At 40.9% G+C, this 135,384-nt stretch overlaps 2 protein-coding genes and 1 long non-coding RNA gene across 5 annotated transcripts; 1 reads left to right on the top strand and 2 right to left on the bottom strand.

Annotated features, from left to right (window-relative positions):
• Positions 1-24,000: 24,000 nt before the first annotated feature.
• si:dkey-34e4.1 (carboxyl-terminal PDZ ligand of neuronal nitric oxide synthase protein) lies at positions 24,001-81,247 on the bottom strand. 2 transcript variants are annotated; one of them, XM_035392190.1, is made up of 11 exons: positions 80,636-81,247; positions 78,293-78,364; positions 54,492-54,584; positions 54,284-54,342; positions 50,545-50,653; positions 50,301-50,430; positions 49,714-49,877; positions 44,053-44,214; positions 41,312-41,477; positions 39,053-39,383; positions 24,001-26,675 (listed from the first exon to the last, which is right to left on the bottom strand). In XM_035392190.1, the coding sequence occupies exons 1-11, from the start codon at positions 80,813-80,815 to the stop codon at positions 26,117-26,119; spliced, it is 2,025 nt and encodes a 674-aa protein (XP_035248081.1). In that variant the 5' UTR covers positions 80,816-81,247; the 3' UTR covers positions 24,001-26,116. The 2 variants fall into 2 exon arrangements, with proteins under 2 accessions (XP_035248081.1, XP_035248080.1); XM_035392189.1 differs by having other exon boundaries at positions 39,053-39,386; positions 80,636-81,246.
• Positions 81,248-83,442: 2,195 nt separating this feature from the next.
• Positions 83,443-123,714, top strand: ttll11 (tubulin tyrosine ligase-like family, member 11). The gene is made up of 9 exons (XM_035391564.1): positions 83,443-84,969; positions 89,774-89,873; positions 91,229-91,362; positions 96,030-96,605; positions 98,437-98,532; positions 98,685-98,803; positions 115,792-116,049; positions 116,346-116,452; positions 122,340-123,714. The coding sequence occupies exons 1-9, from the start codon at positions 84,433-84,435 to the stop codon at positions 122,636-122,638; spliced, it is 2,226 nt and encodes a 741-aa protein (XP_035247455.1). The 5' UTR covers positions 83,443-84,432; the 3' UTR covers positions 122,639-123,714.
• Positions 123,715-125,843: 2,129 nt separating this feature from the next.
• On the bottom strand, positions 125,844-134,575 carry LOC118212470. Of its 2 annotated transcripts, none has more exons than XR_004762237.1 (4): positions 134,430-134,575; positions 133,494-133,616; positions 132,843-132,957; positions 125,844-126,485 (listed from the first exon to the last, which is right to left on the bottom strand). It is a non-coding gene; the product is annotated as an uncharacterized LOC118212470 (long non-coding RNA). The 2 variants fall into 2 exon arrangements; XR_004762236.1 differs by lacking the exon at positions 125,844-126,485 and adding an exon at positions 127,710-128,130.
• Between the last annotated feature and the right edge of the window lie 809 nt (positions 134,576-135,384).

The raw sequence follows: 135,384 nt of genomic DNA, 5'->3' as shown, positions 1-135,384 counted from the left end.
AACCGTTTATGTCTCTCAGTTGAAATGTGGCCCCATATTATGTGATCACAATATGTAACTGTTTGCCCAAACCACTGCAGCCTTAAATAACATGTTTGCCATTATTTATGCTAGGGAATCTCCAGACATTACAAAATTAAATTTCAATGGGTTCATGTTTCACTGATTGCCTTTCCAGCCAATTTCAATGAAGGGGCAACAATCTGTATCGCCTGACCAGGTAACCTCTCAGTTGCAGAATTCACTGTGTGTTATTTGCACACTCATGCAGATGCAGAAAATGATGCTAATCTAAAAAAAAAAAAAAATTAGTGTGGTGATTCATTATTCTTTTAATGCAGTATGATGTTTGTCTTACAGGCAATGCAACAGCTTCAAGATATTCATTGTACTTCCCTTAGTGTGATGGGTGTTTGTGTAGGGATTGTCTAATGTGAGTCATGTCAGACAGAGTGCGCTTGGAAATCAGACTCATCGTCAGTTACTGCCCTGTTGAAAAGGTGGGTTCCTCCGCTATTGTCCAACGCTGTAGTTGACTCACTCTGTAACCATTACTGTGTTTATAGTATTATCCAGGCATAACTGTCACAGAGCATCATTTGAATTTGTGCAGGAGTACACTTAGTGAGCTGGTCTGTCTCTCAGGAACACAGGACTCAAAAACTTTCAAAGCTCTTGCCAAGGGAAATGCCCAAACTCCTGTACCGCACTGCTGCTACTTTTCTGGTGATATTCCCTTCTTTGTTGTGATGAAATGGGAATTAGATGTGCTGTTGGCAGATGGCTCCTGCTGGAGAGAAATGTCCCACCATGCTGGATTCCAGAGGACAGAGATGGAACAGCATGTCTGCACGAAGCAGAACAATGGACAGGGAATGACAGACTGTAGATAACTGTCCCGAGGCCATGCTCATTACAAGCATTTCTACAGGATCAATACACGCACCAGCACTGTTTTGGCATCTCTCTGCTGCCACTCTTAATATGAAAGAACCAAAGGCCCAAAGAAGTCCCTCTGCTAAGCGATGTACCCTAAGCTGTACACAATATTTCATCATTCTCTACTAGCAATCAGACTGTCCTTTTATCAAAACAGGCTTTACAGATAAACACATAGTCACAATTTGTGATAAAATTAAATTTCTTTTCCATCTCAGACTATTATTCAGTGTCCTCTCAAGGTATAGCACCACTACCTTTATTTTTTCAAATTAGACAGCCCTTTCTTAAATATTATAAAATCCTGTTAATCAATGGAAAATAACATCCACGCTAATTCTACCAACCAACATAGTACCTGGCTAAAATCACTTTAATGATTTTGTCTGGTGCATGGAAAAAGTAAAAGATGCCAGGTTTATTGTGTAATAGTCTCCAGTCTACTCAAAGCTGAAACAGTTGCTGTCGTCTATAGGCTGTTTGGTAGTTGTTCACATCATATATTACAGGTGATGATGTATCTGGAATATCTGCCCATTTAGCGGAGTCACTGTAGAAAGTCATTAACATCACAATCAATGAAAGTTATTGTAGTGCTTGTAATAAGTACTTTTTGTGATAGCAGTTGAGCTTGTGCTTTTAATCTAATCTACAAAGTATTTACTTAGTTTAAGGAAGTCAGTCAGAAATTCGGTTTCTGTTACAAATATACTATATTCAATGACTAAATGTAGTTTCTTTTCATTCTTTTTACTGAAATTATTTATTGGAGAAATTGAGTAAATACTGGTTATGATCTGCAACTATGCCAGTGTGGTTGTTTAGGTAATTAAGTTGATAATATCTTCCAGAGCTGAGTTACACAAAGCTCTGACATTGACTTAATTTCAACTGCAAATTATATTGGGCAGAAATTGATCCTCCCATACTCTATCTTGAATTCAGTTTGGTGTTGCACTGAAAATCTTAGTTTGTGGACAATTTTGAAACGGGGCAGATCTTAATTTGCAGCTTAATTTCCTGACTGTGCTACTGCATCAAAAGCACTGTGTGAATGATTCATATTCAAGTGGAGTCATGTTCCCTCTCAGGATGAAGAGCAGAGGTGCTTGATGCAGGCTGTGTGTCCACAAATAGTCACGTATCATAGAGTCAGGACCAGCTGGAGCAAAGAGAATCAAATCAAAACCCTGCACCATTGCTAATCACTAATTATAAGCCCATCATTGTTTGCAGAGTTCATTTTTTGGAGGCAGTGATGTCATTGCGAGTTATTCAGTGCCAGTTTGTGATATTTTATGCTTCGTGCATAGCAGCTTGGTCAGGTGTGTGCAGGGTGAGTGTTTAGTGGTTCTTTTAGGAGGTTCAATTACTCATGAGATAAAATCCAAATTGAGTGGGGCATGAGGACTGAGGGGCTGCTTGTGGAGGTGGCCACTGAACGTTCAGGAGACTTGGAAGGATTTTTCCTGTGTTTACAAGAAGCCCTTAGAAGTACAATGGCATGACCTGGACAGTAGCAAATATTTAAACTAGGCGTTTGCTTGAAAGATATGATTCCTTTTCCGTTTGTTCAGTAAATGGAAAGAATAATTATGTGCTGAAAGATAAATCATTCAAGCAATCTTTTGTAATATTGTGATTAGATTTGTATGTCACTCTCCATGCAACCGATTAATGCCATCATAACTCTGCGCTGGCAGTACTGTCACATTACTTTCAAAAACAAATAAGAACAGGCAGTGTAACAATCCGATCTAAGCAAAAACTCAGAATTGAACATTATGCCATTATGAATGTTGTGTGTCAGTTGTATTCCATGTACAGAAAACAACACTGATTTGGAGTTGACAGGGGGAATTCACAGGGAAGTAGCAAATAAGGAACTTGGTTGATTTGCAGCTTGCTACATTTGAGCTGTATGGCTGTTGGCTCATGTTAGAACTAGGGAGATACCTTTGGGTGTGGTGCTAGCTGCTGGACAAAAAAGACAAATATAAATGGAGTTCACAAAGTCAGCTTTAAAAAAGTTGCCCTTGACAAGAGTGTTTGCTAAAGTAAATGACCAATGAATACCAGGCACTATAGATTATGTAAGATACTGTATCTAAAATAGCTATTAGGAACATTTGGAAAGATTGACAGTGGTGACCTCCAGCATTACCATGTAAGGTCATCCAAGTCCCTTTAGGCCAGCTTGTAATTATGTGCACCGCAGCTGTGAGTCAGTGAAGAGAAAATTTGGCAACGTGTCAGGATGCAAGCGTTGGGCTGTTTTGTAATGGCAGTGGGAGCAGAAGAAAGGGAATTCTTATCTTTATGCAGACAAGTAATTCTCCTGGTAGGGATCTCGCTGGCATATCCTGAGAGAGGTACTCACTTCACCATAATACATTTTACTTTGTGGTAGGTACTGTATTCAGTGAGATGTACCTTCAGAAGGTTGACCGTTATGTGCAGAAAAAAGTACCCAATCCATCTTGGTTAGATGGTTAATGCACCCCATCTGAAGCTACTTTTTTCTGTTTTAGTTCCTCATAGATTGATTGAAGTCTTACAGAAATACAGTGTAGTCTGTTGGCTGCATTTTTTTTCATTTCAGATACTCTTCATTGCTGGCTTATCTAGACAGGCATTGATGCAGTAAATTCATTTCTCATGCTTGACAGCAGATCCCACACCATGCAGAGAAATAGCTGGGCAGTCTGTAGTTAACTGGACTCTTTTCACAAGTTGACTTCAAAAACATGATTCAAAAGGGACACTCATAAACACTCATTTGAACTGCCTTCAGTTTTCTTACAGTTTTTTCCCACAGGTTCGAAAGTTGAAGCCTACAATGTTCTTCACCAGCTCAGGGTAAAATGTTGTGCAAAACGTCTCCATACAGAAACATGGCCTCTCATGTGTTCCAGAATGTGCTTGTTATTAAAGTACACAGACCATAAAGTGATCAGGATACTGAAGTTGCGCCCATGCTTTACAGATGTGGGCATTCATTGTTCGTGGTGTCCTGTTTAATGGCTCTGTAGCATGTTGGTGGGGGGCCCTGGCCCTACCCTGGCACACTGGGCACACTGCACACTGGAGTCAGCATAAAACTCTGCCAAGTTCTGATATCGAATGCTGCCCAAGAATACAAATACAAATTGACCTGGAATGGCAATATAAGTAATTCAATATATTAAAATGGCTTGCAGAATAATTAATTGCCTTTGCTGCTTAATGTTTTATGATTTTTGGCAAAATCAAAAAACAGATTCCAGCACATCTGCAAAGCAGCAAAGCAACATCCATGAAAAATTGGCTTGTATAAAAATGTTCAACATCTGTCTGCCAGCTAAGTGTCTGTTGACTTTCAAACTTTAATCGTGTGTGTTACAGCTGCATAGTTTTTTTGTGCCTTTTTATGGCTTTTGTGCATGTGAACGTGAATTTAGAATCAAAGCAGCACTAAATCAACTGAGTAAAATAAATTGAAAACCAAGTGATAAATCCAACTACAATAAAAAATGATTCAATCCTGAATGTGAGCAGAGCACCTGGGATGTCACCAAGAAGTTTAGTTGTCATATTTAGAGCAGCTAATGTCAATAATATGCACAATGAATGTTATCTTGGTTGGGTAATTAAGTTGGCAAGCTGAGGAACCTACCTTTCTCTGGTTGTTCCTGGCTAGAGGCAGTGGAAAAGGAAGTAAAATCACCATGAAGGGTGTCTCCTCCAGCAGGTACTGTAATATGCAAAGTCACAGGTGCTGAACAAAGCCTGTTCTCAGTCCTTGTTTTCAGTGAGACATGTTAGTGTAAGCTGTGTAAGATGGCAGGAAAGGACAGCACAGACCAGGAATGTACAAGTCAAAGGAAACAGTTTCAGTGGGTTTTAAACAAATCAAAAGTAGAACAGCAAGGTCACATCTATGACTGCAATAACTTCGTTATTCTTGTCCAGCATTGGTCTGCAGTACACCTAGACTCAATTGCATGGATGATTACTTATTCTACTCAACACTTTATCTGATTTTCTCTGGTCTGGTTCTAAATAAACCTTAATAACTTCAAAAGGGACATGAATATATGGAGATAGGAGAGCTAAGTTTCTATTGTAGCTTCCTGGTTTGAGTTTTTCTGTGAGTACATCTATAACTGTATATGTAATATGAAAAGACATTACATCACATTTACATGGCATTTATCCAAAGCAACATACAACAAGTGCATAGCTAAGGAACAACAACTGCAAAACACAGGTCCAATAAGGTATAATATTCAATATGTAACAGTTATTCATCACCAAGAACATCAAGTCCAGGTAGCATAGGCTAGGACAGAAAGTTATGAAAAGGCAAACTAGAATGGGGCATGACAATGACAAATAACATCAAAATAGCAATACAAGTGCAATATAAGTGCTGGATGGAGATACATGGGTAACATGAAAGTGCTACAGGAACAGATATAAAGATGCATGTGATAAGAGCAATCCTAAATAGGGAGTGCCCTGCAGAGATCGGATAGATAGTCCAGGTAGAGTCTGAAGAGATGTGTCTCTGGTGGAAAATGGGCGGGGACTGGGTGGGGGTGATAGCAGACCAAGTGGGGTGAAGACCATAGCAGGGTGATATTTAAAAATGCATATTAATTTCAGATTTCTTTCTGTCATAATCACAATTTCTGTCACTTGTGTTGAAACCACTTCTGTGCCAATGAAGCCTATTGCATTTAACACTAATGTCTTTCTTAAGTGGGTGGATGTTAGCCTTTAAAGTTTTATGATATGTGATGATCCGTATTAATTGAGTTGAAGTCACAAAATTGTACATCTTGTTTTCAGTGTAATTTTGTGACTACACATATTACCAAACAATTAGCCTGTGGTTTAGTACCAGTTGGCTTTCTTCGGTTGTCAGGGTTCATTATCTGATTTAATGCAGAATATTTGATGCATAGCAGGTTGTCGCACTTGTGCTGTTTTAAAATAATAAACGAGCCGAAGATCTCAGGGAATTAATAAACTGTGTCTGTGTTAACGAGAGAATCCTTGCAAGCATTGTAATATTCAGTTATTCAGTAATTATCTCTTAGCTCCCATGAATCAGTTCTGTCTTTAAGCTTTATCTCTACATAGGAGCTGTGTTAACACTACCAATGTGGCCCTTCATTAAACCTCTTCGTGATCATGTCAAATTGCCCTTGCCACAGTAAAACTAATCAAATTCAGTCTGGTAAATCCAGCTAAAGTACTTTCTGTCCTTAGATCAGAACAACTCATTTACAAAAATATTTTTTGAAATTATTTTGAGCTGAAAAATAGATGGGAAGGAATGAAAAAAATGGCTAATTTAAATTAGTGTCCCAGATTTCCGAGAACTGAAAGCAGCAGTTTGAATAGAGGGAAAGGTTAACTTATTTACAAGGCAGCTTAATTTATCACTTGAAAGGAAGCGTTCTGGTTCTTGTGTGCTAAGCATACTTTAGCACACCGTGACACGGCTTCTCTTCAGTCTACACAAGCCCTTATCCAAACGCATCTGAAACACTTGCAGGTTTTCCATCTCTGCTGCAATGCAGTCAATTCATTTTAGCCTCCCTTAAGGCTGAAACAATTTATGCACTGGCCAGACGGTCCTAATTCCTGCTGCAGTTAGCGATTATTCAATGCAAAAAAGACATCATGGGAAGGTCCACGCACTAATCAGCTACGATCTCGTTCCAAAACCCAAACAAATGACTTGTTCCCTCTTGGCCTGTTTTGTAACGGCAGGTTCCAACTTACCGCAGTCCCTGGTGGGCTAGTGCATTCCTGCCCATGTCATTGTTGATACACTGACGCACCCCAAGGTCTGGAATGGAATCAATGACTGACTGTGGCAGTGCTGGCAGACACATGATTAAATCTACCTGACTCATAAGCCTGCCAGAAACGCAGTCATAACCAACAATCCTCTTCATCTACAGTGCAATCAGCTCAGAAAGGCCTTTCAATTTCCTATGCTATGCCTTATGACAGATGGTTTATTCAGACACTAAAACATACATCTCTGGCGGTCTGTTTTGCATGATATACGTGTACGTATTACAGACGACAGAGCATGCACAGCACACCTCTCAGGCATAGCTGACACCAGCAGACCCATGGCTTGCATGATGTTCATTTTATATTTCCTGAAACATGAAACGCTCCCATCTCATTTGCACTGTCTCAACGTCCCCTCACCCACGTCACAGACGCAGAATTTATTAAATAAATACCCCATCAGGGAGGTCAGCGGTGCTGTGCCAGGAAGTTCGGAGGCTAAAAGGAAGTCGGAGAAGGCTCATACATTTTATGAGCTCATCTACAGAAGTAAATAAAATGTTATCAATTTAAAAAACGAAAACAGGTCTTTTATACAAATCTTATTTAAATGTAATATGTACAATAAAAGTTAATTTCCCATTACTGAAAGAATGAAAATACAGTGCCTCTTGAACCAAACTTTGGCTGAAAGTACGAGCATAAATATTTCAGGTTATTAGCGTCATCAGTGGGCCTGGCCCTTAAACATCATTTAGCTTGCCACTGCCATCTGCTTTAAAGCTGATCTGAATATTCATTTGTCAAAAAAAGAAAAATGGCGAACAGAATACAATAATACAACAGTGCAACAAGAAGTTGTTAAGAAGCATACACAGTTTAGTGCCTGAACATTTTCATTTCAACTTTATGAAGAGTACAGCACATAAGGGCTGCTGTTAAATGTGGCGTTTTACTGGGTCAGGCTTAGCTGCAAAATAAGGACCTGCACAGAGGACCACTGGGAAGAAAAACGGCTTATTACAGACTCTGCTGTGCTTCTGCTCACCCCTACCCCCCCACCCCCCAACAACACACCCACCGGATCCTGCCTTCCACCCCCAACCCACCCCCGGATCCTGCCTCCCACCCCCAACCCAGCGCTGGCAGAGAGTAGCTATTACGAGTCTGATTGAGGTTATTTTTAAGTAATAATTAGAATTCACAGACCTTCCGCACAGACATCAACTTTAAATACATTATATTCCCCCGTTGCAGCATTATTCATTTGTGCATGCAATGTAACACACACCCTCTCTCTTTCTCTTGTTCACACACACCTACACACACACACACACACACACACACAAACACAGCTTTGTATTTGTCAACTAAAAATGAGAACCGGAGAAAGGGTGGGAAAATAAATTATTTTGTGCTGCTGTTACATTTTCCATATCAATGTGCTTACTGTTATTTAAAGTAAGATGATGATGCTCTTATTGTAAGGACAAGACGAACATGTTTTGACAATTCTAAAATGTGTGTACTGTACACTAAACACAGTTGACCAAAATACAGAATCATTCACACATACTCCTTTTACTATTGTTACATTAATATTGCTGAGGTACGGACCTACCCACTGGTTTTGTTTGAATAAAAACTGTCTCTGTAAAAGCATCACACTAACTGTTCTGAAACAAGTACTAAACACTCATGCATATAGCCTTGGAATACCATGTGCTGAACTGGATATAAATGGTTGTTCTTAAAATTGTTTCTCTATCCAACAAACTCTGGAAATAATTTCTAAGAAAATATGAATCTGATTATTACTTGAATTGTATTCATATGGATAAACCTAGAGTACATATTCACAATTTGATTACAGTGAAAAAAATAAAATAAAATAGGACAGGCATTTAGCTGGATATAGTACGTAAGTAATCCTGAGCCTTAAAACAAATACAGTAATTCAATGAGTGATTATTTAGGTAACAGTGAAAACAACATAAGCCCATTCCCAGTTACTCAGGGTAGAGGTAAAAACTCTTTTTACCCCAGACGTTTTTTGTTTTCTTTTGATGTTAATGCTAAATTTTCCCCATTAAATGAAGTTAGGGAATTGGGGTGTGCTATGCTGCTGACTGATTGCAAAATTGGCTTGAAGAAAACATGGCCTTTCTTAAGCCTGTAGGTTATTCCTTCCAGTTGGATGGATTTGAAGGCTTCAGTTGACATTAGACCACGAACACACGTTTACTGTACCAAATCTTTGTATCATGTTGTAGCAATGGAAGTGTCTCAGGAACACCATTTTTGTCTAGATGCTTGACTTTAGGGTAGGAACAGTGTCATTATTTTCTAACTCTGATGAGTCGTTTTCACCTTGTTCCTCTTTATACACAGTATGCTTTTTATGATGAATGGATGGACACACTGGGAAAAAAACACATAATTTGCACCAACAGGCAATTAGGTCTATAAGAAATGGTTCACAGCAGTAAGCAACTGTGTGGTGAATCTTAGTTCTGAATGTACAGTTCTCAGGAAGGCTTCTTAATGGATCAGAGGTTCTGAGATGGGATAAAACGTCTTAAATAGTGGATGGAGTAGGAGCTGATCACGGAATGGTCTGTTCAGATGAACGGGTGGCTATTGAGTGAAAGTTGTGCCGTTGAAGGATGGTCTTCCTAATTATCTGCTATGTGAGGAAGTGATGTATTGACTGCAACAAGGCAGTTTTCTGTGATGTCCGGCTGTTCTCTTCCTGTGCTACATTAAGAGTACAGGTTTAGGGAAGGCTTGTCAGCAGTCTGTAAAAATCAATTTGCATTAAGCACTTGAAGCTATGCTTTCATGCCCTTATCTTTGCTCAGAAATGATCACAGTAGATACATTACAGGCAATGCTTTTCCCCATGAGCTTAACAACATGTTTCTCTCACAGACTGGCTTCCAACATTACCATTTTTGTTGCTGATAAAAACAGAAAAGTGTGTGCATAGTGAGAGCGGTATTGATAGGCGGTCATATTTGACTGAAATTTAGTGTGGATGGTACATGAGAACAGGAGACCATCTGTGTTAAATATGGTCGTGGCATTTATTTGTATGGATCTGTCCATATGTGGGAGAGATTGTTGGGAGATGTTCAGAGTGTTTTCAGTTCAGAAATATTATGTATTGGGCAGTATAATTGTGTTGAGAATTTCTTGGACTTTTCAGTGGTTTTTTAGCTGTGGATGCTGACTACTTTGAGACAGCTGGGAAATCATGTGGTTGAAAACTGGCATGATTCATTTAGGACCATCCGCGCAGACTGCGGAATTACCTTCAGATGATTAGCAGATTGACATAATGCTGAAAGAATGCCACAATGATGAAACAATGCTGTTCAGAAAGGCTGTACTGTGCCCCAGAAAGGTAGCGCGCAGGGCTATGTACAAAGGTGGATAAAGGCTCCAAAGCAGTGTGTCTTCTTGATTTGCGTGCGAGTAATTCTTTTCTAACAGTGTCATATTTTCTGTAAGGCAGTCTTGTGGGGGCAGTCATTTGAATTAGTGCTCCATAATTATTTTAAGAAAGTTTCCACTATGTGCTGAAGCTGACTGAGTCACACATGGACTTCTATAAATTGGTTACACTGTGTTGGAAGCAGTATGTTCCTTTTTTGTATTCACACTCGGAACTACAGATGGTGGTCATTTTCAACAAAAGATTTTCTTCCCTGATAAATCCAACTTAGGTTATTGTTTTAGGATAGCTGCTTTAAGAAAAGTTGTGATGTCTTTGTGTCACTGATAGTTAATTGTACTAGTATTATCGATGCACCTCATCAAATACTGAAATCAAATGAGCATGGACTGAACAATAGCACTGTGGATGATCTAACTCCATTAACATTTCTCTCATTTCTTTTCATTAGAGAGCTTGGATCATAAGATTGTAGTATATTAATATGGATAGACAAAGTTTAAAATTAAGCAAATGATGAATTATGGACTTATTTGACTCACATTTTGGAATAGCATGGAGGAAAATCACAAGCAAAATTGAGTGTGTTGACAATTTCGAAATTTTTGAATATTTGGAAAATTGCTTGTGTAAATGCAAGCCAAATATCTATACTGTTTATCAAAGAAATAATAATTTTAAATGACAGTAGAGTAATGTGCATTTACATGTGATGCCGTTTGCTTGTTTTGTTGATCCAGAGGTTGAGCAACCTTGGTCCTGAGGAGCTTTAGATTGTATCATTGTTTACAGAAAATCAATGTCTTCTGCATTAGCAGAATTTCAGGCCATTATTTGATAAGGTATTACAGAATGATTCCCAGAACACAAAATAAAAATATGTTCAAGTGAAGTTAAGGAAATTCTTTTTAGATCAACATTCATAACTTTCTTTAATAATCACATATATTTCATATTCTTATATTTTTCATGACATTTCATATTTACATTATTAATAGTAATATTTATATGTGCATAGAGAAAGAAACAAACCAAGGCATTCAGTGGTTAGTTACAGAAGATTCAGTGGATGAATTTCAGAGCTCAGGATTAGGGGGACCCATGTATGGGGACCTCATGAAGAGATAAAGCTCCAAAAAGCAACAGAAGGTGGCAAATGACCTTCCTGTTGTGATGATGAGGTGTAGCAGAGTCCACCATTAATAGGCCAGAAAGGGAAGTGAGATGGCTGTGATTCAGAGGGGTGTAGAGGAGCACACCGAGGGCCAGTCACAGAGGAGTAGAGTGCATTCTGCAGATTAGGGTACTGTTACTGTAGAAATGGGTTATGTAGGACCTCTGTGATTGAGGGTGCAGTATGCCTGGTAACAAAAAACAGTTGCCAGTGCTGGAGAGAGGAGAGGGATGAGAATTGTTTTTTTTTTTGTCAAGAAAAACAATTAAGGACAAAGGAGAAATGTGTAGTCCGTGCAATGTGTCACATTGATTATACAGAAAATTTGAAATGACTAGAATTGATTTAAAAGAAAATGTTATGTCCATAAATATGGATTTTAAAGGTGGATTCTAAAATCAATTTCTTGTACTCATTAAGTCACAGTTGAAGGACTGATGCTTGTGATGCTGACTATCGTGTACAAACTGTATTGCTTGTCAAAGTAATCATGCTGCATTTATGGTTACCTTCAGAAAACTAGGTGTTCTAGTTACCTAATAGAACACCTAAAAGAAAATTCCAGGCTAGAACACTTACATGGTTATTAAATGTGTAGCAGGGATGAACAATTCATTCCAGGGTTTATTATCTGATATGTGTAATATATTTTACACAACTACTTTTCACTTGCTATCCTGTCAGGTTTCTTCTGGATCTGCTCCAGTGCATTACCCAGAACTACTTTGGCCCTCCTCTTAGTGAGAAGGGACATGGCGGAGACAGCCAGCTAGACTGACATTGACATTAGCTGGCCACCTCCCCTCACTTCTGTCTGTGACACCGAGTGACCCAAGAGAGAAACATATGTCTAACGTGAATGGGAGGACACCCCCAATCGCCCGCAAAGCCACCCTGTTGCATTCTGGACTATTGAGGCTACTAGCGCAGCAGAAATCGGTTTGTCCTCTTGATAAATAGATTTCTCTGAGTAGGAATATTGCAGAAAGTTGATTTGCAGGGATTCAAGGCAAAGCTCCTGACTTGTTCCTAAGGGGCTGAAATGAATAGTGCTACCTGTATAACAAGTTGAAGATACACTGTCATATTAAACTGCGCTGTACCTGCTGTGGCAGTATCACCGCATGACGTTGCGTTGTCTACAGAACTTGAGTTTACCCACGGAAAAGTGAAATACTACACAAAACAGGAAAATGGAACCTGGGATGTGTCTTTCACCAATATGCAAATTCCAAAAATGTCAAAGTGTTTTAGCCAAAGTGTAATTTTCCTTTAAAATGATAAAAGGACAAAAAGATCTTGGGTAAGGTCAGATGAAATATTAACCTTGTCTTAGTGCTGACCTATCACCTTAAGTGAGAGAACTGTGCATTTAGTTAAATTCTTGACTTGTCCAAAAGTATGTATGTCAGTGATGCAGTGCATTTTGTTCCCAATTTGGTATTCTGTTTACAATTGTGCATTTCAAAGCAGTTAACACAATATCATCCACAGAAATCTTTTTTGATTTTTTAAATATTTATATTAATTTTTAGATTACAAGAAATGGCAGAAGTGACACTTTCCACAATCAATTTGACACATAAGGTTATACCACTGACAACAATGACAGTCACTTATCTTCTTGATTTATGAATTCTGTTAAAATTCTAGTTCTTTATATGCTGTGCACTTCAGCCCCCAAACTGAGCAGTAATTCCCACTGTCTTTGCACATGAGGATTTCCCACTGCGATTTCTCCACAAGGTGCAAACACTGTTCTACATCTCATCTTGAGCCACACAGCTGGGACAAAGACGGCCATTAAATGTTGATGTACTAAATGACTATGTAGATCTTGTTATCTCATGCATCCATATCGCTGATCAAAGATTAGTCAGATCATTGAATAGCTTACATTACCATTAATTAGAATTCATGAGAATGCAAAGATATTCTGACTGAATTGTATGATAAATTAGGCTAAAATGGACTGCTAATATATTACATTCATTTAAAATAATAAAATAATCATTTATAATGTATATTTTTTCTATAATAGCCACAAGGGTTAGAAGATCGACTCTTTGTATCACGATTACATCGAACAAACCTTTCACTGTTATGGTCATAGGTATTCACAGTCTAATTTTCTCAAATCAGAACAGGATTTGTGCAGTTCCACATGTTTGCTACAGTTATAATTTCAGCAATGTACTAAAGCATTGTGTATGAAAGAACTTGGTTATTCCGGTGCACTTCATACCTTATGTATTACAGTATTGTTTGTGCCCAAGTACTTGTTAAATGTCTTGTATTCCAGTAGACTGATACTATTTTTAGTTAAATGGTATTGGCTGTGCAGTGATGCATTTTTTTTGTATCGTCAGCAGCATAACTTGCATTTGAATTCCTGGCATCTTGTAGTTCCATACATAAATAGAGAGCTTGTGTCATTCTTTGTGTACTGTCAGTGTTTAAACGCTCTGTGATAAGTTTATTCCAAAGTACTACAATGTATGATAATAACAAAATGTTTTTTATAATTTCTTGAAGTGCAGACTTTTTGCAGGCACAAGGCTTTCGTGTACTGCTGAAGTGTGGCGTACAATGTGTGCTGGGATCAAAGTGCCACTCATGCGCAGTCTGTCAAAGTATGGCTGCAGAGCAGGTCCCAGCCTATTGAGAGAGGTCACCCTCCAGAGGCTGCAACACTTAGCATTTTCACCACATTATTATCCTCTCAGCTGCAGTAAATTGGCGGGAAAACTGACGGGACTGACTCATTCTTACATAACCAGCTGGCTTTAGCCCTGCCTTGGGAGTTGATCATGGTAACACGATAGGGACTCATGAGACTTAATTAATTGTTTATTAAGAAGGAATGTATTTTCTGTCAGTAAAGATGGAAATAGTTTACATGTTGGTAATATTGAATTCCAAGAAGATATATTGGTTCTCTTTATTTTGTCGACGATTATGTGGAGCATTTTTAATGCATTAAGTTCATGAGAAGTTTATATATGGTAGATATGGTTGTATATGGTTGTACATTCAATGTGGGGTATATCGAATCAGCATTCATTCATTCAGTTTAACTTAACATAAGTGAGTCTTTTCAGTCTCACTTATAAATGTTGAATACATAGTTCTTTACCTAGATCACCTAGATAATATTTCCTTTCATTCTCTCAGAGATTCAGATTAACCATGGGATTCTTTTGATAAGATCTGGAACAAGCCTGCAATTAATCAATATTTGAGATATGCTGTTCTTGAATCAGTCGACATAAACAGCAGGACTGTACCACTGCTAACTTAAACCTCCAGACATTTTGTTTGTTTTGGTGCTGATCTGGGGTTACTGTTCAAGAGAAAGGAGGTGATGTGTTTGTGTGTGTGTGGAGGCAAGCGGACCGTTCCACACCCAGTCTGAGTATTCATTCTGTCACATGGTCACAGAACTTCAACAAGGGGTCAGTAAGACCTGCTTTTTGGCTTTTTTGCTCATGTGCACGCACACACGCACACATGCACACACATACATGAATACTTTAACAAGCACACTTGTATTTTTCTCTCTTGCTCTCGCCCACACAAGCACATGCATGCACAGACGGCAGGTTCGTGGGGGATTATATATTCATACAGCATACATTCACAGTTGCCTTCACAAACAAATTACTGTGGTTTCACAGCTGTAACATTTTTACTATTGCTCGGTTTGCAATATTAGCTGACGTTGGGTAGTGAAATTGTGCCTCAACGAGGAACCAAACGTGTCATTGAAACTAAGATGAACTAGAATGATTGCAAGATCACAGAATATCAATGAACAGCAATCGAAATTGAATTCTTAAGCACAAACTGCATTGAAAACGATCACACCTACATCACAGTTTGACTTTTTATACTATCCATTTTGTCTTTTACATATTACATATTTGCTCTTTGACTGAGAACACAGAACAAAGAACAGAAAGAAAAGTATATCATAATATTTGTGAAAGGTCAATATTTGTGTGTGGCAAAGCAGTGTCATTGAGCCCTGGTGAGGGAAGGTAAGCAGGCACATACGTGTCTTCAGCTCCCTTCATTCTGCTACCTTCCATGGAGCTACTGGGGGAGGTGAAAGCAGCTCCATAAAAATGATTGGTCCAATCAGGTGTGTAAGTGTCCATTCCTTCTGGCCTCTGAGACCATGGCTGAGTAAATGCAGCTCAGAGAGAGGTAAATCAAACTGCAAAGTGCTTACGCATTACACAGCAATATCAATGTTTTATAAGAACATTATGTAGCAGGTATGGCACCTCAAATCATACTCTCTCCAATGTGATTTGTTTTTTTATGAAATTGAAATCATGATGATGTGATTTAGGGGCTAGAAAAAGCCATTATTAATGACCCTATTAATGACAAAGTCACCGTTCTTGATATGCATCCCTTTTTTCAGGGAGGTTTTCATTATGCAGCACATTTTGCAATGGGTCCCTGAATGCAACTGTAAGGCAGACTGACATTGGCAAGAAATGCACAATGAATATTTGGGCACTGCACTATTAAAAGATTTATCCTATAGCTTTGTCACTGTTCTTTCAAAAAAAAAAAAAAAATTCACTTCCTCGTGAAGATTCCATTATTTTTCTGTCACAGTGTAAAGAAAAAACGAAGTATTCATCAACAAAAAGTGGATGACACAAACGTCCAATAAAAGATACTGTTTAGCTGGGATATTTTATAAGATTACATTTTTTTGTATTTACAATTGATATATGAATGCATGAGATATATTTTCATGCAATGTCAGTGCTGTTTATTTCCAGAACATTATTTAAATGACTTGCTTTTGGATTCCTCTTTCTTTACTTAATGTACCTTGAGCTGAAATATTGCTACCAAAAAAGCAAGTAATTGTCGTTGAGCTGCAAGTCCTCAATTTTGCCTCAATAAAACTGTTTAGCAACAGATAGCTGTGTTTTGTAGATTGACTTTCAAAATACAACATTCAGGGTTGATATGTTATGTTGTGATGGCTGGGTAAAATTAAAGTAAACAGATGATGTCTGGGTGTCGCACAATATAATTACATCTGTTCTTGATGACTATTTTGATTGAATGAAAGCAGGCATATACCAGAAACAGATGTCAAAATGTATTATCTGGTGTACATTGTTTCAAGGTCAAAGAGGGTTTGTATCCAAATTGTGTCACTCATTTAATAATTACTTAATCATTACTCTGTTTGTTCATTATACAAGTCTCTTATCAGAGAAATTTGAAGTGTGTTCAATGAGTCATAGAAGAGCATTAGCTTAACCTTGGAACCTCAGAGGGTTGGAGATGAATGAATTTTTTGTTATGTGAGTGCTTTGTATGTGCATATATAAAGTTTTACATAAAATATTTATATTTTCTCATATTTTATGTCTGTTGCAATGGTCTTTGAGACAATTTTACAGAATATTTTAACTCAAACCACAATCTAGCACTAACTACAGTTTAGTATATGCAGCTAATTTTAAATTCAATAAGCTGAAGAAACCCTTTGTTCAGGCTGGTCTTATATCCATAGTGTACCTTCAATTCAGTGATAATAACAAAGTCTGTTTTAGGGTTTCTATTAAGTATTTAACAGAAATTGTGTAAGATGAGCATGTGGAATTAATTATATTTATAACAATAAGGGATCTTTACAGAGATGCAAGGAAGACCTGGATAGTGTACAGAATTTCAATCATAGCCCTTGGGTGGGGAGTATGTATGTACATGTGCATGTGTGTGTGGACTCTCAATAGATGGACAGGGTTCCACATGGAGCTCAGTACTGACACAGTCCCTCTCCCTAAACCTGAAAACTTGCTACAGCCAAGGGAAGGAAATGCGTGGCTTTGTGTGATTTCAGAAATGCATGGCTTTGTGTGATTACACACCACAGCCAAGTATCAAGTACCAGTAGCTGACACCCCCCTCTTGAAGGAAACCCGTGCCACCAGTTGAGTCAGTGGTACTATGTAAGTTGCTTTTTCTAAATTTAGGAATGTTTGCTGTTCCCCACAATAAATGAATTCCGCATTGAGAATGTGGACTTTTGGGAAACTCCAGAGAACAGTCAGCACAGAAGTAAATATTTTACGACTATGGACATGGAAGTAGCCAAAGATGTTAAAGATTTTTGCCTCAGTCTCAAGCTGGCCTCTCTAGGATAACAGTAATTGACTTGAAGATTGATCACGGCCAGCAAGACTGTAAATCCTATTTAAAAAGTTTCATTCAAATTCCATGATTTGGATTGATTTGTGCACTGAGGCAGGAGGGAGTCGATCAGAAACCAACCCTCCCCCATCACAGGGAGCTATGGTTGTCAAAGGTGAGGGTAAATGAGTGGACTCCATGCAGACCAATAAGCCAAGAGCATAATGCTGTGAAAGAGAATAGCTTATGCTACCCAGGTGCTTATTTTTAAGCTAACCTGAATATGTGTGAATAAATTTGCATAGCTGTAGCGTGATTTATTAATGTACAATTCATGATAAATGATGGGGGAAAAAATCTATGAAGTAAGTTCTCGTATTCTTATCATGTAAGCCCTTTTAATGTCAGTGACTCCTGAATATATGTCAGAGAATCAGTGCTTCAATATCTTAATCAGTCTGGTGATTTTCCATCACAGTGTTGACGGCAAAATAGCTGAATCATTGGGGCTCTGTTTACAGGGTATTCTAACATCCTTTATGTGTTGCCCATCTTTGGCATTGGACCTGAAGCTCTTAAGGGAACATTTATTATTCAGAATTAAAAGTTTAAAAACAGGGCATACTTTACACTTATTTAGATAAAAATCATAGAGCTTTTCCAGACAATCTAATAATTTAATTTATGTTCTTTAATTACCACCATTTGGTGCTTTCCAAGATTTGGTGTTAACGTGAATCATGGTCTGTATACAGTGAGGTAACAGAAACAGCATGTTCATTACCCTTTGTGTGTGTGTGTGTGTGTGTGTGTGTGTGTGTTTGTTTGTTTGTAATATCAACTCTGTTGATGTCAGATGTGCATATTGCTGTAGATCTCTACCAAGAGGCCAATATTATGGTTTTGGTATGGTGTTTTTAAGTGGTCTGTCAGTAGGGCATAATAGGACATATCAGGCATTTGATGTGTATTATACAAAGACAATACTTTTTTGTAAAAAAAAAAAAAACACTGTCATATCTTCTTTTTAAAAATTCTATTATGTGAAGGTCATATGTCAGTCTGTGTTTAACCATCAGGGACATTTTTTAATAAAAAGTAAACATGGCTCAGTGCAAACACTGAAAGAGGAGCCAAATGCTGAGGTGAAACAGTACAGAAACAGACAGGTTGGCTGGCTTTTTGCTAGGGGACTGATATTTGTTTGATTTGATTAGGGAATCGATTGGATTAGATACCATCTGACAATAATGGTCATCTCTTAAGCGACAATAAAGAGAATCAGAACCCTGTCTTCTGTTAAAAACAAATGTCAGTGAATAATATATATGCATTTGTATAATTTCATTGGAAGCAATATTTGTGGGCTGTTCTCATTTTGTAGTTATCAGCCATAATTTAAATGAATGAACAATCATTCCAGCTGTAATCAAGATCTCAATTCAACATTATTTTCTTTTTTTACATAAGCATGTTGAACAAAACACTCCTTTATCTGACCTACTATCTTTGACTTTGCAAACAGTTTGTGTATTTGTGTATTTATTGTGTATTTAAAAAAAGAAGAACATGAGATTTACATAAATTTTAATTTAAAAAGTTTTGAAATTACTTTCAAATTTAAGGACAAAAATCAACATTTAATCCTATAATTTATTATTTATCCATTTATCAATTTTATTATAATGCTGGCGAAGGCCTTTCGAATGTAATCTGGCATGTGTTCTCAGTGAACATACTTTTGTTGTTTGTCTACATGGCTTTGAATTGAATGGAGGTTAGTTTCATTAAAAAATGTAATTGAGTTCTTTGACCAATCATGCAGACTAAGCTGCTCATTTAGTCTAGTGGAGGTAGGTGTATTACAGTAATGTGGCTTAAAATACACATACACAGCACAGTGAACAGGTCTGTTCAAGGCTGATAGTGTATGTCCATGTGGATTTATTCAAACAGGGCTTTCAGGTGTACAGCGCCTTGGGTTTTATTTAATTTGGAAAAACAAAATCACAATAAAATATCACATTTTATACCTGTGGGGATGCTTAAGAACAAGGCCTTTTGAATTCACCCATGAGCTAGCCCATTTCTTGCTTCAAGAGGAATTTCACATTGCTGTGTTGTTGATGGATGTATACATCACAGTAGACACTATATTTGCTGAAGTAAAATATTTCCCAGTCTCTGCTGCAGGAGAGAAGCATATATAAGATTCCCCACCATAGTGAGAAATTTTAATACTACACCACCTACGCTATGCTCCTGTAATGATATATGGAATTGAAAGGTAAATATAGGCTGTGAAATTGAGTTTTTTTTTTTTTTTGGGGGGGGGGGGGGGGGGGGGGAGCAGTGAGCTAGAGCCCAAAATGCCAGGATAACCTGGTATTTTCAGCTGCCGTAAAAACCTGTATCCTTTTCTTGCCAAAGTACTTAAATTAATTATAGATGGGAGACCTGGAAAAACCAAATTGCTACAGGAAAAGGTGTTGCTAGCCCTTCTCTGGGGAACAAATAGAAATCCAGTGACCCAGAACAGTGATGGGACACTGAACTGTAGAAGGTGCAGTCCATTGGATGAGTAGTTAAACTGGTGCCCTGACTTACTGTGTTCATTAAACATCCTATTGCATTGATAAAAATGGTAGGGTTATTAACCCCAGTGTCCCCGAAAAATAGTCACAAACCGGGTTCTCTACATCAGGCCACCATGTGTCCCCCTACATCTAATACTCCAAAACAATCCTTTACATTCCCTACCCACTTTGATCTCTCCAGGTATCACTGCAAATGAGAAAGAGTTTTACCAGGTTAAAATGGCGAAGGTCACATGAAATTATATACAACTTTTTGCAGTAAAAGAAGAAATTCAATTTTACTGTTGTGTTGCCTGGAATGATCTTCACTGTCACATAATTCATTATGGAGGAATATTTGGCTCCCAAGTGTGCTGTTAGAAAATCCCACACTCCCACAGTACTGCTAATGTTTAATTGAGGCTAATTAAACAAGTGTTACATGAAAGTGTCTTTTAACCACCAAAGTGCTGTGAGCTTCCTCTACTCTTGACATCTCTGTGAAAAATCAAAATAGTCACTCATATCTGATGATTCATTGCAAAAAGTAACCAGATTATTATTATTTTTTGATAGAGTTGTTCTGCTAGGTTAAATCACTATATTTCAGCTACTTCAGATTCCCATTGACCTTTCGGTTTAATTTCATACTACTGTGGTCTACCACCAGCCATCAAACTACATTCAGTGTCTAGTCTTCTGACCTTTAATGAAAGCATTTACTTACAGTGTACACTTACACATCTCCATTCTGCTGTCCTTTGTTATATATAATAGAAATACTGTATGAATTGGGGAAAGAAAAGCAAATTCTATTTTTTTCAAACTGTCTACACCTGTTCAGTCCATACAATTCAAAGAACAGGCTATGGGCAAATAGAAAAGGATTCATAGCCCAAGAAAAGCTAAGAAAAATATTCATAGCCTACCGCAACTAAGACATCGAATTGGACAACAATATGTGGTTCATACTTCACTATTGACTGCATTAAGCATCATTGAGCATAAAACCATGTTGACTTTCATACCTCCATCTCCTATATTAACATCTTTCTAATACTGTATTGCGAAAGGGTTGTATTGTCTGGCTTTAAAGCTTCTGCTTGGATCCTCTGCTGCTTTTCAGGGACTTGATCAAATCCTTTTTACATCCCTGCTGGAAATGGGCATCTTGGGTAGCACAAATGATGACTGCTTTTTATCAAGTGACTTCGCAGTCATGTCTCTCTTCCACTTTGGGCCTCCAGGGGTGGAATGAGGGCCCCCACAACAGTTGGGACAGGGGAGTTACTGTCTGTCTTGTGCTGCCGACTAAACACTTGCTCCACTGCACTCTTGAATTCATTTGCTGCTTACAGCACTATATCCTCAACCTCCCTCTTAAACCCGCCACAGCACTTAAGGTTATGTTGTAAGTTGATGTAATAGCCACTCCTATCTGTTGTGAATAGGAGTGGCTACATATGGATGACTTGGTATCGTCCGCTCTTTGCCTAGACATTTTGTGTGGATTTTGTAAATCACGCCAGAAGAGTATCTACTAAATGCTTAAATGTAAACATAGATGAAAACAAGGGAGAAGCTTGTGCAAGTCTGCATGTGAATGCTAACATCTTCAACTGAAACACGAACAGATGTTCCTCGTAAACAGCAGATGTGGTCATTTAGCAGCACTCTGATGCTTTGGGGAGGGGGGCACACGTTGTTGGAATTCTGCAGGATCCCATTGGACAGAACCTCTATGCTCCTGGGCTCCAAATGGGCAGGCCCTGTTGCTATGTCCACAGTGACAATGCAACTGTCGACCTCAATTCCCGCTTCCATCCATCTCCTCGACATACTACTCATAACAAGGGGTTCATGGTTTACGTCTCCGGGGCTGTCTGACTTCCTAATAAAGTCCTGGAACAGTGTGAAGATACGCTGCACTGACCACGGGACGCATTAAAGTGAAGCATCTGCAATGTAGCCACTCGTAATTCCACCAGGTTCTTGTGTGCAATAGGTTCAGCCACAGTACACAGCACGAGAAAGCCTGCAGCAGGTCCTGCATAATTAACTCTCATAAGTGTAGCAGAAAACTCAGTTAATAAAAACTGTGTATGCTTTCCCTACAAAAAGGTCAGCTAGCTGATGAAACCTTAAATTCCTCTTTACTATCTTGTTGACAGATTTACATCATTTCAGTTTGTCCCTTATCCAACTGCAATTTAGAAAACATTTTACAAGTCCAGTTACCAAATCCAGGTTTAAAAAAAAAAAAAAAAAAAAAAAAAACATTAAAAATGACTCAGGTCTGTCTGTAGAAGAAGGCGGACTAATGGTTGTGAAGTGCTCTGTTTCGGGACTGGGGGGTGCTTATGTGCACAGTCACACATCTCCTACATTATTGATGTTCTGGAGGGATATTTCTCTGCACCAAGCTGGGATCCTGGCGGTTTGTGTTTCTCAGAGCCCCGAAGTCCCAGGGACTTTATGTGAGAAGTGGGGTGCCCATCCTAATACCCAGTTCACAGCCTGTCCTAGTGGAGTATCCCCACCCCCTACTGAAGGGCTGAAGGGTTCCCCTTTCAGCAGAGAAATGGCATGCCAATCACATAGACCTCGCCACAGGCAGTCACTGTAACATGGCTATACGTAATTGGACATGCAACATATCTGAACGAATAGATATTAAATGTGTAAATATGTCTGGGCTGTTAGAGGTTAATGCACTCAGATGGACATACATGTCCTGTATGATGGACACATCTTTCAGTTAATGCAATGGCCAATGTGGTTACGTCTTTAGAAAGCACTAAACTTCCATTTTCGTACATCAGTATGACAAGAATTGTTACCGTCTCCATTAATGTTTTACCCCATCTCTGCCAGTAAGCTGTCATTTTGTCATTATTCTGCATTTGAAATGGTAAACGCCTTTGCGTTTGAGCAAGTAGGGAGAGGCCTATTAAGATTCTGTAGCATTACATTTCATTCTTTCTTACAGCACACACCTGGATTCAGGATTCCTACACGCAATTTGATCTTCATATTCTGGCTACAATTTAGTCATGCCAGAACATAACTCAATTCCCATAAAAGATGTAAGCAACGTTATAAAATTTAAAGCATGACAGGAATAATCTGTGATGCTTGTCTAGTGTTAAATCTGTACAGCTCCATATTGTTCGCTGTAACGGTACCACAGTGTTACCAGGGGACAGTGTTTGCAGTAAAAGTACTGAAGACTCAACCTTTCTGTTGGTTTGAATCCAGGTCTGGGCTACTGCTGTGGCACCATTAACAAAAAGAGCTGTTAAGACTTAACTCTGAATACGACAGAAAAGCCTGGTAGGATCAAATGTAAAGCGCTGCAAGTCACTCTGAATGCACACAATAAGAATATCATAACATTTTCTGTCACAACGTGTCTTTTCTGGGTTCATCCCTTCACAATAGACCCAACAGTTCTTCTTTTGCCCGTTGAATTATATTGTAACATGTCATGTTCCAATCACATGAGTTTATGGATAACCTTACAGACACTGGTCATCAAATCATATCTAAATAGGTTTGATAAAACAACAGCACCTCGTTAAACAGGTTGACTTTTCACTTTGGTACATCTCTTCATGAACAGTCTGTGTGTGGTTACAACAGCCATGTATTTTCTGTATGTGATCCAGTTATAACCGAACCCTGTGATCACTAAAATTAGACCAGACTAAGAACAAATGTAAACATAGCTTGCGCTCCTCAGTAGCTCCTCGTGACATGGGATTTCAGTCGCTTCCTGTGCCTTCTGAGTGAGGATATATTAGGCACAGTAATTAAAAAGTGAGTACATCTATTTGAGAACACTTGAATAATACCATGAAATGAAAAAAAAACTGTGAGAATTTTAATGGTCTTTTAACCAGCTGCTTTATTGTTTCTAGCTAATTGCTGTTGAATACGAGCCGACTTTTCCCCCATTGCTTGACACATTGGGCCCACTCCCAGTGTGTCTCTGTTCCATTATTCCTTCATCTCCAACCACGACAAATCTTCAACATGACAAAACCCTTCTCCGACAAATCAAAACCCATCCTGGCGTGCATCTTAAGTCAGCTCTCCCTTGTGACCTTTGTGTGGTCTTCATTGCTCTACTTCAGTCAAGACGGCAATTCAATCAATGGAGAACAGAGTAATGTATTTTTCTGTTGTTCAGAATACATTTTGAGAGGAATAAAACGGCAGGAGATGAGACCGCCGCAGTGATATTGACAGGATTTCAGCCTGCATTTCAGATTCATTACCAACACACCATTCAGCCCTTTCAAAAACCATTTCAATCCCGCCATAATGTACCCTGACAGGAAAAAATTGCTGCAGAATTAGGAGATTCTGCCTTTGAGAAGAAATAAAAACACCTGCGTTTCTTTTCCAGTGACTTCTCCTTTCTTCAATTATCGCTCGTTTCAGATGGTTTCCTTCTTTGAATTGCCAAACTGGAGAATAACTCAGTAAAGACCACACAAATAGCAAAATCCCTTGTGTTGCACTTGTTTTCATTACCTTGATTCTTCCCCTAGTTTCTAAAATGCAGCATTTAGTTTCACTATGCAGCTCAGGAGCTGGTGGCTCAGTAACAGGTCTGCAAGCAGTTCCACCCACTTGAGGTCTGACACCTTTTCATGCTCAATCTTTCACACATTACTAATTTACAGAGCACTGTAAAAGCTATCCTTGTCAGCAGTGGTCTACGGGAAAGATCTTAGAAACAATGACCAAGCTCATGCAAGAGTGTCAGGGGAAAAATTAGAGCCTTACTGTTGATCCATTAAATAACAAATGGTAGATTAAATAATATTTCCATATACTGTACCATCGAACTGAAATCCATGTTGTCCATAAATATAATTCAAGAATGTAAGGAAATATAATTTTTTTCAGTACTCCACAGTTTTCTGTCAAGGAAATGAATGAAATAATCTGCATAATGATTTGTTTCTCTAACAAATCTGGCAAATAGACCATCTTGATGATTACAGTACACAATGTCCGTTTTGTAGTAGAATTCTTGTAAAAAATAGAGTTTGACTGGATTTATTGTATATTAAAAGTATTGCTTGCATTCACAGCTAGGCGGTCATTAGATGTATGGTATGATGACCCCCTGAGTCAACTGGAACTGAAACTAGAATTAGCAAGTGCTCACCTGCCCCTCCTCCTGCACAATATATTAAATATCCATTGATATTTGACAAATTCTTGTAGCCCCCACAGTCCCACCATTACATGCCATTCTGGTTTCTCTTTCACTTATTTCTTTCATTTAACATACAGGACCTTTTCTCCATGCTCTTTCTAGCTTTCCTGGGCCTGTGAGATGCAGCTCTATCTCAACACTAACACATTTACAGGGGGCAAAATCATGAACCCACTCCCCTCTACCAAACCCTCCCACCAATAAAAAACTAATCAATTTAAAAAAAATAATAATGTCAAGGTCTCTGATTGTGTCTTCTAACCTATGCAGCAAATGCAGTCTGCCAGTAAGAGAAGCTGTCACTTTATTATCTACTTATTACTAGCCTGCTAATAAATTATTAATGTTATTTTCAATCTATAAAATGTATATGCCCTCACATATGACAGTCAACTGTCATTTGAAATATTAATGATCCCACAGAATGGATGGATAAAAATGGGTCTTGTGCAAGTAGGTGGTAGTCTGAACTGCCACCGAATATGTGTGACAGGCAAAGGGCAGACAGACCATAAGTCACAGTACAAACCCTAAGGCAAGAGTGTGTCACTGTTCTCTTGGAATGTTACTCTCTACTGTGTGTGAATGCTCACATGACAAAAGGATTCAACAGAAACACATCCACCTGAAATGGGTGCATTACAGATCTCAATGCAGAAGTGTATTATGAGAGAATGATCAGGTTTGGGATTCCCCTGCCATGCGGAGGCTTAAGGAGTCTAGGCAGGACTTGCGAGGAGCCCAGATAGGAGTGGCTCCTGCTGGAGCCCCTAGCCGCGCTGCGGAACCCCAAAGTCCTCCGCGCTGGTGTCCAGCAGCTCGTCCTCTGAGAAGCTGATGTGGAGACAGGTCTCGTTGACGGGGGAGGAGAAAGGGATGGTGTGGTCGTAGCCCTCAGAGTCCCTGACGGGGCTCGGGGGACCCGGGGGGGCGAGGATGCAGCCGAACCCGGACCCAGCCCTGTCCTCCAGGTGACTGCTGCAGCTGCTGGAGGTGGACAGGAAGGCGCCGGGCTCCTCGAACGGATCGTCCTGCTGGGGCGAGAGGAGGGACTTCTCCTCGGAGCGCACCCCAGAGTCCTCGCTGGCCGAGCAGGAGCCGCTCTCCCCGTTGCTGAGGGACTGGAAGTCGCAGGAGGAGAAGGAGCAGGGCGTGATGTCCGGGAAGGACCCGCTGTTGGCCAGGCTCGCCCGTCCGTTTGTCTCAGTGGGCGGGGTCAGGGGTGTTGGCTTGGGGTCGGACTCTTGTCCCGGGGAGCGCGTCCTGTTTGGACGTTTGCGGTTGATGGACGGGGGTGGAGGGTTCAGCTTGGGAATAATCTGCTGAAACCTGTAGGATCAACAAGTAAAAAATCAATGACTAAATTCAGTTTACTCTCTACTACTACCAAACCAAACAGACTGATTAAGAAAATAAAGTCATTGAGACTTTTCTCCCAACCATGTACACCTGTTGGGAATTAAATCAATCTCTGACCTGTCCACTGCTAAAAATTATAAACCCTGGACAAGTACCTTTTTTAACATTTCAGGATTTAAAATGTGCAGTGCACAACAACACTGGTTAAGATGGGTCAGTATTTTCTAGCTGACAGACAGGCCAAAGGTTTGATTTAATCAGACTGCCTAATGGCTATCCCATTAGTGGCTTCATTTTTAATTTCAGTGCATTTGGTGCTGTGCCCAAGCTGAGCATGGAAATGCAGGCCGGAAGTGCGCATGCTCTGGCTGTGGCTGGATGTGGGGAGGACTGTCTGGCTGCACTTATCTCAGCCCCACAGTCGCCCCACAGACAGGGAGCTGCAGGCTTTCCCCCGTTCATCAGCAACACCCAACACCGGCGCTAAAAATAGCTGCAATGCAGTCATCCAGCTCTCTGCATCGCTCACATTCGACAAAAAGAAGAGCATCGTTCCAAGCGCACGGTCTTTCCCCTTTCCATTCAGCCCTCCCCGTGGCCCGCGTCCAGGACCGGAATGTGGGGCTCCGTGTGACCGCACACAGCACATAAAGAAAGCACGTATTTCAGAGCTCAAAACACGCTCCTGGTCACCACAAGCTCCATTTGCCTCAAGAGCTCGGTGCGAAGTTTGCTTTGAAAAAATGAACTGCAGCACGGATATAGTTTCAGCGCGGGGGTGTGGCAGCCTCAGCAGAAACGGAGACGAGGAACACATTTTATAGACGGAAAATAAAGGAATCCTGTGGTGGTGTAAATCCTCCCTACAGGCAGGTGCGTTCCCTCACTGCCGCGGAACGTGGGCTGGGAGCACGAGCGCGAGGACGAGCACGAGCCCGGGCTCCGAGCGTCTGCTGAGGGAAGTGCTTTACGGCTCACGCTTGGGCGCAGTCGTACCTTTCAGACCGTCTTTTCTCTCCAATTTACATTTTGCCTTAGTCGGCACTTCTGCGTGTTTTAGGAGCCTACAAAGAGCTGAGCTTATTATTCCCTCCCCAGATGCTGCTTCCAGAGTAGGAAGTGATGGGATCAAATAGTAAAAAAGAAAAGGCACAGAAAGGCATTGTCCCTAAAACAGTACGGCATTGCCAAGGTACACCAAGGTTAAGGCCAAAAGGAAATCCCCCCCTCCCCCATCGCCCGTGTTTTACTATCGGCAGACGATAAGACAAACACCCAGTGCACTGCTTTATGAAACCGCGCCGCTAAAGGTCTGAGAAATTTGTGTTGATTTAAAAAATTATGAAAACAAATTAAGCTATATTCGGTATGCATTACCTGAAATAAACATTAACAACATATGGATTTAACAAAACGGGGCGAAGGTCTCGGAACGAAACACAGGGGAAAAGATCCTTTTCAGATAGCTGCTTGTGGATAATGCTCTCCACTGACTACATATCTAAGTAGAAAAGCAGGTCAGTGCTGCAAAATAACAGCCCCCTATTTGTGCTGCATATGACATATAGACAATTTCCACGATGCACCAGCAGACTATACTGAACTATGACCTCTGTGCTGAATAAATGTGTATTGTGTTGAAAAAGTACATTTCTTGTATTTGTGACTTGTATAGAGTGTATAGGTAGTAGCTTACATGGAGGAAACATTAGCTGATATTTGTCCTGCCATATAGATGCTGATGGCAATAAAGCGTGTTTTAAATTCTAACACAAATGCAAACTGCAACCAAGTTTCCACGTTCATGGAGGAAGTAGATGAACACAGTCACAGACATAAATTTATAAAAGAAAAGTGTAACATTTCACTAGTATAAATATTTAAACTTGCTTACTTTATCACTGAGCAGAAAGCATGGGTCTACAGAACCAATGAGTCTCTGTGTAGCTTTGCCGGTGTGTTTGGCTGGTAAAAATGAGACATTCAAAATGAAATATTTCTGAGTATGACATTTTTACTTAATTTCTTAATTTACAGCATCAGCAGTGCATTAAATGCCTTGCCTCTCAGGCGCATGTATGCTTTGTTATACCATTCCATCATATCAGGCATAATGGTAGTTTATTGACTGACAGTGATAAGTTAGATTTAAGCTATCACTGACTGATATGCCTCAGATATTATCTTATGTTCCTAACTGCAGTATTCTGAATGGCACAATAAAAAAATTGAAATCGTACAAGTGGTAGATACTTTTCAAGAGGTTTTAGACAAATCTACACCTTCATGCAATATTACCCAGTGGACCAGCCAAGAATAAGATGAGGAGAAAGCTTTATACAAATGTGTCTAGAACCAGGTATATGAGTATTAAGATGGGCTGCACCCTGTGCTCCCCTGAGGTAAGGAAGGTAATTTTCATAGTGATGAAAATGCTTCAAAAAACCCAGGAGACTGTTAGGAAGACAGAAAATAACAGAAATGCCTTTTGGTATATTGCTTTTAGTTTATAAAAATGACTTGCAGTCAAAACTATTATTGTTGTGGCTGTGACAATGAATGTTTTTGCGCATTTATGTTTGTGTGTGTGTGTGTGTGTGTGTGTGTGTGTGTGTGTGTGTGTCTGTGTGAGCTTGTGTACATGCGTGTGCGTGTGAGTGTGTCTGGCCATCTGTGTGCATGCGTGTCTATGTATCTGCTTTTCCCCGTGTTATCTACGGGGGGCTGGCAGGATTAGGAACACTAGCTGAAAGACTGCCCTGAACAGCCGGCCCCACTGACAGCTCCACTCCCTCACAGGGAACACTGTCCAAAACCTCATACCGCCTTTGAGGCCTCAGCTAGTCCTCTCTCAATCTTCACATTCCACCATAGCCTGGTACGACCTCCTCAAAGCTATAAACACAAATCCTAGCCAGTATGACACACCTAGGCAAAGCCAAGTACCGCTTGGAAATCTGAACAAGCTTCCTCCAAAAGTAATATAAGCAAGAACACGCAGCAATAGAACAATGAAATAGAAATATGAGGCCATTTCATATTTTTGTCATGAAAGGAAGACTGAAGAGCCCTTCTGTTATCTGACGCGTAGCCGAGGCGTTTGAAGGAACACTCATTCCTGGGTGGCTGAATGGAAAAAGGGACCCGGCGTGCATGCGTGACAGACAGGCCCCACACAGAGCACGCGCATGCTTCAGTATACTCACATCCCACCAGGACTCTGCAGTATGAGATGGAAAGACTACAGCAGGAGGAGGAGGAGGAGGAGGAGGACGAGAGGTGGGGCGGGGGAGGGGAAGGCAGGCGATCTGGTAAAGCTGTGTGTATTCAGCGAGAGTTGTATGCACGGCCAATCAGAGCAGGGTTTCCATCTGGTGCGGCCCATGGGCCAGCAGGGTGGGCCGGCTTCAGGGGAGGGGGGGTGGGGGGGGGGGTGTGGGGGTTGGGTGGGAGACGCTAGATTAGGTAGAGGATGAGCAGGAGGGGGGGGTCTTCGCACCTGCACCAGAAAGAAGGGAGGTTGAAACGGCCTGTTCTGCCACATATCAGCCCTACTGCGAGCAGCCTGGCCTCTCTGCACTGCAGCACGCAGTGAGCCACAGTGAGTGCAGCACTGTATGATATAAGACAGCACAAAGGCAGAGGGGTGGCCTTGACTACAGCAAGGAAAAGCAGGACCACGCCTGGGGTCAGTGAGCAATGAAGTAGAGCGGGAGGCGGAGGATGATGACTGATTAGAAACTGGAGTAGAACTGTATGGGTTGAGTTATGCGTTTAAATAAAGGGAATGGGGAGGAATAGAGGGGTTAGAGTAGCAGGGGAGGGGTTGCTGTGGGTTCCCCTAACCCTGAAGGCACTATCCCATATCTGGCGAACACCTACAACCTAAGGAGATGGTGACACACAGTATCACATTCCATACTCATACGGTTCTCAGCATAAAGGCCACAGGTGACATATGGAAGCAATTTCATGGGAACAGATGTAACATCCGTGTATCAGGTCTGAATTCACACCAGGTGTATTCTCACGAACGGGAGTGTATCTGGTAGACTTGAAAGAGTTCAATAAATCACAGCCCTATTACTCCGCGTGTTCCTCATGATAAAATAGGCTTTAACTTTTCCAGTCTCATAAAGCTGCTTTTCAACAGAAAGGCTTCTTCATGTAAATTCATTCAAAATGAAATTGTTTGGGGCTGCTGGGTCGCTTGCTTAAGGCACCATTCCAGTGTGCGGACAGGTCCCCTGCTCCGGGATCGAATCCTGACCGTGTCAGTGCCAGTGCCAGTTATGGCCGGTAGCCATTTAGGGCAATGCATAATCGGCAGCAGATTAATTTGTCCAAGAACTGGATCTCACTCCCACAGGTGAACTGGGCACCTGGAGGTCTGCCTGTTAAGCTGTACGTGAAGGTTCTTTCTGTGACTCATCTGTGTGCCAGCTGTGCTGTGATGAGAAGTGACACTTGGCATTGTTTGCTTTGGAGGAGAGCACAAGCTCACCCTCCCGAATCCATAGCGGAGGTTCCAGCAATGAGCAACCAAGCCTCCCAGACAGGGAAGAAAGCAGGGTGGGTGGATGTGGGCATTACTAAACATATTGGATTATTAAAATGCAATTGATAGTCATAGACTCTCTGAGATATTTTTTTGAAACAGACACGTTCACACTCCAGCATTGCTTTTGATTTTTTAATATAAAGTTTTTAAATAGCACTGCTATGAAAAAAAGGAAGCACTGGAACTGGGAGTACTCACAACACGTATCAAACAATGAAATGAATAAGACCATCACAGGGATAATTCACTACACTCCTTCATTTTGGCCTTACAGAAAATATTAACTGAAGCTCTGAGCACAGGTCTGAGGGACAGATGATAACAGCCATTTTGGGGCGATGACATCACAGCACGCAACTGGCTTACAGACTTACAGAGATTTGTGGCACTCAAAGCTCCAGATTGGCTATAAGTGGAATGCAATGTTGCTTCTCAAATCAAGTGGGCTCCGCATTGGAACCCTTAGCTTCCTCAGCCAAACGCATCAAAGGCTGTCCTTTTATAGGGCACAGTACTTACACTGGCAGAAATGAGAAATAATAGCCTCAACATATCAACAGATATTCTTTGAGGATCTGGCAACCTCTGTAAAAAAAATTTTTGTTTCTTATGCAGGTTGCCAGATCCTCAAAGAATATCTGTTGATATGTTGAGGCTATGATTTCCAATTTACGCCAGCCAACTGCCCTAGGTATGCAGTTGGTTACTTGCATAGAACTGTTACCCAGCACAGAAACACATACGCATACATTCAAACAACGACGTCACCCAATAACCAACCACGCCAAAACAATCATAAAGCATCGCAATGCAATCTCTCCAGTGGTGTTTATTCACTAGGAAGCTTACGTAGCACAGAAATGCACACACTGTTCAAGTGATCTATCACCAGTCTGTTTCCACACTGTTCAAACTGCTTGTGTACATGACTAGTACCTTGTATGCCCTCGGGGAAAAGTATGGAAACGAGAGGAAGAAAGAGTGTGTGTGTGTGCACACTTGCGCTTGTGTACATACATGAATGTGTGTGTACGCGTATTATTTTATATCTTTGTGTGTGTAAAATCACTTAGTAAGGGTGATCCTTTCACTAACCCTAGCTAGGCATAGTCGTCTGACCAAAACAAATCTGAGAAATAGCATGTTTAATGAGGCTGAATTTCACAGGAGTCTTACAGACTCACCTCAGCTGAGTGGTTGACTGAAAGACTACAGCACTGAACAATATAGTATATTTCATTCACACTACATTCAAACATTAATGAGACCCTCCTTTTGTTCCTACCTGTTATAATGTTTGGAAGATATAAACTAATTACCAAGAGGTACACCACATCAAACTGGATGTTGTGCAAAAGCCAACAAGATGTATACATTTAACACTGAACTTATAAATGTGAAACCAGACCATTTCCCCAGGTTACTGTGTGTGGAACTAAAACTTCTGTTCCGAGGGGAAACGACAGGAACAACGGCTCGAGAAAGACACTCAATACTGTAAATATTGATTTGCTTTGGAAATTTGGAGACCAACCACACCACCATATCACATGATAAAGCCAGTTACTGGTGTGAAGAGGGTTTTTCTCCCACAGTGGGCATTGACTGTCCCCTGGTTTTATGGCTTCACATTGTTATAATCAATTCTGTTGCGGTTCTAGTTCTCTGGGTCAGACGTGGAAAATCTGTCATAGCCCGTCTACTTCCTCATCTGAGTCTGCTTTCAGCTACTGCCCACATAATAGATCTGCTCAAAATGAGACCTTAGAAAATCTGTTTCTTCCTCCACATTGCTAATTATCAGCTCAGTTCCTTCTTTAAAAAGCCACTGTTCTTGTGTTGAAGCTTTCCTTCTGTTCTTGAGATGTCACCACTTTATTTCGTCTGAGGTTAGTTCTAATTGAAAAAAAGCTTTATGCTGAAATGTATAAAACAAAGGTTTGGCAGTTTGGCTCAGTGAAACTGTTTTTTAAAGACAGTACATTGGGGTATAGTATAAGGTGTTTCCACAGCCTAAAGCAGAACACGAGGGATGTAAATTCCAGTGTTTTTATTGGTCAAGAAGAGGGGGGGAGGGTGGTGGTGACAGTAACCATGGTGTCTGCAGTTACCTCTGTACCACTGTAATCCTGACCTTGCCATTTAGGACACGTCCCGGGTAAAATCAGAGGTTTCATTGGGCTTGAGACCTCTCTCTCCGACGTATGAGTAAATCAATGAATATCTAAGCAAACGAAAAGGTCAGGCTTTTCTATTAACTGCTCCCAAATGAACCTCACACTGTGGGCAGAGGGGAGGGGGGTAGTACACACAAGTAATTCCAGCCTGAGCCTTTTTACATGTTGATAGATTATACCAAACAAAGGGAGTGTGTCAAGAGCTCCCTGTCTACTGATTTCCCTAATTTCACATATTTGACTGCAGCTCCTTGATGGATTTGCTGTTCTCTCAAACACAGGCCCTGACATCAGTTCCAGTGAAAGGGATGAGGAGGATGTGGCAGTGCAGCAGGACCCTGGAGCCCACACATGTACATCACACAGGGAACCTGCCCTGAGAGAGGCCAGAGGTAATGAAAGCCCATTTAGAATGTGCTGACGCAGTGTATGCATGTGAAAGCAGGGGGTTCATTCTTTTACTGTCAATTAATGCAACCAAAAAATGATGAATTGCTATATAGGAGAATGATATTTATTAGAGCGTGTGAGCACTCACTGAGTATAGAAGTAAGTAAAACTACTCAAAAGAAATGTGACAGACCAGAATACAACTAGCTACAGTGCCATGAAAGTGTTTGCACCTTCCTGGTTCCCTCTATTATTGAATATTTGCCACAATTAATAGTTTCAGATCTTTAGACAAAATGTATTAGACAAATGGAACCTGAGTCAACACAAAACACATTTTTAAACACCCATATGCCCCCTCGCTCATATTGAACTTTACCATCTTAGTGAAGTAGTCACCACAAAGTTTCTACAAGCACACTATGTCACAATCAAAGGAAATTCCCAAAGAGATGAGAAAATAACTAGTTGAGATTTTGAGATAAAGCCTTGTATACCATTCACACCATTCAGAGTGGCAAATGTGCAATAATAAAGGAAATAGGCAAATACAGGCAAATACTTTTTCATAGCACTGCATATCTGCTCTGCACCTTCCTTTCCCTCCTTTCACCCCATGTTGTTTTTGAAAGATGAAAGGAGGATTGCTCAATCTAAATGCTGTTGCTGTTGTCAGACTATATATCGAGTTTACAAGAGATATTTACCACGAGATCATGAAAGTGTAGACATGCGCTCGTTCAAAATCACAATTATTCATTCACTCATCAAAGGTATTCAGAAACACATTCAGAATGAAATTACAACAGAGAATTACACTTACAAATGGATAAAAAACTAATTCAACATGTGTATGCCCATTACCTCACAGTTCTTGCTGCTGCAAAGTTGCAAGCAGTGTAGCTAAGGCTCATAAACTTCATAGGTACAGTGACTATTTTCAGAATTGCATCCCCTACAACCAAAGAGCAACCACCACTCAATGGAGAAGTCAATTTCTTCCTTATGGTAACATGTAGGCTAGCATGTAGATAGCAGGTATTTAGGCAACCTGAAAAACCCTCACTGGTTTAAATCCATCCAACCCTAGTGGGACAACACTGATTGCATCTCTAATAATAATAATAATAATAATAATGATAATTGTCATTATCATAATAATGCACTTTAAGTGCTTTTCTGATATAATGTCCAAATCATTTCCAAATAAAACAAAAATAACGACAATAACATCATAAAAAACAAACCATCATTAAAATGAGCTTTTGACATAATTCAGGTAATTCAAATCAGTATCAGTAATCAATATGACACAAACAGGACTAAAACCAATGATGACAAAAAAGATTATTTTCTACTTAGAAACCTGCAAGGAAGGCTAGGTCAAACTTGCAGAGAAAGCACAAATTTAAATGTACTTAGACTGTGCTATAAAAGTCATTTCTAAAATGGGAAAACTGTACTCTAATGGTAGTTGGAAACCTGAACAAGCAATATCTAGGGTACAGGGTGTCTTTACCAAATGAGCCATTTGGGGCTCTGCGATATTAGAAACTTAATCATGAAGCCAAACAGAGGTTGGCTAAAAAAAGTCCTCTATAATGTTATATATGGTAATACACAGCTCATCTGTGCTAGAGCAGGTCTTTGAGAAATACAGTGTCCTCACAAGCTATCCTGACTCTCTCTCCCAAAGCAGAAATAGGAAGGTATCTTTCTAAAACGCCTGCTTTGTATTTCTGTTATTGAAGTCATAAATCTTCCCTTTCTGGGTCAAGACATTGTAGCAGCGCCTTCTTCAAAACAATGTGCCATATTTGGAGTGTTGTGACGTCAGAAAAGGGGTAATCCCAGGCCTCCTGAAATATCAGTGTCTTAAACTTGAGCAGGGGTGTGGTGTGGCCTGTGGTGCTATTATATCCATGCCCTGAACTAGAGCAGGGGTGTGGTGCTTCCTGTGGTGCTACTATATGTGTGTCTTAAACTGGAACAGATATGTGGTCATGCCTGTGATGACAGCTTCCAGTCTGCCTCTCCAGCTTGACTGTGTGGTGCACCATCACGACTAACACAAACAGCACAAGCTGGCATGGTCAATGTATGTAGAGCAAATGCTGTAATGTACAGCAAATGCTATAAGGACAGACTACCCAGAAGGCCTTTGGGGATGGTTTCTACAAGAAAATAAAACCAAAGCAAAGTGACTGGTTTCATGAACCAAACACTTATAAATCAACCTTGTAAGAGCTGTTGATTTAAATATGCAGAAAATCAGCATAGTGCCAGTGTTAAATTTTCATCAGTTTATTTTTAAAACTCACAGGAGAGAAGGCTTTTTGGAAACTCTTTAGAAAATATACATAGCTGCATGTTTGGGTGAATCATAATTCTAGAAAGAACCTAAAAGATATCTATAGGACCTACGAAAGGCAGAACACAGTCCCCTTCCAACTCTAAAGAAGTTTAAACAAAAGTTAAGCAAAAAAAACCAAATATCAGTAAGAAACCGAGCTCAAACTCTTCAATGTGGATTTAGTTTAGATTTTAATGAAAATACCTTAGTTAAATATGAATTTCAGTCTGATTATATACTGCAAAACACAGCAAAAAAGCATACCACAGTACTGAGAGGGAAAAAGGATCATTTTAAGACAGAGATAACAACCATGGTAGTTAAGGGTGAAAAGCAGTTGTAGCTGTCACTTAGAATGTCCATGATAGAGGTCTTAAAAGCAGACAGGGAGATTAATTTGTCCAGTTTAAGGGTTTTTCACTGTTCATTCCTGTCATAGGGGCAGAAAACTGAAATGAGGAGTGACCAAGGGAGCCATTTGTTCAGGGGATGGTTAGGAGTACGTGTGTGGAGGTTTGGGCACTGTAGGTGGTGGAGGATGTATGTACTGTAAGAGCTGCTGCAAATAAGGAGGGGTCAAGCCAAGAAGGGTTTTCTAAATGACAGTGCACCAATGAAGTACACAATAATGAAGGCCAGTTTATAGAGGAGTACAGGGTGAAATGGTAGGTTTTATAAGGCACATCAGTGGCAAATTGGATGGCAGAGTGGGACATGGCATCAAGTTGCTTCACGGGACCTTTGCAAGCAGATCTATACACAACATCTCAATAGTCAAACGGGTGGGATGGCCATTTGTACCATGAGTTTGGCAGAGTAAGTGAAAGATGAACAGTTACGATAAAGAGAGCTGCTTAACTTTTGACTGTAATTTGGATAGGTCTGATGTGAATATTAAGTGATCATTCGTACATTATCTACATTCAGGAAGAATCCACAGTCAACATCTTCAGTTAAAATTGTTGGATGGTGATGGCAGTCTTACATACTGTACCTAACCTACAGGGTCATCACAGCTGTGTACTAGGTAATTAGAAGAACTACCAATCTATTTTAAACAGAATTCATTTATTTGTATAAATAAATTACAAAGAAAATAAATGTGTGTCAAGATTTACAATTTGGCACAATAAGCACAATGTCAATATGGGACTTTTATTCTCCAAGATATGCAAAGCAATTTCTAACATAATATGGCTTAAGAGGATAAATAATCCCTCAAAACAATAAATGTGTAATTTAAAAAAATGAACAGCTTGTTAAAATCCCGGGGTCACAATTGTGGTTGGAATAAAAACCAGCATACACAGGGGTCCCTGGGGCCGATTATGAGAACCACTGTTCCAGAGGGTACTCAAGAGGGTTTGTAAAAGAAAAAGGGCTTCTATGCTACATCTTCAGCTGCCTTGTGTAGCTCAGAACAACTGTGCACTGTTTGCATTCTGACCACACTTATGACCAAATGTGTTCTAATCAAGATTGTGCATAAAATGCTGTATGTGCAATGTTAAATTAATTTATTATATTTTGTATTATGACAGCATTAATATCCCTGAGTAAACCTCATATACTGGATATTGTATAATTAACTCAAAATACTCTTGACTTCCAACAAAAAACATGAGAAATGTAAACTCCTTCTGTACCCAATACAGTTTGATGTTTGTTTGATTGTTTCAGCTGAGTAAAAGCTGAATTTTGCTCATGTGCGAGGCGTATGATTTCAGGTTTGAGGGACAGGAAGTTGTATGTTTGTTCTGGAACACCTCCACAGGAAGGGGGTCACAGATGTGGGTAAAGTGGGCCCTGCGGTGCATTAATTGAAGTCTCTGAACTGTAACAGAAGGATTAATCCTTGGAAGGCAAAATAGGATGGAAAATAAAGTCTTTGCAGAAGACTTTCAAGAGCACCAAATACAATTATGAATTCTCCATAATGTACTGTGGCATATGGTGGGTTTGAAGTTACAGGGCCATTTGCATATAATTTGAGCTTTCACTCGTATGAAATTGAGAAAACAGGCCAACATACAGGCATGTTGGCATTTCAGGTACCCTGCTTAAAGAACCATTGTTGTATTTTCAATTAGTTCATTTGAAAAGGAGGTCAAATATCCCTAATATGAATGAATCTTCATTCTTCGAGCCAAGGACAGTTTGACAGTTCTCTTGGACAAAGATGAAAAGAAATTAGGGGAGATTTGTACGGCATGATTCTCATTTTTAGCTCTAATTGGAGAGAGAGAGAGATTAAAGGGAAAGGAGATAGAAGCAGGCAGTAAAGTGATGGAGGGCTACAGTTGCAGCTTATCTGAAAGCAGTTGTGCAGCTCTGTCAATCGTCTGGATCTGTTCCTGTCTAAACTACCCCCCGCCCCCCCATGCTTTAAATCCTCTGTCTGGACCCTGTTGTTCCTACAACAGTGATAAAATGTTGAAATTAGCATGTCCCGCTCATTCCAAATGAAGAGAGGCTGTCTGCAGCAGGCTAACCACATAACCCGCTTTGAGGGTGTGTTCAGCTGAAACAGCCCTTTCTTTTAGCCCCCCTGCTCCTCCCTGCTTACACTGGCCCTGTCCAGTCACCAACTTACCATCCTGAAATTCTACAGAAAATGTTCATGTTAAGCACAATAAAGCAGTAGTGTGATACAGCATGGGCAGCCATCTGTGCAAAGTCTGTGTAGTGGGCACGGACCAGACATCACGGATGTGATTTTATACCCCTGAGCAAATTCTTAACCTTGATTCTTTCAGCGCCTGTTCATAATTATAGATCAACAAGGTGTAAAACCACACTGTACTGTTGATGTAGTCCTTTATTAATTATTCAATGAATAAATGAAGCAAAGAAAATATGCCCTTACCTTTCATCTGCTGTGCGGAGAGTCTGGGTGTCAATTTCATTCGCTGCTACGATTGACCTTACTGTGTTCCGTCCATTCCCCGCCTTCCCATTGGCTGCACTGGTGAGGCTGCTCCCCTCCATTGTGCCATCTTGTCGTGACCCGTTCTCCAGGTTGAGGAGACTGAGGTAGGACTCGGCACAGTCCACTTGGGCGGCTGGCACGGGGGTGTCCTTGGGGACCCCCGCCGGAGTGGAAGTGGCTGGTGGGTCCTTCCCTTGACTGTAGTGATTTTTCAGGTTGAGGGAGAGGGACTGGGTCAATACTGAGCTCCATGTGGGATCCTGTCCATCTGCTGAGAGTGCATATATACAAACACACACACACACACACACACAGATGCACACAGACACACACACACACACACAAGCACACGGAAAAACACACACAACAAGGTTACATAAACAGGTTCACACAACAAAAGCATCACCTAATAAGGCACAGTAAAAGACCCTCTTCTATCTATTTGAAGATTCTCTTGGAACAGCACGCAACAGAACTGGCTCAGAGCCCATTACTACAATTGACTAGACTGCCTGATAGATTAGCATTTCATCATGATTAAAGTAAACCTGAAATATGATGTGTCACCATTTCTCAGATGGCAGTAGATGCTGAAAGTTGAATACGTGGACAAGTACATATTAGCCTTTCAGGAATATATGTATGGAGCAATCTAAAGTATAAAAAAGCGGAATTTCATTAAACGGGGGGCAAGACAGAAATGGCAGGGGCAGGAGTTGGTGCACAGAAAAGCGAATCACAGAGAATGTGTGTGTGTGTGACACACAGGAAGATTTACATATGAATGAAAGCTGCCCTTTCAATGAACAAAACAAACATTTAATGTGCTCCGTGAACTCAAATCTTCATTCCGCAGTATCTTTGCTTTGAATTTTCCTCTAATATTCAATAAGAGAGGGGGAGTGAGAGAGAGAGGTAGAGATGAACAGAGGTGCAGAAAGGAGAAAGAGGGAGGTTGAAAGGTGAAAGAAGCAGGGAAGGACAGGAGAGGGGGTGGACAGCAATGGAGATAACATAAAGGGAAAGAGAAAGACAGATAAGGAGAGGGGGTTTCTTACCCAGTAGCATCCTTACCCCCCCCCCCCCCAGAACTATGAAGGACCATATACCATAATGTTGTGTGTTAGCTTGACCACCCCATCTTAGTCAACAAGGTCTTTTAACAGTGAAATCTTAGGCCTCTTTGATTTCAAAGGAAATTTGGATTCTTTGTATACCACTGACGAGCATTTATGCAATGCTGTGTCTCTGCAGGTTAACGCATATGTTCCAGATATGTAGCCTGCTCTGCACACAAAATAAAACCAAGTAAATTAGAAACACATTCTGCATATTTTCAAGAGGGCTGGATTTTTTTTAGAATCCAAACATTCTGACAAATGAAAGAGGCGGGACCCCAGAGCCATTTGGTCGGGATCTGGACATTTGTAAGTTTGGTAGGAAACAGGCTGGCCTCTGAAAGTTGCGAAAGCTTGCGAAAGCTTGAGAACTGAAACTAAAAAGTTCCCACTAATCTCTTTGGAGGATGACTTGCTAAAAAAGCAAGCCAGGCAATACAAGCCTGGCTTAATAACAAATGCATGTATTTGAAAATGCTTTTCAAAGATGATGACCATGAAAACAGTCAATTTGTCACCGTGCATGAAAGCCACATTGAAAAATGCACAAAAGCTTCAGACAGTAGGTTTAGATGTTCGTCAGTGATCATTGTGTTATCTGCAAAAAATACAATTTTCCAACAAAGAATAATCCATTTCAGTCAAAGGCTCTGGCTGGCAGTAAGGCCAGCTCGCAGTATTGACTGCAATAGGGGTGGATTTCAGCTTAAAGCACACTTTCTCAACCATGCATGCAAGCACCTGACACTATAAAACATTACATTTCCATGTTTTACCATAATTTGCCTTTAAAGAAAAAAGGTTTCTATACAGTTAAATGTCAGATTTATAGAGTGAGCTTTCACAGTTGGGTTTAGAGAGGAGTTAAAGAAGGATTGTACACAGTTAAACTCTGGGTTTACATAGTGCGTTTACTCAGTTGAACACTGGAATTAGACTGTACGTTTGCACAGTCAAACACCAGGCTTATCGAGTCTGAATGTGAACATGTACGCTGGTCTGTCAGTACATGCTGTGAGTACCCTGCGCAGTCGGTACCCAGTGTGCCTTTCTGTTCTGGTAGGCTTGAGGGTCTTACTCTGGCCGGTAGCGTGCACTTTGGCCTCCAGGTCCTTCAGCTGCTTGACCAGCAGCGCTACCTGCTGGAGCAGATCCCGGTTCTGCAGCAGCAACTGGTGAACTTGGGCCTGGGCCTCAATCCGAGCCGCAGTCTCGGCTGACATCTGGTCCTTCAGGAGCTGCACCTGAGACAGGGAGACAGCATCGTGAGTACAGGCATCGGATCCAGGTCTTCAGTGCAGCCGCATCCTAGGGAAAAGGTTTCAGGTCTTTGCAGGCTTGTGAGTGCAGGTGTGTCTGTCCGTATACACGTGTATGCACGTGTATGCGCGTTTCAAAGCATACCTGTGTATTCTCAACTAATTAGAATTTCATTGTAGGCAACTGACAAAGCCCTTTCGCACAAGGTTCTAATTCCACAACACTGTTGATGAAAAATCTAATGAAGTACTTCCAATTTTTCAAATTACGGAAAGTAACTGAGTTCAGCAATGTGTATACAACATATTGTGACATTATAGCATCTAGACAAGCCTCGTGACTACTTTCTGAGACTACTCTAAGAGCCAGGAAATAAAATAATAAATGTGTGCAATATCAGTAATAGTGCTCTTTTTGTAATTACAAGAGAGCAATTCATCTCGGCACTGCCTGATTTTTCTAGTCGGGACGTGAGGTGAGAGCTCCTCCAAGTGGTGAAAATGTATTGGTGATCATGTCAAAAAACAGAATCCAACATGTTTATTAACCACTTTTGGTTAATCTATGATGATAATGCCATTGCCAGACCGACACAACATTATCTAAAATTATCTAAACTGGAAAGCGGGTGTACAGTGTCAGGTCTGTTATTCCTGTATTGCATTAGTGCCGTGCCTGGTTGGTTACTAGCTGTGCTTGAAGAGGCCTGGCTTGGCTCACCGTGTGGAGATGGAACTGATAGCTACAGGGAAAAAAAATTGTCCTGTGTGTGCGTGCATGTGCGTTTGTGTGTCTGGGAGAAAGAGATTTAGACTAAAATTACATTGTTTATTCAAATTCTGCCTCCATTATTACACTCAGCAGACATAATTTTCCATTTAACCAGATTTATAATGCTACAATTTACATAGATAAGAAAAGCAGTCAAAGTGCCTGACAGCTGTGTCATACTTTGTATTCAGTCACAAACCTTCCGATAAAGTATGCAGCTAAAGTGAGAAGGTCCTGTGCTTATTGCACAGGAATATTAAAAGACCATGAAACAACAGCCATATTAAAAGAACACAAGACAAGAATAGCCCACGCATTTCAGCCCCATGGGGAGGCTACTCTTGTTTTGTGTTCTTTTAATATTGCTGTGCAGCACGCCAATATCATAAACACTTTTTAAAGGTCTTTTCCCTCTTTCCACTCTTCCCCATCAGTGCATTTTAGACACCTGGGAAGTAAGCTCTATATTCACATTTTTATCACTTTTTCAAGATCCGTATCTGTGAGCTTTGGATCCCTCCTTTCTTGTTTTACTAAATTTATTCTTGTCAGGCTACAGATTTATCTGCGCCGTGAAGTGCATGAAAAAACCCCACCATGCCTCTGCAGTGACATTTAGCTAACATATCATTTATTAACTAATATCATCAGATATTACAAAAATGAAAAATCATTTGATCAACCATCTGATGAAAACTAATCTTAAATTAAGTATTAAAATTAAATGAACTACAGACAAATGATTAGCTATTTACGTAAGCACAGCAAAACCTCAGAGATACAAACCCTTCGGGAATGGGGGCTGTTTGTTATTCTCAAATGTTTGTAACTTTGAAGTCAAGAGAATAAATGTCCATTTTAATTTAAATCATGCTTTTGAATAGCTACTTACAGTAAACTTTTTAAAACAGGCTATATTTTCTAGTTACAAATATATAACAACATATACATAAGTTAAACTGCATAAGAGTCTCATACTCTTTCTGCGTGGAATATCTTTGTGTGACAGCGAAAGCAGTCCACCTTCTCATGAGCAACAACTTTCTATGAGCTTGTCCTTGGGTAAAGTTGAATGGTGTTTGGCACTTATTCACTTTCTGTGCAAAAGACCCATAATGCAAGCATTGCTTCACCAAGTGCACTTTTTCATCACATGCCATTTGTAATGTTCCTTATTAATTTTTCCTTTTAATAATTTTCCCCATCATTTGTAGTAATTTTTAGTTAATTGATAGAAAAACACATTCCTAGTGTCATTCACAGGAGCCAGGACCACACACAAGGGTAGACCACAGCGTTGATGATCGTACCTAAAGTCTCTTCTGGTATGAGCTGGGCGCAGCTGCGGCCAATAAACTGTCATTTTCATACGACTCATCGGTTCATACTGCCAGACAAATGTAAAGCTCGCACAGAACTGCACCAGCTTTGTCTGCAGTGGCTTTCTGTCAAATCTGTATGCATGCTACTCAGCGGCATATCTTGTATTGTTCACATCAAAATTGAGGGCCAGATTGAATTCAGAAAGTGCCAGTGTCCCTTGGGTGCACAACTGACCTTAGTGTTACTCAGAAAGCAGGATACCCCTCCCACCACAGTGGATAATAGCCCCACTAAATATAGGCTATCTGTACCAGTTTCACAGCAAATGTGGCAACTCAGCTGGTGTTTCGTACCAATAAAATAAGCACCCGCCTGAATTAACAGAAGATCAAGCAATTCTGGATCACATCCATCCGTTGCCTACATCTCTTGCCCGTGGCCCACCTGAGCCTGGGGCTGGCTTACCTGTGCGACAGCGACCTGTGTCTGCTGCTGCTGCTGGTGCAGCTGGTGCTGGAGGAGCTGCAGGTGGTGCTGGGCGGCCAGCGGCGTGAGCGTGGGGGAGCAGGGGCTGACCGGAGAAAGGGAGCCGCGCGACACCGTGTACAGCGAGCACTTCTCCAGATCCTGTAACAGAATGACGCAGTGGTGAGGGCCGGGAGAAGCAGGAGCAGTGAGGAGGTGCAGGACACTTTTCAGGAAGTGTGAATGGGGGTGTGACTCTAACAAGCAGAAGAGCTGCTGAGAACAGGGGTGGACAAGACCTTTGGACCTGATAGTACATTTAGGAGTATCTCTTCCTCTCTCCCTACCTCCTTTTCTCTTTCCTTCCCTCTCTCACTCTCCCTCCCACTCTCTCCCCTTCTTATTGGCATTTCTCCCTCTTTTTCTGTTTCTCTCTCTTCTTATACATCTCTATTCTATCTCAGTCTCTCCCCCTTTTACCCAGCTGCTTAGGCAAGGCAATACTGTTAGAACCTGTATTAAAATGCTGAAAAGTCAGCAGCAGAGTAAAGGCTGTGGTAACACTAGCTTATGAACAACGTGCTAAAAACTCACAGCGTGCAACTCAGTCTTGATTGTGATGGCACATTTTCAATGGCGGCGATGTTCCTGAGCAGAATGTGATTTTCCCTAAGCGGCTATTCCCAGCGAGAGAGCGGATGAGGGATTCTATTTCAGGGCATATTACCATAACCAAGCATGTTTCATATACAAAAGTAAAGAGATGCAAAGAACTCAGCGGCCCACACCTACACAGTCCTCACATTTGAGGTTGGTGCATTTGAGACTTTATTACTCCATCACATGGACTGAATACAGGTAGACTGACTGAACAAAAGCAGAGTAACCCTACATATCCTACACAGCCACTCTGTACTCATGGCAAGATCAGGTGCACAACATTTGATTGTCTTCCAATGTAGGAACAGGCACTGAAGTACCCCAGAACCGATCCAGCTGCACTAATGGCAGAGTTTCAGAAGCTGTGGTGGACGTGAGTGAGGCATTGAGTTTCTGAATGATGGGCGGTAAGGTAATGGCACAGCCCTTAGTCCACACAGCACGCTCCATCTCTGAGTCTAACGAGCTCTGCACAAACAACAGGACCGACCAGCTCCCTCCCGCTAGCATCAGAAAGGCTTTGACGCCCCTGCGGCTTCTGTTTCCAAGAGCGTGGACGCGCACACACTCTTATCACAGACTCTCTGACAGAGGCGGGGCAAGACAGAGTATACTCTTCCACAGCTGTTCCACTCTGATAAGATGTGGGGGGGTGTTTAAACATGCCCACTCAATGAAATAAACCTCATTGGCTGGGAATATTTGGGGGTGAAGGGAGTAGAGGGGGGGTTGTGTTACAGAGTGATGTTGGTGGGAGCCATTTTGTTGATTTCATGTGGAAACAGACATGGCTGAATGCAGCGACATCACACAAAACACCCCTTTTCTTCTCCAGGGAGTTTCTCCTCTCCGCGCCTGGGAGAGAAACAGTATTTGTCTTTGTTGTCTTAAAGCACTGCGGCAGCCTGTAGTGCAGACAAAGCCTCAGGTTGGCTCTTTGAAATGCAAATAGCTCAAGACACAAAAGTATAAGCATGAGCATTTTTTCAATATTGCAGTAGGGCAATGAAGTTAAGGAACAGGTAAAGTGGATTCAAATAAGGAAGCAGCTTTTCTTTATAATGATAAAGATAATTATGATAATATAATTCCTTTGTTGAGAGCTGTACCACAGAAGAGGTTACAAATATGCCTATAAGTACATCTAACTATGACAGTAATTTCAGTTAAGGTAAAGAGAAGTATTCGAAGAACTACAGCAGATCATTTCTACACCACCACAGGTACATTTATGTAGCTTTTTTGGCTCTAAAAACCCGAGAAATGCCAGAAGATGGGGAGAAAATAGCCTCACACCAGTATATTTAGAATGGGGATCATACCAATCCAAGGAAATACAAGCCCATTACCTCATGCTACAGGAATACAGAAATCTCTCACGTACGATAGGCTGGAATGCTCCTTGAAAAACAGGGATAGGCAATATGTTTTTGCAGGGAGAGGCCATGGCAGACAAATTACTGTATAGCTATGTAACTTGACTTCCAAAAATCATGTGATAAAGTACCACATTACTCACTCACAAAATGAAATTACCTGGACAACACAACACAAAGAGCAACTGGAGGAGGATATTGTGTGTGCAATGTAATGTTGGAAAAGGAGTCCCACAAGGATCTGTGTTGCAACCTCAGCTTTTCCTACATAAATGATTATGATAGGGAACAATGTTAATAGCATAATGCCATAAAAATCGGAGGTTTAACGCTACATTGGAATTCATTAACGCAATCCAAAATATATATACAGCAAACTGGAAAGTTTTGCATGTGAGAAAAAAATGGGAGTATTTTATGGGAGGAGCAAAATTCAAGACTTTGCAGCAGTAGTTCAATAAAGTTTATCAGGATTAATTAACAGTGATAACCACACAGAAATGAATGGCCAAGGATAGAAAAAAAGGTTGGGATATTAAAGAAGAAATCAGAATCGAGTTTCATGAAAGAATAATTACTAAAAGCACTGCACTGATGTTCCAAACATGAAGGAATTAATGTCCAGTACGGACATTTTGGATTTCTATTTTCCAGTCTCCGGATTCCTCTGGATTAACAGCACCTCTGCTGGGGCTGGTAAACCTGCAGTGACCAGGAGGATGAATCTCCTTGTCTGAATTAATAGCTCTGCTGCTGCAGGGTGGCCCCTGTGTGTGGGAGCCATTTTACAGATAAACAGCATTAGCACATATTGAACCTGTAATGATCCTTTCCTAGAAAAGCAGGTAAATGATGGGATAGGGCAGGGGCACCACCAGGGATTCTGGGCCCCATTGGACCCCCTCCACTCCAGGAAATCCTATGTTCTAATATTTTCTGTGGGTCCCAGTCAGTCAGGGCCCTTGGAATCATCCTAACCCCCCCCCCCCCCCTTCACGGCACCCCTGGGATAGGGATTGGCTATGGTGTCACTTTAAATGTTAAACAGAAAACTCCCTTTCAGAATGCAGTGGGATCATCTCCAAGCACATTACTTTATGCACAGAGACACCAACCAACTAATGAGAGAGACCAGTGTATCATTGCTATCTCTCTTTTCAGTGCTCCCCTTGACAGCTAACAGCAGTGTAGAGCGGGGCCATTTATACTGAACAAGGCCTCAAGGGCTGTGGGTTCAAATCCTGAGTGGGTCAGTCCTTCAGCAGCAGGATTGTTTTGTTGGCTTTCATCTGTTAGCAGATGATTTTGGTTAAAAACTGATGTTTGTATCTGCTGTAGCTCAGAAATAACTATTCCTTGAAGCTGCGGGTGTTTTGCCCTTACCTGTGTCTGTCTGAGATGGTTGGTTTTGTATACTTAAGTGCTGGTCCACTGTAATCCTCGGCCTGTGGCACGAAATACGGGCGTTTTCACACTTGGCTCATTTCAGCCTGTCAATTGGATTCAGTCAGACCACTTGAGAGGCTGAAATGAGCATGCCAAACGAACTCAGAGCCCTCTGAAATGAACCAAATTCATTTCTAGTCCATTTACAATGTGGACACAAAGTAGAGCTTTTTTTGGTTCACTTTAAACAAAATGAGTTAGGTTCATTTTAGAAGAACTACTGTATGGGAAATATGGGAAATGTGGAAATATGGGAAACACATGGTAACACAATTTACACAAGAAATGAACATATGATCAGTTAGTGATCCAATCATGGTTCGTCCATTACCACCTGTACCACAAGTGAGATATGACTTGAGCCAACGAGTAATTTTATTTCAACATATTTTGTCACAAATCTTTGGTAGCTGTGCTTAGTGTATCCTACCACTAGAAGGCAGTGAAGACTTGTACGCAAAATTAATCTACGCATTTGTATCATGCTACATTGACAGATTCACCTCCACTGCAGCTGCATGGCAATGAGTGTGTTTCTGATTAATTTATAATGACTTTATGCCCTTTGATTAAATTTTCAATTAATCAGCTTAAAAACAACAAATCTGACAATATTTTCCTAGCCTTACAGTCTGTGTGGAAACCTATTCTCCACACTGTTATTGCCATGAAATCTTGATCACTGGCAGCTCATAATTACAGAGCTGGGCGAGGCTCCTGAGAGACGTGTGCTAGTTAGCTCGTTAATTAATGCGGTGGTGTGCCACAGGAAGGGGCGGGGCCCAGCGAGAGGGGCACAGAGACAGGCAGATGTGAAGCTCAGTGCTGCACTGACTGTCCTGGAGACGCCCCGGGTCCCTCAGCGTCCACCAGTCAGTATGTCCACACAGCCTTGGATATATTATATGCACAACTCCTGGCTAAAACCACAGCTGGCCTAATGCCAACTGCTGCCTGCTGTCTGATGACATATAGAGTAACTTCCTGGCTGTCGTCCCCCCCCCCCCGTTCACATCATCTGTTCGGGAGGCCGGTCTTCCGATGCTCGTCTCTGGCGGCTTGCTTCCTGCCGCAGGGTGACGCGGCAACTTAACAGAAAATGAAAAGCAAGCACGCACAGTCTTGCCCCTGGAGTGGACGGCAGGTGCATTCCTTCCCACAAGCTTCTCTCATTAATTGAATTTTTTTCCCATTAAACCTGGATCAGGGAGGGGCAATTTCCCCGGAACCCCTCCAAGACTGGAGAATGCGAAAGCAAAACAAATTCCCTTTGCTCCAGTTGTGCAGCAGAGTTAAATGGCCGAGCCGGAGCGTGCAGTTTACACAGTGAAGCACCTCAGGGGTGAAATTGTGTGGTTAAACTGCCCTGGGGCTGAAGAGGGAGATTAAAGAAAAGCCCCTGCCAAACGGCCGCTCAAAAAAAAAAAAAATCACTGCTTCAAAAAGCTTCAGCTTCCAAAACTGCCTGCTGATGAGGACAGCTTCATTCTCTCAGAACTGCCACCTTTCAAAACAACAAAGACAAAAGCACCTTATACTGGCCTCCACTAAAAGCCATAGTCTATGACGCCTGCAGGCTTTCAGCTTGGACAGCTCATAAGTACTCATAGTACTGTGGTATGTTGTATCATACCAGGGCAAGCCAGTAGTACATCCAGGGGTCATCACCCAAATCAGTGTCTATCATGCTTAAGTACAGGGTTCCACTTAAAGTATTTAATGCCTTTTGGTTTGGAGAAAGCCCATTAATTTTGTCTGCATACAGAAAACAGTATGCAGTACAAATTAGGAGTTGGATTAAAGGAGATATGGCTTCACAGTAAAAGAGAATTGATCCTTGCATGAGAGGAGCTAAACGAACAACAGCCAATATCATTAGAATTCTGTTGTCAGGGTGGATATTCTAAGACTCAGCACTATTTACTGCATTTTGTACATCTGAGTAGAAAGCTGGAACAAGTGTAAATCTTTGCAAATGCAGTTTTAAAAAAAATGTTACCACTTGTGTGAACAAGATTTTGAGGCACTGGAATATCCTAATTGTTCTGACATGAGTTCTGTCACACCTATTTCTCAAGGGAAACATTTCTGGGCAAATCAATGCATCATATGGCACCATCCGGATGCGCCTGCAGGAGCGTACATAGTAATCACACTGGAGACAGCCTGTGGGGCTTACTTGGAAGACGGCCTTGTCCTTGAGGTTGTGGCCAGGCCTGACCACGTTCAGCTCTGCCAGGCTCTGCAGAATCTCGCTGACTGCCTGCTCACACAGCGCTCCCGCCTGTGACTGCACCACCATCCCGCCCTCCTCGTCTTGCTCCGCCCCCGGCAGATGACGACCTTGGAAATGCAAACATCCCAGTGTCGTGAGATAAAATGTCACGGGTTGCCTTGCCATTCATTCCAGCAAACATTTCAACGCACTTCAGCTTCTTACTGTTCATATAAGGCTGATATGGCTATAAGTTAGAACAGGAGTTCCCAAACTTTTATCCAACTCAAGACCACCTAAACGAATCACCCTGTGGCTGAGGGTCCCCAGCTCAATAAATAATTAATGTTTGGCATCTCTATCCAACACCTACTTTAAGCTGCAATGCAGTGGCTTCTTAACACATGCATATGTAAGCATATCATTTTATCATAAATGTAACATCTTCACTTTTTTATGAAATACTAGTCTTCTCCTCCGTGGACCCCTGGGTCAGAGTACACGTGAGACAGTACACATGCTGTAAGCCCAGTCTCAGTCCGCTCTCTCACCTTCGGCTGACTGCTCCTCCGCTGACCTGTCGCTCTCTCCGTCGCCGCTCTGCTGGGCATGCTGCAGGCTGAGTTTGTGACACACCTCGAACGCCTGGCCCACGGTGCGAACGATGCGCATGGCCTGGGTCTGAGCGTGGCGGGCGGACAGACAGACAGACAGACAGACAGACAGACATGTAAGGACCCATGAGAGGGACGGAGGGCTCTGTGGGTGGGACCAAAGTAGGCTCTGTTACGGTACCTTCTTCTTGGACTTGAAGACGTTGCACCTGAAGGAGTTGTTGGATCCGTCACGGGCAATGTAGCTGAAGATCTTCAGATCTTGGGAGTCGTGGGAGACGTAGAAAATCCTGAAATTTGATGAGCAAAATCATATACAGCAAACGGCAAGAACACATGCGTGAAGGCTTAAATACGTTTTAGCTAAAAAACTGGTGTCTTTCAAAAAAATACAACCAAGATGCGCTACATAAAACTTTAAAACTTGACATCTTTAACAGATGCTTATAGCACTTCTAATTAAAGTCTTATTTATCACTGCACAGTATTGCAAGAGTAGTATTAGAGGACCATTAGTGTTTCCTACCACTGTGTAGAAGGACCAATATTGCTGCCTGATGCACTATAAAGAGACCAGTAATGCTACATGGTGCACTAATGAGAGAAATACTGCTGCATGGGGCCCTTTATACAGAGACCAATACTGCCGCCTGGACAGTATAGAGACTGATATCTCTGCCTCCTGCACCGCAGTACAGACACAGGTACTGCAGCCCAGCATGCGACAGTGAGATCAGTACTGCTGCTCTCTGCTCTGGAGAGACAGCAGCGTTACTGCTTTAACTGGACAAGGAAATATAATATTGTATTTTATGTAGAAAGGTCCATCGTGGCTATGATCCTCTGAGACTGGTCTTTCCCCCCACTTTTCCATGACATGGCAGTTTCTGTGAACGTGAGACTGAGTGGAGGTTTGTTACACCCAACCTCCCCAATGTGGAGCATAACTGCATTAGCACCAGAGAGGGCTGGCTGGGGGTTCATAGCAAATATGCCTGTCTGTGTCTTTATGGCTTTTAATTATGAGAGCCTCGAGCTCTATGGGACATCAGACTAATCAGTTTGGTCAGGAGGTGATTGCTCAGCGTAGTCTCTAGGCTGGATCTGTGTGAATGTTCACTTAGTCATCTCCCAACACTACAGAGGCAGCGCTGTTCTGTCTGTAATGTTTATTGCGTGACTGTAAAAAGTATCAGAAATACTGGAGCTCAAATAATGCATAGTCATGAGCAAAATTCCTAAAGGATGTGATATTACGGCATATTAACTTACTGAAAACCCAGCAGTCTCCAGTTAACAAGCTACATGGTGAGAGACACAGGAAGAGACTTGACATTTGAAAGTCCTATTTTAATATTTCAACAGAGGTGTTATTGGTCAACGTGCCAAATGCCAAATGCAGACCTGCCAACCTCAGGAAAATATTTTGAGTACCACAATATTCAGAGTAACGCTTAGTTCACATGCTTTCGCACCACTTCGCTTTGCACGCACACACAAGCCTTTCTAGTTTTGACTGTTAAAGTGATCAGGCAAAATTGTATAATTTGACCTGATTCTAAAATATCACTTGCACTGCACTGGGCTATATTATGATATACTTGCAAGTCAAAAGTTTGAGTACACCTGCTTAAAACAATTTTTTCATGATTAATATTTCATTATATGATACGTGTGCTTATACAAACTGATAACCATAAGTGAATTGCATTAAATTATTTAATAAAAATGGAAATAATTTATTCTGTATATTGTAACATATGTTTTCATTTTCACGTATTTACAGAAACGTATGTTGTAATGTAAAAAAAAAAAAAAAAAACTTATGTTGCAATGTAAAACACTGTCAATTATGATTAAAACCAAATTTCTGTTCATGATTTCCATTTTTATTTAATAATTGAATAATTGAATCAGCTTATATAGGCACACATCATATGGGTCTAATGAAAAAAAAGTATTCAATTGAAAAAATATCTAGGAATGTAGGCTTTTGTAACTAGAGGTTTAGTTAAAATATTACCTGAAGCTCCTTGGTGGCTAATGTCAAAATCAAAAGTTTTGAGGGGCGGAGGCACGGCCATTGCTCCTGATATTTTGCGAGGAACTTCTGGGGGGCATGGACTCGCTTCTTTTCAGTAGGTCTGCTGCTCTCTCTCTCTCGTTAGTATTCTCGTCATCTGACGTCATGATTATTTTCTAACTGCAAGGCTGGTCGGGTGACTGACTGGCTGCAATAATAGGAATTATTTGCTACGTTAGCAGTCTTTAGTCAAACACCTTTGCAATGGTCACTTTGCTCCAACAGAGCGTGCGCGATTCAAAGTTTGAACAGGGAGTCTTCATAGCGTTTGAGTTACTGCAGCTAAATTACTCCATCAGTTATTCACACGTCTCGTAACAAGGCTAAATCGTATGCGAGCTACTACTACGGCTAACTACGTCTAAATTCATTAGACCAGGCAATGTTTTTCTTAAGTCGTCCAGTTTAAGTGGTCACGTGCCCAGTGTGGCCTCATCCTCTTGTTCTTAGCTGATAGGAGAGGAAGCTGCCATGGTCTTCTGCTGCTGTAGCCCATTCGCTTTGAGGTTACACGTTGTCCATTCAGAGAAGCCATTCTGCACACCACTGCTGTTATTTGAGGACGAGTCTAGCACCACTAATCACACGTTATGCCCATTCTACTGTTTGGTCGAGCAACAACTAAGCGTCTTCACCACATCCCTGTGCTATTTTTACTGTATATTTTGCAGCCGCATGATTCACTGTTCAGAGGAGCAGGCATTCATGCTGACAAGCAAGTGTACCCTATAAAGTGGCCACTGAATGCATATAAAGACAGAGAGAAACGTGCGCACGTGCAATAATATTATCTCTTCAGTTGGCACATTGTGTTCAGATATGTTCTACATATAAGACAGTAAGCATGACTAAACATGCACTGGTGTAATGGCTTTTTCACCAATCGCTTGCATGCTTCATTTTCCATTAATTTCGAGGAGCAATAAAGTAGTCGCTCTACAAGAGCAGGATAAACTGAACCACCCCAGCCCATTCCACCTCAGAATATTCCCAGGCGGGAGACTGGGAATAAGTCACATGTCATTCTATAAAGTGACATCACCTCTTCAACACCAGAGTGTACAAAAACAAATCCCATCAACTGTGAATAAATAGCATTAATGAGGATTATCATGAATTAAAAATACGAACAAAGCAGTCAATTTCCATTTAGGGTAATTTCCATGACCTGTGCCATTCCCCAACAAAATAATCTTTTAAAGAGATACATTATTCATTCCAACATGATGAACATCCCAGTGGACTGGCCTTTAAATATAGATGTATGATGGGCATCTGCTCAAAGGGTACCACACCTTTCCATGTGTAGAAAATCTAGGACTTCCAAGCTATGACATGATTACTTCCAACTGGTGACCTTAGATCCCACTGTGATGCAGCAAAACAGTGGAGCAAATAGGGTAAATCCTTCCCACGTAGCCCCCCAACACACGCACACACACACGCACGTGACCAATGTTTTATTCATACAGAAGCTTAAATGAGAGCAATTCTAATTGCGCTTGGCTGGTACTTTGAAAGCCATTACTGCAATGCATCAAGTCATGCATAGGTGATAACAGCATTCTGCATGCATGTGACATACGGGCTGCATATTAATGAGCGGCGTGGTAGCTTAATGAGAGGCATTAATTACATATTCAGAAGAACTGCAGGCTGAGCAGATCCCAGCTAACTGGTCAGTGATAATAGTTATATTTATGTACACATTATCAAGCATCTGCAGACCAGATGTATATGACATGTTGAGTCACCTGTTTAATAGGGAGGTTGAAGATTATGCTGTATAAATGGATATGGTTTACATAAGGTTTTGAATCACCGGTGTAAGACTCACCTGTATATGGGGTCATGCATCACCATCATCTTGCTCTCATCCCAAGTCCATTCTTTCCTCTGAAGATATAAACAAATTTCATGAGGAAAAAATGAAAAAGCTGAAAGGTCCACAGAGCACTTCCTGTATAATTGATGTTGCATATGGGATGTAATGGACTGAGTGATGCTATAATTTGGCTCTTGCAACACAGCAGGCCAGAACATACCTTCTGCTTCTTCCTGAGGATCACCTTCACCCCGTCCACAGACACCATGATGCTCACTTTCTTCTTCTTGATGTTCTTGGCTTTGAATTCATACTGAAAAACAAGGGGAGCAGATGCTGATAAACACATGAATCTCTGGTCCTAATTTTGCACTTTGACAGGTCACAGGAACAGCAGCAGAATGAGGTCTCAGAGAGTGTCATGTGTCTCTTTTAAACTCTGCCGGGCTCTCAGCGTGGTGACAGTGGCATGTAATTACCCCTGCCTCTCACAAACCGACCCCAGGCAGGAACACTGACATCATTATATGGAAATGCTGAAACACAGTAAGCTATCAGAAGATTATTCCAGCTGCTCGCAAATATATCATGTCACCTAAACAGCTTGGCAGCATGCAGAGAATACCGTTTTTAACACTACATATTGCTGAGCCAGCTGGAAGTTTAACTGCTACTCCTCTTCATCCTCTTCAGTCATACCCATTATTCCTTGGGAGTGCTCAGGCAGTTGCCATGTACTCCAGGTAAAAAAGCCCAATTAAACATGCTCCTAAGAGAGTAATTCCATATTCTTTGAGCACTGCGCCCATTGGGGACTGTTAAGAGTTGGCTGTAGTATCTTTGGTCCAGTTGGCTCCTTTTTTTGCACAAACTTTTCCAAGCACATTTCAATTTTTTACAGTGGGTTCAGTCATCCCATTATCTCATCCCTTGATTTTATTAACAGGAGTCCCTTCAGTCTCCCACTGGCCCATATAAATGGCCTCCCTCAGTCTCACACATGCTGAATCTATTGAGTCACAAACGAGTCAAAATCACAGGATGCCTGGATGGAACAAGTCAATATGCCCCTTAACAGTTCACTTCTCCTGCATGTCAATCTTAAAGGGCAACCGTGTCTGGTGACACCAGTCCCCCCCAGACCGCACCATGCAATGTGGACGGGTTTGAGTCCACTCCAAAATTGATTAAATGAATTTCTTTAACTGTTTTCCAATTCCAGTTCGGGTCCTAGAATTAGCACAGTGTGGACATATATAGAGCAGGAACTGATCTGATGATTGTATGTGTAGCAGGGTTTAAACAGAACCACACTATCCATTTGAGCTTGTCCTAAAGCGAGAGGTCCTTGTTGTAGGACAGGACACTGCTTTCGTAAGGATGGCTTCAAAAAACCTTTTCTGTGGTATCTCTGTAAATTAGAACCCACTTCTCTATAAACAGAGTGACTAACAAATTCTGTCATAGTCTAATTATGTTCAGCAAGGTCCTGGATGAGAAGGAAGGCAGACAAGAACACAGCTGTCATGTCAGACTTTTTCCATTAAAAGATTTATTTAAGCATGATGGAGGGAACTTTGTGAGATCCTTCACCTGAAAAGTCTTATTAAAAGCCTCAGCCATACATGTTTTAAAACAATGTCATGTCTTAGTTCTTCTGCTGCTTCATTGCCTGTGAGTGCAGGAAAACTGTGCCTTTCATTCTTTTGGCCTGATGGTTAGCCAGACTTCCAAGGTCTAATTGGTCACTACTTGAAAAAGGCCTGCCAAAGTCAATGTGAACCAGAGAGCCTAGCTGTGTTCCTGTGTGAACATGTCAGTAGCTCTTTGTATGTGTGTGTGTGTGTGTGTGTGTGTGTGTGTGCGTACGGTGCTTCCTTCCTTTCCTGTTGCTGCTGGCCGACAGTGATTAAAGTTTCAGGGTCCCAGAGGGAAGGGAATTGTGGGAGCTGATTAAATGATGAATGTGTTAGACATGCAAGAAGACTGACACATTAGCAGGAATATAAACATTGCTCAGCGCTTTGTTTTACACACTAATGAGGACAATAACTCCTTCACTTCAATGTCTGCATCAGCTGCTGTCCCATCACAGCATTACAAGACCCAGGCTCCACATTCCATACTGCACTGCTTACACATCACTTCTTTTCTTTTATGTAATCCATTCTGAGTAGTACAAATGAGGAACTTTAAGGTACAACGGTTTCCCGCCTGGGATGTGATCCTGTGACCTTCTGGTTGTGTACAACCTATTTGTCACACTGACCGTCTAGCCCATGAGAACATTTTAATTTTCTGCACGTTTTTTGGTCCGTTGTTGGTCATTAATCATAGCAGCTTCTGCCAAGTAGCAAAGGTTCTTCAGTCAGTGATGTGTGCCAACCTGCAGGCATGTGGCCCTGTACGAGTATACAGACCCACACATTTATTGCATAGAGTAAACCATAGAGTATTTGCCACATTGTTCTTAACTTTGCTTGATGCATTTTAGAAATGGAATTTAAAAACGAAATAATATGACAATATTATTTTTTACCATTTTCCATGGTGGTTAAACTCCCAGTGGGGTATAGCTATTGAAAAAACACTTTCTTGGACGTGCTACAGAAAGTTAATGAGTGCCGCAGCATTTATACAGGTATTTCCTGTAACTTTCAGGGTGCACACAAAGTCACAATCCACCGTAATCTTAATACCACAGATTTCAAGGCACAAAAGGGCTGTTCTGGAGGACCTCCCAGGAAAAGAAATCAAGTGGAAACCAAATGACTTTGTCAGCAGGCCGAGCGATGCTCCTGGCTAAAGATCCATCACAGAGCATGTTTGTTTTGTGTTGTGTGCGCATGAGCATATCTAGAGATATTTCAAGGTTAAACAATGCAACCAATGTGAGTGTGTGAAGGATGATGGGGGAGGGGGGTGTCAGGGAGAAATGATGGCCACTTTATTCTCAAGAGCGTTCAACATCTGCTAGTCCATCTATCACGCTGCAACATTAAAATTGTTGCATTAAGAAATATGCAACATCAAATTCCCATCCCTCATATCTCAACAACTGATTATATAGATTTTTCTGCTGTTGCTAAAATGACCTTGCAATTAGAGACGTGTAGGACACAGCAACAGAAAAACTCCTATCTGATATAGGCTACAATGTTATGGTTCTTTTAAGAGGCATGTCCAAAGTTGGCACATTTTATGCCAAATTAATAGGGAATTTCTTCTGTAGCCTGAACCAAAATCCTTGTGCCAAAACCACAATACACCTTACCTGTCGCAGAAGTACCTACCTCTTCATAAAGAACAACAAATTGCAGTGTTTTATGCCACTGTTTAAAATGTAAAAGTTAACACCCTGTATGTTCAGAACAAAAGATCAATACACACTTGAGAAAAAAGGAAGCCGTTCAGGCAAAGCGAGAACATTGCTGAATCAATGGTGCAAATGAACCAAAGGAAACCTAGCAGAACCAAAGCTGTTAGCTGGGAGGTAGCAACATCTATGGGGGTGGATAGAGGGGCTGGCATCTAATGCGCAAGATTATTCTCATGGAGCAAAACAAGACCCACTACAGGAAAAATTACAGCTTCCTTCTCAGGGTGCTGTCATTGCTGTTTAAGGGAAAGGCAATTCCACATACCCCAAAACTAAAATCTTCATGTACCAGAATAACTTTAAGACTCCCCTCCTTGTAAAAGTACTTGAAAATAAAACAGCAGCCACACTCCTGTATGGCCAAATGTTTTATAATTTACATTTTGTATCTGCTTGAGACAAAAAAAAAGGTTTTGTAACGTTATTCAAGCATGAAATTTTTATATTTTCTTAGCTTAAGTGCAAAGTGTTTTGAAATATTCAGGGATTAATGCACTTGCATTGTTCCCAATGTTGTTTTATTTACATCAGAGCAAACAATTAAAAAGTTGCTCTTGACAACCCTTTCACTACACAGCAGTTTGACAATGTGGAAAAATGCTGAACGTTGGCAAGCAGAACCAGCTCCTTTGGCTTGTTCTGAAGCAGTTAAAAAAGCCTTGCCAACAGGAACATTTTGATCACTACTGAGCACTGCATTTTCCAGGCCAAATGCAGCCACTCTCTCAAAATCAGTCTTATAGGGCAGAAAGGCCTCTTACAGACATTACAAAAAATATTGCTTAAATGATCTGAGGGTTAAAACTTATTGCACTTATTTACCCAAATTGAATGTAATTAAAAATTACATTCAAGAATGAGCGTGCTTCTGAGTGATTTCTATCATGCAAGCAATTAAAGTTCTCTTCAGAACACATCTTTTAAGAAACTGTGTTATAATTTGGTTTCTCATACACACCTTGAATGGAGGGAATTCATTGTTATGCAAACACTGACCTTTAAACAAACTGGTGAGCCTAAATTAAATTTCTCACAATCTGTGCACCAATTTACCATTGTCCTTGATTTCTTTGTAAATATAATTTCAAACAGCATTTTCTTTCCAGGCTAAGTAACACTATGTTTGATAAATTCTATTAGAAAAGTGTTGTCACTGGGTTTTTAAATGATGAGAACAACATATTTTAACAAATAACAGAACTAGACATTTAATAGTTGAAAATGCAATTCTTAATTCAAATTAAAAGAAGTATTAGCTGGCCTATCCTTTTTAAACAATTAACACAAGGAGATGAATGTTCAAATTGCCCCTGATAAAAGGTCCCCATCAGACACAGATTTCAGGGGGTTCATTTTGAACTTACATTAACTGTCTAAATAATACAATAATGGAAGACATCTTTATCAACTGTCCCTTAGCCTGGACCATGTTCATTTATTCACTTGATGAGCTTCTAAGAAATGTCTTTGACTTTTTTCTCGTTAGCATTTTTAATGAATTCATAATTAACATCTTTTCAATCCTTTGTAAGGGAAGGCACACAGTGCCTAAGTCTGCTGTCACACACCACATGAAAAAGCTTTACAACTAAAATAATATTATGGGTACAATGTGGCTACAGTGTCTGTCACTTCTAAGATGATTTATTTATTTATTTATTTTAAATCAAGCAAACCTGCACTTGGCTTATAAGCATGTGATTTCTGAAACTGTATCACCCACTTTATCATATTATGTAGACTTATGTAAACCCTTTCTGCATTATTATTTGACCCCATTGTCCATTTGAATTCTACAGATTATGTGCCAAGATTACAACACACAATATTTCATGATAGTAAATTAGTAAAAAGATGTTAGACTCGATACGATTCCCTGTCAATGGCTGAAGATGACAGGTTTTGTTCCCTTGCGAATGCCTGCTGGACAAGGAGAATGCAGATTACCCAGAGACTCCGGGCCAGTGTCCTCACAACCACAGAATGCCAACCATGTTGGAGGTCACAGTGGCTCTCAATAGCGCAGCTGAACCTATACCGCTGTACAATGGCTTCTCTGATGTATCCAAGCAACCACATGTAGCTACACAGTTCTTTGGAATCCAGTTTTCTCAGAAAAATGCAGAAACTGTCATTAAGCATCTTCACGAACTGAAAATACAAAGAGACCATCTATCCTTCTTCAATTCAACTGGAAAACAGATTTTCAAGATCATGTGGAATGGAAAAAATTTGACTTCATCAGAATGGGTGCATACTATTTATTTTTGCCTTCAACGAGGAGCTATTAACCATGACAAGGATTTCTAATATTAAAAATGAAAAATCAGATGTAGAGTTTTTGCCTTTGCATGAATCAGACAAAGCAAGCTACACTGAGTAAACCAGCATATAGGCTAGGCCTAATCGTTCAAGTGGAAGCTTTCCAAAACATTCTGCTATCAGTCTCTGTACTGGGTGATGTCATCATCAACAAGGGGACCATCTCACATTTCATACATATACATGTAGGCTACACCCTCATTCTTTTGTCTCTCTCAATCTGTCAGATTTGTGCCTCTTGCATGCACACATACCAAGCTTGATTTAGTAGGGAAATTCAGCCAGAAGTCACCCTGCATTATGTTTTCATTTCCATGCACCCTATTTTAAGTTTGTAAACAATTAATCTCCAACATAAAAATAGTACATTTATTAAATGAATCAAACAAGCTCCATTGCTGGTGTGCTGATGCATGGATACTGTTACCACAGATTAAATAACCTTTTTACTGATCCTTCTTAACCTGGGCCAGATTTAAAACGAGGTGCAAAACCTGATAAATTGGCTTATAGACCAGGTGAAGTAAAGAGACTCTGGGAAGCCTCAGTCTACTGGTGAGAACATTAAGACCCATTTCCATGACGTTCGCTGTGGGAAATGACTTTGGCCCATTTCAGCGTGATGTCAGAGGAGGGGGCACCTATCAGGGCCTATCTGACAGGCAGTTTTCCGCTCGGCTGCAGGAATTAGAAACCATATTGATCTGACTCTCCAGCTCGTCTTCAGAAAGCACACAGGCCATGCAGCCCCTTCTTTAGCAGAACCAGGTTTTTTGGAAAACAACGGAAAGATGCTCAGGCGACATAGCTCAGGAGGTAAGAGCGGTTGTCTGGCAGTCGGAGGGTTGCCGGTTCAAACCCCGCCCTGGGCGTGTCGAAGTGTCCTTGAGCAAGACACCTAACTCCTAACTGCTCTGGCGAATGAGAGGCATCAATTGTAAAGTGCTTTGGATAAAAGCGCTATATAAATGTAGTCCATTTATGTATGAGATCCTAGTCACTGGAAATAGGCTCAAACACCAAAGAAGGGCAGGGAATTAACTTCTGCAAGTTAAGCAGTAACTGACAGGTAAGAAATGAAAGATTCCAGCCCACTGCATCATGTTCCATCCCCAGACATAACGAAGATGTTAGTGAGTGGACCTGAGGAGCAGTAATGATCAAATAAAGTGTTCAATTCAAAGTTCCCCACTGAGGCATTAGTGTGTGTCACATACTATGCTGTCCTTTAATAAAAAAATTCATACACTGAATAGAAAGGCCAGACACCTATATGTGTGGGAACAAAATATCAACATTTCAATCACCAAGACCAATATACCAATTATATAAATGGCCAACTATTTACTAAGCATTCACTAAAAGTCTGGAGGAGTTCTGGCAAGTGCACCTGTCTCTATGTGTCCTATAGTCAACCTGGCCATTGAGAAGTAGGGTAGCTTGCGGTTGTAGAGAAAACAGGTTCTGGGAACTATCAATGCTGTTGCCTAAGTATCTGCTGGCCTGTCTGCTGTTTCAGTTGCGTGGGCCTGTCTGCTGTTTGTTTCAGTTGGGTGGGCCTGTCTGCTGTTTTGGTTGAGTCGGCATGTCTGCTGTTTTGGTTGGGCCTGTCTGCTGTTTTGGTTGGGTGGGCATGTCTGCTGTTTTAGTTTGGCGGAACGCGATGGTCTCACATTGCTTCTACGCGGCCATATTTTTTCCTTCTCACCTCTTTTGTTCAGTGCCATTACCTATCCTTGATAAGGCTACCGTATAGCACTGCTCATTACGTACTGTGCTCAGCAGCCCTGCCCTCCCATTCTGACCATGCGCTCTCTTTTCCCCTTCATACCATCAGCCATCAGCTTGTTGCCATGAGGTTACAAGGGAGGGAGTCTTCCCTCTAATTGGACCACCCCGTAAAAACTGATTAAAACCCTGTTCCATTTTGGAATGGAAGATGGTGGCATCCTTCTTATGGCCACTGTTGGTGGAAGGTCCCCACCCATAGCTTCCATATCTCTGCAAAACCCATCACTCAGTGTGCCCATCTCCAGCGTATGACACAAGCAGACAGGAATGTCAGATAAGCAAATTCCCATGGATTTATGTAGCAGGACACCTTTATTTGTTTCTGTTCTGTATGTACCTATCAACAATCTCTTCTTGCTGTCAATTTTTACAAAATTAATTTTGTTTTTTAGATTCTTTTTTTTATTTTTATTTTACCTCTGGAGCATGTACTCAATGCAGGGATCTGTAACAGTACAGTTGTAACAATGCACTGAAAATTGATACCTCTTTCATGACAAGATTTCCCTGAATGGAGAACATTACACAAGGTGGCTGAAGTTCGGAGATATGGCCAAGCAGAAACCCTATACATAACCCTACAGTATGTATGAAGAAAAAACGGCTCCTGTGCTGGCATTTGGAAGGCACAGAAGTCAGATGTTGGCATGAAAAATGCATAATGCTGAATGGAGAGGCTCTGCCATAGAGAGCGCTTCCTCCACAACTGGCCGCTTAGAAAAACCACCACCCACTGCCTTAAGCAGATTTCATGCCATGAAACCCAAGTGACCCATGTACAGTATGTTGTCCTCAATTTACTGTCCTGGTGCTTCAGTACTGGTATGCATGAACTGTATTCAATCTGTGTGCTATGGACACACATCAGACCATGACCACACACTGTTCTGTAAACATGCACCCAAGTTACTCTTGAGATCAGGGGCCACGTCCTATTTAGGAAGCAAATTACATAATTTCTGGTGACATAACTAAGAGGGTCCAGCTTCCGGGGGTCTTTCAGACTGACAGAGGAGGGTAAATTCAACCAATGACAAATGTCAGTAAACCACATCAGGGACCTGTGTGCATCTTGCAGAATTTGTGAATCTCTGCTGTCATTCTAAATCAGCCAATAATCACAAACTCTTGCTGCTTGTTTTCCAGAAATGTGTAAGGCAGTTAGGGCATTCTCCTTTGTTTTCATCTTTAGTTTGAACCATTGTTGATGTCCTGTAACCTGTGGGGCCGCAGCTGTGTTTTCACTGGAAAAATTAGCTCAGTCACAAGAGGCCACTGGTCACACCTCTTCCAGTCACCCCAGTTAGGCAAAGGCCAGCACGCCCGTTTTTCCTTTTCAGTAAATCAATTTCCAGTGTGCAGAGTGGTAACGGCAGGGTGCCGTCTCAGTGGATGCGATAAAAAGGTGTAGCAGACACACTGAACCGTACAGCACAGTATTCACTTTAGGTCCAGATCTCTGCCATTATAGAATGGTGTTTCTGTCAATGCGCCCTGCAGGGGAGTGATGAAAACTAGGACAGAGCTCTGGAGACATGTTCCCTCTCCCCCCACAGCCCTGGAGAGAATCTCTGTCACTGTTCCCCATTTATAGCCCTGGCTTCCTGGCAATGATCATATTTCACAGATTGCTATATAGTGTGGATGGTTATAAACTTTTTTCAAACATTTCTGGAAGTGTTAAGTCTCACCATTTCTCATTCACTGCTGAAGACACAACTGTTTAGGAAGGGGACCTACCTCGCATCCAACAAAGACTCTCAATTAAGTTTATAACAATGAGCACAGTACATTAAAAACAAAATGAGTTCTAATGTTAATTGTGCTGAGCGGAAGCAGAAAAGTGAACTCCAGGGATCTAATTTATCCAATGGTCTTAAGATCTGAGATAGTCATGGTTTTTTGTATAGGCCACTAAGAAGTTATAAAACTGCACTGTTTTGTGGGTATGATTGTATCCCTGTGGGTTACGTGGACGTACCATGGGTTTGAGGGCTGCACAGGAATCCCTGAAGTGGGCAGTGTTCACAGCGTTTAATTGATTTAATCAATTTTAAGCATAAAGAGTACAAGAATCATGAACAATAACAGTCTCTTTTTTAATAAATATTTTTGGGGCTTTTTCAGCTTTATTGGACAGGACAACGTAGGGAGACAGGAAGAATGGGGAATGAGAGACAGGGACACGCGGCTGGATTCAAACCACCATCGTCGCTGCTCGTAATGAGCATGTGCTCAGTGCTCTACAGGCTACGCCACGAGACACGCAATCAATGACTGCCTTGTGAATGGAAGCACATTCACATGGGTTCCAATTTACGTTCATTGGAGACTTATAAATAACAGGTGCGTAAGACGTAGATACCCCACTTTAAACCAACCTAAGCAACTTTTTTCAGTCTCAGTTATCTTTATAAATCAAGCGTAAACACAACTTTGTAAATTATTTTAAGATTAAGTCTAACTTTATATCAAGAACATTTTTATAAATGAGGCCGCAGATGAAATATGGCATCTCTCATTTCATCTCCATCCATCTACGCAGGAGAAAGCCCTGCTTCGCCTGAGCAGTTCACTGCCAGAGCTCTGCGGCACTCGGGAGCCTCCCCAGCGGACGATGACAGCAGCAGCGGCAGATGAGGCGGCAGCTCTGGCGCCGCTGACACAGACCCACAGGTGAGATGGCCGTCCTCTCCAGCAGTGACAGGTTATTACCGGCACGTCACTTTCCATCGCTCGCTAGCGGCAAGACGTGCGTTTCAGGGGAACCAGAGGAACTGGAACGGCAGGACAACAGACAGACTAACAGAAAAGGTGTGTCTCTAGCCCTTATGAGCGGTGATTTATTCAGTTAACCCTCCTCTGCTTTCACGTCTGTGCAAATGAGAAAAGAAAATTGGTGATGAAAAGATCCTCTTCACACTGTACATCTCATCATACAATGGGAGGATGGCAGCTAAGCTAGGCACCCAGGCCCAGAACAACCACCACGCCCATCCAGCCATGTAGTGCCGTAGCACCCCCACCTCTCACCCACTTGCCTGCCCCAATGGGGTCAGAGACTCAGAGCATGGGGCCTTCACCCTTTCTGGGCCTGGTCTACAGGCCTCACACAACAGGAAGTTTGCTCCAGCCTTACTCACATCTCCGCCACTCTCAGCCCCGCTGAGGAAAGCATCTCTGCATGGCTCTGTTCTCTCCGGCACTTCTCAGATTAATTAGAGGAGAAATGTTTTCCAGACGTAATAAATAAAACTCTCCAATGTGTGAGATTAATCCACACGCCGCCTCCTGCCAGCTGGTCTGGCACTACTGCAGTATAGCTCAGGGGTAAAGGAGCCAGAGCTCACGCACCTAAAGACTGGGGCTTAACACAAGCACGCTGAGCACCTGTGCTTATGCCCCACGGCTTCACCTCCTCTCATCAGAGCTGCTCAGCCTGCCTGCAGTTCCAGTCACAGCTGAGCTATGGGACGTTTGTGATTAATTCACAGGTACATTATTTGTGCCTTTCCCCCCTGCAGTTGCCAGTTTTTGTGTTGTCCCCTGAGCGTAGTTCAAAAGAGTAGGATGGATGAAAGGGGACGACTGGGTTTCATGTAAAATTAAATAATACTGGCCTATATAAAAATCAGGGATGATCCAAGAGGTTTTCCCAAACTCTACAGAGACCAGAGAAGGGATATCAGGGGCCTTCCCATCAAAAGTGTAACCCGTTATTGGGCCACAGGAGGCAGGACAATGGGTATAATCCTATTCACCCGCGGGTGGGTAAGACCTGGGAAATGAAGCAGCTCCTTCCGCTTCAAATGGCAAGGAATATAACAGGATTAGGGGCAGACAGATTCTGGGGACTTAGGGCTGTACGCTCTATAGGGACCCCTGGTGCATTGGTTACCTCCCCCCCTAAGATAAGTGGGGTCCGCAGTCTGCCCATGTTATAAACAGGGAAAGGGGGGCACATATACAGTCTGCTGGTACAGAACTGCAAGAACAATAAGGATAAAAGCACCATCTGTCAAGAGAAGGGACAGCCTACATAACTGCTGAAATTGAAAAAGTAATAACACTCTGTACATTAAAGCAATATAAACCGAGCTCACAGCTTACTCTTGTGAAGTGAGGCTCCTTGTCCCCAGAGAATTCAGCAGCATGACATCTCAGTGTCATTTTCTGCGAGGTTCAAATAGCACAATCTATCTAATAGTCTGATTTCAGCTTTGCCTGGGGACTAACTTTATGTGAAATAAATTAATATGCTCAATACTGAGAGTGCCTGATCTTCCATTCTCATTGTCATAATGCAACCCAGAAAGGTACTTTACATTTTCACAGAGGAGAGTGTAAAATACAGATCAAATATATCCACATGTATCCACACAAACACTAAATATGCAAGAGTGACTCCATTGCACACAGGATTATATGGACAAGCTGTCCTTTCTGCTGCTTCCAGGTATATGTTAGGGCAGCAGACTAATCCACAAACTCCCACAGGCCTCCTAAGAGCGGTGGTTATGCATTGGGGGCTTTGAGAGAGCACCATAGACAGGTGCCTGTCACATCACGACTGAAGAAGCACCAGTCCATAAACACATACCCAGGAGTGGAGTACATCCTCTCTCTCATACTCACTCAGTGTAGCAGTACAAGAGGTAAGGGGGAGGGGGTGCAGCTGTATGACTACATCAACTCCCCATCTCAGTACAGCACAGCATAGGTCCCCAACCATCTTCATAATGCTCACAACACTACACATGCACAGAGGGACAGGCTAAAGATACAGACTCTGTCCATGCCGGAGTGTACTTCCTCTAGCTATGCTGTTCTGAAGATAATTCAGCTGAATTCAGTTCTCACTCTTTAATGGAGGAAACCGCAGCTCCAGCCTGCCCGGCTCTGCAGTGCAGAGGGGGCTCTCGCCTTCCTCAGACCCAGCAGTGATGCTCCAGGGAACAGGAGAGGTAATTGGTCATAAATTCTTCCTGCGCGAGCAGCAGCAAGAACTGCTGCCACTAACGGCAGTGGCAGCCACACAGCGACAGCAGGCTCTGCTTCTTGTGTGAGGCACTCATTGGAGGACAGCTGAATAATTGACATGCAAAGAGATGGGCTCTTTGATTTAAGGAACCTCACCTCAAGCAACCTGCCCTGGGAGGACTGCTGTATAACTTAATAAAAACCAGAGTACATCTGATTTGATTTAGATTTTATTTAGCACAATTAAAATATAAAACAGAAACAGAAGAGATTTAAAAACAGTGAAATAGTGCAGGGAGAGGCAAGAAACCCAAGGGGCTTATACATGGCCTCACCCTAAAAAAATGACAACATCAAAGTGTTCTGTCAGAAAAGGAAACGCTGACAGAAGCTCAGTGCTACTTAGATTCCACTGAAATTTGAAATGTCTTTTGTCAGGGTTAGCCTCCAACAGTATAAAGCCAGGACCTTCTTAAGCAGGGTCAAAAGAAAAAAAATAAGAGCACAAAGTGAAATCATACCAACTGCGTACCCTTGGACCATTTCAGCCTAAACTGTGTGAGAAATTAGTGTGACAAAGGACATTGTCCACAAAAAATGAAATAAAAAAAAAAGAATTAATAGTAATAAAATAAATAATAAACCACAGGGACCTTTGGGGGAGAATGATTGGTTCAGACAGAAACAGTGTGTCAGAATTTGCTGGGAGGCAGAGCTCTGAATGTGCGCTGTGGCCTTTGTGTCCTGGGCTGGCAAATTGGCCTGGAGCACTGCTCAGTGACCTTGCACCCCCCCACCCCCCCACCCCCCCAGCACCAAGCTTCAGCTCACTATGCAGAGGCATACTCTTTCTGCAAAACTGGCACGGTGCCAAGAGCCATGCTGAGTCCTCCCCCAGCCCCCGTACCCAGCCTGGGAGCAGTGGGGGATGGGGGGGGGGGGGGGGGCGTGCTGCATAACGGTCCTGAATTAACCAGACCTGAGCCGTAGGCCCACAAAGCACCCACTCACACAGAGGGATCAAAGGCAGAAGCTCACATGGGGTTTCCCATTAAGACAGAGGGAGCAGCAAGGGATTCCGATTTAGCAAAGGCGGGATGACACAAATGCACAACAGTGTGCACAGAAAAAGATCTGGAAAGAGGGAAAAACAGGCAGAGGTTCAGCAATTCCCAGAAAAGAGATTATGTTGCTCACATACTGAAGCCAAAATTCATGAGATTACGCAGCCTCAGAGAACAATACACTCCTCTTGTAGGCAAACTGCTATCCATGAATCATCTAGTATTTGAGCAATCGCTGAAAAGTTAAAAATGATGCAACATCCAAACAAGTATGACATTAGTTGGTAACATTTTACTCTCAGCGAAAACATAAAAACATGCTGCACATACTGCACATCACAAGGCCACAACTTAAATGACCTCATTCATTTTATAGCCATTTACAGTCTCTTTAGCAACAAGTTGTGTGAAATTGGGTACTTAGTACTTCTGAAACAGCAGAAGCAGCAGATCCCTCAAAATATGATTATTATGAAACACTGGCAGCAGCACTCATAAACAGCAGTATTTTACCTCTGTGCTATCATAAATATGCTAGTTTTATAAAGTATATCTGTAATAACCAGTCATGCCAGGAAAGGCTTTCACGGGTATTCTCTTGCTTGAGTGGACAGCAAACTGCAGCGACCTGTAACTTTTACAGAGAGCATGGTGGACAGCTGCCAGTCATCTCTTAGTGAAGCAGAAATGCGCTGTGGAAAGCTGGTGCTTTAAGAGCGGCCCTGAACGTGGAAAAGGTATTGGGGGAGGTCATGGTTCAGTCGGCCCTCCATCTCTCTGCACATGGGCCATGTCTGTCAGCCTAAAAAATACACACAAGGAAACAAACAGCCTCAGCACACTCCATTCAGTAAGATGTGCTGGGGTGTGACACACCCCGCTCCACGAAAAAGCCCTGATTGCATCTCAGCAACCCAGACAGGACATCTGCCAGTTAGCATGCTAGCCATCTGATTAATTTGTCGAAGAGCCCCCCTATTGTGCTAGCTTGTTTATGCCATGTTAAATGCTCACAGGGCTGTGTGTGTTGCTAACACACTCGTACACACACACACACACACACACACACACCTCCAGGCTGAGTTGAACAGGAGCCAAATGGGCAAGGGGAGAGCAACTGTCGATGTACACTCTCTGTCCCTACTGTCAGTCTAAAGTAGGGCATCCCATCTCTCAGCTCAACAGCCTTGAAGCCCTTTCCTCCACTATTAAACCACTAAAGTAAGTCACGTAAGATAATGCTGTTAAAGTCAGCAGAGCCTAGCAATATCTTGTGTGTGTGTGTCCATAAGTGTGTTGGTTCAGTCGGTAGATTTACAAGAAATGGAGCTTTCTGCATTAGCATCAAAAACACTGTGTGTGTGTGTGAGCCCCTAAATGTATTTCAGTGGGTATTTTTACAAGAAATGGGGCTTTCTTTATTACCAGAAAAAACAAAAACACTGAACACACACACACACACACACACACACACACACACACACACACATGCACACGCATGCACACAAATGCACGCACGCGCACACATACACAAATTCAGCAGACAACGTACATTGGCAGTAGTAGTGCCAAGTTGCTATGGCGATTTGGGGAGAGGTCTAATATTGCTTGTTCCCTCTGCCCAGACTGCAGGTCCTAATAATTTGAAAAAAGAAAAGAAAAACCCTTTTCATCTACTCTTTGAGTGACAAAGCACCACTTGTGAAATAGTGATTCTCTTTTATCTTCATTTTACCAGACTTAATGACAATGCTCTTTACTGAAACAAGCTGTCGGTTACTGGAAAACTTGTGCAGTTGCACGACTGACTGTTCCAAGATGTCAAACAGATGTCATATGAGAAACAAAATCTTACAGTCTTAACAACTTTTAGTAAAATACAATGCACACAGTGCAGAATTATCTCCACATCGTTGCTTGATTTGTGGTGCAAAGTGGAAGTAATGGCGCTCTCCGAGTTCAAGGCATACTTCAGCACAGAGCCGTAGCTGCAGTATAACCCTTGGATACAGTCATTACTTTCACTCACTTCATTAGACTTCATGATCAACGCTGAGTCTACATGACAGGAGGCTGCTATAGAAAACACCATATTCACACTTTCTATAAAAAACTGTGTCTGACATTGTGTATTAGTCAACCTGCTTTAAAAGAAAGTTGTGGAAAGCAACAGAGATTTAAGCTCTATTAAAATAGGAGAATGTAAGATAATGGATGCTCGAGGTGTAAAAACCGTTTAACTGAATTGAAGGAGTGAGTGAAGGAGGGGGGATGGGAGTGGGGCCAAAGCAAGGGGGGGAGGCGGTACAATTCTCTTGCCTCTTCTATTCAGCTGAATGTGACGGATGTTTCTTTTTTGTGTGCATTCACTTAATTCGCCATTGAAACAGAACATTTTAGCACATGCTCTGTAGGGCTAACAGAAGTGGCCCCTGAGGGACAAACTCCAAAAGCAGTCAATGAGACTGAGTTATGAGGCTTATATTTCCCCAGCATCTGTGTGCCTGTGGAGTCTTACACACAACACCAATAATTAGTATTAAAACAAAACAAAGATGCAAACTCAGTTTTTGGCCACACTCCAAACTAAGGGTGTAATGAAACATTTATGCATCAATGCATCATGGTGCAAATGTCACGATACAACTGCGTCCTTGTGACATGTATTAATCTATTCATATCACAATGAATCGTTCATTTACATGGCAAACTTTTATTTAGGTAGACTGAAGCGCTGAAATTAATAAACACACTTGTTAGCATTGAAAGTTATGTTTGTTATTTCAATGATCTCTTCAGTGTCGGTGGGGTGCGGTTGGGGTAATCTGTCAAATCTAATGGTCACTTTCACATCACAGCTAATCACACTATCGTATTGTGATGAATTGTTGTTAATCATATCATATCGTTATAAATTAAGAGACACCATATTGCATTGTATCGTTGTTCAGAGCATCACTATCATATTGTGATCAAGTTGTATCATCACACTCCTACTCCAAACTGCTGACACGCTTCTTTGAGTGGACCAATCAGGATCCAGACTTTTTCCCCAGTGTATTCTCCATCATAACAATAACTTACAATAGTTACAATAATAAGTTGCAACTGTAAAATGAATGTATGATTATTGTAAGAAAACAAACTTTTTCACAAATGTTTTCTTGCCACCGTATGCTTTACTTTACTTATGCTTTTCAAGCTTTCTAAAACTACTCGCTTAAAGAATAATCTACATATCTATGTTCAATGAAAAAAACAATGAACATTTTGTGTGACCTACCATCTCACGAAACATTCCATAATTTCTGCACTCAATCATTTTTGCTCTCAAATCCAACATTTCAGCAGCTCAATCTCCGGAAAGACACACTGAGAAACTAGAAAGGATTTCAGAAGGGTGAGCAGGAGAAATGATATCACTAAATTAAATATTGATGGCTGAAAATCAACACAGGCCCCAACAAAGCCTTTGTGTTATTGACTGCTCGTCCGGGCCAAACGTTTATTAAGATATCTGTTCGGTCTTGCCAAATCTTCAGAACAGAAAGACAGCACATTTTCCTCATAAAGCTGCCTTTTAGAACAGAAGCCACAAGGCATAGAACTGGGGATTCCGTGGATGTATGGTATTCTTAACGTATACTTCATTTTATCGAACCAGGTGTTTCTATTTAATCCCAATAATGAATGTCAAATGTAATGTAAAAACTGCTTGCAAAATCTTGCAGCGCAAAGTGTCACTTGATTGCTGGTTGTGGCTTGATTGCGTGATTCCTGATATTGGGTACTCTAACACTACAACCAGAGGCACATTAATGAAAATGACATGTATGAAGCCACAGAGGCATGGATGACGCAGTTCTTCACTGCCTCTCAGGGTCCCATCACATGGCCTGGTAATACAGCCCTGAGAAGACAGGGCTGTTGTTACAGTGGTGAATGCTTCACTGCTGAGCGCAGAGGAGATGGGGGAGGGAGGCTGAGCTGTCAGGTAATGTATAGCTCCAATCCCACTGTACACACAGCCAATTACCTCTGTGAGAGACACGCTGCAATCCACACACCAGCGGCCAGCCCTTAGTAAACTGGGAACACTGTAGTTCCATGGCATAGGAAACACAACAGGAAGATCATTATTCCCCCCGCCCCCCATCTTAGTCTGTTTGCATTGGAAAAAAATGTCAAATCACTAATTTCAATGTCTCTTCATAGCAATGAAAACATTTTTGCTCTGCACACACCCCTGTGAGGTAGTCACTGTACAACACTGCACGTCTAGGCCGTGATGCTGCATCTGCTTTTGGGTAAATTAAAACAATGATCCCTTTCTTTCCCCGTCACGTATCACTAACCCCCCTGTGAGGTTCTCAAATTTTCCCAGCAATTTGTTCCACATTAACCGAGTCACTTACAAGTCTCATGAGAGAAAGAGCAAGACAGAGAGAGAGAGAGAGAGAGAATATTTTGGGACAAGCTTGTCAGTAGCTCCCAGTAGCAACTAGCTCTAGCAACAGTAGTGCTGACAAAAGCAGCCATCTTTTGTCAATGTGGGCATGTGATTTAGCCAAGGGAATGCAAGAAATGACAATCTTCACAATGGAATGAGGCACAGGGTTCACCCCACGGACACACACACACACACACACACACACAGACCTTCTGTCCCTAGCATAATGCTTAGGGATCAACCCTACCCCCCTCCCCCCCAAAAAAATCCTGTGACAGACTGTGCAACAAAAGGTTTATGTTTATTACTGTGATTATCTGCATGATTATCATTGCTAATGCTAAGACCCCGGTGTGTTTCTGTGGGGGACGCTTTACAAACCACAAAAGGCTTTAAACACTGAAGTACACAAGCAGGATAGTAAAGGACAAGCTTTGTCTAGTAATGCAGAGAAACATTTGGGGAGATGAACGAGAAAGACAGAGTAACAACAAAGAAAGAAGTAAATAGAAACTGACTTTTTGTCTTCCTGTTGAACTGGGGCTGGGGTGTGGGGGGAGGGGGAGGGAGGTCAGGGCTATGGCAAATAGAATCATATCATTAATACTGCTTACACATTTGATGCACATCAAATGCATTTGGTCACCATGTCCTGAGATCACAAGCAGATCCAGTCTTCTGGAAAACTAGCTGGATCCAGGCCGATATCTGACCTGGTCCATTTCCTCAGAGGCACGGTGCGGACGGAGTGACGAGATTCTCCTTTGTGTTCCCACAGTGCCTGAGCCCCAGACACGCAGAGCAAAAGAACCAAAATCATACACCGATATGAAACCCATCTGTAATCTCTCACTTTAATCTGTGTTTAAGGGAAATATCATTTTGCAGAGTCAGGATGACGTTGTAGTCATTTTTCCTCCCTTTGCAGGCTTTTGCATGCATTTTAGCTGAAATGGCTCTTTCTGTGGGCCTCCATCAGCCAGCTCACCTGAGTTCTACCAGAGGATGCAGGAGTACCTGGGCAGTGCACTCACTGAGGCTTGGACCTGTCGAGTGAGACTTGTGGTGGGTGCCCAATCAGGACCCTCAGGGCAGCAGTCAGAGGAGATGTTCTGGTTGGCAGCATAACAAAGGCTGTCTGTCACAGAGCACTCGCTATGTGTCAGTCTAATTGGAAACATATTTGTGTGAGGAGCAGACGGTGTGGCAGATTGACAGGCACTCTCCGCCCCTTCAATGGAGAAGACGGGACTGAAAATAAATAAATTACTGGCAGGATATTTATTGCCATGCCTCTTGACAGAAATGCAGGAGCAGAGGTTTGAAATCACATTAGGGTTATTAAAATTGATAGTGGCAGACAAATTTGCCATGTAAATGTAGTTCTGGGAGACGGTGAGGTGAAACAGGGGCACTGAATCGCTCCTTTCAGAGAGAGAAAGCGAGCGACGCGCAGAAGCGTGCACAAACACACGTACGCCTGCGCCGCCTAGGGCTCATTCTCGCAGGTTAGATCTCCGCCATGGGCTCCATATCCAGGCTTTTGTAATCAAAGCTCACTCGCAGATTTCAAAGGCAATTAGCATGCAGATCACGGGAACCGTTGAGGAGTGATCAGGCATTGCCATCCTCATCAAAGCATCTCCAGCGTTTATGTGCCACTGCTCAAAGTGAATGGGAATAAAGCTAAAAGCTCCACAATGCAACCGACAGCAGTGTGCTGAAAACCTCTACAAGATGCAACAAAGGCTCTCTTAAGCAACAGCAAATTCATTTTTTTTGTTGTTGTGGGTCTTGCATTAGGGTAAATCACAAGGCCACCTCCACCAGTCTCAGTAGCCTGCCTGACTACATCTTCCCTGTGATCTACCCAGTAGCCCATGATCTACTGTACCTACTGAGTAGCCTATATCACAGGGCTGTGTTTGGAACACGTTTCACTTTGAAGCTGAAGCCACTGCCAAAGTTCTTCATCCCTCTTTCAGTATTAATCCAAGTAAAAGAGTCAAATCACATTAGATTTCCAGGCTCATGACAGTTTATGCTTTAATCATATTAATGTATCATCCCAAGTTGTTTTTTTGGCTCAGGATAGAGCAGAATAACAACAGCTGCTAGAATGTACATTTAATCCCACCACTCAGGTCAGAATGCATCGGTTCAATATTCCTTTAGCAGAAATGTGATCACTTTGGATCTGGCAAAGTGCATACCTGGTGCTCTGATAAAAGGCCATAGATCCATAACATTTAGGCTACATAACATTCCTCCTCTGGTCTAGTGAATATCTCTGGCTAATGCTTGCAGCAAGAGTAGACTAAAATAGCATCTTCTAATTTTTAATTTGAAGAAGGAATAGATCTGTTAGAGGCAGATAATGTAGAGATACACTTTTTACATTACCAACACAATTTGATTTATTAACCTATCCATTGTGACACATCAAGCTGACATGAATCAATGTCTCTGACACTTCAAAATCTACCTGGGGTATACAAAGATAAAATAAAAGAAATTATGTGTGCTTCCAGGTATGTTTTTATCTACAAGCAACCAAGCAGTAGAGTCTGAAACAGCTTTCCAGAACACCGAGCAGCGATTACAGGCAATGGCATCATCCTCCCATCAAGCACTGCCACCTTCCCTCAGGCCCCAAACAAGTACACTATGTACACAGGAAACCAGGTAAAGATACATTAAGATACATAGCCTATACATTATTAATAGTTAAATTGGCCTATACTGTATGTATATTTGCCTTTTCATTATTATGAGAATGCCTGGACTGTAATCATGGGAATACAGTGCGCCATACATAATGATACTGTCCAAGTGTAAGATAATAACATCAGAGGAAGGAAGTTAGTTTTCAAAATAGATCCAGGAAAGTACCACACAAATGAAGCAATTAAGTCTCCTTGTTTTGATCCATTTACTCTAATTATAATCAAAGAACATTTTCTGATGAATATGCATACACTTGAGGTTCACCAAATCTCAGCCCTAGATCATCCTAGATTCACTCTTATTTTTACGGCTTCCCTTTTTTTTAAAAGGTTAGAACTTAGATTGTTCATGCTCCACAAAAACATTTAGGTCTTTTACCATCAGCTCAGAGGCTGAGAGATGATTTAAGGGAATACTCCCCATTCAGCTTGTGTACATGTGTACTTGTAAATACACACAGACACATGCACATGCACACACACAAAATTCCACGTCTATGTCTGTGCGTACAAACACACTCACGCAGGTTGCATCTGCGTACGTATGTGTGCACACATGCACAAATGCACAAACACAGAACACAGGAGGGAAAAACAATGTTGTTTTTAAAGCTGACTTTAATTCTGCCTTCAGGATTTGCAATAGTGTTAAATTGTCAAAGGGGCATTTCAGGCCAAAGAGGACAACAGACATGCACAGAATCCCTGAACAAGCTCAACATCCCCGGCACGTTAGCAATTGAGCTCCCATTTATCAGTGCAGCCTGGAGAGAACTGCAGCCAGCAGAAACACAGGATACTGCAAGTACGTGCAGAGGCCACTCAGTGTTCCTGACTTCTTAAACACACCTTCTTTGGAATACACAAAAATACAACCAGAGGCATATTTATTAACAAAACCATTACCATATTTTCTCACTGACAGAACATTCCCAGAGGGGTAAGGGGAATTACACTGATCATTAGTGGAGCTAGCTATATAAAGTTGTTGCTGGTAACTTGTGACAGTCCCAAAATCTTGCACTCACACACACACACGCACACGCATGCACACACGCACACAACCTAGTTTTCAATGGACCGATTTAGCAATCCAAAAAAATCTTTCCTCTATTTCTTGTCCAGAGAGCTAATTTTACTTATTCTTCAGAGAAACAGGAAGATATTCTCTTGCTTACTGTTATTGTTAGACCCACTCACGACAACACACTAACCCATTAAACTAGCTTCAGAATGCAACAGGGCTGTGCTGACAGTATCCACTTCAAAACAACTCCACACAAACACTACATAACGCCACCCTGACCATACCATACACTTTTGATGGTGCCATGGTTGGGGACATTTTTCCTCAACAGCTAGTAGGTATCAATTCCACCTATAAGAGGCCAGGCTAAATGGTGCTCTTCAATGGCAGTGGCCATTGCAGACAACAGAAACAAGGCCAGATAACTTAATACATTAATCAGTTTAATGAAGGTATCAGCTCTCTCCAAATCAACCAGTACAGTGAATCTTGTTGGCTTCAGTACAATCAGAGACCTTTCCAAAAGAAAGAAAGGGTCCGGAAAGAAAGTGAGGGCTGCATATATGTGAGAGATGTACATTTGAGATATTATTTGATTTGATCTTGATACTGAAATGGTTAAATTGGAAGAAAACAATAAGAACATTTTTTCCAGGTCTTTAGAATAATTTTTTGTTCGAAATATTCTTTACAGCAACAGTAAGAAGTAGCCTAGCGCATAGACGTTTCTGTTAAAAAGCACTTTTCAGTTACTTAAAGGACACAAGTCGGAGCTTGACAGGGTGTAACTTATTTTTAGGGTGTGCCATGAGTTATGCCAATGCATTTTTTTCCTACAAAATAATTCATACAAATAAAAATGAATACAGCTTGGCCTACATGAAACCCTGTAGAAGTATGGATGTGAACTAAGAAACAGACAAAGCCCTGCTTAAACTCAGGGGTATTTTTCATTGCTAGGTTGATTGAAAGAGGAACTACCAAAACACCTTAACCTACCTTACAGAATAAGTTCCTACAGTATTATAAATAAGAAACAGTATAATACAGCGCATACAAAGGCGTTGCCTCTCCTTCCTCACATACTGTACATAATGGTCCTAAAATACATGCTATAGACTAAAAAAACAACAACAATCGCAATCAGCACCTCAGTGAAGAAAATGTTTACTGCAGAAATGATGGCTTTAGCTGCGGGTAAGCACTGATTTTATGTATCTGTGCAATTATATGAGGTTAATGTTAAAAAGATATTATCTATTAATGTTCTGCATTGCCTCACCTGCCGTTAACAACACACAGGCACTACTGTGAATACGAACGTGAAATTGTATAAGCAGAGATGTGCAATCAATTCTTCAGTCAAACAGATCTTTAAGGCATAAGTGTAAGCAGGGGTGGTGATGTGGAATAGTGTTTAGGGAACTAAGCTTACAAGCTAAAGGTTGCATGTTTAAGTCGGGAGTGGAATCACTGATCTAGTGCCCTTGAGCAAGGTACTTACTCTGGTTTGCTTCAGTGAAGCTGTAGTTATGGACACTATGTCAAATATAACTTTAGCAAGACAGGCTGGATAGCAGTGTCTGGTAGGCAAATAAATAATAAACACTTAACCACCTAGAAAGAGGTTCATTTGAGTGTCACCTCAATCATACACAAAATTGTATCAAATTAAAAGGGCTGGTGCCCTTCTGGGTGAACCGTGCCTGTAATCATGAATACAAGCTGCAGGAAGTATAATAACATGATTGACTGGAGGAAAGAAAGCCCTGTTGTGACCTCTGCTATTCATTTCAGCAATCACACAGCGCTTAAGGGAGTACAGAGAAACGCATCATCACGTGAAACAAAATCAACTTTTAGTTTCCAATGAAAAAGAATGCAAACAGACAGCCTGGGATTACAGACACAGTGTTTGTGTTGTGCATTTTATCACATGATAAAGCGACAATTTAGCGCTCCTGTGATTCCACACTGAGCCTTGCATTCACTCCTCATGTCCCACAATCACCAGACTGAAAACATTAAAGGAGATAATAATGCACCACTACCTCAACGTACGGTGTGAATAACGGACAGCTGCCTTTCTCTGTTAAAACAGAAAGAACATCGTAGAACGCTGGAACATGGCAATACATCGGGCCCACAGGTTGTTTTTTTAGTTATATTCTGAACCTGGGTTGTTGTGAACAAATCTTGTCTGTCTCACTGTGTGCACAGCCTGAAATGGTAGGACACCAAGTTCTGTACATCTGTGAGCGATGGGGACATGAATAACTTACCCTTATCCTCCGCATCGCAGCTACAATTTCCATGCGACTGTTGGGCCTTGGCACGTCCAGGCTGCCCACATACTGCAAAGCACCCAACACAAGAGTTATACACAATAATTACTCCATCGATGTACAGCACAGGAGAACAGCAAACAACCCAGCACAGCAGAAACAGCAACCAAGAATCCAGAAGCGCACTGCAGACCGGGTGACAGTTACCACACGTCACACATCCGAAAAAATCACATAACACGAGGCAGCAGTGTCCAGACCACAAGCTATCTAACAGTGTTACTTCAATTAATTACAATTGACTATAATTCACATCATGTAACACAGTCATTTAAACACAAAATGGTGTGTAGTCTGCTTACTGACTTTGACTTCTTTCTTTCATTGCAATCATTAGAACTGAGTAAATGGTTACAAAGAGAGGTGCTCATGTTCAGAATTAACTCAACAAGGCTGTAGGAGAGCACTGATATCAAAACATATGCATAATAAGCAAATACGTCCCACATTAATACCTCAGCAATTCAGCACAATGTGACATTAGCTACCTCAGACATCTTGGTGCACTCAAATGGATCTGGAATATGGATAGTTGTAGATATTTTAATCCTGTCTTTAAACATCCCAAGTTATTTTTTTTTTTCATTTTAACATCTTCAATAAGAGGAAATGTGATAAATAAATATTATAACATCAAAAAAATATCTCAGTTATATCACTCCTAACAGACTGGAAAGGACAGCTAGCAATGCATCTATATGCTTGTGTATGCCCTTTACATAAGCCTGATGTATGCGGCAATACCATATAAATAAGCATAAACAATATGCTGCATTTGGCAGGATGTGGGGTCATACAACATGTTAAATGATAAAAACAACCAGCAGAACAAGAATTCATTCTATTACTGGGCATTTTTGTCAGTTACATATATTGAAACATAGGTTTAGTTTAAATAGCCTATATTTTTTATGTTGCATGGGAGCTTCAATAGTAAATGTATAGGTCTACTCAGAAAAATGACCAATATTAAAAATATATTCTCTATGAAAAGGTATAGGGCTCATGTTCATGTAAGCTACATCATTAAACCTAAGGCTTTCCAACTTGTCAGGAGAAATCAACAACATGAGCTATAAAAAATGTATTCTCATTTGCATGTCAATGTTGTCTTACATTTTAGATTTTTTCCACAAGCTTTCAGTGTCTATGAACACCAAGTTCTTTACAGTGAACTGTAGAGACGGGGACAATCAAGCACAATCTTAGCCGTTTTTGTGCATCCTACAAGATCTGAGGTGCTTTGACAAGCCAGCCGATTTGTTACTTGTTTCAATACACTATAACTTTCACGCTGAGATGCTTTACAACTGGGTCTATATATAACGTATTGAAATAGAAAATTAATCAATTTGCAAATGTACTTATGGTACAAAAATTGTAACACCGAATAACATTCTAAATGTGTTTTTCTATTTTTCAGAATTAATTATTTTATGCTTAAAAGCCAGTAGTCAAAGTTCACCAAACTGTTTTTTTATTTTTATTTTTTTTAACCGTAATTTGAACGTTTGCTGAATGTGGAGAAAAATCCATTTGATTTTCAGTATTGAATGAGTGCATGCCAGTCTATAGCCAGGTTTTCGATTATTTTTCACCAAATATTGAAACCTTTCGAGGACACTGTTTTCAACAAGAAATGTGAACCCTTTGTAAACGTATTAGCTATTACTTTCCGACGAGGCCTCGGTTATATCTTTATATATACAATAATGAAATTGTGACAGTCCAGTTTAATTTGGAGGACGCTCAAGAGTTTATTTCAAGGTAGGCTAAAGCTTACATGTACAGTACTAAATCAATAAAACCACTGCTACTAAGTAATATATATGCATGTACAATTTAAATAGCCTACGTTAAACTGCGCTAAAGTACTGACAACTTTAGTGACCAAGCAGCACAAGAACGCAGAAACGGTTCTCAGTTGACAACTATCTTACATGATAATTTAATATGTAATATAATGTAATGTAATGTAATTTCCCAAATTTGTAGGTCTTAAAGACCGCGTGGGTGAGCCGATCTCAAACCATGTTTCATGTTAACAACGTTTTCGCTCCAATATTCTTATTTGCGAATGTAACATGTTTTACTCTACCTGTAGATGAGGATTTTGCCTACTCCAAGATCGCTTAAATGGTGAAAGTTCACCAATTGGCCATAGATTATTTCCAGTAGCATGTTATCTCTTCCTGGAGTTCAGGACCATGGGAAACCCGTTTTGACCTTACACTAAATAAGAGATAGTTTATTATAAAGACAGTGAAATCAATATGTCACCTTTGCTTGAAAACTGATCCCATGTTGGTATGCTTCCTCGTTGTGAAGAGGAACCCGCGAATCCCCCACGTCGTCCACCAGGTTGTATCTGTTTCGTACTGGCATTTTCCGAAATATCTCCAAATTGGATTTATGTCCGTGCGCTACTGGCAATCCGTAAAAAACAGTATTTCCAGGCATAAATGTATCACGGTAGCCTGTATGAATATCAGCCCGTTGCAAATAACTTTAAGATAGGGAGCAACTCCAAAGCTTGACAGCCCATTGTTGTCATGCATCCAGATCCAGAAAGAGCGCACATAGTGTGCAGGAACCTAACTACAAAAGAACGATTTAGGCGCCTCTTTTTATTATTCCCGAGATCCCTCAGGAATCGTTTTATGTTCCGTGTGTCGCACCGGGTGCTATGCCTGCAGCAAACTCAGTGTATACCCTTCAGTGGACGCTGAATGCATAATGAAGCCGAATTCCAATACTTGCACTTGCTAGATTTCCAATATTAACAGCCCCTGAATACCCGTGTTGCGCCAGAGCTGGTGTAGCCTAAATACCCACCGATTGGCAAGAGCTTCCTAATGTTTTTGAATGTAACAAGCGTAGCTCGTTAGCGCCGCTCTTGTTTATCGAGTGCTTCCCGATTGGAGCAAAGTTACATCACATGATAATACTGGGAAAACATCCCTGCATTCAGTCAGGAAGCGTTTTCCCCTGCCAGTTAAACAAGTTATTGTCCGGCCGAGCACAGTACACATAATTTGTGATCAAGAATTACAACGGAATAGGGACCAATCATGCGTACTTCTGGCAATATTAATTATGCATTGTGTTATGGCAGGTGTATGTAGAATGGCAGCGATACAAACGGCAAATATTTCCCATATCTAACACATATAGCGAAGTCTAAAAAGAGTAGTTTGTAAGATGCATCTGTGCATGACGTAGGGCGATTACTGATAGTGAGTATCATTAAAATATTTAGCAACATATCTAGAATACTGAAAGAAGTGTAACGTGAAATCATTCGTAAAGTCATGCTTTTTATTTGATTTAAAGCTTTAAATGAAACATGCAGTACGAAATCCATGTAGTATCAATGATGTATGAATACAAAACCGCAGTAGATACGTTCATTTGAGTTCAGCATAATTATTGTTCCTCCAGTTGTAATAAAATATGTATATATATACATGTGAAAATAAATAAGGTAAGCAGTGGGGAAATTCCTCAAATTACAACAGCCATAAAAGATTAATTAAGTTTTAATTACCAGCTACAGGCTTGATATATATTTGAACAAGTGCCCCCTCTGTTGGCCGCATTTATATTTCTAGGAAGCAAACTAATGGTATTACTGCCGTCTTCTTTCTTTGCCTTAACCTTTTAATATTCACTGTACAGCACTGCGATATTGTCTAAATGGACAGGGTTTAAAAAAGAAAAAGAAAAAAAGAATTGTTACTACTACTACTATTATTAGCAGTAGTAGTGGTAGTAGTAGTATTGGTGTTGTTGTTAACATATTTGTTATCATTAATATTATTGTGAAATTACCTACACAGGAATTTGCTCCCTCTCAGACAGTTTATATAATCGTTTATGAATATTCTCTTGAAAATTGTATGCTTAAAATAGAATGTGTTAAGAGAAGAATCATGACTGATTAAAATTATTTGTCATGCCTCCTATAAATCTAATGACATAAGTTTACCATCCAGTTCACTTAAAACTCCATAGTTAGATGAAACGAGTAGAAGCATACTTAGTGGGATGACATGGAGATGTCATAGCACGGCACCTTGGATTTACAGTGCATATATTAATCTATAATACAAATAACTTGCTTTTGTGATGTGCATGTCAGAAATATCAAAGTATTCCTTCTTAGATTCTAATCTAAAATAAAACTTTCTTGACAGGTCATAGAATTAAGATGTCCAAGTAACTAATCTTCAACAGATGCACATAGTACACAGTATTGTTATGTATCAACAGCCCAAACAAAAGAATGCAGCTATGGATCCAGGAGTAAATTGTTTGACAAAGGTTTGCTGAAGAAAACTTAAGAAGCTGTTATTCCACATACTTTTACTGAAGCACTGTCAGTGAATTATACATGCGGCAAGCAGCATGCTTGCCAGCAATAATGTTATACAGTAAAATTACATTTTTGTATCTCTTCAGAAGCAGGCATGTTTTGCTCTGTGTGCTATAATCCAGACAATGCTACGGAGGCTCTTATTTGACATATATTTATGCTGACATTTAAACATGCATAGTAATATTTCTTTATTGCTATTTTGTCTTTAAAAACAGCTTAGTCCATGCCAGTGAAGTCCCCCCTCAAGTTGATGTGTATAGGTAACTTCATGGAATATGGATAAACCATAGTTGCATTTCATAAAACATTTCAAGTACATGCATGGTTAAAAAAGGATGCATGTTTGTGGTTGTAATAAGGTATTTATTGTGGTCCAAATCAGAGAAGCCTTGAATCACTAATCACTTTTTTAAAAATTGATTTTAAATATTGATAAGAAGAAACGTACATAATCTATCAATGTATAAGTAGCCTACTGCATGAGAACATTTAGTTAGCTAGATCGATCTATTACTGAAGCAACAGAAGAGTTTCATGTTTTTATTTAAAATGAAAATATATTTCTGTGGCATGGCGAAGTAAATACATATTGGATTGGTTACATGCTATAACGACCTGAGCAGCATCTCACCCATACATGAACGCGTTTCGCAAACGCAACGTATTAAAGAGCTGGAGCTGTCTGGAACCTCAGAGGCTTCCGTCGGTTGCGTTGTCAACAGGACCAAAACACAAGCACGGCATTTTCAACACGTCTGTCTAAGCCACACCGTCTTCTGGGCAATGGGCATTTCGACGGGCGTAGTGTGTATGTTCACGTCTGCTGAACCAGTCTTCCAGTTCTACCGGCATGTGCTGTCATAATGTTAGCTAAATTATGCCGTATGCAAATTTAAAAGTAGAGTTGATACGTACATACAGATTACAGCTGCGATATTAGCTTGCTAGAAATCCAGGGAACTAATAAACTTTAAGTTGACGAATTGACTCCTTGGCTAGCTAGCTAGATGAGCTATATTTTATGTTGGCTATTTAGCTAGCCATTTTAGCCGCACTGCTCGCTAAGCAGTTTAGCGCTAGAAACATGCCTAACTGGCCAGTCTTGACATCGGGACGTTCGGTATGAATGGGATTGACTGAGGATTTCTTCCTATGCAACGCGTGACATTGATGTGGAATAGCTGGAATAGCTAGCTAAAATGGATGCAGTTTCGCATCAGTTTATTTTACTTTTGTTTAGCTCGCTAACGTTAGTTAACAGTATGAGCGTGCACTTCTAGTGGAGCCTGCTGAAATGGGAATCTCGTGGTTAAATTCTTAACGTTTGCTAAGTAAGCTAGCTAGTAATCACAACAGGGCAGCTGACTTGATTTACTAGCTAGTCTACGTTACCACTTGCCAGCTAGCTAACTACAGAAATGTGTCGGTGGAAATCTGGGGTTGGGCTGTGTCCTTTATGAATATTTAATAAAGCCGTATTGCCTAAATTGGCTAAATAGCTAACTAGCTAGATATGTGGCGAGCTGATCTTCTACTTCGCTTGCTAGCGATAGATAACTTATATAGCTATGTGCCTTGCGAATAACAGAATGTCTAGCTAGCTAGGTACTTCTCATAAATCATCGCTTGTAACCAACTGGTGAGTTGCACTGCGCTATTTGGTAGCGATCCTCGCTAGTAAGCTATTTTCATTTACATAATGAGTGACCACTATGTGAAAGTTAAGGTCCAGTTAGAGCAGATGAAGTCGGCGGATGAAGAAGGCAAGGAGGCAGCTGCGGAAGAGGAGACAGTGCTGTCTTCCTCGCCTGGGTCTGCCTCTCCAGTTGCTGCTACTGTTGGAGGTCGGAGGGATGCTGTCAGGACCTCTGTGGCCAACAGACGCAGGAGTAAAAGTAGGGGCAAAAAGGGGTCTCCTGACAATGCATGTAGTCTGAACGTCAAACAGGAGGCCTCCAAACCACTACAGGAAACGATAGAAACCACTGAGGGGAAAATGATCGACCGCAACAGTAGCGAGCAAATGCTTCAAATCAAAGGAACTGGCAAAGTGCTGCAAGGGAAAATGGAAACAAATGGTGTTGTGGTGCCTAACCATAGATCGAAGGACCAGCGCACCAAAGAAGATGGTAATAAACTTACTAAGAAGAGGAAACTAGTGACAGTAGACACTTCCAAAGCCAAGACGTCTCTTGAGGCTCTAAAAGTCAGCATCAGACAACTCAAGTGGAAAGAGGTATGCAAACAGGTTCCAGTGCCGGTGGAACCACACCCTCAATACATTAATCAATACAAAAATTGTCAAGTTATTATTATTATTATTAACTTAGATGCTTCATGTTAGCAAAATATTTGATACTACACAGCTCATGGGAACGTGTATTGTTTTGACACTGATGTAATCCAGTAACTAACTATTGTGACACTTTAAGTGGCCAAATGGTAATTGATACTCGCGGTCAATGTTTGATTGACACACTCTCATTAACGAGGCTAAATATAAAATGCAAGGCCCGGCGACTTTAAACCCTGACACTTGAAACTTTGAGATTAATGGTAGGATAGATGGGATAGAGTTACAGCCAGTTTAGAGTTAGTTTAAAATAATGTATGTCTCTACTACACTATCGTAGTAACGAAATGATATTCTGAAAACGACGAGAACCGTTTGCCATCTGTCTGTTTTGGGATAAGTAATCCTTGCCATCTGCAGTTATCTATGCACTGTGAAATATACATGCGACCATCTATCGTCATCAGTTGTAATATAAACCTTACAGCTCGGACGGATCTGGTTTCTTAAAAAAATAAAAATGAAGTAGACTAGAAGCCAACTAATTGGATTGTTTAGTCCCTATACTCGAATAAAAGGTGTAATAAGTGCTTACTTTCACATATTCATGCTGCACTACTGTACTATTACAGTGTTTCTCCTGCTTAGCCGTGCCATGAAACCAGTTTCAATTGCATAGTTGTTGTTGTTATTATTATTATTATTATTATTATTATATTTTGCCACATGTGATTACTTGTAATTAATAACATGAATTTGTAAGTTTTAAAACATTGTGTTTAAAAGGGACTAACTGTGGTCATTGTGGAAATGATTGAGTTACTGAAGCTACAAGGTCAAGGGTGAATTGAGATGGCAGAAATTAAATAGGCTGTGTCTCAATTCACCAGGAACTGCTGAAGAACTCTGTAGTAATGGCCCTGGTTGTGACAATGATACAGCAATCCACAGTCTAAACTAGATCCATCCTCCAAGATCCCTGTTCATTGTCTGAATGCTGCCATTTTGTTGATGAATCTAAGAGCAGTGTTTTTCTAGAAGGGTGTGTCCATCTTACTGCATGACCAAATGACAAATGCGATATTATTTTTCTGAATTATTTAGTTGTGAATATAGAGTTGAATTTTGAAGTGAAGATTGACTTCACTCTCTGTTTAGAATTTTCCAGATCATTAAGAAGTATAACAAAGTGCTCACTGGTGATTAGTTCATTAATCAATTTGGTACCCCTGCTGTACAGCTCACTTTAGAGTTTGCAAATGAGTTTGTTTGATATCACACCATTTGCACATGTAAAGCATCTGCCAGTTGACTTTAAGCATATGGCACATCCTTACGGTGGGAAATAATTAGGTGTAATCTGGGATAATCCTGTAGACCTACATGCCCACTTTGAGGGAAGGGAAGGGGAGGGGAGGGGAGGGCAGAGATCCAACACGCGTGAAGAGTAAGTGCACTTTACATTTTCACTTCAGGATTTCCTGATTGAATCAGACAGTGGATCATGCTCTCTCTTAATATTAACAAAGGAAATGCAGTATTTAAGGGGACATATTCTTTTTTTTTTTTCACACATTAACAAGTTAGGAACTTCACTGTGCCCTTTTGGTGATTTAAATTGTTGTAGAAAGTTAATTTTCCTTTTCAGAAATCAGTAGAGAATACACTTGTTCGTATAAATGGATTCATAAAAATAGCACTGTATTAGTCCTGTCAATATTACCATATGAATTAATGTAAATAAACTAACATATTCATGTTATTTGTATTTTGTCATCACCGTTCAACCTCCCAAACATAGGCTAATGTAATTCATTTTTCTGGAATGATTTGGTTGTGTAGTTGTAACTTGTACGTTATAGTCCATGAAAGTTTCACACCCCTGGCATGTGTGCTTGTATGAATGGCATACATGCTCCAGTTGAGCCTTTCAATTAGCTAACTCTTGGATAATTAGTAGCCTACATGAGAAGAAAGTGGATGTATCCTATAGTGGCTCAAATGAAAACAACTTGTTCGTTTGAATAGGTTGATCAGTTTTAAAACAAATATACAATTTTTTACTACTTTTTTTTTTTTTTGCTCAAATTCGGGATTGTAATATCTAAGATGGAATTTTGCAAGTCTGTGTGTGGTATAGAATGTACTGTTTATAAAATATAAATAAAAAATAAGTGATTCATTGAATTATGGGAAACCCATTTACTGGACGGATATGCCGCTCTGTTTGTGTGCCTTTGTGTGAAACAGCCTTTTTTTAAAAGAACGGATTACATGTTTACCTTATCAACTTTATGACAATGTAAAATTGTAATATTTCAGGTATGACACAATTGGAGTTAACAAAGAGAACATACAATTATATTTGTTGCTTGAAGGCATTTTTATTTCGCTTTCTTGATAAGGTTAAGGTAATGCTCTTGTTTCCACACCACTGCTTAAATTTGTATGAGGGAAGTTACTATGAAGTAAATCTACATTTAGATAACAATCTTGCAAAAAGTCATAAATACTAACACGTTATGCAATATGAAGTGTACATTGGCAATACATACTGTATAGCTAAATAAAAACAGTAAAAACATCACACGTTTAAAATACGGGAGATCAAATAGAGTAGTTTGCAAGTATAAACTACACAAAAAATATGACAAAGCATTTACAAGCTGAAACAAAAAATAATTTTGCGATCTTACTGGGGATGCAAATTTTGTGAAATGCTTTTAATAGATTTTAGGCACTCATTAATCTATTAATAATGATTAATTGATAAGCTTAAAATATACTATATGGCCTATAAAGAAGAATTCAAGAATTCAGACTTAAAATAGGCCTACCAAATGAATTGTATATATCAGATAGGTTTTATTGCTTAAACAATCATTAAACAGGATTTGCATTGTGTATTAAGGCAATAGCAGAAGAAATAAAATGTTATCTTTCTCTAGGCTACTGGAATGTGCTTATCAATAAGTGACGTTACAGCTTTATCATGCATTCATTCTTGAACCGACACTTGCTTCCAAATAACTAATCTAAGCTTGATTATTCATTAATATTTGTACCGACTGATGTCTCAATTGGTTTTGGATATTAACTTGCTAGATAAAACTGCTATTTACTGAAGGAACATGAAAGCGATTCATGAAGTCATCCATGATTTTCTGACATTTGACATCTGCGATTGGTCAAAACTGCTGATGTATGAAGCTGCATGAAGTATGAATGTGATTGGCAGATTCATATTTAATAAAGCACTTATTAATGGAAATAGTCTGTATAATCTTCAAAAAGTGGTTATATTTATTTTGGCTGCTGGACCAGTGGAAATGTACCTGGGGCAAGTAGAACACCGGTGGAAAAATCATTATGTCAAGCCCTGGAAAAAATATTGTTGAAAACGATTGCATCACCACTTGCTAACCCTTATGTTTGTTAATTCAAGTAACATTCCTCGTAGGCCAATAAAAAACATGTGGGTATATGTTTACCTTTTACATGAAAACAATGTTGGTTAATTAATAATGACCTTATAGTTAACTCCAGGGAACAGTTAGCCCTGAGTCTTGCATGTTCTGTTGAAATTAGGGAAAAAATATATACCGTGATATATATTGTTACCGTCCAAAATCCAAGAAATGTTGTGATAGAAATTTTAGGCTACGTTGCCCAGCCCTAGTAGTAATTCTGCTTACTCCTTAAAGTTAAAAGCTGATGTTTTGCCATTGAACCATTGAAGGGGACTGACTAACAGACTGGCACAAGTGGCAGATTCCATACCGTGCCATATTTATATGCTAAATCTATAACCAGAATAAATAGTGTCAGATTGCTCATGCTTAGTGTCTGAAAGATATGCTAGTTTTTACAGTGTTACTTGCAGTTTCTCCAATAAAACCTGTTGATAAAATATTTAGGGTCTGGTGCTGCAGCGTGTGTGTACACAAAGTCATTTTGTTTGCTGCAGTGAGCTGTTGCAGTTGCTTGGTGAGTGACTGAGGGACAGTGTTTACATGGGCGCTTCTTCCACTTCCAAGTTCTAAACATTTTTGGGTGGTTTGTTGGGGTTTAAAAGCCAATACAGCTGGTTTAAAGGTTGATGTGGACTGTTTTGAAAATGTTTCAAAATTCAGAAGCAATAATTACTTCTTTCTTCTAAAATATTGTGATATCTTCGTGTTATGTAATGTGGAATGTGTTCTCTTCATTGAATCTGTACGCTGAGAATGATAAATTGTTCGAATGTAGTTTCCCTGTACTGTTGAATTGACAGGTGCAAAGTTCTTTGAACTGGGCTATTTCAGGAGCTTGCCACCCAAGCACCTGAGTGAGCATAAGAGGATATACATTGCAGCTGTAGTACAGCATTTATGGTGCTCTGCAGTGCACTTGCACACTTCTTTTTTTATGAGATGCGGACTTCCAGTGAGTTTGCAGGATGTGGTCACACTGCCCTTCTCATGGTACCCTTTCAGTGTCACTCTGGGGCAGGGCTCTGACATGGCGTGAGTCAGCTGTTTGACTCATCAGACCCTGCAGGAAGCTGATCTGATCAGAGGCGAATGTCCTTTTAACACTCTCCCCATTCTCACAGTGGTCCCTTCCACACATTTATTTGCATGGGTTCACCAGTATTATACCATATACTGTAGGTATTTTGCTTTGCTACACTGTAAGAAATAAATTTGTATAAATTGTTATGTATTGGTGGTCCCCCATACCCCCCCCCCGCCCTGTTTTTGTGCAGCTTCCTGGAGGTCGACGTGTGGCCTGTGACATATACTGGCATGGGGTGTCTTTTCATGACAACGAGAACATTGTGTCAGGCCAGGTCAACAAGTTCCCAGGTACGGTCCAGTGTTTCTGTGGTCTGGATTGTTTCCTGAAGTACTGTTGTACAGTAAATAATTTGGCCAAATATGACATAATATTACATTTTCCAAAAGAAACTAAGAAAAGTAAAGCATTACATAACATTACATTAAAGGGATGGCAGTGTATTGTAATGGGTAAGGAATTGGTCTTGTAACCTAAAGGTCGCAGGTTCAATTTCCAGGTAGGAGACTGCCATCATACCCTTGAGCAAGGTACTTCACCTGCATTGCTTCAGTATATATATCCAGCTGTATAAATGGATACAATGTAAGTGCAATATAAAATGTTTCTGGACAAGAGCGTCTGCTAAATGTCTGTAATGTAACACCATAAAGCATGGCTGAACGGTTTAATATTTACTTTTGTGAATGTTAATTATATTTCAACTTTCACAGAACAGATAATGTGAAAATAGGTGTGTCTAAACAGAATTCATCACAAGTTCTTGCTGTAAATGCAACCGTGTGATGGAACAGCAGGAACCAATCAATATTCATAAATTGTTTTCTCTAGAAACTCCAGAGACAGCTGTTCTCTGCACAAGTAGTCAGGATGATGCATTCTGTTTGGAAGCGCCCACTCCTGTCACTTTCCAAAACATTGGACTTTAATTTATGACGCTAGAATGGGTGTCCAACATACATTTTTCAAAACTAGAAAGCAAGATATTAGTGATATTGCATCCCAGTTGAAAGGTAACAGTATTTATTTTCTCAAATCTTTGGAGTAGCTCTGCACTGATGCTGCTGACGCCTGGAAGCAGCTGAAACAGTGCTGCCTGTGGGTGGGACTGTGGCCCACTCAATAGGGTGGTCCATATTCAAACCCATGCACAGTTCCCCCTGTGGAGGTTCTGTTTCTGGACATGGCACTTTCTGTGCAGTGATTCCATGTCTGTCTGTAACCCTTTCTGCTTCCCCCTTTGTACAAATTGAAGAAAAACAGAATGAGCAGACTGCTCTCTTGAAAAAAGAAAAAAAAATGCCACCTGTCTGCAATGTGCCGCTTTCATAAACATAAAGTTTTCTTTTTCAAATTTTAGTTTTAGTTTTTAACCTAGCCTCAGGATTCATATTATATCCAAATATTTCCCCAGGAGTTGTTCTGAAGTGTGTGGTCATAGTTTTTTGACTAAAATATCTTTAAATGTAGATGCATATTAAAGTCTTACAGTCCTTGTTTTAGTCAGCATCAAATATCCTCTCAGCAAGTAACATGACATTATGGAAATATCTGTATTCTCAAAATAGAGGGGTTAAATTGAGACTAACAAAAACATGAAAGTTATCAGTGATACAGTGTATCTATTTTTCATCTCTTTGTCCAGGGATGATTGAGATGTTGCGAAAAATCAACCTGAGTCGAGCTGTGCGAACCATGCAGGAGCTGTTTCCTGAAGAGTACAACTTCTACCCTCGTTCCTGGATCCTTCCGGATGAGTACCAGCTGTTTGCCACTCAGGTACACGATGTACACTGCACCTTGGCTGACTGCTTACGAGCCGGATAAGACAGGCACTGAAACACTTAAAGGCAGTGGTGAGAGCGGAGCAGTTTTGGCAGTTGCTGTGTTTAGCTATCGTGTTAGTGTATCTATCCACACGCTCATACCTAGGCACAGGTATGGTACAGGGTTTTTTACGTAAGCTTTTTGTCAGATCTGTAAAATTTAGGAGCACACAGAAAATGGAGGAGCACCAAATACTTTTGCATGATCTGTTTTTTCCCCTATGACCGAAACAGTTGCCAATAAAAATTATTCAGCAAATCAATTGTCCTTTTTACAATACAGAATTAAGTTCTTCAGTTATCAGTGCATAGCCGGGAGTTCCCAAACCTTTTCATTCAGTTTCTAAGTAGATTTCTTCCTCACATGTCCCAGTGTTTGTTTTCTTCCATGGGGGTTGTTAACCTCCCTCGTATTCCACCGGACTAAAATAACTTTTAATGTTCTTAGTTTCTGGAAAACTAGCTTAACCTACTGTCAATGAGCGGTACCACACTAACATTAGATGACAAGTTCTAAATGATTTGACATGCACACTCATCATCTCATTGAGTGACTTTTTGGTTATGCCTCATTAATATAAATGAGTTTGATTTTCACTACCACGCACCGAGCAAATATTTATTTGAATGAAGAATAAAATAAAGTAAAACAATATATCTTACTTATATTGCGCTTTTCCAAGTGTTTCGAATAATCTTTACAACAAATTCAAAGGACAAGCATAAAAGTTCAAAATCAATACATCAAGCCATAACAATGCTAGGAGAACAGTAGTTTTCAAATAGTCATCAAACAAGTGTGAATATGTTTTTATGTGGCTCATAGTACCATGGACAAGACTGTAAGCTCTGGGTTTTTTCAGGGTCAAACAAAGGTGGTCTGGCTGTGTCATCATTATTTGAAATAGACTGACAGAACAAAGTCCTAGTTTATGCAGTCTTTAGCTTTTAAAATTCCGTTTAATTCATTTTTCCATGGTTAAGAAGGCAGGAGAAGGCATGTGGGTTTGTCTGTATTCATTAATCACTTTACTTGTTCCCGGTTGAGATCTTGATAAGTGGCTGGGATCTTACTTTAATTCCATTAAAAATTATTGCCGTTGCCTCCTTCACAATCATTAAGGCCATGATATGCAGATGGACATTTTTGCCCACAAATGCAACAAATAATATCTTCTCTCCATTTTTTAAAGCTCATTATATTATCATTTTTGTCACATTTGCTTATCCCTACTGGTCTTGCAGGCAGTATTGCCCATCTACGTTGTGTGTAAGTATTGCCTGTGTATCAAGTATTCCTTATAATTAAGCATATCAATTATAAATATAAAAAAAATTTGATAGACAGGAAATTGTACGCTTCTTGTTGTCTATACTTATATATATCGGCACGCTTCCCCTACCAAGCATCTGTCACAACAAAATTGTAAAATTCTATTTAAGTGCAATTTTCAAACAGATTCAAATTCAATTTTCAATCTTTTCTTTTGGTGGCTCAAATTGCGTTTAGGTGGTCTGCCCTAGATTTTACAATGCTTAATTGAATTCTCAAAAGAGTTAGTGTGACACAAATATCCTCTCACACCAGTGCCCCTATATTCAAAGTGTAATTAGCATGTTTTTAAAAGTACAAGCAAGTGCAAACATTTTTCTTGCACAGTAGAACTCTGCAATTTGTGCCTGTGTGTGTCTGTGTATGTGCCTGCTGTGTAATTGTTGTTTGTTTTGAATATTGAAGTACTGTTAGCATGTCAGTATAATTATATAGATTGAAAAATATACAGGTATCTGTACAGAACTTTAAATAACTCTCTTTCCTGTTTAATATCTGGTTAAGGGAAGGTCCGTCTCTGTCCCAGCGGCACTCAAGCTGCTGAAATCATGCGAGGGACTAATGAACATGTCCTTTTGACACCAGGCTAATCAGTTCTTGGGTCACGACCCGCTAATTGCAAATGACATACCCAATTACACGCTGATGTTGACCGTGTGAGGCGGAAATCCCTGCTACCGTTCAGTCATTCTAGAATGACGCAAGGGTTAAAGTGTAATCTGCACTCTGGGCAGTTTGAGCCCAATGTAGCGTGACCTCTTAATCAGCAGTTACGATAACGGCACACGAGGTTCCTTCCAGTAGTTTTTCCCTATTCTGTTTTTACTTATTTGTGCCGCTCCATACCAGGTCAGTGAAAGATGTTGCTCATCTGCAAAAAAAGAAAATAAAAAAATTCTACTGATATTCATCGCTAAAGCGATGCATACTTATCCCAGCCCATTCACCCATGATTTTACATAATTTTAGCAAGGCAAGTGAGCATCAGATGTGAGGTTTGAGGCTCATAATAGGATTACATATGCATGTGTGTGTGATCCCTCTGTTCCGTTCTTCAACTTGATTTAGAGCTGAATGTGGAAGCGCATTTTGTTCAATATATTATTTTTTTAATTCTGAATAAATTAAGATGGTTACTGAACCTGAAAAAATACATTCACCTCACCATGTCGCTTCCTGGAAAAACACCATTTAGCAAAGCTCTATTATTTAGAAAATGAATAACATGCAATTATTATTAAATACAAACAACAGATGTTGAGACTCACTGATGTGAATATTAATTTAAGACTTTTTGTTAATCATTACAGAGGTGCGTATTAAACAAGGGCTCCAATTTTTAGTGTGCCAATTAAAGCAACAAAAGTTTACAGTTTGATGTTGATATGAATGCAGTATTTAAACATATGAAAAGATGTATTTTAGTTTTCCGAGTATGTTGAGGTATATAGACAGAAGGTGGCACTAGATCTCTAGGAAACCGGTTCTGAAGTACATTCAACACAGAGTGATAGAGAAGAGAGTGGTGGGTTTTATGTGTTGTACAATATATGGCTTGGAATAATAAATGTCAAGTGAGCAGGAAAACGGTCTCACAGAGCCATTCACAAATGCCTTATGTATGTGCTTCCAGTGATGAATTGCTTGGTGAATCATTTGCAATGTATGAAGAGCACTCATACAGGTACAATATTAGGCTGTTTGTTAAATATCCTGCAGAGGGCAGTATTTAGATGTGATATTTTTGTGGACTACAGAACGAAATGAAAACTGCTAAAGAATTTCCGAGCAAGTGCAGATCATTTTCAATCCCAAAAATGTAATTTGTGCTGTTAATTACATTGATATTTTTGAGCAATCTCAAACCATATTAAACGGAAGCCTTGTAGCTAATTAAATTCTTCACGGAGCTCTCGGACAGCTGACGCATGTGAAATGGTGCCTGGTAATTGAGCTGTAGGATATACTCATGAAAAATGCATGTGTAACGCAAAATCACATCAGCAGTCTGCGCAGTAAATGTTCCTGACTGACAGTGTCGCTTCAGAGTGATATAGCCAGCCTTACATCGCCTTCATATCTGCTTCCGCTTCTGCTGAGGGAATGTAGTTGTGCTTCTTTGGCTGGGGCTCCAACAACCTTTTCACATGTTCAGTTCTCTACCCACTTTCGCACTGTAAAAGTTAATGCAAAAGACAGTGTTCAGTACGCTTTAAAGGGGAACCCCGTGTCCCACATGGTGCACCCAATGGTGCATACGTTCTCTAAGAAATGAGCCACGCGTGGTTCCAGTGTCTCCTGCGTCGCATTCGGGCTCAGCCAGCAGGTCTCTGCCTGAAAGTCAGAGGGTTAGAGATGGCGGGCGTCTCCCCGCGCAGCGAGTCTGTCCCTCTGCGCCACCCATCGGCGCGTCCCCGGTCACAGCCTGCTCCACTCCGCTGCGTTCTGAGAAAACCCCCGCCCGCAGGCGTAGCGCGCGGCAGCACGCCGCGGACCGGAGGGCCGTAACGAACGCTGGCGGACGAGCGCTCGCATCCTGCTCCAGCTTCCCGTGACCGCGGACAGAGCCCCCCCACGCCTCTGAGACTAATGACTGAGTTACTGCCTCTGGGACGACAAATTAGTTCACTGCAGTTGCTGTTTATTATCAGCCTAATTGATCACAACAGCCACGCAGCTTTTGTTTGTGAAGGTAGTTAGCGGGGTGGCGGTCTCTTCGGTGACCTGCTGACTCAGTGATTGGTGGGCCTTGTCTTCCATCGATATTCATATGGTGACTACAGGACGAAAATGATAAATTCCTCAGCTGGGGGCTGAGTTCAGTGCATTAGGTGCATTCTTGGTGAAACCTCACGTTTATCCCCAGTAATTTTTGTAAAGTATTTTTTAAATATTATTTTTACCTCATTTCTTTGTTTGTTCTTCTTTTTAAGTTTGCAATAACGTTAAATGTTGCAGCGGATTTCCTCCAAAGCTTTTTATGAAAGCAGGGTTTATGTGCTTTTCACTGTTTTTAGTCTGGGGAACAATGAGACCTAGAGCTAATGCTTCTTTTGATGCCTTGAAAGGTCGCCATTCTTAAAGTGATTAATAAGAGGCATGTTGAGTAAGAATGAAATGGTGTGCCAAATCAGCTTGATTCTTGAGGAGCCCTCTCATCAGTCTTGTGAAGCAATTAAGTCTAATTTTGAAAACTGAAACCTGCTTCTCTAGCTCTTTAAAAAATTATCTTTGTCTCAGGAACATTGTGAGTGGATTCCTGTAGTTTTAAACCCCTTTGTCTGCAGATTCGCCTGGCAAAAGACAGTGACTCATCCCTGAAGCCCACCTTCATAGTGAAGCCAGATGGGGGGTCCCAGGGCGACGGGATCTACCTCATCCGTGACCCCAGTGACCTGCGGATGATTTCGGGCGCCCACAGCAAGCACGCCGTTGTCCAGGAGTACATCCAGAAGCCCCTGCTGATAGACAAGCTCAAGTTCGACATCCGGCTGTACGTGCTGATCAAGTCCCTGCAGCCGCTGGAGATCTATATTGCCAAGGAGGGCCTGTCACGCTTCTGCACCGAGCCGTACCAGGAGCCCAGCCAGAAGAACCTCAACCAGGTCTACATGCACCTCACCAACTACTCGCTCAACGTGCAGAGCGGAAACTTCGTCCACTCGGACAGCACCAACACGGGCAGCAAGCGGACCTTCTCCAGCATCCTGTACCGCCTGGCCTCCAAAGGCGTCGACATCAAGAAGGTGTGGTCCGACATCATCTCCCTGGTCATCAAGACTGTCATCGCCCTGGTGCCCGAGCTCAAGGTGTACTACCAGGCTGACATTCCGCCTGGCAAACCAGGCCCCACCTGCTTTCAGGTGAGTGAATCCGTCACAGCCAGCTGTCAGTTAAACTCTAATTCTGTCTTAATATGTTGTGTAGTACATCAACAATCTAATCAAAAGCATTGATGAACAAATCATTAATCCAGGTGCCCAGGACCACCATCGATGTTTTTGGGACTACCAAACTGTGACATATAAAAACACAGGAGACCACTGGTAAATTATCATGGTCCTGGATGAACACAGTTTAGAAAAAAATATGATTGGCTGAAATTACTAGTAAATTTATGTTTGGTGACCTTCAGTTGGTTCCCCCTTGATTAGATAATTAGCCAGGAGTTCTCAGCTATGTGAAGCACTGATTAGCATTTTGACAGGGCAATGGAGATAGAATTTCAGAAATTCCCCTTCTTATCTAACTTTAGCTCAGGCATGCCAGCAGTAGTCTGTGCCTGCAGTGCAACTGTCTCACTAGGCGTGGCCTGCAAATCTGTCATTATCATTAAAGCAAAAGATACTGCATTAAAGAAATACCTCAGCACATTAATTTTTTAATGTGACTAATAGGAATGTCCTGCCCTAATGCAAGCTAGATATAAGGTGGGTATTTTTTAAATGATAATATTGCTACTATATTGCAATTCTCATTGCAGACAGTCTGCCCTACTTAATGCATTTTTCACTTCATTCAGATGGGGGAAAGCTTAGAGCAGTCCAGTCTTATCCGAAAAGGGCCGGTGTGGGTGCAGGCTTTTTTTTTTTTTGGAATGTTTTTTTTTTCCAATTCCTAAGTCAGTGTTCTAGAACTCTAGAAAGTAGTGATTGTTACATCAGCATTAGAATGTTAAGTTAAGAACATTCTAATCACGTATTTGTAATCTCACACCTAATACGCGCTAGTACATTCAGTAAATAAACGATGGCAAGGATGTAGTGTGTTTGCTACACAATACATATGCATGTATGTTCCAGTACACAAGTACATACCTGGCCTACCAGATTTGGTTGCTTGGTAGCCCAGAGGACTACTATGTGGATTTATTATTGATACAGCCCCGAAAAACCTTTTACAGTACCCCGATAATTAAATCAACATTTAGGCTTGGAGATTTGATCTCAAGATCAATGACAGATTGTTGATCAAGTGATTTGGAGAAGACCATTTTAGAAATGGAGAAGCATTATGCACATTTTATCCTTCAGATGATAGCAATAATCATAGCGTGGCGCATAGTCATGCAAATCATTTAACAATGCTTCAGTGCCACATTGTTATTATTTGCTAAAATCTATTGCATATCATAAAATTGCCAATTATATGCCGAGTCCATTTACTCTATAATATGATATGTTTATTGGCCAATTGTAGGCTGAGGAGTGCCTGCAGAGCAAGGACACCTCTTCATGTATCAGAGGACATTTTACTAATGGTTTTTTCATGTTTGAATAACTTTATACATTTTTGAAGTCAGGCCTTGAATAATTGTATAGTCAGACAGCCAAGACTCTGAGCTTTATTTGAATACCAATTTTATCCAGCTGACTTCAAAACTGATGAGTAGGAGAACCCTGTAGGAACTAAGTATTGAGAAAGTGGGGAAAGTGATGAAATACATAGTTTTTACCCAATTTAGTTTGTCTTTTTTATCGCTCTAATAGTTTATCACAGTTCTCTTCCCCTGAGCAAGGCCATATAAATTGCACACTGTCTGTTCTGGGAAAATGGGAGACTGAAAGTTTTATCAGTCCTTCAAATTAATCAGCATATTCCTACAATTCTCTTGACGTGCACGAAACAACATGACATTATAAATTTATTTTCAAGTTCTCTAAACATTTATGAATTTTTCCTTTTATTTGAAAGATTTTGGGGTTTGACATCTTGCTGATGAAGAATCTGAAGCCTGTCCTGCTGGAGGTGAACGCTAACCCGAGTATGAGAATCGAACATGAGCAGGAGGTGAGTGCACTCCCTGCATTAGCCTGTCAGCCTGTCCAGATCATCTCCATCCTCTGGTCATCTGACTGTTTGCTCTGTAACTGCTTGGCGAATTGTCTGCTGATCTGAGACTGACTGGTGGACTAGATGGTTTGTGGCTGTGTGTGTTGCAGGTTTCTCCAGGAGTCTTTGAATACGTTCCCAGTCCCGTGGACAAGGAGGTGAAGGTTGGAGTCATCCGGGACACACTGAGGCTAGTAGACCCCGCACAGAGGAAGCCCCCGCATCCCACGTAAGTCTACACAAGCGTGTACACACAGCCAACAGGTCCCCTCAGTGACACCAAGCACTGGCATAGCTATACCCTGGCATTTCAACCTGGGGTCCCTCAAGGTACTGTAGGGGGTAATTCAAAATATAAATTTAAAAAAAATTATGTAACCCTATTTAACTCACAATGGGGGTCCCCTGGATGTCTTTGAGCCTAGGTGGGGGTCCCTGGATCAGAAAAAGTTGAGAACCCCCTCAAGTACACAAGCACAATCTACCTCTGCTCCTAATTGGCTTTCTCAGAGGGTGCTGCTTGGGTGGCTCATCCTGTTAAGGTGCTTTTTTCAGCTAGTATTAAATCTGAATGATTTTAGTATTGGCTGTGCCAGCTTCCCCACAGAGTAGGGCACAGCTGGCTCTAACTTTGCCCAGGGATGGGATCATGGTATCAGTCAGCCTGGTTTACAGTGACCCCTGCTGGTTGATCGGTAACCCTCGGCCCATGTGTTGAACTGCACACAAAGTCTCCTCCGCTGACTGCCCTCAGACTCAGTTGGGGTAAGAAGGGGCAGCTGAGATTCCATGCTACAGAGGAGAGCACAGGCTTGTTTGCGCCTTCTGCACTAATAGCGGGGATGGGCTAATGAGCGCTCATATATATGATTGTGTCTTCCAAATCTGGGACAAACATTAAAAGTGCATCTACTCCATCAGAGTATTGATGATAGAATTGGGTAAATGTGGAAGAAAACAGAGCGCTATTATAAAACCGATGAAAAATTGCCTTTCAGACAAGTTCATTAAGAGAAAGCAGTCCAAAATGTACATTCTGGGTTGTAGTTAGTAGTCTAAATACAGTACTGGAAGTTTAAACGGTACTGGCGTGGCATTACTGCTGGCAGTCTGCTTTAGTGCAGTCCTGGTGGCAGAAGAGGGGGATGCTTGTCCCGCGGTGTGGGCGCGTGCGTGGCCATCCCCAGGCCGTGGCCAATGGTTTACTAGCCGCCCTGTGCGCTCCACCGAGCCCAGTAATGACCCGCAGGCCCGAGGACAGGGCTCTCTGACGCACGGCCAGTTCCTGCGGACGCAGAGGTCACCGGGCGCGGGCAGCCAGGCCCCTGTCCGTCATCCCCGCCGTCGTGATCAGACGGTCAGGCAGACGGGGACGAGTCGCTTAAGCCCCGCCTCGCTGCGCCGGTCTTCATGAGCCTGTTAAACGGGAAATTAAATTCCTCTGATGGAACTTCGCGTGCCGCCGCGGCGCTAAGGCGAAGGTGCGGAGATCTCATTACGAGCAGCGCCTGGTCGTGAGGGGGGGAGAAGGGCAGGAGTCACAGCGGCCTCCTGAATCAGCCCACGGGCTGTGGCTTTATCTGCCGGCCCGTTTTACCCAAGCCCTGTGAATCACCCCGTGGGCCACAAGTTCACCCTCCACACCGTCTGACGGAGGCCGACCGCCTCCGTATTAAACCGTCCCTGGGATCGTATTCCAATATTACCACAGCATGCTATGACACCGGCACAAATTACTGCTTTAAAATAGAGCCGCCTTTGGAATTATCATATTTATAACCTGGACCCTATATATTTTACCCGTTGATGTCATTTCCCCCCGTCATATGGCATATTTTCTGAACCCATTCCAAATGCTCGTATTTTCTACTCAATTGGCATATATGAGTCAGATATGGTTTCAGATATGTTTTTCTCCAAAAATTGTCAGGCTTAATATTTGTTTTATGGTGGTGGCTAATAGGCATTTCTGATTTCCATTTCTATTTCAGGAATGGAAGTAAAAAATAATGACTGTCTATTGCTGCTATTCCTCTCTGCCTGTGTATCTGTTTTTTTCAGATAAAATAACTATGGTGGTTATGCCTGGTTATGGTGGTATGTGTGGGACTGGATATCTTTGTAACTGTGCTCATTTAGAGAGATGAACACTTAATCATTGCATTTAAATGTGGTGTGTTTTCTATGATTTTCAATTACTAAAGAGGATCTTTTTGTTTTTATGAGCACAATGAGTCAGGTCCAGAAGTGCTAGAGTGTTTCTGTGCTCTAGCATGAATTTACAACTCTCTGTGGTGACAGAAGCGTCATGTTTTCTAAATGTCCACACTCCTGTGAAGATCCTGTATTAATTACAATGAGAATGCACATATGGAAGTATGTAGGCAGGCACAAGTAAATGTTGCCCATGCATGTAGTCTATAGGCTACAGAAACCACACCATGGGAGTTCTGACTGTGTCTGCCCCCACAGGGCAGGTCTTAATTGACAGTTGTATCATCCGGTGGGTGGGTTTCATTTTGTAGTTTCTCGACACTCCCCTCAGCAGCTTGTGAGCACCAGTGTCATGCACTCCAATGCAATGACTGCATGCTGCTGCATCCAGACAGAAAAAATGGCAGCTGGTAGAATTCACTTTAGGGGAGAGCATTGTCTGCACTCTCCAAAATTGACAGTGGTGGCTGCTGCCATGAGACCAGCCTAGCAACACAATTGGATGCTGCACAATAGGGAAGATACAATTATTTGGGTTTGAAACCTGTTTCTCAGATCTTGTCAGATGAAGAGCAGAATAAGACCAGATGGGATGCTTTGTAATATATTGTGGGCTAGTGGCCAACCGTGGATTTCTTTGTCCGTTTAAATAAAACAGATTAGATTCCTGACTAATAAAATAACGTTTGCTTACCTTTTTTCTATATGGCTGGTACCTCTTTTGGCAACCAGTGTACGTGTCCCAATAATTCTATGTCTATATGAACAAATAGAATTTCCTTTACAGACTTTAAGTAATATTGAAAATCTTACTAATTGAGTAGATATGGAAAGGAAGGGATGCTAATAATTTGTTGATTACTGCAGGTCACTATTAAAAAAAGTGCTAGTCACTGCTAATGGTTAAATAGAGGCTGTCAGTGTTGGGTCAAAGGACAGTTCTTGAGGTAACAATATGAATTAATAACATTGATTTTACAGGTGAACTATCCCTTTAAACTGCACATTAGTCAATTTAGTGGTGCTGATACATATAAGTAGTGAGTAAATTACTTTTCTCAGTGCAAAAATGTTCAGAGTTTGAAATTAATCCCTTTAAGAGAGATATTCCTCTGCAGATGGTCTGAGAGGAAGCAGAATGTAGTGTCTGGCATATTAACACGTTTTTTCATTAAAGATTATTATTTCTTGCTGACGACCTGCCAAATTCAAAACTGATTTCCAACGCAATAGAAGTAGTTGTGGCATTAGTCAGGTACCTTGCATATCTCACATATAAACATGGTATTCTTTCTTTCACAGTTACCAGGATTGATTAACGATAAATAAATGAATTAATAAAGGATAGACTTACAGACCCTTTCACTGATGAGAAATAACAGTTTTAGTGTTTTAGGCATCCATGTTTGAAAGCACACATGACAGAGCTGGTGTTAAACTAATGGAGAAAAAGTTTAGCGTTGTCATCCTGTTTTCCCAGGAATATTTTCTGTCAACTTTGCAGATAGTGTAACCGAGCCCAATGACTGGAGAGGGAAATTGCTAATTATGTATGTCTGCTCCTCATGCTTGTTAATTTGCCCATTAGATTTGATGTGCCGCAAAAATGCAATCATCTCGGCTCTTCTTGGGTTGAGTGATATAGGAAGAAAATGAGAATGAATTAATCATGTCATTTTCTTTGTCTGCAGGATTCTCCGGAGTCGTGTTTGTTGGGAGGTTGGCTGTCAAACACAGACTACCATTAAGAGACACTGTATACTATTCATGCCAAAATCTCTGATGTCTTCATTAGATCACTGTGAACTAGGAAGCAGATGAGACCATGTCTGTGGCAAAATGCTGTTTGCTTGTTCAGTAATGATCTCCAAAATGAAAATAAATGGGGCTGAAAAATTGACTTGACCTTCTGGAAACATCAATTCAATACCTTGTTATGCCAGAAAAAATAGAACACTGGAATCAGTTCATATTTTGCATCTCTGCAGTTGTGCAGATAGATTGTAGATTCGAGATAGTCTTTTCTGCCCACCAGTCCTTTCAAGCAGTTCTTGACAGAGATAAGCAAGTGTAAGTCTTCAGATTTTTATAGTAGTCATATTCTCATTCTCAACAGCTTCGCTGAGATCCTCTAATAGCTGCGGTTTGATATGTTACTTGCCCTGAGTGAAGATTAGACGGTAGAGCGATTTCATTCAAAGCAATTTTCTTTGATCGCTCAAAAACCCTAATCTAGACATCAAATCCATCACACAAACCCTGCCCAGTCTTGATATGGCAGCAGTTTTCTTTTGTTGCGATTGTCATAACAGTCCCCTTATAAGCTATGTTAGAAACCCATTAGAGCAATGTTATTGTGGAGCATTTCCTACTTTTCTTAGGCAAAAGTTTCCTTATGCATTGAAAATGTCACTAAGGGGCGGCATTTTGGGGCTTTATCATGATGAGCCCTTATCAAGCTGAAAACATTTTGCCTGAGTAAAGCTTGGACTGGTTTTCAGGTCTGAGTCCCCGCTTTTGTATGAGGAGAGAAAGAGTATTGTTAGTGCCTGGAATGAGTGCTTCATCTTATTTAAGGTCACATTTTAGATATCAGTCTCGTTTTTTTTGGAATGTTTGTAATGTTGTAGAAATCAGCCTGTCTCATTGCAGAAATATTTTCTGTTAGTTCAGGAGGTCCACACACTAACTAGCATTCCTATTATTATGTTTTCCAAGCATAAACTGCATGTAGTAGTAATATATATTTTTGCTTGGAAAATTATCCCTGAACACACTTCAGTTAGCTATCGCTAAAGAGCCTGTCTGGTGGGAGCCTGTCAATGTAAAACAGCTGTAAGCTGTAAATTGCAATGGTTTCATTTGTGCGAGCAAAAACTCATTGGCCATTATTCTGAGTCACACAAAATATGATACTGATGATGTGAATGCTTAGAAATGTACTTCTCAATGTTGGAACACTGAATGCACTGATTATCTGACTGATTTACACTGCTTTCAGTCCAGGATCCAAAATCTGAATCCTGTCAATGCACATGTTTGGATTTAAGGTTTTAAATTAAACTATTAAGTTGTATTTCTTTACAGACAGATAATTGCTTCTTGCTTTTTAGTTTTGTTCATATTTTCATGGACTACATTCAGCATTATATGTAATGAATAGCTATAATTTGTCATTTTACCAATTAACACTGTTATAAAAAATCATTTTGAGTGCCACATTACATGCAGCTGTGCAACTACGAATGCCAGCTTATGATAAAGCCCACAGCGCTGTTTCAACATCCTACCAGTGAAGCCGAGCCCAACGCAGATAATTATTTAAAGGCGTACTGCACTGGCTGTCAGCTGCCTCAGAGTGCCTGCGCGTTCCTCCTCCTGGTCGCCGCGGCGTTTGAGGCGCGCCCACGAGAGAGTGAGACGCGCGGGCTTCAGGGTTCCGCAGGGGCTCCCTTGTGCCCGTGTCCGCGGTTAAACCCGCGCGCACGCGCTCCGCGGGGTTCCATCAGTATTCCAGCCCCTTCTCGCGCCGGGCAGCTGTTTTCAGGATCACGGACCGGAGCAGATGTCTTTATCGTTAAGGGAGGTGCCAAGCGCCGTGCCCCGATTTCCAAAATCTGGAATCAGATGTCGTGCACCCGCCATTAAACTGAGCTGAATAACTGAATCAGCTGGGTAGAGCAAAATGGGAGAGTACGCTTTTAAAGCCAATAAACCAGTCCTTGCTTTCCCCCAAGGCTGGGATCAACGGTGCTTGCGTAAATATTATAGGCAGAGGGGATTTTCGAAGGCATATTTTAAAGTAATACAGTTTATGACAAGAAAGGGTTGACAGTGTGCAACTGTTTGCCTTATCATGCTGTTTCTGACTCTTTTCTAGGAGATTCTTTTGAAGTGTGCTATGGGGACTCTGCTTATATATCTCTGTTTTTATGATTCTCTTTGACCACACACTGAAGGCAGATGCTTTAATTTAGCACAGTGAGTGGGAAGAGTGCTGTTCTGCTGCAGACATTATGCCTGAGAGGTATGCCACCTTTCTGGTGTTAATGGCAATTAAGCATATTGAAGCACCTGAAGCAGGCAGTAAAACTCCTCTGGGGGGTCATTGTCGAATTCGGCCTTCTAATACGTAAATTCTGGAGTCTCCTATCTCAGTCGTGTGCATCTAAAGGCACTACTGCTCATTTTGCAAGCATCCATCAAAATCTGCCAGCTTAGCAAATTGCAGTGTGTTCAATGAAAGCATCAGTAGAATGTTACAGAAGTTCAGTAGCTAGGGAAGTTGGATGTAAAGTGGGAAATTATACAAAGAGGGCAAGTCTTTGGATTTGAAAGGTTATTGAAGATGATGATCAAAATCAGGTGTTCTGTAGGTGGATTCTTTATTTGCAGTTTTTCTTCTGAAAAACCACGCCTTCCACTTCCACAGTCCCCAGTATAAAAGTGATTGCTCTTCAGAAAACTTAATAATGAACTGTCTCGGGGTTTAATATACCAGAATACAGGTACTGCATAATTCCGATGCCTTATTGTGCCTGTAAGTGTTTAAATATTAATGCTAATATTGATGCAAGACGCAGCTCTCTGGCATGCTTCTATTAAAGTGCCCATCAAAGTGGTTGGAGTGTGATGCTATCATCCGCTAGCAGTCTGCAGCTCACACCTACCTCATTACTCCTGAGCTTCTGCTGCACAGGAAGTGCTGTCTTGGCCTGTGTGATTTATGAACCATTGTGCACCAGGATTGGTGGATTTCAGATCACCTAGGCAGGCTGTGGGTTGGAGATATGCATTTGCAATGACCCTGATATTGAGTGCTATAGTGCAGCTAGAGCTCTTAATTGGAACCCCTGTCAGATCACGTCTGTCACCCACTGAGGGGGTGTGTTAATGATAATTGCTCCTTTAAAAATAACTACAAAACCAAAATGCGTAATGTGTTTTGTAAGCAATGTCATTTTGTCTTAAATAGGTCTCAGCAAGCAAGTAAATGGCACATTTTGTTCCTTTAGAATGTGAGCTTCAGACTCTATGCAGGCCCTGTGTCCCCAGGGCCTCTTCATGGAGGGAGAAGAACTGTCATTCTGATACGCATAAGAAATGTGCCCTGTTTCTCAGCTATTGGGTTGTATTTATGAGACATACAGGAATGGATCAAATTGCATTTATTTCTCACCTGTCGCAGTTTCTTTAAATGTGCATCAGAACTGGCACCACAGCCTTCCAACCGTTGGGGGGTGTTGCGAGCCGTTGCACTGGTGAAGTGGTATTTTCAGCATATGTTTTTACGCACCTGGGCTATTTGGTAATTTCGTGACTCGCCGTGCACAAAAGTGGGAGGGGAAACACTGCTGGGGGTGTGTCAAGTCAATATCGTATGACACAGTGTGATTTTGGCAGCTCATCAGAATTTTCGGGTGAGTCCAGTCTGCCATTTGCGTCGTTCGCCACCCGCCTGCCCAGACCTCATGCGTGTTTCATGGTCTATTCAAAAGGCAATCAACGATTTTCGTGGATCATATGCTATCCAATTTGACTTTGATATAAATCCCAGAAGATTACTTTGCATTTATTGTTCCTTGTCTTTTTTCTTTTTTTAATTCTTTTTTAATTTCTTTCTATTTTTAATTGTTTATTGCTGTTCTTATATTGCATCGTGGTCCTGCATTTCATTATTTATCTTACACCGGTCTGTAATGAGAAGGATGACAATAAATGCTGCTTGAACAATCTTTTTATTTTAATTGACTAGTTAAAATGGTAGCAACAGTACTGGCACAAATTATGGATAGACTGCTTTTATAAACCAAGTTTGATGATTAATGCAGTATTTTACAACAATCTCCCATTTTGGCATAATAAATGTAACATACAATAAATGTAACGTCAACATTAAAAAATGTCAAAGCAATTAGCATTTGAGTGAAACAGTCATTACAAATTCCTATATGTATTAGTTCATACCAACATAATTGAGCAGTCTAATGTACTGTATCTTACTGATGGAATTTTTTAATCACCTTGAACATGTATTGCCTTGTCCAGTATTTTTCTACATGAAATAATAGTATTCATGCAAAGAATAAAGCTATTTTTGGCATCTATACTTAATTTCAAATTACTGATGGTCACAGAATATCATTACCAGTCGTGATATATGGGGCTGAACCAGCAGAACTGTAACAGTTTTCACTTTTTACGAATTACTTGGAAGTAATGCTATCAAAAGCTGTGAAATTCAACTACAAAAAGTGTACACTTGTCAGCTACAATGAAAGTTTGAGGTGATCACAAACGGTTTGCACACAATTTAAACAAACATAGTCCGATGTTACAACGGCGAAGTATGTGCAGGACAGTTATAACATAAGTAACAAAAATACTGCATAAATCATTAATATCTGCAATATTTATGGGACAAAACGCTGTTGGTTCTAAAGAGCATGCTGTGCATGGATGTTTAAACCAGCAACCAATTAGGAAGGTCATGTGTTTTCGGTTTATTGCCAAAATGTGGGATTGGATCCGTTTGTGGATTCTCATGTTTTAAATTCACTTATTTTGTCTATGTAGTCAGGTCATTAGGGATAAGATACTCCACCCGTCCATTATTTATACTCGCTTATTCCTGGTCCGGGTGGCGGGAGGTGCTGGAGCCTATCCCAGCATGCATGCAGAAAGAGGCAGGAATATGACCTGGACAGTCCATCACAGGGAACACACACCATTCACTCACACACACACTCATACATAGGGGCAATTTAGCCTCCAATTAACTTAATCTGCATGTCTTTGGACTGTGAGAAGAAACCCCTGTGGACACGGGGAGAACATGCTAACTCAGAAAGACCCAAGCCGGTATTCGAACCCAGAACCTTCTTGCTGTGAGGTAACAGGGCTAGTTATAGAACCCATAATAAACATTTAGGCCATTTTCTAATTCTGCCCAGTATGCTACGCCGAGTACACCACGCACTGTGCCTTTGACTGCACCCATGCGCAGTGCGACATTGATTCTGGAAAATAGAGCTTCTAAAGTGCTTCACTTCACAAGCGTATTATGGAGTGATTAGAGGCAGGAGGACCAAAAATAACCACGTACACTTGGCATTAAGTAATGACAGTCTTGGAGCCGAACGAAAAGGGCAATGAATCACGGCCACTTTGAGTTTTCAGCTTTCTGCTTCTAATCTCTCCTGAGTTGCTCCCCCAGTCACTGAGTTCCCTTTTTGGAATCATAAATGACAAATAATTTTAGACTGACATTGACTTGGGCAATTGGAAAAAGAAACTAATGCTTAAGAAGGTCATTATGTGATTTCAGTAGTCTTTCTTATCATACTTTTCAAGTCTTCTGTATTAAGTACAAAGTAGTATTTATTTAATTCATTAGATATTTATGTTTTATGAAAATATGAAAAAAAAAAGAAAAAATATGTCTAAAAATTGGCTTTATGGCAAAACATTGAACGTCTGTCATCCAATTGTTTTTTAATGCTAACTCTTCTCAACCAACACAAAGCAATTGAATTCTATCTTTAAACAAGCCTCCTTTTTTCCCTTTTTCTTTTTTCTAATTATTGTCAATCAACGGCATCTAGTTGTGTGACCGTATTAATAAAGATTGACAGAATATGAAAAAATAAATAAAAATGGGTAATATGGGTTGAATTTGGAAAAATATAAATATTCTATGAGACAGAAAGATAAACAAAATATCTGCTGTTAAAATTTATGGTAGCACAAATATGTAGGCTAACAATATATGTATTTTCTTATTGTGAATTGTTATCCATAATTCGACCAGGGTTTTGGCCCGGACTGCCCAGTTAGCATTTTCCCTTTTCCTCTATTGACTTTGATTGATTTCATTAAACATTCATCTGATTTCCAGTCAATGTCATACATTATTTATGTTGAAAGGGAAACAGCCCTGTAATAGATGTGGGCAGGACATGGCTGTATTGTCTACCTGTGGTGCAGGGTTTTGCCCTGAAGAGCCACTTTCACAGGTAGAGTGAAGCCAGTGAAGCTGAGAGAGCCTGTCTTGTCTGTGAAGGTTACCTCAATGTCTTGTTAGATGAAACAGCAGCTTGCATTTGCTAGCCCTGGATTACAATGACTGCAATCACGTCAGTTATTCTGTGAGCCGAACAACAGCTCTGCCTCCAAAGGTGTTTCATTACCAGCAGGTATCCAGTGTGAAGATAACTGTGACTGACAGGCATTTGTATCACTTGAGAATATTTTGCTTCTGAAGCGGACCTTCTGCAACCCAATCTGGTCCCTGTACTTTTTTCTTACACGCGTTAGTGGGATCTATACAAGAGCACACGAGTCTAGTGTGTTCCAGTATTCCTTATTCCAGTAACCAGAGGCTGCTACAAGGTCAAATGAAGAGGAGAGGAGAAATTGACAGACAAAAACGAGCCTGTTTTTCTTTCATTGATTGCCGCGGTGCTCAGGGCAGTGTTCTGAGCTGCGGCCATCCCTGCCAGCCTTGTGGAATCTCATTTCACTGCCGACCTCCTGCAAGCGGTCGAGCTCTGGCGAATTCCACCTCCCCTTGAGGGTTATCTCAGGTCAGTCCTGATTTTGACTTTGAGTGTGGTGCCTGCCGTCACAGAACTTGCTAAATTCAAGGTTAAGCATGGTTCTGTGGTCTGTACGTACATCCAAATGAATCATCATATTTTGTTGATTAAACTGTGGGGAAATCAGGTGGCTTGAGGTGGGGGCACTGTTTGAAACAGCAGATAGATACTCCTATTTCACATTCTGTTAAGATACTGTGTCAGGACTGTCCATGACCTGCTAAGAAATGCTTTTGTGTGTACCTGCTGCTATATTTCATGTTGATACCCGGAGGAATTGTCCCTCTCACCTTTGGGAAGAAGAGAGACATTGTGGGGTGAGGGGGGGGCTTCCAAGGGAAAGAAAGAACGAGTGTATTAAGTTTGGATAAATGTCATCTGAGCACCCGTCAGAGCGTAATTGGAAAGAGGTGCACTGTAAATCAGAAAAAGAATCTCTGCTCAGTTACTCCTATCTGGAGAGGGATATCACCACACTTTAATCATTGCCTCTACAGAACGCCATCCATAAGGTCATCCATCAAATCTCTTAAGTGGGCATGACAGCCACAGCAACATTAGAATAAAAATGATGGGCCGTGTGCTGGGGTTGATTAAGGGGGATGGTGGTGCTGTAAGATATATTTGCGAGGACGTGAAATTGCTCATTGCTACAGGTGATGCAGAGTGCTGGATATTTACTGGGGGCACGGCGATATTTGCATCCCAGCTACACTAGACAGCCAGCCACCTGGTCACATGATCCAATGTGGTTTCTCTGAAATTCACCACATGCTAATGCGATCCTTAGGGAAGACTGTTTTCCACACATCAGCAAAGGGCCAGTGTGATACAGAGAAAGCACATGGCAGTAATTTTGAGAAACTAAGAAGGAAGAAGGACCAAAATAAAAGCAGATTGTAACATTAATGTTTTTTTCTGTTGAGTGTGTATTTTGTATTTACTACATGCCTGGTGAGTGAAGGTTCATCTTTTAGTGAATCCCAGGTGTGTTGTTGTGCGACAGTAGTTCTTGAACTTCTTAATCAAGGGATTCCCTCCAAAAAGAGCTCATTGCAGTCAAGACCCATTACGGCTTGGAAGAGGAAAGTAAATATTATGATATGCTGAATAAATACTGTAATGAAAATGCACTTAAAAGATTGCCTGAATGTGTAATACTTGGATACTAATGAACAAATTACTTAATTAAGTTTATTACGTTTTAAAATATACATTTGTCATATATATGTATACCGCTATAACTCTGCTTGATTCAACATTTAGCAACCAAAGTACAATTTTGAGATCTCTTGGCCCCAGTGCAAATTTTATGCAGTGGGACAGGATAATCACTTAATATGTGAGAAAGCAGTTGCTTTTTCTCTTGGGTAATTAAATGTTTCAGATTTGTAGTATTCTACATCCAGAGAGTATTTTCTGTGTATATAGACCTTAAGGATCTCTGCCTGTGCAGGCCATTTCTGCGCTAGTTCAAGTTCTTTGGCTCTCACATCATATCACAGGGTGTCCTCTAGCTTTTTATGTTTGGTTGGGGGGGTTAATGAGCTCAAGGTTACAGTAGGTGGCCTTTGCCAATGCATTCTCAGCTTGAGAATTTAGGGTTATGTTCATGCTGGCTCATATTTTACTTAAGGGCGTTTATGTCTTGCAGGCTTCTTATCATTCCCCCCCCCCCCCCCCCTTATTTCCAGTTAATTGATAGACCGTTCAGTACAGCTGAGGTAAAGATTCCAGAGCTGTTAGATCTTTGACAGCCAATCTGTCTTCACCGGAAGAGTTTGTTGTTAAACTTTTGTCAAGTACAAGCAGTACAAATGTCGAACTTTTTGTAAGTGTAGTCCTTCAGCGTCACTGCTAATTCATTCAGATGTTTATTTAGAGGGCAGTGGAGGGACGGAGTGTAGCACAGTGGGTAAGGAACTGGACTTGTAACCGAAAGGTCGCAGGTTCGATTCCCGGGTAGGACACTGCCGTTGTACCCTTGAGCAAGGTACTTAACCAAAATTGCTTCAGTATATATCCTGCTGTATAAATGGATACAATGTAAAATGCTATGTAAAAGTTGTGTAAGTCGCTCTGGATAAGAGCGTCTGTCAAATGCCTGTAATGTAATGTAATGTGTTTACATAGTTAGCAGTCTTGTGGTCAATTAATTTGTAACTTCAGGAGCCAGTAGTGACCAGTGAGTATAGCCAGTGCTGTTTGAAGCTGCATTAGCTCCATTTTGCCAGTCTGAATGCTATTGTAAAGCTCTCACAGTAATGGAGATGGTAGTGTGTTAAGTGAGGCTTGTTCTGTCGGGGTCCATAATACTGGCAAAGTGTCACTAAAACTGCTACCATTAGTGCTATGAGGTGGTTGTCATAGATGGGAAGGCATATTAATTTTTTGACATAAAGCTACCATGCTACTGGCTAGAATTTTATATTACACCCACCGTACCACGACCTCACCCATAACAACAGTAGCAGCTTTTCCCACGTGTTACTGCTACTGCTGATACAAGAATGGGTCCCTCAGTGAAAGTCTACCATGAATATAGAAAGGAATATAGGAGATGATGTAATGCTTTATGAAAATCTACATTAGCCTTTGCATCCAACTGCATCAGAATTGTGCTGAAATACCTTCAGGGTTTGGATTAATTATTCCACACAGTGAGAAAGTATTATTAGAGGGGACCAAAGGACACTCAAATCCTCAACAGCTGCCGCTAGCAGAACTCTGTCTATCTCTTAATATTGTTTAATATAATATTATTTGAGTCCTTTCAAGGGCATTTTCTCATTCAAGCTAAATGTAACCTTTGGCTTTTTGAAAAGTTTTCGTCTCCTCAAAAAGAAAAAAAAAAAAAATCAGAAGCTGGATAACATTTTATTTAACATAATTTATTTCTAATAGAAGGCTCCATTACTATATGAGCTACATGCACATTTGTGTTCTGTTATTTATAGACTTCAATATTACTTATCAAAATTATCATAGTTTGTTATATGAGCTCTGAGCCCATAAATCCTAGTACTTTTAAAAGCTTTTAAAAAGTCCTGGTATTCAGAAAAAGTTGGCTGATGCCCTCTTCTCAGTGCCTCTGCACGTCATCACTGATATTAAAGTGAGAGGAAACCAGTGGGCAGAGACAGCCCTACGGTTGCTCATAGGAGGAAACATTTTTAGCCAGAGGGTGGACTGTCTGCTCACACTGTGTCTGTTCATGTCTCGCCCGCGCCTGTACAGCTGAAAACAAGGTGCGCACTTTGCATGCTATTTGCATAATTTAGGAATAATTGTTTTGTCTCTCCTTGAACCGTTGAAAGGTTTCCTCTCCCCGCCACCCCATCCCTGACTCTCGCAGGAGGGCCTTGCCATCTGGCCTGGGACGGGAACAGAAGCAGAAGCTAGCAGAACCTCACCAGGTCCTGGTTCTTTCAATTACGCGCTCGGCTCTGCGCCCCGAAGGCTCTTTGGCTCTGTGGCTCTGTGGCTCTGTGGCTCTGTGGCTCTGCTGGCTCTGCTGGCTCTGCTGGCTCTGCTGGCTCTGCTGGCTCTCCCTGCCTCTGAAGTCTGAGGGGGCTGCACCTCTGCAGCTGGGACTCTTTCGGTTAAACTGAAAATAGATTCCATTACTTCGGTTTGTGCCCTTTCTCTGAGATTTCATTCCATTTGCTCGTTTAGTGGAGGATAAATGGGTAAAGCGAGTGAGTGCCTCGTAGCCGGGGTTTTGCATTTTAAGGAGGTTACTGTCATTAAGAGCCCAGTGTTAGTATGAGACACGGCAAAGAGCACAGTGATGTTAGTCAGTGGGGAGAAATCTGAGCTCATTACGTTCAGTCTAAAACAAGTAGAGGTATGAGCAATGTTTTATTTATCTGTAAAATACTTTCAAAATGTGGTAGGTCACAAATAAATGCATTTGCAGTATTGATAGCCTGTGTTGCAGTGACGTCAATACAAAAATAATGACATCGCAAATGAGAGAATTTGCATGTAAGTTTCATTTAAGTACATGACCTTGTGAAGGAATATATTAGTGACTAGGTTTGACATTTTAAGTTTGAAGTCCCTATGTTGAGGCCCCTCCCAAACTGGAGCTTATCCAGCAATAATAATGGTAAAATGCAGCATTTGACTTTTACTAGACTGGACTATTTCCCACAGTTCCCTGTTTGCTGAAGTGATGTGAATCTAGAGTTGCTCTTGAATGTGTTTTTGAAACTGGCATTTGGAATGGTTGTAACATGCTCTTTAGGCACGTTTTGTTCAGCACAACAGTTCAGCTTTAAATATGAAATGTCTAGTTTCACATTTGTGTGCATATTTTATTTGTACAAGCAATAAAAGATGGAAAATGTAGCTAGGCACCCATTATATGCTTGCCTTTGTTCTCGGGGTGAGGGAATTGCTTAGTATTTTTGCACATAACATTATTATAGTTGAAGGATGTGGAGAATATTAACTGTTTTAGTAGTGTTGCTACTAACCTGCTTTCCTGTTTGTGGGGGTGCTTTTCAACACCAAATTATGGGACAAATGTTTGTAAAACTTTATTGGCATTAGGAGAGATGAGTTGGTGTGCGGTTGGCCCACTAATGCTCTGTTTCGATGCCGGGCTTTTCAAGCTTATTTTAACTGGTGTTCCTACAGTAAGTTCAAGCCCTTAAAAATCTGTCGGCTAATGCTTGGCGGTTAATTTCTCATACATACTGCACTAGTGGCTAAAAAAAAGGACCTGAATTTCCATTGTATTATGCTGGTCATATTTTTTTCATGTGACGGTTTTTGTTTTGCAGTACCTAGATTATTTGATCTCTCTATCAAGAGATATGACATTAGAGTAGCACCTCCATTAAATATCAATCTAGTGCTTTGGGAGACTGTGCTAAAGAACTTTTAAAGTGAGCGTATGCGTTCCATGCTGAGACCTAGCTATGCGCACAACCCACGCTCAACCCTTGAACTCCCTTAAAATAGCAGTCCATCAAAGACCCAAGTACATTAAAATTGCAATTAAAAGTCAATTGCGCTATAAATCATTGTAGATGCAGAGTGTTGACCCCAGGACCCAATTTCCGAGTAAAGTTTTTCACATTTAAATCAAAGTAACTTTGCATTTTTACTAATCTAATTGTTCACATTCACAAATACATTATGAAAGCGCAAGCCATTTTACATCCAAGGTATTTACTTTGAATGCAAGATCATTGAACATCCTCTCATGTTGTTTTAACTAAAAATATGAGTATACATTCCATTCGCTACAATACCACTGTCCTCCAGTTGGAGTTAAGTTTTAAAACAGCCTTTGGTGTACTGGTCCCTAACACAGATACTCAACACAGGTGTTTTTCTTTATTATTCCAAAATTTTCCAGCATTGGGGGTCAGCATTTCTTACATGGATCAGGTAAATGGTCCCCGTTATGCACTGCCATTTTGTCAGAGGGAGTGTATCCATACATCTGGCCCAATTCGAGCCAGACAAATTGAGATAAGCGCTCGCCCGAAAACCTCCTCCATTTATTTGATCTAAAGTCCTCATTACAGCCCGATGAAGGGTGGGCCTTCTGGCAGCGTGTCGATAGGAAGCAGGTGTGACATTAGTTAGCCGCCGTGACAAAGGGGTGGGGGAGTTAGATCGCTATCTGCCTTGCCAAGACGAATTCTCTCTCCGCCAGCCATAGATCATTTCCTCTGCTCCCAGCACACGTTCTGGCGCCAGCCTGGCCTTACAGGCTTATTAATTTATTGCACAGTTTGAGAATTAAGCTCAAGCTCTAGCATTTAGGCAGTTATTCATCCCGCTCAACATCCGCAACAATTTAGGCATCTATCGATCATCTCATGTACCCTCATTCCCAAGCATAGGATGATAAAACAGACTAATAAAGTGTTCAGTTGGACATATATCAGTCAACCATGCAAGGGGCATTGCCTTGAAGTGTGCTCTTTACATCTCAGCTGGGCGTTGTCCCTGTGTAGTTTTTTAAAGATGTATTTTCACATTGGACATAAAATTGATTTCTGTCTCCAGGTCGACAGGTGTGTTGTATGTAATGTACTGTAATATTACAAAGACATGCATGTTAGGTGCGCTCCTGCAGTTGCCCTTGACCAAGGCACTGGCCTCAGAACTGGAGTTGGTCCCCGGGCGCTGCACTGTGGCTGCCCACTGCTCCTAAGTAACTAGGATGGGTCAAATGCAGAGGACAAATTACCCCACGGGGTTCAACAAAAGTATATCTTATCTTATTAAGGAACGAGTCAATGGAGAACAACCCCTCTTAATGTTGCACCAACATTTTGAATGGTGAACGGTTGTGAATATTGCGTCATTTGTGGGGGATGTGCTGTTATGCTGTCTTTATTCTTTATGAAGCGTCATGTCGCCCTTTTCTCCCTGGCAACAGGTCACTCCCACTAGGCAATGGGTCAGAGCTGCAGGATGACATCCTGGAGGTGGGGTCACCAGACAAGGCCGAGCCGGGGGATGGGGTCCATGTGGGGCACACCTTGCCCTCGCTCTGTCTGAAGCAAGTTTTCCCCAAGTACACCAAGCAGTTCAACTACCTGCGCATGGTGGAGCGCATTGCTGCTCTGTTTGTGCGCTTCCTAGGGGTGAAGGCGACCATGCGGCTGGGCCCCACGGGATTTCGCACCTTCATCAGGTAACCAAGCTCCGGTGTCCGGCTTAAAGTGCGCGCCTCCGCTCTTATGCTACTGCTGATTCTATTCCCTGCTTCAACTCACTCTTCTGCAAAGGTGAATTCAGTTAAGGAGTGGCTCTTACGAGCATTTCATTTCAGCCATTGTACTGCTTTGTGGCGCAAACGGATGTTCACGCAGATTGCATAAAGATGTTCCTGCATGTGTCTCACAGTAGTTTTTGGACAGTGTTAGGTTTGTTCAGTGTTCATGTATGAACGCTGATGACTTGAATTATGCGATTTGCTTGTGTCTGCAGAAACTGCAAGCTCAGTAGCACTAGTTTGTCGATGGCGTCCGTGGACATTCTTTACATTGACATCACACGGCGCTGGACCGGCATGGCGTCTGACTCAAGGGAAGCAGGTACTCATGGGAACAATACCGTCTCATACACTGTCTGCTGCTGAACAGTGCTGATATAACAACAATAGATTTTTTTTTTTTTAAGTAGAGTTCTTTGGCTTTATCATCAACGCGCCTGAAATATTAGCAGTAACCTTTAATTATCTTTGAGGTCGAGCAGACTGTCTGGTAATACAATTTAGCGAAAACCTGTGTGTTGACCATTTAAGAAACAGAGAAAAAAACACATTCACACTGTATTCCCATAATGAGAGGAGTGGTCCTGAATTAAGTTAGGGTCATGCCAGAATATTCAGAAAACTAGGCCAGAATTAATTATTCACAGCAGGCTAGGACTTAATGCTGAAAATAGGTAGACGAGAATGTTTCTTCAAAATCGTATTATCTGATCTGGAAAGGTTTTTATACGTGTGTGTGTGTGTGTGTGTGTGTGTGTGTGTGTTTACAAAAAACAGTGAACTGAAACCCAGTGAAATTCTGCTCATTACTGTTGTGGGAAATAATTGCAAAGTGAATACGGTTCAAATGGTGTTATATTTATATTTCAAAAATTTGAATAAGATTTGTATTATGTATAAGAAAGTGTCATGTTGGATATGGAGAAAGGCTGATTCAGGCTTTTGAGAAATGCTGGCTCTTATCACACTGTGTCCCTTCTCCATCCCCCCCCCCCCCCCCCCCATCCCCCACACACGCCCCCTCAGGTTTCTTTCCCTCCACTGCCCTGTCCTTCACTCAGGTTCCGCAATTTTGGCTGTTTTGAGCACTCCCAATCTCCTGCATGCTTGAGATTAGTGCCTGGATCTATTGATAAATTTTTCGCTCTGATTTTACCTCCGCTTGCCCCGCCCCCCTGTTCTGTCCCTCCTAGGGGCCCTAGCGTTCACGCCAGCCAATTAAAAAGCGGCTTCGGGGAGACCGCACTTACGCTCCAAAGACGAGGTGTTAAACTGAGGACAAACGACTGACTCCCAATGTCTCCGAAGTTTAGGGAGAACTTGAGTGGTTGCCAGAGCCTCTCACTACGGCACTGCTGGGATACAGGCGCCCGCTCGCCATCTGTGCTCCGCCATTTTCTCCGAAGAGCCTGGCCTTAATTATTGTTTGGGATTGTTTTCCCTCGCATTCAGAGCAAAGACAGATGGATTGGAATGAAACTCTGTTGTCAAAAAGCCTTCTCTCAAGTTCATGGAGTGCAGGAGGAGTAGAGGTTTGGTATTATACACCTATTGATCTTCTCCCTGCTGGGAGTGTTGTCTTGCACACAGGAAAATGGTATCGGAAAAGCGACTCCCTGAAGTCACAAGAAAAGATGTGCCTAAAAGCACATGATGTGGCACACTTTTAAGGGTGTTTACTTGGTGTCTGAAAGAATTTAGCTTGTGATAAAATGTTGCTTACAGGAAACTGTACAGTCTGTTCTTCCATTTAAGTGTGATAGCTAGTGGTGGATCGTTGACATTGTGATAAAACATTGTCTCTTGCTTCAGAATCTCCCCAGTGGCATTGAAAGAATGTCACATCGTCCGCTGGGTTAGGAATCACTGGTTTATTTAATGAATGATTTCCCGAAGACTGTTTGTTCTTCTCACTCTCCATGGAACAATTGTGTAAAACTGCTTTTCAGGTCCTTTACAAAAAAAATTACCTATGTTGCAAGCAAACTGAATCTGGATCAAGGTCATATCCTGCCTGAGAGCTTCCCAGAATACAGAATAATAAAACTGAATATCCAGCAGCTTCTCAGAAAACACTAGCGTCTGTCATGGCTGGCAGAGTTACTTTAGCATTCAGCAGCCCACGAGACGGCATGCTCCTTCCCACGGGTGTCATCAATTCTCTCCTCTATCCCCCTCTCTCTCTCTCTCTCTCCCTCCCTCTTCCCCCTCTCCCACTGCCTGTATTTTGTGAGCCAGGCGTCACTAAAAAGATGTTCCCTCGGTTTTATTTGGCACATAATTTCTCCTAATTAAGCCATGCTTGTGAATCGACAATTCTTTTAGTGTAAGAACAAAAGAGCACAGGAAGCTTGTGTGGACAGGCATATTGTAAACAAACGCTGGCATGGATCGGACCTTAATTAGCGTGGATTCACTGCTCAGGAATTCCACCTAACCTTTCGTCACCCAAACGCAAATGTTTAAACCCTACATCCCCCAGCAACACGACCTTCATGCTTTATCTTTGGTCTCGTGGTTCTTCCCCTTTCCAATTAATGATGTGAACATCCTCTGTGCGTGTGGTGAAGCCGCGTCCTCCACACAGTGCTGACGTTCCTTCCTGCCAGCCCGTAACTAACCCTCTGATTCGCTACCGTGACAGCTGCCGCTCAGAGATAAACGGAGAGATCCGCACGTCTCTGGACTTCACGTCAAAGAGCCACCATTGCTCTCCCGTGTTCCCCGTTCTTCATTTATCCGCTTATTCATTCTTTCATGCGTGCAGTCACTCTTCCTCTCATTTTTTAAATTCATTCATCTTCTTGTGTTTTTTTTTTTTCTCGGGAAACTGGTACTTCCTATCTTGTCAATGTATTCTATTATAATCAGACATTTTCACGATCTGAAATCGCTAATTGCATTTGAAGCAAGTTTTTCAGCCTTGCGGCTGTCGAAGTCTGATCCTCACATATCCTTAAAATACTTTCTTTCCTCTCTTCCGTCTTGAATACTTTCTTACCATAAAATACCACAAATTCACGAAGAGAGCTCATTCACTTATAAATTGCTTCTCAAGTAGATTTGCATCCAGACCTGCACCTAGTGCACCGGGTCTTTAAATAGATATACATGGGGTGACTGTAGAGGAGGCAGTTAAGTTACAGCAGTCTGTGTGCTCTGTGCCTTATTCTAATGAAACAGCCGAGTACTCACTTATTTAATTATCCATATTTCAGCGTTGTGCTATTTAAATCTTTATGCTCAAATAAGAAGTATGTGAGTCACCCAACTTACAGAAATGAGATATGCCTGTCAATTATGCTATTTGCTGCAGTCTGTCTGGATTTTTAAATATGTTATAGCATCATGATTCAAAACATTTTTTGTCTGTAGGCCTCCACAAAGCCATTTACTTGTCTGCAAACAAGCACATCAACAGTGGTATTATTTTGATCAAGTCTAGTGTTTCTTTACAAGTTATATGAGATGTAACTCATAAGTGTACTATAAAGTATGTGTTTATTTTAGAAAAATATATTTAACAGAATTAGTATTCCATTATACTTTTTACTCAAATTATTAGCTATGCAGGAGAGTACATCCCCCATACATGTTGGTGTTAGCTAGACGTTTAGTGGTCAATCATGAATCAATCTGCTGTTGAGTTTTGTAGAACAGAGTTTCAAACATTGTATGCTCCTCAGTCGTGGCCCTACCTGTTTCAGTATGGTTTGCATAATGACAGAGGGGTAGTGTACAAATGGATTTAACTCCAGAATTTCTTACTCGATAATTAATATTCCTGCTTTTTTTGTCCGCACTTCTAACTGTCATATCTTAAGCAAGAACCTGCTGCACTTGTGTGTGCTCTGCTCATACCTCACCATGTATGTTCTGAATCAGCTTGTTACCTCTGTAGTTCAAGGACTTGGTACACCATAGCAAGAGGCCAACTTTACACTTTTATTCACTTTATCCTCTACTTCACTCTGGATCCATGCATGACATGCTGTCCCTTCCCATCTTTCCTTCGGCAAGAAAGCTACTATAGGGAACATTCGTGCATGCTAAAGCTATTTTGGATTGGAACAGTAATGGAATATTGCAGGCGGGTGTGGCCAGTCAATAGTACCTGTCTCACAGATTGTAATCATTAACATTTTGACGCTCTTTGGTTCCATATTTTTAATTTAGCAATACAATTTTGTGCAAGTACATGGCTGTCAGAAAAACAGACACACTTCTGAATGCTGTTACACTGACAGGTCATAACTCTGCACCTGTCGGTAATTTTTAATTTTAGTATTAATTTGGTAAAGTGCAGAATTTTCTTTGACGGAGTCCTGTGACAGAGGTGCTAATCAAGAACTGACAGTCAGCAGTAAACATGACAGGGCGTCTTGTTCTTGTACAGACAACGCTGACATGACTGCTTCACATTATCTTTAGAATTGAGACAAAGCTGTTTTGCATATTCATAACCCCACAAAAAAGCAAACAAACAAACAGGAAATAGGTTCTGTCCTGCTGAGTTTTGCCCCTGTCATGGAATGAATTCAGCTTTGTTTCTTTCTCGTTTGCATTAATTAGCTGGCTTGATTTAATCTAAATGCAATTTGAACAGTGCCTGATATGAAAACTTGTGGAGACATTTTTGAGTTTGTGCCTGCGTAAGATGCTCCCACTCAGGATTTTGGTGGTACCCAGGTGAAGCCTAATCTATCCCAGTATCAAGTGTAAACGCTTATTCTGAATATTATTTCTTATTTAGAGGTGGGGATTTGGCATACGTGACCATAGGCTGCCTGGGTGCATATTTAAATGTAGAATATTATGGAGCATTAAAGTGAACCGACCCTGGACCCAGGAACCTGTGCTGCAGGGTGCTATTAACACACGTCAATGAGAGACGTGCGTTGCACTAATAATCTCTGATAGATATTCTGCGAACGTCTTTCCCTCTACCTCTAGGGATGGATTTGGAAGCAGTTGTTGACAACAAATTTGCAACCACTTCCATCTCTTCAGCCGTAGAAAAAAAGATTTGCATCAGGATTTTTAAACCACTTCCAAATTGTCACTCAAGTCCACATTAAAAAAGTTTTCACCAATTTTGTACTATTTGCAGTATTTTCTGTACTAGTTTAGTCTGTGTGTGTGTGTGTGTGTTTTTTTGTTTTTTAATTGTTTCCAGTGTTTATGAAGGGTGGGGTTGTTACCTCTAATTAAAATTTTGTTTAAAGAAAAATCAGTAGTGTTTAAATTGCCTTTATCATCTCTGCAGCTGCAATAATTATACTACTTCAGGATGACCTTTTTTAAAAATGAAGTATAAACATGTCTCAGCCAGGAAGTGGCTCAAGCCAAAAAAACAAAAAAAACGAAAACAAAAACCAGGTAGAAACTTAGGACTGCCGCAGGAGTTTTCAGCAGCTGTCTCTGCATGTATGAGGCAGTATTAAATTTACAAAACCTTATTCATTAGAAAGAGGAAGAAATGCTTTCAAATATATACAATAAGAAAAAACTTTAAGCAGTAGCATATATTGAGCTGATGGATGGCCCTGATTAAACAGCCTTGTGGCAGATTTCAGATGAGTTTTATAGTCTTTTTATCTCTATGGATATGTGATTAATTTTTCAGTGTCTGGGAGTTTGTGTGCAGTCTGTATGAAAGTGTAAATTCATGCTTGAAATGTGATAGACTGTTGTCTGTATATATGCGGCTGCACAGAAGCTAATGCACATTTATCCTCTGATGCATAAGGAAGTTTTTAATAGAAATTAATCAGTATGTGACAATAAAACACGCAGTAAAAAAGTGTGGAAAAACTATTCCATAAAGTACTTGAGTCTGTATTTCCGGGGTTGGCAAAGGACATGATGGACATTGACATTGTGTATGCATTTGTTTGTTTGAATAATATGTATTTTATATTTGATGTAGTGCTTATGCATCAGAATAGAAAAAGTCCAAGACATCTGCAGAGCACTTTTGCATTGCTGTCCAGCTCTAATCTGTGTGTGTGCGTGTGTGCGTGTGCACGTGCGTGTTTGTGTGCGTGTGCATGTGTGTGTGTTTGTGTGCGCATACGTACATGTGTGCATGCTTGTGTGTGTGTGTGCCTGTGTGTGTGCGTGCGTGTGTGCATGCATGTGTGTGCGTGTGCATGTGTGTGTGTGCGGGGGCACGTGTGTGTGTGTGTGTGTGTGTGCGCGTGTCTCAGGCATGGCCCTGCAGGCCTTCATAGAGGCCTTCTTCTACCTGGCCCAGCGGCGCTTCCGGGCGCTGCCTCTGCGAGACCAGGTGCTCTCCCTGCTGGAGCTGTGTGAGGTGCAGCTGCAGGCGGGGGAGGAGAGACGGGCCCTCAGCACCAAGGCCCCAGGCGAGCGCAGGACAGCGCAGGGGCCCGCACAGCCCCCGCCCCCGGGCCAGCCCGGCTCCCCGCCCGCCGTCCGAAAGCCCTCCGACTGCCGGCCCCAGCAGCCGCTGCGCCCCGCCCTGCAGGGGAACACGGAGAACTGAGCGGGGGTCGCCAGCTTATGCCCAGCACTGAGAGAGATCTGCACCAGGGGCCACAGCCTCCATCTGCCAATGGAACAGACACCTCCTCCTTCAAGATGCCAGAGGAGCCGCCCAAGGACGTGCGGAAAGTCCGCTCTGTCGCCACGGTTACAGGGCGCAGGGAGCGCTCTGTGGTCTTACATCCCCGGTGGCCGTGCTGGGATGCCTGGATTTAAAGACATATTTGGGTTTTTTGTTTTGTATTTGTTTTTTTAGCTAATATTTTAGATTGATTGATTAATTTTTCTTACAGGGAGTGCATTGCATCACCCCTTGCAATAGCATGCAGTCTCTTTTCAGGGAAATCTTGGAAGCTTTAATTACGCGGCCGATCGAGTCTGTGGTTCTACTGACGTTGCAGACGCCGAGGTACTGTAGGATGGGGGGGGGGGGGTGCTGAATTGGGCTCTGGTAAACGAGCATGTAGTTTGCACAATGGCTTCAGAACAGATAACCTCCGATCAGGTCTCTATAAACGGAGCCCTGTTCCAGCCATGCGGGACGTTGCCACGGTGAATGTGGAAGTCGTGGTCCCCTGCGGTTCGATCGGGGGTCCATCGTGGCTGGGGTCGTTCTCTCCAATCGAAGGAAATGTGGCCCCGGTCTCCTTACTGGCAGCCTTACACAAATACCTGACTACATCACAGGAATCAGGAAGGGGAAAAAAGCACTGTCCGTTACCATTTGTGTTTCATTTATTTAACATGAAATATTTGTTTTATTTTGAAGATTTTTTTTTTTTCACTTACTCAGTTAAATGCTGTGTATTGTAGGGCACAGTGGTGTCACATTGTTATTTCACGCAGAATGAATTTACAATCACTTTGGTTCCTCCCATTACAGTACAGTACGTATAATATGCTTGACAACGATAAACCGTATAGAAGTATATGTCAGTAAACATTCATGTTTTTTTCACTAATCACTTAATACTTGCTACCACCTCAGACAATTAGGAAAAAACACTAAGCATTACTGGGATGTATTCTTGATGATACAAGAAGACAAAATAAAGTGCTTTGGATAACAGAAATGCAGTAATGATTGGTTTGCTTTTCTGTATCACATTTCCTAATGAAGTTTAATGACTCGTAATTATGATGAAGGGAACAATTATGATCTGTCAAAACATAAAGTTCACATGTCATCTTAAGATATTGAACTGGATTGTTAATATGCCTCTTGGATTGGCTGGGATCGCTTCTGCTTTTGGCATCGGAGTCATGCATCATAGACTGCTGAAATTACACTGTTCTCTGACATTATTACAGAGAAATTGTTTAAGCCACCGCTACTATTTTGTTCTCTTGCTTTCTTGTCTTTTTAATTATAAGTAGCCTTGCATCAATAATACTTTCTGGCATCCAGTTATCAAGCATCTCTAAGGTCTAAGCCAACAGAATTGGAGAACAAGCTGAGGAACATAAGGAAATGTGTTTTTTTATATATTTTCATTCAAACCCAAGTCTGTTAAATATATGAGATTTCCAGTGCCATAAGACTGTTTTGTACCAACATGGTCTAATTACATGCTTGGCGCTGTTTATCCCTTGATCCCAGAAATACATGCCAAAACTAATAATTGTCAAATGGTTTCCTTGCTTTTAAAGCTACTATCTTCATTAGCCTGCTAACTTCTCACTTCAAAGGGACTGACTTCCATCTACATTGGATGCATTTTGCCTAGTTCTTTATAGCAATGCACCATGTGCAAAATAATTTACTTCTATTTGTTTTCATAACACTACATTGGTAACAGAAAATTAATGTCTTAGAAATGTGTTTAGGATGTGAACTTTAGATGACAGAATTGTAACTGTTAAAGATATTAAGCAGTATTGGATCCTTCAATTCCTATTGGACAAGCTCTATAAGACTATTATTGTTATATTACCATGAATGCAACTTGTTTTCAGTGATCTCAGTTGCTAGGATAGTGTAGGACTCCTAACCACCAGTGAGTGTGTTTGTGAGATACACAACCCAAGTCATCAGAGAGAATTTATAAAATGGAGATGACAAAAGATGTCTGAGTTGGGCTTCCTCCGGATAATGTCACCGGAGGGGTAGATGAGGTTGTGCACGGACGTTGGCAGAATCAAAGTGTGTTCCCTCCTGAAAAATGTTGCCTATGCTCTGCAGAGAGTCACATTTCTCACACCATTTGCCAGTGGTGGCGGATAACTGGTCCTGTCGTGTGGTGATGAATCTGCATATTGGGTGAGTCAGTGGAGGGTTTATCTTTGATTTGCAGGCAGTAAAAGGGGTCTCTGGGTCCCCAGCCCCCCCTCCCCCAACAACAGAGTTCTTCATTTTTCTGATATACCCATCAGGACCTAGTCATTTGCTGTGGGCAATAATAAAAAGTATTACTCTCCCTAGAACACAGCAATCAAAATGGTGTCAACATTTTTCCGCAGTCAGTCAGTGAGCATAGGGTGATGGATGCCAGTTTTCCTGGCAGCCAGCCCTTCTTTTTCTGGTTGTCATGGTCTAGAGAATAGCTTGAGAGCTAGCCTCAGATTTCACCTCCACTCTGGAGCCAGTGGGAATAAAGGGAAATGGTGATGCCATAGTGATATGTCATCCCGTATGACAGACAGATCACATGACTGACTAATGACACCACTGAAGATAATGTGAAGCAGTGGTTAAAGATTAGAAGTGGAACATTTTGCCCAGTCTATGCTGTATAATTAAGGGAGTTTAAACCAATGCAAACAACAGGGTTTCGCTCTCCAGATGCTTTTAAAGCTATGTTTCACTTTAACAGAAAATCTCTGAATCTCCACTGAAGAACCTCTATAGGGAAGTGCACTCATAAAATAACATAACAATGTTCTGGTTATGTATGTTGTTGTATTATATTATCTTAGGTTATGTTATGTTATGTTATGTTATTCAGACATTTTTTGTTAAAGGGGAACATAGCTTTACTTTATCTGTGGTACCCAGGCATCCATTAAGACAGGCAAGTAGCAACTGGAGTCGATTTTTATTTTTTTATTTTTACAGATTATGATTGCAACTCGAATAGCAGGGGAAGTGATATCTGAAGCCCACAGTATGAGTGAAAAAGTAAATGGATTGACATTTCATTTTCAGATCATCTACAAAATAAGTGAAATGAAGTGAAGTGTATTGAAAGAATACTTTTAATTGTGATGCAAAATTCCTTTTCAGCTGTTGCACAGTTCAAGAACACTCTCCAGGTTGTAAGTACAGATGTGTCCAAGACAGAAAACTACATTGCCATAACCTTAGGGGATTCATCACCGCATGATGCACACCACTGGTAACCCTCAACCGCAGAACAAATTTAGAGTTAGTTTATAAGTACATAAACTGTTCTGTAACAAGGCGTTATGGACAGATGAGACAGGTAGAAACAAAGTGATGGAAAGAGGGAAGGAGAAGCAAAGGAACTGCTGATGATCCAAAGCATAGCACCTTTGAAACTGAAACATAGGCGGTAGTGTTATGGCTTGGGCATGTGTTGAATGGCTGCCACTGGAACTGACTTTTCTTTATTGATGATGTGCCTGTTCATGGCAGCAGGATGAAAGTGTACAGAAACACTGCGGCACGGTGATGCAGTGGTTTTGGACTGCCCCATGCAGGTTCTGAGCTCAAGTCCTGGCCAGCTGGATCCTCTCTGCATGTTCCTGTGGCTTTCTTTGGTTACTCTGGTTTCCTCCCACATCGAAAGGCATGTCAGGTTAGATATGCTCTTGCCACTGCTCATGACCAAGGCACTGGCCTCAGCTCTGGGGTTGTTGCCCGGCTGCAGCACTGTGGCTGCCCACTGCTAGGATGGGTTAAATGCAGAGGACAAATTAATTAGTTAAATAAAGTATCTCTGTCTCTGTCTCTCTCATCTGCTCTCTGCTCAGATCCAACCAGTTACCTCAAAACTCAGTGTACAAAAAAGAGGGAAGTTTTTTCAGGGCCAAAAATTGGAAGGTTCTTGACTGGCAAAGTCAAACATCCGACCTGAATCCAACTGAACATGCATTTAATTGAGTGAAGACAAGATTGAGGACAAAAAGCCCCCAAAACAAACAGGAACCAAAGATGGCTACAGTACAGGCCTGGCAAAGCATCTCCAGGGAAGATACTGGTGATGTCTTCTGGGTTGCAGACTTCAGTAATCATCAAATGTCCCAGAGCTGAGCTCAGTAACATGATAAAAACATGTTTTTATTTTAAATTAAACATGCATAACAAAAGAAGCACAGATTCCACATTTCCGAAATTAAATTGCACAACTCTCTGATATTCAGAAAATATTGTGATTAAAATACACTCACTTGTCTGATTTAAATAAGGAATAGCTCTGCAAATTCAATTTTATTGTCATGCATTTTTATGTTTATAATGTTTGGATATACTATAGAAAAACTAATAGCCCATTAGCTTACATCAGAATGGATGATATTATGTCTGCTGGGAAGAAGCGTTAAAGGATTCAAAATATAGTTAAGTGACTTTGCAAATGATCAGATTTAATTATCAAATGCCCATGTTTTAAATCAACTGATAATTAACTGATAATACATGGCCCCACAAAATGAAAAGCAAAACTGAGGCAAAAGCACGTCTATAGTTTCTACTGTATATCCCGTGTGTGCATTTTCTTATTACGACTTTAAGGCATAATTAATCACTCTGAGTTTTTAAGTGTCTTGTTCCTGACAATGATCTGTGTACTTCACTGGCCTTTAAGTGACAAAAATGTAATTGATATTTTGTGAATTATGGCCAATCGGAAAAGGCAGATTTTTAAAAAAATTTTTATAACTCACCTGTAACTCCCTTTCTTTATCTGAACGATTTGCCTTGTTTTCCTAATAAAACTACCCTTTTCCCCTTAGAAATGCAAATGACAAAGGCAACATTACAGGTCAGAAGGGTTGCTTTCCTGTTCATTGTGATATACGGTACTTGTTCTCTCCATCCCCAAAAAAAATCTTCCACTAAGATGAATATATTTTCCTATCAGTATGCACTGGCAAACATTCAAAACTAGCAGTTAAAGTGTAAAGATTTAAAAGTTTACTGGTTACACTACAGTACATACATTTGACCACAGGCTTCCTTGTGCTAATATGGGTTTTCTACCATGTTCTTCTAGACCATCCAAGAAATAATTGTAAATAATTCGATTTTTCCTCCACCCACTAGGCCCATAAATAACATGCAGGTTCACATATGAAATTCTTAGCCACGCTTATAAAACATGACCTTACACGTGAGCCCAGAAAATTAAGACTGATTTACATTTTGACAAAAGGCTAGGAAATGGTACCAGCGTCTATATATAGCTTTTCGAGATGAGAACAGTATTGTGCAGGCTGAAGCTAGAGGGAAATGCAAAGCATGAAGAAATGCAGATGAGTTGTTTCGACTTCAGCATGAATCACCAGCCAGTTATCACCCTCCCAGGAATTGTGCTGTTGAGGGGCAGAAAAAACAAGGCCATTTTAAATAAATTATTAGACACAGAGGGCCATGAAGAATTCCTGTCATGACACCTATTGAGTGAACATGGTGTAGGGGGAGGTGCAGTCATAAGAAGATCCACAGAGGAATCCCTGTGAAATTAAAGGTGGACGCTTCTCACCGCATCCCTCTCCTGCCGGAAAATAAAGGAGTCCCTGTTTGGAATTTCTCCGCAAGGCATCTGTGTAACCTTGAGCTCATCCTTCACTCCGGGCAGCTCAGCCGGCAGTTCTGAGCTTGGACTTCATTTCCATTCCGTTTGTGAATAATCTCATTTGAAACAGCCACAGCTCTCTCTTTTTTTTTTGATACGGGCACTGAGGATCCCGTCTTTTCTCAGGGTCTACTGTGTGACTGATGCGGAGCGGTGACTGCTGGTCTATTTCATGGGTTTGTATGAAAGTGCACAGCGTGAAATGTGGCGGTTTCCTGCGATTGAAGTCAGCCAGATGCAGGTGCATCGAGGGGACTGACTGGTTATGGTCAGGAGGCATTTGTGTTGTTCTACTGGGTTTCCCTCTGCCAAATTAGAGACTGCTGTAGCAGGTTATTAGCATGGCAAGTGAGAAGACCTTTTACCAGGGGTATTAATGTTATTCATATTGTTCTTTTTACAGATGATGCGCAGAGCATTGTGCTCTATTTTTTAGCTCCTGGGGTGTCTGTGTGCATTATGCACTGAACATCATTCTTGTATAATAACCCTACAGCTTGCAGAAGACATGAAAATGTGTTGGAACACAGAATGACTGGGTTTTATGTATCCCCTCCTCCTCCATTGTTCCAATCTGAATAAGGAGAAACTGCAGCTCTGTCATGACTTAAACAGATGTTCCTCCAGTCCTCCCACCTGTACAGGTTACAGGGAATTGCTGGTCTTTCAAGCAACACACCGAATGGGCCTGACTGTTTGATTCCTGGGTCTTCATTACATTAATATAATTAGGCTTTTGCTGGCCAAATAAAGTAGCTCAAATGTTTACTGATTTGAACATCATTAAGGTGAGAACTCATAGATATTATCACAGTACTACTATCAAAAAGTTAATGCTTGGGCATACCTGGTCAGGCCTGGACTTAAGCCGGAGGATAGTTTAGGGCAGGGCTGCCAAACCCTGTTCCTGGAGATCTATACCATCCTGTAGGTTTTCACCCCAACCCTAACAAAGCACACCTCATTCAACAGCTAGAGATCTCCTTGACCTGCTAATTAGTAAAATCAGGTGTGCCAATTTAGGGATGAAATGAAAACCTACAGGTTGGTACATCTCCAGGGTTGGGCACCCCTGGTCTAGAGCTATGGGGCAAAGCATGTTTAATGCATCTAAATCTTATGTGTTTGTTGAAGATTTTGTTTGATAATATAAAATAACACTGCATACTCTCTGTGTGGGCCTTCTTACAGGGGATTTTTTATGCACTTCAGCCATTTGAATTTGAATTTATAATGTAACATAATAACATTCTGCTCTTGCTTGGTAGAAATTCCTCTGTGGAGACATACACCATAGACAGATACACTCTGCCTCTCCACAGGCAGACATACCAAGCTGTGTAGAAAAGATGCCTTTGCTAATCAGAGTCTACTACCTTCTTTTAAATTACCCCTTCATATGCATGAAGGTTTCTGTTTGCAAGGGTTTGTTTTCAATCTTAAAAAGTACATGCTAAGAGCAATTGGTTGTCTAACCAAAAACTGGTATTCGTGTCGAATCAACTCCACATAGCTATTTTCTAATTGGTGTTTTTGAGTAGCAGTCAACAGGCAAGACCTTTTGACTATATTTAGGTTATGGGTAATTATGGTTAGGTTCAAAGTTTTACTAACATTAATTGTATCACCATATAAATGATACAACTTGTAATGAAATGCCAAATGAATGGTCCATGAATTGTCCAAGAAAAGCATTTGCACGTCCTATTTTTGTAAGTAATATTCCAGGCACATAATGACCTTTTGTTAGATTACTGATTGAAGAGATGAGATGGCCATAACAACCACTGACTTAAGATAGCAGAGGATCAAACAGAAGGAGTGGGAAAATAAGACCTTTCTTGATGTACTTAGTATCTGCTGAATTTGTCAGCCAATTAACATTTCTCAGAAGCTAAAGAAAATGGAAAATACTTGTTACAATTTTTAACAATAATTATGTATATTTTAATCACAGCCAAAGACCAAAGATCCTCTCTATTAAATGAGACTATTCTTTCGAAGCAATCCAGATTGTTTGTCCATATAGTGAATAATTGCACAGCTCTGAAACATTTAATTATTTCTACACAATATATGTTTTCACTGGAGAAATCAAATGTCTGTTATTCACATGCATCCATATATTAAATGTGCATATATTTTTCAGTATTTCAACATATTCTAATTATTTAGTTATGAGCAATCTTAAGGTTAATTGTACACTGCATTTGATTGCATTCAAACAGCATATCCACCTGAAACCACTCCCAAGGAATAGACCCTAATTATTTTCAGAAAAGAACGGGATCTGTATCAGTACACATTCCTCTCTGTGTGGTTTTCTTGCAGCTGGTGAACCCATCTGTGCTGATTCGCATATATTTATAGTTAATATTTTTTGTGTATTCAGTAGCAAGTGGCATAACATAATTGGTTAATGCTGACAGGTGACTGGAGGTATTGTGCCAATGTCCCTTGTGTCATGTACATGTAACTGGGATGTGTTTAGAAAGAGATCCTCATGGGAAAATTGAGTGATGGTGAGTATAGACGTGCTTGAGACTATTAAGACATGTTGGTGCAGGTAGATATAAATCGGTTGAAGGAAACCGAAATATAAAGCAACTGAGCATGTTCTTCACTAGAGGAATGTGGAGAAATATAGAGGAAAGATTTGTGTTGTTTTTTATCATTATTATGCTTTGGGACCCAGATACAAAAGCACCTCATAAACTAAATTGTATTTATTTATTTATTGTGGGACTTATTTATTGTGGGATTCATATACTTAAAAATTCTTTAAACGAGGGGTGCCCAATCCTGTTCCTGGAGATCTACTCGTCCTGTTGGTTTTCATTCCAACCCGAACAAAGCACACCTCATTCAACAGCTAGAGATATCATTGAGCTGATAATTAGTAGAATCAGGTTTGCCAAATTAGGGTTGAAATGTCATGTCATAATATTATGTGGGGTTTGCATGTGTAATGACAGACAATGCATTTTAGACATATAAACGAGTTTTCCACAAATATTGTATAGCTGTGAAAGCAATTATTAGTATATATTTTTATATATTTGGCAATTTTTAGCAAGTGAGCTTTACACAAACCAAAGATGATGACAGCAAAGATTAAAAAAAAAAAAAAGTTTGCAATTCCTTATATGTCCATTTTGCGTGTTTGTCCAAGTATCCTGCAAGCAATTAGCCACTTTAAGATCTAATGATATTATTGGCTGATATAGCAAAATTTCCAATGGGGAGAATTTTTGATTGTGGTACTGGAACATTTGTGATGATGTAATTGGCAAGAAAAACAAAAGACGTGTGAAGTTGTCTGTGAATGTTTGCATGAGGTCAGAAGGTACAGAAGCTAATGTTCTTTAACGTTGAGGGTCTGTGTTTATTGTGGCTATTTCTGTAGGAAAAGCTGAAAAGTGTGAAACTCTTGGTGCTAAATAGGTATGGGGCATGCCGCCCTACCGAGCCATAACTTGGTGGGATGGCACACCTTCCATCCCAATTATGGGCTAAAAGCACAACTTGGTTAAAATAATTAGTTGAATAACTATACTTTATAAATAATTAATAATTTTCAAAATTGTGTTATATCTATATCTTACAGTATCAATGTGCATTTATCTGATTTCACACTTGTTTAATGGTAATTAAAAAAGACACTTAACCTAGTGGTTGATATATCTGAATGTTGCAGCACTGATTAAAACAGTTTATTTTTACAATAAGGGTTTGTTACCATCAATAGTGTGAATAATATTTAGAATGTTAGAGAATATTTCTTTATCAACTTTTATTATACATTAAAATCAGCACCTCATAAAAACATTAATGTCCACACATATTAATATGCATTTGTGCAATACTATTGTGTTACTGTAAATGAGAACTGAACTGAAAACATGAATTTTCAATAGAAAGCACTTTGAAAATTATGAAAAATGTCCTTAAATTTCAAGATGTTTGTACATCTTACAAAAAACTGACCCCTGCTAGATCCATGGCTCACAAATGAATCTGACCAAGTAAAAACTTTCACAGGACTAATTAGTTTCAGAGCAATGACAAGTAAATGCATTTCTGTTCATTATAATTTTAGCATTAATTTATACTGGACATTTTAAAGCTTTATCCTCCTCTAAAGCAGTATAACATTTAAATCAGTGTAATGCTAAATTCTTTGTTATGATTATCTGTAAAATAAAATAGTAAGAACATACAAATTTAATTTATCAGTCTCAGCTTGTATCTTATAGCTTATATCAGCCTATAAATGTATACCAACTACTGGTAAAAATGATGTAAGATTGTTGAATAAGACAGCACTCAAAGGGTTTATTAAGGGTTTTGTTCAGGATAGAGCTACGGTAGATCATGTAATATAGTTTGACATGTAAATTTGTACATGCATATTAGTTATTAGTTATTAAAGAGACCCCGCTTACTTACTACTTGCTAGATTCCAGATAATCTATTCACACTGACCATGAGTGAAAACTTTAGGTACCTCCTTGGTTATCCCAGGTTATCTCCCAAAATGAGATATGGGAATGTGGATCAGAACCTGTGACAAAACAAGGATAGAGAGCTCTTCTTTTGCAAAATACGCCCACACAGTAACTGAAGATACTGAGACCAGGGTTTCAGCTTTCATAATCAGTTCCCACTCCTGAACTGGGCCAACACTGTTTTAATGAACGATTACTGTTAACGACTGTTTTGTTTTCTCATCAGAATAAGCTGAAAGAGGTGCTGGCCCACAATGAACCTCAGGGGTGGCAATTACAGTAATTTCCTTCGGAATGGATGATGAAGATATTTTATTAATGAAGAAAATGCCCTGCTACACCCCACGAGGCTGCCTACGCCATCTCAGCTCACATAAATATAATGAATTAATAAATGAGCTCAAAATTTAAATGAGGAAAAACAGTTCCACATGCATTCGTGGTCTTTTACATGGGCACTGCACCACAACAAGATGAAGCATGCTTTTTTTAGATTAATTAGGGCCCATTGATTTTTTTATTTGTTTGTCTTTTCAAAAAAGTTTATTTCTTATTGCTGAAGAAAATTACCAGATGAAATTGCTTAACTTACCTGTGACCTTGTCCTCACAGATAAATTACATTATGTGCCATCTGTCCTTTTCTTTCCAGATGAATGTTGATTCAGAACACTAAGACACTGCAGATGGCCAGCTGTTTTCCCTGAGTATGAAACCTGTCAGGGAAATGAGAAGATTCTTAAAAGAAGCCACATGTTTCTTTTCAAAATACCTCACTTTAAAATGCAGAATTTTTATGATTTGTACCGAAACACAAAATCACAGAAAGTGATTGCACAAAATGTCCCTTATGAGTTAAATGTCAGGCTAATACTCTTTAATCAAGAAATGCAGCTGTAAAATTTTATTTTTTAAGATCATTATTTGAATAAATATTGAATTATATCATGGCTTAGCCAATGTCTGGGCACATTGTCTGGATGCAATAATGAATTGTGTAGGCTGTGATGAGTTCTATTGAATATAAACATCTTCTCTTGTCTGTTTTGTTAGTAATCATGGTTATCAACATAATATGGTATATTATTTTGAAAATTCATGTAACATCTTGCCTCTCAATTCATGGTGTACATATATGAAAATACTGGCTGAGAATAAATAATATATAAAATAATAAATAAAATAAGCTGAGAAACACAGAACAGTAGCAACATGCTTCCCAGCCTTGATTACCATTGTGCCATTTATGTGTGGCGGCAAAGCTTTAGGTATGTTTCAGGTGTCATTTCAATAGTTTTTCTTTGGAACAGTGCTTAATCTGCCTTGACTGAGGAAATTTCACTGGTGATCTGTCCTTATCATGGCTTCTTATCTGTTCATCAGCATGTAATAACAGGACACATTTGTTCTCTCCTCTCATGCAGTCTATGATTTACAACCTCAGTGAGATTTATCATGAGCAAAAACTGATGACAATGCAAGAAAGCTGCTTTTCCCCCTGACTGAATCATAGAAGGTGAGTATTTTACCTGCACATTTTCTGGCGACAGCTCTCTGGATGTTACATTTTCCACTGAGCCTCCCTCATCTTTGAAAGTGTCTCAGCCTGTTCAGTTTCTTTCTCCCCCCTCCCTTCCTCAGCTCCTCCATTCGACGCTGTGGGGAATAACAATCACGCTGTAACTAGGTCAGCCCAGCCGAGCAGAGTGCATTATTCACCACCTCCTTCTCCAGCACTTTCGCCATCTTCCTCTCCTTCTCCATGGCCTTTGAATGTATTTTTTTTCCCCCTTCGTATTTCAGATGCATATTTCTTACCTCCAGGCAGACACTGTGTGCTCGGCTAAACCGCGGGGCTGAACAGATGAATGGAATGGTAATCGCATGACAGAAAAGCAGCTATTTGTGGGAAAATCCCTCCCTGTGTTATGATGGAGCTCTCCATTTGAATTGAGGAGCACACTCTGATATAGAACTAATTCATGTTCTTTTGGTTGGGTGATCATTCAGGACACAAAGGGAATCATTTCGTCTGACCATAGGCTTGCAACCACAATTAGATGGCTTAGAACTATATTCTCATTCAGATCTACTGGTCCACGTTGCACTGTTTCTGATCCCTAGATTTGTAGCTGGATTCAACTTCGGCCAGCTGTCATACAGTGTATACAGGCCATGTATACACTTGATCACTGATCCCCAACCAATAATTACTTGGTTTCTGTTGCAATGCGTTTTAGGTTTAGTTTCAAAATCCTTTACAAAGAACTTGCCAGTCATGTCACATATTACGTATTTTTCAAGTGGGTGATGCAAGGTTGATATATTTTCCTCAAAACATGAACCAGACAGTAACTGTACAGCTTTTCCAGTTCTAATAGAATCCAGTGGTCTAGTGCTCCAATTCCTTCTTAGGGTTAATACATTTGACATTATGTATGTCACAAATAACTGTCTATTCTGATTCAGCTGAAGTTGATTATA

The sequence above is a fragment of the Anguilla anguilla genome, chromosome 14, assembly GCF_013347855.1.
Source record: "Anguilla anguilla isolate fAngAng1 chromosome 14, fAngAng1.pri, whole genome shotgun sequence".
In the NCBI taxonomy this organism is placed as follows: Eukaryota; Metazoa; Chordata; class Actinopteri; order Anguilliformes; family Anguillidae; genus Anguilla; species Anguilla anguilla.
Note: the sequence above shows the minus strand (reverse complement) of the source record. Positions and strands in the feature narration are given on the sequence as shown.

Bases quoted from the DNA above. Each gene is read 5' to 3' on its own strand.
- si:dkey-34e4.1 (XM_035392189.1), bottom strand. From the start codon at position 80,815: ATGCCTGGAAATACTGTTTTTTACGGATTGCCAGTAGCGCACGGACAT. The intron at 78,365-80,635 runs GTGACATATTGA...GGTGCTTTGCAG, and splicing joins GGATCAGTTTTCAAGCAAAG to TATGTGGGCAGCCTGGACGT. The intron at 39,387-41,311 runs GTAAGACCCTCA...ATGCACTCTCAG, and splicing joins AGTGCACGCTACCGGCCAGA to CAGATGGACAGGATCCCACA.
- ttll11 (XM_035391564.1), top strand. From the start codon at position 84,433: ATGAGTGACCACTATGTGAAAGTTAAGGTCCAGTTAGAGCAGATGAAG. The intron at 84,970-89,773 runs GTATGCAAACAG...GTTTTTGTGCAG, and splicing joins GACAACTCAAGTGGAAAGAG to CTTCCTGGAGGTCGACGTGT. The intron at 98,804-115,791 runs GTAAGTCTACAC...CCCTGGCAACAG, and splicing joins AGGAAGCCCCCGCATCCCAC to GTCACTCCCACTAGGCAATG.